At 31.0% G+C, this 128,868-nt stretch overlaps 17 protein-coding genes across 33 annotated transcripts in view; 5 read left to right on the top strand and 12 right to left on the bottom strand.

Annotated features, from left to right (window-relative positions):
- Nucleotides 1–1,966: 1,966 nt before the first annotated feature.
- On the bottom strand, nt 1,967–5,812 carry LOC106779129 (WEB family protein At3g02930, chloroplastic-like). Of its 2 annotated transcripts, none has more exons than XM_014667187.2 (3): nt 5,520–5,812; nt 4,760–4,964; nt 1,967–4,611 (listed from the first exon to the last, which is right to left on the bottom strand). In XM_014667187.2, the coding sequence occupies exons 1-3, from the start codon at nt 5,534–5,536 to the stop codon at nt 2,293–2,295; spliced, it is 2,541 nt and encodes an 846-aa protein (XP_014522673.1). In that variant the 5' UTR covers nt 5,537–5,812; the 3' UTR covers nt 1,967–2,292. The 2 variants fall into 2 exon arrangements, with proteins under 2 accessions (XP_014522673.1, XP_022633062.1); XM_022777341.1 differs by lacking the exon at nt 5,520–5,812 and adding an exon at nt 5,420–5,480.
- A 6,558-nt stretch (nt 5,813–12,370) lies between these two features.
- LOC106779717 lies at nt 12,371–14,914 on the bottom strand. Its single transcript, XM_014667897.2, has 2 exons — nt 14,687–14,914; nt 12,371–12,636 (listed from the first exon to the last, which is right to left on the bottom strand). Exons 1-2 carry the CDS (start codon nt 14,848–14,850, stop codon nt 12,513–12,515), a joined length of 288 nt encoding a protein of 95 aa, XP_014523383.1. The 5' UTR covers nt 14,851–14,914; the 3' UTR covers nt 12,371–12,512.
- A 1,552-nt stretch (nt 14,915–16,466) lies between these two features.
- On the bottom strand, nt 16,467–19,819 carry LOC106778145. The gene is made up of 5 exons (XM_022777334.1): nt 19,405–19,819; nt 19,192–19,242; nt 18,506–18,639; nt 17,300–17,400; nt 16,467–16,876 (listed from the first exon to the last, which is right to left on the bottom strand). The coding sequence occupies exons 1-5, from the start codon at nt 19,723–19,725 to the stop codon at nt 16,707–16,709; spliced, it is 777 nt and encodes a 258-aa protein (XP_022633055.1). The 5' UTR covers nt 19,726–19,819; the 3' UTR covers nt 16,467–16,706.
- A 628-nt stretch (nt 19,820–20,447) lies between these two features.
- On the bottom strand, nt 20,448–25,652 carry LOC106779568. 4 transcript variants are annotated; one of them, XR_002666705.1, is made up of 6 exons: nt 25,039–25,573; nt 24,237–24,454; nt 23,769–23,867; nt 23,302–23,375; nt 22,043–22,333; nt 20,683–20,795 (listed from the first exon to the last, which is right to left on the bottom strand). XR_002666705.1 is itself a non-coding variant. In XM_014667705.2 (6 exons), exons 2-6 carry the CDS (start codon nt 25,325–25,327, stop codon nt 22,108–22,110), a joined length of 906 nt encoding a protein of 301 aa, XP_014523191.1. In that variant the 5' UTR covers nt 25,328–25,448; nt 25,522–25,652; the 3' UTR covers nt 21,994–22,107. The 4 variants fall into 4 exon arrangements, 3 of the variants coding, with proteins under 3 accessions (XP_014523200.1, XP_014523191.1, XP_014523183.1); XM_014667705.2 differs by lacking the exon at nt 20,683–20,795 and having other exon boundaries at nt 21,994–22,333; nt 25,039–25,448; nt 25,522–25,652; XM_014667714.2 differs by lacking the exon at nt 22,043–22,333 and having other exon boundaries at nt 20,448–20,795; nt 25,039–25,577.
- A 1,546-nt stretch (nt 25,653–27,198) lies between these two features.
- On the top strand, nt 27,199–31,426 carry LOC106779387 (uncharacterized sugar kinase slr0537). 2 transcript variants are annotated; one of them, XM_022777324.1, is made up of 6 exons: nt 27,199–27,690; nt 28,168–28,430; nt 29,464–29,581; nt 30,063–30,271; nt 30,762–31,009; nt 31,102–31,426. In XM_022777324.1, exons 1-6 carry the CDS (start codon nt 27,361–27,363, stop codon nt 31,140–31,142), a joined length of 1,209 nt encoding a protein of 402 aa, XP_022633045.1. In that variant the 5' UTR covers nt 27,199–27,360; the 3' UTR covers nt 31,143–31,426. The 2 variants fall into 2 exon arrangements, with proteins under 2 accessions (XP_022633045.1, XP_014522975.1); XM_014667489.2 differs by having other exon boundaries at nt 27,200–27,690; nt 30,762–31,426.
- Nucleotides 31,427–31,695: 269 nt separating this feature from the next.
- Nucleotides 31,696–37,236, bottom strand: LOC106779491 (zinc finger CCCH domain-containing protein 16). Its single transcript, XM_014667607.2, has 10 exons — nt 37,013–37,236; nt 36,418–36,670; nt 36,126–36,211; nt 35,439–35,534; nt 34,741–34,834; nt 34,277–34,494; nt 33,408–33,463; nt 33,139–33,286; nt 32,164–32,236; nt 31,696–31,994 (listed from the first exon to the last, which is right to left on the bottom strand). Exons 1-10 carry the CDS (start codon nt 37,045–37,047, stop codon nt 31,956–31,958), a joined length of 1,098 nt encoding a protein of 365 aa, XP_014523093.1. The 5' UTR covers nt 37,048–37,236; the 3' UTR covers nt 31,696–31,955.
- Nucleotides 37,237–43,971: 6,735 nt separating this feature from the next.
- LOC106779637 lies at nt 43,972–46,169 on the bottom strand. The gene is made up of 4 exons (XM_014667794.2): nt 45,875–46,169; nt 45,507–45,725; nt 44,881–45,096; nt 43,972–44,584 (listed from the first exon to the last, which is right to left on the bottom strand). Exons 1-4 carry the CDS (start codon nt 45,875–45,877, stop codon nt 44,345–44,347), a joined length of 678 nt encoding a protein of 225 aa, XP_014523280.1. The 5' UTR covers nt 45,878–46,169; the 3' UTR covers nt 43,972–44,344.
- Nucleotides 46,170–50,012: 3,843 nt separating this feature from the next.
- LOC106779627 lies at nt 50,013–51,811 on the bottom strand. 2 transcript variants are annotated; one of them, XM_022777313.1, is made up of 7 exons: nt 51,510–51,811; nt 51,289–51,362; nt 51,170–51,213; nt 50,977–51,087; nt 50,804–50,896; nt 50,542–50,654; nt 50,013–50,462 (listed from the first exon to the last, which is right to left on the bottom strand). In XM_022777313.1, exons 1-7 carry the CDS (start codon nt 51,580–51,582, stop codon nt 50,317–50,319), a joined length of 654 nt encoding a protein of 217 aa, XP_022633034.1. In that variant the 5' UTR covers nt 51,583–51,811; the 3' UTR covers nt 50,013–50,316. The 2 variants fall into 2 exon arrangements, with proteins under 2 accessions (XP_022633034.1, XP_014523269.1); XM_014667783.2 differs by having other exon boundaries at nt 51,289–51,403; nt 51,497–51,805.
- Nucleotides 51,812–52,560: 749 nt separating this feature from the next.
- Nucleotides 52,561–56,203, bottom strand: LOC106779585 (prohibitin-1, mitochondrial). Its single transcript, XM_014667727.2, has 6 exons — nt 56,062–56,203; nt 55,576–55,749; nt 54,655–54,771; nt 53,867–54,037; nt 53,467–53,679; nt 52,561–53,061 (listed from the first exon to the last, which is right to left on the bottom strand). Exons 2-6 carry the CDS (start codon nt 55,747–55,749, stop codon nt 52,864–52,866), a joined length of 873 nt encoding a protein of 290 aa, XP_014523213.1. The 5' UTR covers nt 56,062–56,203; the 3' UTR covers nt 52,561–52,863.
- Nucleotides 56,204–58,624: 2,421 nt separating this feature from the next.
- LOC106779659 (putative gamma-glutamylcyclotransferase At3g02910) lies at nt 58,625–59,541 on the top strand. Its single transcript, XM_014667820.2, has one exon. The coding sequence runs from the start codon at nt 58,694–58,696 to the stop codon at nt 59,273–59,275; it is 582 nt and encodes a 193-aa protein (XP_014523306.1). The 5' UTR covers nt 58,625–58,693; the 3' UTR covers nt 59,276–59,541.
- A 2,628-nt stretch (nt 59,542–62,169) lies between these two features.
- Nucleotides 62,170–66,023, bottom strand: LOC106779702 (chaperone protein DnaJ). The gene is made up of 7 exons (XM_014667877.2): nt 65,665–66,023; nt 64,940–65,017; nt 64,745–64,820; nt 63,907–63,980; nt 63,714–63,784; nt 62,566–62,609; nt 62,170–62,470 (listed from the first exon to the last, which is right to left on the bottom strand). Exons 1-6 carry the CDS (start codon nt 65,695–65,697, stop codon nt 62,567–62,569), a joined length of 375 nt encoding a protein of 124 aa, XP_014523363.1. The 5' UTR covers nt 65,698–66,023; the 3' UTR covers nt 62,170–62,470; nt 62,566.
- A 7,354-nt stretch (nt 66,024–73,377) lies between these two features.
- On the top strand, nt 73,378–75,628 carry LOC106779449 (alcohol dehydrogenase-like 1). Its single transcript, XM_014667552.2, has 7 exons — nt 73,378–73,543; nt 73,659–73,801; nt 73,903–73,940; nt 74,047–74,449; nt 74,554–74,790; nt 74,970–75,128; nt 75,245–75,628. The coding sequence occupies exons 1-7, from the start codon at nt 73,510–73,512 to the stop codon at nt 75,359–75,361; spliced, it is 1,131 nt and encodes a 376-aa protein (XP_014523038.1). The 5' UTR covers nt 73,378–73,509; the 3' UTR covers nt 75,362–75,628.
- A 1,740-nt stretch (nt 75,629–77,368) lies between these two features.
- Nucleotides 77,369–86,569, bottom strand: LOC106778980. 7 transcript variants are annotated; one of them, XM_022777284.1, is made up of 13 exons: nt 86,304–86,569; nt 86,101–86,218; nt 85,639–85,704; nt 83,241–84,086; nt 82,882–82,967; nt 82,682–82,776; nt 82,240–82,545; nt 81,559–82,071; nt 80,628–81,315; nt 80,295–80,525; nt 80,058–80,182; nt 79,147–79,517; nt 77,369–78,725 (listed from the first exon to the last, which is right to left on the bottom strand). In XM_022777284.1, the coding sequence occupies exons 3-13, from the start codon at nt 85,639–85,641 to the stop codon at nt 77,724–77,726; spliced, it is 4,266 nt and encodes a 1,421-aa protein (XP_022633005.1). In that variant the 5' UTR covers nt 85,642–85,704; nt 86,101–86,218; nt 86,304–86,569; the 3' UTR covers nt 77,369–77,723. The 7 variants fall into 7 exon arrangements, with proteins under 7 accessions (XP_022633005.1, XP_022633011.1, XP_014522476.1 ...); XM_022777290.1 differs by having other exon boundaries at nt 86,440–86,568; XM_014666990.2 differs by having other exon boundaries at nt 86,101–86,569.
- Nucleotides 86,570–89,809: 3,240 nt separating this feature from the next.
- On the bottom strand, nt 89,810–97,371 carry LOC106779308 (GPCR-type G protein 2). Of its 5 annotated transcripts, none has more exons than XM_014667410.2 (13): nt 96,846–97,371; nt 96,541–96,749; nt 96,040–96,290; nt 95,244–95,322; nt 94,593–94,681; nt 94,064–94,156; nt 93,397–93,423; nt 93,162–93,248; nt 92,345–92,416; nt 91,064–91,194; nt 90,431–90,582; nt 90,264–90,314; nt 89,810–90,160 (listed from the first exon to the last, which is right to left on the bottom strand). In XM_014667410.2, coding segments are annotated over exons 1-12 (1,407 nt in total). In that variant the 5' UTR covers nt 97,061–97,371; the 3' UTR covers nt 89,810–90,160; nt 90,264–90,312. The 5 variants fall into 5 exon arrangements, with proteins under 5 accessions (XP_014522896.1, XP_022633027.1, XP_014522891.1 ...); XM_022777306.1 differs by having other exon boundaries at nt 90,264–90,309; XM_014667405.2 differs by having other exon boundaries at nt 89,810–90,314.
- A 1,899-nt stretch (nt 97,372–99,270) lies between these two features.
- On the bottom strand, nt 99,271–102,618 carry LOC106779557 (growth-regulating factor 1). Its single transcript, XM_014667685.2, has 3 exons — nt 102,228–102,618; nt 101,324–101,684; nt 99,271–99,793 (listed from the first exon to the last, which is right to left on the bottom strand). The coding sequence occupies exons 1-3, from the start codon at nt 102,436–102,438 to the stop codon at nt 99,361–99,363; spliced, it is 1,005 nt and encodes a 334-aa protein (XP_014523171.1). The 5' UTR covers nt 102,439–102,618; the 3' UTR covers nt 99,271–99,360.
- Nucleotides 102,619–110,811: 8,193 nt separating this feature from the next.
- Nucleotides 110,812–118,060, top strand: LOC106779119 (pentatricopeptide repeat-containing protein At1g30610, chloroplastic). The gene is made up of 9 exons (XM_014667178.2): nt 110,812–111,948; nt 113,198–113,389; nt 113,968–114,049; nt 114,127–114,318; nt 114,978–115,091; nt 115,654–115,744; nt 115,824–115,981; nt 116,414–116,845; nt 117,570–118,060. Exons 1-9 carry the CDS (start codon nt 110,948–110,950, stop codon nt 117,984–117,986), a joined length of 2,679 nt encoding a protein of 892 aa, XP_014522664.1. The 5' UTR covers nt 110,812–110,947; the 3' UTR covers nt 117,987–118,060.
- Nucleotides 118,061–120,066: 2,006 nt separating this feature from the next.
- LOC106779154 (origin of replication complex subunit 3) overlaps nt 120,067–128,868 on the top strand; it is a 9,468-nt gene continuing 666 nt past the window's right edge. The window contains exons 1-16 of the mRNA XM_014667215.2: nt 120,067–120,276; nt 121,051–121,266; nt 121,430–121,604; nt 121,693–121,862; nt 121,969–122,099; nt 122,471–122,744; nt 122,873–122,947; nt 123,292–123,359; nt 123,444–123,537; nt 123,786–123,994; nt 124,391–124,460; nt 125,015–125,100; nt 125,874–125,963; nt 126,616–126,691; nt 127,328–127,455; nt 128,108–128,284. Of these exons, the coding sequence (XP_014522701.1) occupies nt 120,202–120,276; nt 121,051–121,266; nt 121,430–121,604; nt 121,693–121,862; nt 121,969–122,099; nt 122,471–122,744; nt 122,873–122,947; nt 123,292–123,359; nt 123,444–123,537; nt 123,786–123,994; nt 124,391–124,460; nt 125,015–125,100; nt 125,874–125,963; nt 126,616–126,691; nt 127,328–127,455; nt 128,108–128,284 (2,114 nt within the window). The 5' untranslated portion in view covers nt 120,067–120,201. The remainder of the gene's footprint in view (nt 120,277–121,050; nt 121,267–121,429; nt 121,605–121,692; nt 121,863–121,968; nt 122,100–122,470; nt 122,745–122,872; nt 122,948–123,291; nt 123,360–123,443; nt 123,538–123,785; nt 123,995–124,390; nt 124,461–125,014; nt 125,101–125,873; nt 125,964–126,615; nt 126,692–127,327; nt 127,456–128,107; nt 128,285–128,868) is intronic.

Here is a 128,868-nt window from a genome sequence, read left to right as displayed (position 1 = left end):
GAGGCATCAACTTTTTCTTAAAGTCTCTTCTATTTGTATGATTATATAATTATCATGTTTTTATAATACTATCAAAGAATTATATACTTTGCACAAAAAAAAAATTAATATTTAAATGTTAAAATAAGCATTTAACATAATTTTGTAAGTCCCTCTCGATTTCATATATTAATATTTAAAATTTTTAGTTCATTGTAATTTTTGCATTGAACTTTACAGTTTCCCATATTTGCAAGAGGCGGAACAGTAAAACAGAAAAAAGAGGAAGACATATGATTCTGCATGAAACTCTTCTATTACTGTATATTCAACTGATACAATAAATAAATAAATATATATATATATATATATATATATATATATATATATATATATAAAAGTAACTATTAACGAATATTTATGAATAAAAAAATCACCATTGAAAGTCGTAGGTTTAAGGAAGAATTTGGTGACTTTGGTAAAGGAAGAGAGGAAGGAGAAGAAAGAGAATTAGTGTACTATAAATATTAAAAGAAAGAAATAGAGAAATTAAAGTTTTCTCGTATAAATTTCTACCACATGGTAAGTGTCATATCACCAAAATTTGAAGAATAAATTAATGATGTTGACTCAACTTGTAATTATGATTAATCAAACCTAACCTTATTAAGTGTCTTATCTAGTTTTTAATAAGTTTTATTAAATTAAGTGTTAGAAAACTTTTAGACTCCAACTGGTGGTCAACTTAATTATATTTAGTAAAAAATTAAACATTTAACCAAAAGCCAATTTTCTATAATTTTTTGTAAATGAATTTTATTAGTGATTTTTTATGCTCTTATGTTGTTTTTCATTGATTAAATATGCTTGAGTTAAAACTAAGATTTTAAAATCCTTTATTTATATCAAAGTAAAACTTTGTTGATTTTATAAATAAAATTTTAAAATTTGACTTTTTTTTTAGTTAAAAGTTTAATCTCTATACTATAAATACTCTAATATGGTATGGATTTTTTTATTCACTTTAATTTTGATTTAAGCAATTATTTTATATGATTTTCATTAAGAATTTGTAAAGGATACTTCAATAAATAAATAGAGTATTTGATTTCGAAACCTTTATTTATTTATTTTTATTTTAACTAGAGAAGTGATATATGTGCATTTAATTGCATTTTCTTATATATTTAAGAAAAAACTTCAGGAACTGAAATGAGCAACTGCAAAGGCAACCACAGCCCACACATTTTAGAGTGGAAACATCTGGATACAAAAATTATTCTATGATATTATTTACAAGAAAAATTATTTCTTTTAACACATCTAAATTTTTTACATTCATTTAATATTATTTTTTTATATTTTTTACCTTTTTAAAAAAAATACAAAAATTTAAATAAAAATAACATAATATACATTAACATTCATTTAATACACCTAACAATAATAAAATAGTCTTAAAAGAACGAATTTTTATAATTTTTCAAAAAAGAAGAAAGTAAAAGATAAAAAAAACAGTATGAATGTTAAAAAATTGGAAAATGATATTTTGACACTAATTTTTTGACACCATATTGACACTGCACACGTGTCAAAATGTGGTTGGACGATTTCAAATTAAAAAAAAAAACTTTGATTTTTCAAATATACCCTTACCTTAACTTTTTTTAATTTGAAATCGTCCAACCACATTTTTACACGTGTGTAATGTCAAAATAATGTCAAAAATTGGTGTCAAAATATCATTTTACTAACAAATTATGTCTATCAAAGTATATTTTTTAAAAAATTTACGTTTTAATAACTATTTTAACTTTGTACTGTGTGTCAAATCAAATAAATGTAAAAATGTATCATGATATCGTTATTCATTCCAGGAGGATAAAATTGTATTGCTAAATTTGGTTACAAGTTTCTGAAGAAGAAAACTAATTACAAGTTGAATGTACGATAAAGAAATGGAAATAACATAAAAAGAAAAACCAAATATCAAACTTTCTGAACTTTGATTTGAATCTGGGATGATGTAAAAATACAATCCAACTTGTCACTCTTCTCTTCAAATCTAGATTAGAGGACAAGGAAGGAATAGAGACTAGAAGTATTGGGTGTTCACGATAACAACAACAGAAATAATATGCATAGCATATAATTTCCAACTATGACAGAGAAACACAATCCAAAAGAAGAAATAGCGAAAAATCCTAAACAATATTACAAGCCTCGTGATCCAATAAAAAATCTATACTGAGAAGCAAAAATCATACAAACATGATCAAACAACTGAATCTCATACCATAGTTGAATACTGTTCTATTTCTGGTTGGCACCACCCTTTTTCTTTAACAGGCTTCCAAACTTTCCAAGTAAAGGCTTTTTCTTCTTCTTTGATTGTTGTTTTAACTGAATTTCCATGTTCTCTGTCAAACCTTCATCAATGTTCTCTGTCACTGTATTTCCATTTATCTTATCAAAACTCTCACCACCTTCTTCTACCCTTGAGTCAACTTCATCTTCAAATGATTCAGGCTCTGCTTCTCTCTCTGGAGAGAACTCCTTTTTCTCTATCTTGCAGCTCTCCCACATTTTAAATTCAACTTCTACTGAATCCTCCTTTTCTTTCCTCTCATCTTCTTCCTTCACTTTTTCACTCTCTACTTCCTCAGGTTTCGGAGATGCAATGTTTTCAGCCTTGTCTATGCTTTCTTCTGGTATGTTTTGTTTGAGTTCCTCCTGATTCTCTGAGAGCTCTACCTTTGAAATGTCATCTCCTACATGTCCATTCTCATCAGAAAATTCAACTACTTTAGGAAGCAAATCATAGTCTTTCTCACTGTCTGTAAGATCCCCGTTTTCCTCAGTGTGGTTTATGGTTGTAGCTTCTTCCAACAACTTAGATAACTCCTCCACCTTCTTCATTGATTCAGATTCCCTCATCCGAAGTTCATCATTTTCTTCAAACATACTCTGCAACTCGTTTTCTTTATCCAATAAATTCTCCTTCAATTTCATGTTCTCAGCTGTTGCTTCCTTAAGAGTTTCCTGCAGTTGAATTGCCTCAGCCTCAACTTCCTTCAGATTTTCCTTCAACTGGGCTTCTTCCTCCCTGTTTATATTAGCTTCTTCCTCGGTTTCTTTAAGCAAATAAAGCAATCTTTTTATTTCTTTTTCCAGAGATACCTTCTCTTCTTCATTTTTCTTTATGCAGCTTACAAGATGATGCTCTCTTTGCTCCCACTCAACCTTGGAGTTCTCAAAGACACTCTTTGAATTTTCAATGCTACATACAAGAACATCGATCTCATGTCGTGCCTCATCTAGCATGGACTCATATTTTTCATTAGTGGCTTTTAATACTAACTTCAAATCTTCAATCTGAGCCTCATAGCTTTCGCGTTCAGCTTGGATGTTTAGTAGATTTTCCTTGGCTTCTCTGGCTTCTGCAGATACTTCATGTAATGCAGAAGCTAAGCTTTCCATTGCCTTTTTGCTCTTTTCTTCTTCATCTCTAGAATTTTCCAACTCACTGATAAGTTTGTTTTTCTCTTCTAATAAGGTCTGCACACTAGAAGCGGCAAGTTTTTCATCGTTCAAAGCTTGAGCTTTCTCTTCCTTAACCTTCTCAATTTCAGATTTCAGAGACTCAACTTCCTTTGACTTCTCAAGACTTTCTTCCTTGGCTGTACGAAGTTGACGTTCTGAATCCTCAACATCAGCTCTGTGTCTCCCAATTGTCATTTCTAATAACCCCACCTTCTCTTTAAGAGTTGTAACTTCAGATTCTGCTTCATGCAACAAATCATTGCTTCCTTCTAGCTGTTTCATTACAGATTCCAAAGACTCTGATGCAGATCTCTCCAGTCTGTTTGCTTCTTCAATTCTCATTTCCAGTTCCTCAACCTTCTTATGCCACTCCTCTAGCAGGCTACGGGAATAAGACTCCGCCATTTTAGAAGCTTCAAGCTCCACATTAAGCTGTTCAATAAAAGCTTCTTTCTCTGACAACTTATCAGCGTAACCCTTTGCTTTTTCAAGTTCTTCATTGAGAGCCTCTATCTCGGTTTTCAGTTTCAATATAACCTGATTTTCTCCAGCCTCCGTTTCCAGTTTTGCATCTAGTAAGGCCTTCAATCGCAACAATTCAGCTGATAAAAACTCTGCTTTCTCTGCCTGAATCTCGGCAATTTTAGTTGCATCATCGGCATGATTCAATGCCTGGTTCTTTGCATCACAAGTCATGGCAAGTTCTTGTTTAACCCGCTGAAGCTCCTGCGTGGTGGAGAGAAGAGCAGCCATGTCCAAAGCATGTTGGCTCCTTACACTTTCAATCTCCTTCTTCCATTCTTCTTCCTTCTTCTTCACAGTTTCAATACCGGCCTGCTCCAATTCCACAGCTCGGAACCTCTCAATCTCAGAATTTTCCTCGGCGCGTTTTTGAGCCACCAATGCTTCCCTGAGTTTGTCATTTGCTTCCTCAGCCACCCTCTGTGCTTCTTTCAACTCATCAATTGCTTTTAGCTTCTCCTTCTCAGCCTGAATGAGCAGCTCCTTTGCTTTCTTTAGGTCTTCTTGAGCAAGATTCAATTGGTTCTGCAACAACTCTGAACCCTTTGCAGCTCTAGGGGGTTGTTTCTAACAAACCAAGAATACAAAGAACAGATCAGAATGCAGATACTCCCAAAAGGAAAGCCATGTATTAACGTCAACCATTTAATAATATAGAAAATTATAACCGGAATCTCAAAGAAAGAGAGGACCATAAGTGCAATCTGTAACTTACATCAGGTGGGGTGGCGGAAGGTCTTGGTGATTTGCGTTCAATCGTTGGCTTTGAATTAACAGATCGCGGAGATCGTTCCACAGAAAGTCGCGAATTTTGCAAGGGGGATTGTGACTCGGATTCTGATTTGGACACTACTTTGCTAGCTTTACTGATTCTAGTAGTTCCCATTGATCCTTTGCTGGGATTTTCAGATAGATTGGGTCTGCAAATTCATAATGAAAACACTAGATCAATAATGGTTTTACTGGAACATACAGTGCAAGATAAAATAAGCAAAATGATGTGGGTGCATCCAATCAGATACATGGATCTAACTATCTGCAACACTATAAACCAACTCTTACGCCAAATTGAGCATCAAGAATCAGTACCAGGCCAAACTCAATGAAAAACAAACAAAAATTAGGGCGAGAACAGAAGATAGAGACACAAACAATGATTTATAATAACCCCGAACCAACTCAATTATACAAAATGAAGCCAAAATAAGCAGCAACTACGAAAAAGAAGTAAAACCCAACTTCGAACTGCAGACACAGAGTTCATAGAGAAACACCGAAATTCCATCAGATGAACGAACACTCGCAAAAATGAAACTTAGACAAGAAAACAATGGAGAAAACCCCATAACTGCAAGTTATAATAACCAGATCAAACCTCATCAAGCAGCCAGCAATAACAATTCCCAAAAAAAAAAAAAACAGCCCTGAAAACCAAAGCCAGATCAAACCTCATCAACCCAGAGAGTTTGACTCACCTAGATTTTGAAGCCATGGTGGCGGAAGTTGTGTGAGTAAGAAGAAAAAGCAAAAAGGCGATGCTTTTGCAGAGTTAAAAATGGTAGAGTTCTGACATTGTACGAAAGAAGAAAAAGAAGAAATAGTATTGGATTTGCTTTGCTTAAGTTGAAGATTTTGAGTTTGTGACGAGAAGATGCAGAGGGAATTTACAGAGCAGAAACCAAATAATTTGAGCTGGTTCTCTTTTTAGTCCAGAGTGTACTCACACACTCTGTTTTCTCTCTCTCTCTCTCTCACATTCATTCATTTATTGTTAACCGTTTTTTCCTCTTTGGTCTCGTCTTTCTGATGTGGGATGCAGTGATCGAAGGTACAAAAGTGACCCTGTTACTGTTACTACTATTACCATTATAGACTCTCTTTATCAGTAACTTTTTCAGAGATAAACCAAACAGAGCAACTCTGCTATACCTTTCTCCATCACTCACTTTTTTTCATTACAATTTTAAAATAATTCCTGAAATTGAATTTTTTTTTCTCAATCAATTAACGAAGATTATTATTTTTTGCACTTAATTTTGAGATTACAGAAAACTATAATTGTAAGAAAAACTTAGTCTGTTGTGATGGCAAACATGACAGACATCATAAGTGTTTTGTTAGCTCTTATGTGGTTTTATTTATGGATCTCCATCAATGATGGAAGAATATTAGCATATTAAATGTGGATTCTATTTTGTTCCACTCAATCAAGGTTTCAAGTTTATCTTACTTAAAAAAAAAAGGTAATAAATTGAATTTCACATTAAAAGGGTAATTTTTCACTATTTAAGAACTTATTTTTCTTCTTTTAAATTTGACTTTTGACCAACATAAATAATGCTTTCTTTTTAATGAACATGTATATAGTATTACATTTTCTCTAGGTTATTACAACTATTTTCTCTATTTTTATTAAATTAAAGATATAATTGAAAAAAAAAATACAGCATAAAAGTAATTTTTTGTTGTCAAAAATCTTATCATTAAAAAGGAACATAATGAGTACTATCTTTTGAATATGATAATATATTGAATGTAGGTATAAGTGATAAATAAGTTAAGAGAAGTAGGTACTTTAAAATAGATAATCATAATAACATCAAATTATAATTTAATAACTGTATTAATAAAAAAAAATCTATTTGAGAATATAATTTGATTATTTTTTAGAAAAATTTCTAACACAACTAATTTTTTTTAAATTCATTTGATATTACTTTTATCTATTTTTTTATTTTCTTTTTTTTTAAATACAAAAGTTTACACTTTTATGATATTTTACTCTTGTATTCTATGTCAAATGAATGTAAAAAATATATCATAGTACCATTAATCTATTTTTTATGTAATTAAAGTTAAAAAATGATTCTTTGACACATTTAAATTTTTTACATTCACTTAACACTATCATTACTTACTTTTTACTCTCTCATTTTTTTAAAAAAATACAAAAATTTATATTTTTATGACTTTTTATCTTTATACTCTTATTTTTTACTCTCTTTTTTTGAAAAAAATACAAAAATTTATATTTTTATAACCTTTTATCCTTGTACTCCGTATCAATGTAAAAGAATATCATAATACATTATTCTAAAAATTAAGTTGGCATGAGATCAACTTTGGTATGGAGGGTAAGAAACTGACTAGCAACCAAGAATCCTTTATCTGTCTATCTTGTGGACGAGGCAAAACTCATTTAAATTTCTAATTTTTAAAATAAAATAAAAAAATTAGGTATAACTTTAAATTGAATCAGTGATGCTAACTTCACTCCACATATTTATATATCCAATTGGTGATTATTTCCTTAGAAATAACTTTTTCCAGTTTGTCGGTGATCATTCCAATAATAAGTTTTTTATATAAAGAAAATTTGATGACGATATTAAATTAAAGGTCATAATTTGAAGTCGCTTTTGTTTTAGTTACTATTTATAAACAACTGTCGATAATGACATTTCAATGTTTTTCATCATTCGCCGCAATGTTCAAGATTAATTATAAATATACATCTTTTTTTAGTATATAAACTCTTCAGAAAAAAAAGAAAGGTAATACTTATTGATAAAAAAATAGGTTAAACGTATTTATTGGTCCTATTTTTATTGGTTTTCTTCAATTAGGTATCTCATCTTTACAAATCATCAATTTGCTCATTGAATTTGAAAATTCAATCAATCAAAAATATTCGGTTAACTTTTTTGAACAGCGTTAAATATGTTCTGTACTGGCAACAGTAACTGTAATGGTGCCACCTGTCTGCACCATTATATTTGTCAAAAACTTTGTTGATATCAAATTTAAAAATTTCTACAACTATATTATAAAACATTAATTTATATAAAGAAAATATTTACAATATATTTTCTTTTTGACAAAGGTGAAATGTAAAATAAAAACATGAATCATATAACCCTTCAAGGAAGAAACATGATTTACTTGAATTGCGTCACAAGTTGTAGTATTTGTGTATAGATTGATGAACAACTCTAAGTTGCTGACAGACATTAAATGATTTATGTCGTGTCACAAAACGCAGAACAAATTAAAGTGTAAAGTTCTTTGCATATATGTATAAGAAAAAAACACAAAGTTTATATATTTTTGTTTGAGTGTTTGACTTTAGACATAAGCATGCATCCCAAAGATTAAGCTCTGGGTCAACTCACAATTTCTATCAACATTCATTTTTTTAAGAAAAATGCAAAAGGCATGCTAATTAGTTGTTGCGATTCATTAGCAAATCTGACAAAATAGCAGCATCACGTTTGGTTGAATATTGTTTACTCAACTTAAACGCTGCTTTTAGGTTTAACCCCATATTCACTCTTAAAGCAATCATCATAACTCATTAACTACATATAGATATTTAAACTTAATCAAATTATTTCAACAGATTTAGCAACATAGAATACATCTTTTTGGTATTTTTTTTATAACATTAATGTTTCGATTCTAAATTTATCGAACGATATTGTTAAGTCTAATGAAAAGTTTAAAAAAGTAGATAAATTTTACTGAACGATATTGTTAGGATTAATCATCATATATATGATATTGTTTATTTTGAAATATGGAATTCTGACACGGTTTTATTAAGTCAAATCTGTCAAAGGACATTTTTTGTATGAAAGATTAAAAAACAGATGAATTTAGTGAAATATATTGTTAAGTCAATCATTAAACACTTAAGATATTATCCGTTTTAAATTTTGAGTTCGATCACAATTTTATCATACTTCTCAAACAGATAAAAGAAGAAATATTTAAATTGTATTTTGATATTGACTTTTAAACTATGTGAAATTATCATATGTAATAGAAACACTTAAAAGAATTATTCATGTTGCCACATATTAAAAATTCAAGAACACAAAAAATTAAAGAAAGAATCTAAATTGGGAATAACTCGTGCAAAGTTGATAACAAAATAAATATTGATATTAGGTTAGTAGTCATTGTTTGTATACCATCCACATGATAAATCACATGACATGTCTCAACCAATAATGTTAATTGCGTTATGCAGTAACTTCTCTCTTCTAACTAGTTGTTCACCCATCATACAAACCATAAAAGCAACTCATTATTATTTAAACATATTATAATGAAAATTACAACAACCTATATTTGGCAGTCTAGTTAGACATCATTAACACTGAAAAGGTTATGGTTGTGCATGTGATAATCTTACTATAAGTAGAAATTTTTTTCTGATAAGAATCATACGGATCAGATGAACAGTAATTTTTAACTGAATCACATGGCTATTTTTTCATATTTTACTCTGATTAATGTGAGAAACATAGGGAGTTTCAGACAACTGGCATGCACATGGGAAGATGTATGAAATTGAAAATGGAAAAAAAGTGATGGAATTTTGTAATTGGGGAAAAAATTATTTTCATATAATTTTTTTTATTTTTTTCTTAAAAGACATAAAATTTTATTTTTTAATAATATTTTATCTTTATACTGTGTGAGTGTAAAAATGTATTATTTATACGATGTTAAACAATAACATAAAAAAAGCGTGTAACATCATCAGTCTGAGGTGGAGAGCATGTTGTATGAGTAATATTGTTTGTTTGGTTTGTCTCTAAGAAATCCTTAAATTTCAATGAAATAATGAAACAAAGAATAGTCAATATTGTATTTTTTTGGTAGCATCTCTAAGAACTCTCATTTTCAGTTTAATTAAATAGAGCATGCCAACGCTACTCATTACAAACAAACACGTTAGTTGGTTGTTTTGCTGCAACTGCAGTTGCTTTCATTAATAATCTCCCCAAACATTTTTGTCACATGTTAAAGGAAAAACTTCTTCTAACAACATTTTTTTTAACAACTTTTTAACAACGCATATGTAGTAGCTTGTGATTGGTCTATTTTAAATATTTTTTTAAACATAAATTCAAATAAACCAATAAAATTATGACACGTGTCCCGTTATAAAAAAAGTTGTCAAAAAATGTTGTCAAAATATCATTGTCCCATGCTAAATGTCAGACCACTTCCTCTTTTATTCTTCTTGCTTTCATCAAATTTCACTTAGGTGGTTGTCAAAATTCCTGCATTTGAATAGTAGCTGGGGAGCTCAAATTATTGTTTCTTTATTCTGTCTTCAATTTCGAGTATGTAAACTGAAATTCCTTAAAGTATATTCTCAATTTTCCAGGCATAATTTAAGGAATTGGTTATGCATAGTAATAAAAAGTGAAACATGATCCAAAATAGATTAAGATTAGTTTCGTTTGAATGTCATGAATTTAATCTTTCAAAAAACAATTAATAAATTGATTGAATATATTAATAGTCTTCAAGGCTTTGTTCACTTGAGTGGATTTAAGAGAGGGTAATTGAGTGGATTTAAGAAGATTTGAAGATAATTTTTTTTTTGTTTATTTGAGTGAATTTGGAAGTAAATAACAGTGAATTTGGAAGTAAAATTTGTAAGAATCAGTATAAAATTTAATTTATGTGACAGATTAAAAAAATTTACTTCCAAATCTACTCTCGATTACTTCCAAATTCACTCAAATAAACAACAAAAATAAATTATTTTCAACAAATCCACTCAATTACTCTTTCTTAAATCTACTCAAGTGAACAAGACCTAAATATAAAAATATAATTTATTTATGTTTTAAATTTTGATATATTTTTATCTCAGACTTTTAAATAAATAAATATATATTTTTTTAACTCAACTACATTCATTTTTTTTAGGTTTAAACCTTTTTTTGGTTCTTAGGTTAAGTTTTGATGTTCAGTTTAGTCCTCGCTTTTAAAAATGTTAACCTTTAGTCCCTATGATATGAAAAATGTATCAAATAAGTCCTATTCGTTAACAAATCACAAGTTTTTCATTAAGTGATTTGTTGTTCATAACACCTTCCGGTCACAAATCACAAAATATTGGATACCTAGGTATGAAAACTTGTGATTTATTGTTTATTAAGTGTTGTCATGAAGACTGATTTGATACATTTTTCATATTATAGGGACTAAAGGTTGACATTTTTAAAAATGGAGACTAAACTGAACATTACAACTTAGGGACAAAAAAAGGTTTAAACTTTTTTTTATTATAAACTGATATTATACACAAACACATTATGGTACTATATTATGCAATAATTTTTCCCACTTTAGCGGTTACACCTACAGAAGTACTCGATGAAGAAAACAAAAAAGTCTTCATGCTAAAAGTAGAATGCTACTTTGTGACAGTGGTTTTGAGTGCACTTAAAGTAACGTACTTTTCTTTGAAATAAATTCTGAATTATCACAGACATTCAAAAATACCTAAACTGATATATATTCATTTGATTTTATATAAATTTGCAGGATTGTATTTAATTAAATGTTGAAAAAAAATAATTTTGTTCATTTTTATATTTATTAATTTCTTGCTGGTTGGATTAATTTAATCACTCAAGTATATATTATCTTGCAGTAATATCTCGAATAAAAAAACCAATATATTAACAAAATGACTTAGATGTAGATCTCTATTAAAATCAATTTTAGACAACTTCAAAATAAAGACAGTAAATAGTTCCCTGCATTATTGACTCATGGAGTTTTCTGCTATTGTTGACCATTATGAACATAGTTCCATGGATTTTAGTACTTTTATTTCGGCAGCATCAATATTGGTAATATATTAAATAAACTAAAAGAAGCAGAACACCTAACCGTGTAGATGGGCTCCTATAGGTACAAGTCCTTGAAATTAAAAGGAGGGCAGCCTCAATAGCATCTGACTGTAAGATAAATGGTGGGTGGAAACTAAATGGTAGATGGCATCAAGAGAGAGAAAAATATATAGATATAATAGATTATACAAATCATATCATGTTATAATAAGACAGGAATAGAGACAAAAGAGATTATAAAATCTAATATAAATTACAATGATACTTCCCTAAGGCTTTCTCAGATTGCACATAACCCTCGTTGTGTTTAATATTTTTCAAACAATCAATGGTTAGTATCTGTGTGTGTGTATATATATATATATATATATATATATATATATATATATATAGAGAGAGAGAGAGAGAGAGAGAGAGAGAGAGAAAGTCAATGTAATACTAAAACAAGTAAGGAGTTTCCTGTAGGTCCCTGAATATCAAACGAGATAAAGAAAAAGATAAGAGGCAAATGTAATTTATACAGAAAATTGTAGACTACCATAAAAAAATTAATTTGTATGGTCCCAATTAGCCCATGAAAGGAGGCCACTAGCTATGGTCAAAAGTAATTTGAAAATCATTACAAGGAATGAATGAAGCAATTATGCAGATGAAAAATTAGAAATGAAGAAAAGATTATCATCAAATTCAGTTTGTTTCATAAAAAAAAGTACAGATGAAGAATCTGGAAACTTACAATGGTAAAAAAGAGACAAGGATGATAGTAGATTGTCCAATACTAACTAATAAGAGTGAGAAATTACATCAGTCTTCGTCATAAGAGACATGAAAGCTGGTTGTGCAACCAGAAGCTTCAGGATCTTCAGCCCCACAACAGTCATAGAACTTTGCAGCATAAGGTGGATCATCCGGGCCCAATTCATAGTACCTTCATAATTAACAAAAAAATAAATTACAGAATGTGGGAATGGATTGATAATTGAAGTTGAAAAGATATAAATTTCCAGGTCACCAGCCTGGCATTCACATTCACCTGATAAGGTGAAGCCAAGTCTAAGATCTGGTCAACTTAAAACTTCATTCCTAAAATAACAGGTAGCAGGCTGTCTATCTCATTGCCTTTGAAAAAAAACAAAAATCACATTGATAAATATCCATGATCCTTCCCACTTGGAAAAACATTGTTTGACACTATTTGATGAAAGGGTAAAATAGTAATAAAAATAAATAATTTTTTGCATTTGTAAAGAAAAAGAGAAAGTGAAAAGCAATAAAGGGTAGCGTGATAAAAACTTTTGGATGTCAAAATACCATTTATGTTACCTTCGTGTAACTTACAAGTAAGCATCTTCAATTTTAGTTGTCCAAGTACAACATTGGCATGTTATGCTTTGCTTTAATTAAGATTTTTTGCTGCAAGACTTAGAATCTTTTATTCCTCTTACCACTATCCTGATTTAAGTACTCACGTAAGAATATGATGAATACAACGAACGAGTAACAAAACTCCGGACTTTGAAACAGAGAAATTACAGGCATTTACAAAACTTCATTGTGTTGTGTGTTTTGCAAATTACCATAAAAAGTTGTACTGTGAATAGGATGTCTGACATGTGAATCCCCTGTGCCTAGTAGAAATTTGAGGTTATAAAGTGGGAAATTTGTGGAGATTACCAGATTTTGACCACTAAAAGCCCGTCGAACTCCAATAACAAACAGGATCCGAGAATTCGTTACACAATGGCTACATTCTAAGACAAATTATCCCTTTTGTCAGAAAACTTGTCAAGAGTTTTGGTTAGTGAATATACCAATCTGACAGTCTTAAAAACAATCAAGAAAAGGAAGATATATCAGAAACTTTCTCAATGTTGGAAGGTTTCAGTCAAACTCGGTATTGACTGCTGTAAATTGTAATAAAAGAAAGGAAAGTAGTGAAATAAACATACTTAGTTTCAGCTAAATGAAATGTTAAAGCCTTTGCATGCAAAGTGATGCTTTAGAGGTTTATTATGAATCATGTTCACAGACCAAACCTTTTACCCCGAAGTCCTTAACAGTTTCATGGCTTTGATTAAAACTTTTTTGTTATCTTTATCTACATCTGGCCATAAGGCTACTGGCAGAAACAAAGAGGTTCTTTCTAACCAAAATAAATGTAACATATTCCATTCTTCGTAAAATTATATGGTCTTAAAAAACCAGGCCACGACCCTTTTAGAAAATATACCTTTTATGTAAATCGTCATCTGCAACCACAATAAAACCCAGAAACTTCCATTACATTGTTTTTCTTAAACTGTGTCTTATAACCACTACATTGCTCAGAGTTTTTCTTCTAAAAACATTACGAAAGTTGTGAGTGCTGCATGACTAGCTTATCAATCCTATTTGATAAACAAGTTTATCTTTTTTTCTCCTCTAACAGTATTTTATGTCAAAAATGAGTGAAGTGACCCCCAATCAAGAGGTAAGTAGGCAAACTTGGTAGGGGCTTGAGGGATCATTGCAATGTCCAGAAGGAAGGATTGACACAGATGATATTAGAGTATACATGTTGATACCTGGATTGATGAATTTTCAATATAATTTTTTCTCAAATACAACAAAATGAACAAACTTAGGTATCATATTAAGCCTTGTTCTCAGATTATTGGTATTGAAAAAAATTGGTAGTAAAGAAAAATGCTGGGCAGTGCTACGATGAAGTCACAAGCTTCTGCAAGAACACAAAGTCGCTCTAAATGCAAAATGGCAAGCCATTTATACATGACAAATAAGAAATCCATGAAAAAAGGTGACAAAACATGACATGAATCAAAATCCTAAAACACTGATACAAGAACACGATGGTCATAACATAACGCGAATTAACCATTTTTTTCAGAAGAGGGAAAAAAAAAAGGGAATTTAATAGGATTGTAAATAAAAATTGGAGCTTCAAAAAAGGGAGTTTAAATTGGCAGATAAAAGAATACCTCTTCTGATCGTCGTGACGGCGACAAACGAAGAAAGAAGTGTGGAAACGGCAAGAGGATGAACTGTTGGAATTTGGGTCATAGCTCTGTTTACACCTTTTACAAACCTTTGAATTTGAAAAGATCAATTCTTTCTGTTTCTTCTTCTCTTTCTCCTTCTCCATCTTCTTCCTCACAACCTTAACAATAACCCAACATTCAAAAGGAATATGAAGAGTTTTATTCCCTTCTACAATTTATAAATATTTTCTTTTTAAGAAGAAACAAATATATAAAAGTTTGGTGAAGAAATAAAAATTTTCATCTCCATAGAGGAGATTTTTTTTTTTATGATAATTTATTTAGAGTTAGATTAAATTGTAATTTTTCATTTCATAATTTTTTTTGTCTGCCATCATAATCTTCGTATTACCCAAGATTCACGCTTCAGACTTCAATTTTATATATTTATTTCTTTATTCCCAACCTGTTTATCTAGAAATAATTTAATTGATTAAATGTAAAAAAAAAAAATGCTTATGAATGATTAAATAAAAATTGAGAAATTCGCAAACTCTGAATAGTCTTTAGTAATAAAATATTTTCACATTTTTTTAAGTGCCAATATAGGTAATATAAAGTTACAATAGTTATCTTTTTTATAGGGTCTATTTGAATTTACGATTCAACACTCAAACTAATTTTCAATTTTTATTACATAATATATTTTATATTTTAAAATGATTATATTAAATAATATGAATAAAAAGTGTTGGAAGTCTCGACTAGAGATAAGACTATTTAAGTATATATGAGTGGGTGCAAACCTCATTTTACAAGTCCGTTTTGTGAAATTGAGTTAAACTTAAAATCAACTTCAAAAAAAAAACAGAGACATTTTTTTAACTTATATTTGAGTACGAGACAGGGGGAGTAATATTACAGTATGGAAAAAAAAATCAACTATAGAAAAATTGAAAAAATGTGACAAAATTTAGTGTCATTTTTTTTCCATAAATTAAAAAAAAAACGTGACAACTTGTTTTAGAATTAAGTTAGTAATCAATTTTATATTTGAAACAGTAGCTTAACCTTTTATACAAGTTTATTCATTATTCATTTGACATAAAATGTTGTTATTGTATCCCTTTTGAAAAAGCCCTAACAAGTAAATTTGACAGGTTTGCTTTTGTTCCCATTAATTTTTTATATTTTATTATTGGTCCTCGATGACATTTGTTTCATTTTCGTCCTCCATAAATTTTTATATTTGCTTTGGTCTATGTTCTTGATAAATTTTGTTTTGGACTGACTATGTTATTTATATTTTCATTTTCGTTCCTTTAGGATTTGCATCTCTCCCGTATCTCTAAATTTTTCTATCTAACGTAGAATTCAAGTAAAATTAACATTTGTTAATTCTCAAAGCTTTGTTTAAAGGATAAAAAATTAGTTAATAATGTAAATAATGTTGTTTTCCTTCCCTTAGAATTTGGATAATTTCCTTGAGAGTGAAGAAGCCCTAAAAGGATAAATAATCACATGATAAAATCTACACTAGTCAATCCTCTTCTCGGTTTTACCATGAAATACTTGAAAAAAATAAATAGACAACTCATACCTTGAAATATATGAATAATCTACGACTAAAACATAAATAAAAGCTCGACCGAAAACAATGTAATTACTTAGATACCCATGTTCTTTAAATTTACCAAGAGACTAAACATAATATCAGATGCTGCAAAAGAAAAAAATAAAATTGGCGACTCTATACTACAAGATCATTTTCAACGCAAAATTGGTCCACAGCAAGACAATTTGTATGGCATGGCGTTTGTAAATGCCAACTGAGTGCAATTACAAGTGCAAGTTTATGTAGTAATACTAGTATTAGTAAGCAGAGTTCAACAAGGACGTGCGTAAATATCACGACAGAAGATGTCAATTGTTCAAATAGTTCTCAGGTTGAATTTACAGTATCCTCCTCCTACACTATATTCACACAGTAGAAACATTTCAGTTGAACTAACCAGATTTCTCAGTCGTAAGCTCTGTCATCATCATATTCTGTTGTGCCTTGCCTTCCTGAAATGATATTGAACAAGCTCTTTGTGGCTCGGCCAACAGCTCTAGTAGTCTTTTTAGCAGCTCCAGCAACAGCAGGTTGCAAAGAAATTATGGGCAAACTCGCCCTCTCTTGGATCATGGCTGTATTGAACCGAACTATAATCAGACTAACAAAGAAGAAAGACAAGATTGCACTGATATCACCCCATGTATTAGTATCCTCATTCAACAAGTGCTCCAATTGCTTGCTCGAAAGAATATTGACTACTTAATTCAATGCTTTAAGCTGTTAAATGGAATCTAAACTCCTAGTGTGGAAAAAGATTGATGATTGATTTGTGTGTGGGAGTGTATAATTCAATGGCTAACACCTGAGTCTCTTACAGAAATCCTCTGAAAAATGAAACACAACGTTTCAATCCACAATAGGAGTTAGAAAAATTCAAGTGTGCTTGCCTAGCCCTATTACTTTTTTCTCTGATACCCCTATTGTATAGTTAAGATTAAGTGGGGAAAATGCAAAAGTAAAAATCAAAGAAATCCCGGCAAACACGGTATACATACACTCGGTTTGTTGTCGTGCCATTGAACTAAATTGTCGGAGTTTAGCTTCTGCTGCTTGCACAACTTGAGCTGACGCGTTGACTCCATCTGCTACTTCCTGGCTGATTGCCAAAAAACATATGATTAGATCAAGATGTCATGTTTAAATACTGACTTTGAAAACCAATTCCTCATAAGAGGAACACTACCATTTCTTACAGTCTTTTAAACATTCTTTTATTATTAGGTGAATTTTTTGTGGGTCGTACTTATTTGGGGTGGACGTTCTCACAAATTGAACCCAATAATAGTGCGTGAAATTCCTTTCATGATAAAAGGGCGTTTACTTTTTATCATTACCAGTTGCCAAATGTTCAAAATTCATTTACTTTCCTGAAAAAATTTAGAGTTGTATTGATCATATCGAACAATGTAAGCCAGCATTTTTCACTTGCATACTTAACAAAATATTGGGTGAATGACCAACCACATCTTCCAATATGGAACTGAAGGATTCAGAAGGATCTCTCCCATGCCAGCTATAAAAATTACAAGTCTTGCATGAAGCAATCAGAATGAGAAGGAAAAAGTTTTCCGTTTGGATCCCATTGCCAATTTAAGTTCATAATATCCAGCCAGGTATTGTTGTTTCAAAGCAACAACGCGTGAAACAATCTTATAAAATTGTTCAATCACTGGCATGGAAACCTCTTGATCCACACTTCATTACAGTTTACAAGTCTTTCAAGTAGAAATGCGAACTGCTTAAGGTGAACAGATTGTCACAGCAAACAACATTGCAATCTTAACTCTTAAGAACGAGTTTACAACAGCCAGTAACTCAAACAAAGTAGAAAACTAGAAAAAGAAAAAAAAAAAAACACTTTTAATGAATATACGTCACTTCCGCATCTGCCTGAATGGTACTGTAATAAAGGATTGAGCACAGGTATAAGGATACACTAGGACTGCAGCACAAAAAGTAGCACAAAACAAAACTACTATCTGTGTGTTTGAGTTGCCATTTCACAGGCACTAAATGTTCATTCACGCTTTCCGATGCACATAATTGTGAAGCTACAACATTGATTATGTTCAACTGAATTTTATCCCAACACACCCGATGTACATTTAATAATCAAAAAGACAACCAACCATTTAGAAAAAAAAAAATATATGGAAAGAAATACAGGAACAATGGAGTCAAAGCAAAGTAAACATTGTTACCTTAGATCACTTAGTTCTAGAGTTAGATCACTTATTTCCATCCCAGAAAGCCTAATAGCAGTCATGGTACTAGGGAGCTCCTCACGAGCTGTATCAGCCAGCTTTGAAAGGGATATTGCAGCATTTCTTATCGCCTAAGGAAGAGTACAAAAATGGTATATGAGTAGTTTGAGACTGTTTATGTTTAACAATTATCCAAATACGAATATTTAGTGGGTAACATATGATATGTCTAGGAAATAAAAAATAGAGTAAGAAAAACAAAACAACACGATGGAAATTCAATGTTACATAGAGAAGTGGTCTAGGCATAGCCAATAAGGCAATTTAAGTTCCTATTAATGAAACAAAAGTTGAAGATCTTCCACCAGAGAATACAAATAAACAACCAAAGATTAATTTGCATTAGCACTCATCAATAGAGACATAAGTCACGTAAAAAGGGTATCTAAACAAAACTATCTAAAATCCAAAGCTCCCCCTAAAGAAAAATAAATAAAAATCCTTTGTTTGAACAGTTGAGTCCAACTAGAATTCTTTCAATTTTGAAGTATAAACAGTGAAATCTAAACCTATCAATTTATTATAGGGAACCAAAAGGAAGCAAATGCAACCATCCAGGCAGAATAACAAAAGTTTATACATAGTGCACTTACAAATATAAGCAACTGTGATAGACAACTTACAAATAGGGCGGGAACGGCAGCAAAAACAAGGCTAGCGAATGCCACTGAGGTCTGCAGAAACGATAGTCAAAACATCTTCAGACAGAGAGCAACAAATTTAATTCAAATCGAGTTGATGAAACACTCAACACAGGTTACGGTATTAATTAATTCATGAGAATATTGAGAGCGAGAACAACCTAAAAAACGTAGCCGAAAAAAAAAGGATCATACCGTAGAAGCGATGAATGCGAGGAGAAAGAAGGCTTGGTCAGAAGAAGTGAGTTTGGGTAAAGGCGAAAGAAACGAAGGGGTTTGAGGAGTTGTTACTTCGGTGTGGAAGGTTTGGTCGTTGAGAAGGGGTTGTTGAGATGGGTTGGATCCACTGTGTGACGGTGCAGAGGAGCAACGTGTGACAACCATGGAAGAAAAATTGGAGTTGGAAGAGACGAAATGAAGAGAATGGAAATGGGGTTGTCTGAAAGTTTTGGAAGAGTGTCGGAAGAGAGGGAGCAATGGAGAAGAAGCATGCGAGCTTGCAAGAAGAGAATTCATGGCTATCAATTTGGGGCAAGGAAATGTGTCTGTGTTGTTACACTATTCACACAACAACAACGGGAATCACTAGTTTAATCTTCTTTTTAAGGTATAACCATTCATTAAGTTGTTAACCGTACACTTAGGAATCTATATTAAAATATATATTATTTACTAGTATTTGTACCTAATTGTGGTATTATTTTTTATTTATATTTAATGTTTAGTAATAAAAGTAAATTTTTTATAGAGTTGATTAGTTTTATATGTTATGTTTTAAACTAGAATAATAATAATAATAATTAAAGTAATAAATAATAATAAATTATAAAAGTATTGTGTATATGTTAATTTAAATTATTATTAAATTTTTTTATGATGATTAGATATAATATAATATGTTAAAGTTTAAAATAGATTAAATAAATAAATAAATTTGTGTAAAAAGAGTGATCATATATTATCTATAATAAATAATTAAACTTTTATTTCTAATAAATTATTTAATTTTTTTAAAATCAATTTTATAGTAGAAAATAAAATATAAAACAATGTATAAAAATTAATGTAATAATTGATTATTTTAAATATTTTATCTGAATTTTGTAAATGAAAATCAATTGAAAATACTAAATTTATAAAATACTTAAAACTTAATTAAGTCAATAGCATAATTCGTACCCTTTCTTCCTTCATGAGATTAATTGCTGTATAAGAAAATCATAAAACTTACAAAAAAGAACCACAATGTACAAATAATTATTATTGCAATACAAAAATAATGAGAATATACATAATAAACTTGGAAACAAAAAGGAGAAAATTCCCAATTCCCTAAAATTGAAGGTGTTATCCTTAACATTCAGTCCAAGTCTAATGATTCAAGGACCCTGCGAGCCTGGTTCTGGAGGAATGTTAGTCTCTCCTCAGGTCCTAGTGTTGGGTCAAACTGACTGGCTGCCCATATCAACGAGGCTGTTTTCTCACCCAGAAGACGCCTTGTATCTTCATGTATACTTGCCAAAGGAGCCGAATCTCTACCATTCACATGTCCAGTGAGTAGCAGCAAAAACTCTCCACATTTTAACCTAAGATAAAAAATCTCCATTATTTTAATTGAGTTACCTCTTGCTTAGAGCCACCACATCACAAACTTCAAACATGATTAAAAACCAAACAACTTTTCATCGCTTTCCACGGAAAAGTATGGCACAACAAGCTTAGATACTTCAAGGTTTACAAATTTACAGTGCATTCTAACTTACAGAAACTCCTTTGGATAAACTAAGCAGTCAAAAGAGAAGAAAAATACTTCTAATGTGCCGTGGGGTAACATATTTGCATGGCATTCTTGATTTCTTGTTTCCTTCCATATGTTTAATACTCAGGAGATGCCTGCACTTGGACTTGAGATCCTTCAAGAGTTTTCATCAGTAAATGTGTTTCCCAATTTCTTATTGGCAAACCTTATACTTGAGTTTCAATTGTTTAGAAATGTTAAGGATGTTTTACTTGTACAGGGATATCCTTAACAGGATATACTATAGTGCTGGTTACTTGTGAGAAGGCCCCACAAAACCCTTTCCACAAAATATCTTTGTGCCATAAATGCTCTGTAAGTAATAGTCACCTCTTCCTCCTTATGAGATTGGCAGATTTTAGTGACATGCTCTTGTGCAGTTTTCCGAACACTCAATTTGTCTGCCTGATTTACAGGTATATACTTTGCTAACTAAGTCTGATATTGTGGAAGTTAGATTGATAATTCTGATCAAGGGTTGTGGCATTTCCAGTGTTAAGGACAGGAATTTTACTTACAAGTTTCTCCCTTCTTCTCTTCTACGCCACAGGCTTGCTTTCTAACTGTCGAACTGCTCTACTCCAACAAATTCTGACATGTGATGGCCACTCAAAATATTCTTTACATTTAAGAAATAAAATAAGATAAATGTTATATGATCGAAGCTCACTAAATTAGAAATTTCGATGCTCTATTCTGATACCATAGAACAAACTCTACCAAATAGCTTGAAGAATAAGAAAGTAAAGCAACACAATTTTACAGGACTAACAAGCACGGCCTATAGAATACAGCAATAAACCGAACAAGACTGGAGTAAAGAAGTACCTGAGATTTTCATCCACTTGAAAATCATGTATAAATTTTGTTCGGAAATAATAATAAGATATTAATAATTTAGCTTAATTCCCACCCTTTTTTTCCTTCATTGGTTAGTTGCTGTAGAAGAAAATCATAAAACTTAAAGGTATATCAAAAGCTTAACCACATTGTAAAAACAATTACCATTGCAATAAAAAAGGAGAATATACATACAAAACTTGGAAACAACAAGGAGCACATTCTCATTTGCCTAAAATCGTAGGTGTTATCCTTAACATTCAGTACAAGTCTAACGATTCAAGGACCCTTCGAGCCTGGATCTGGAGGGCTGTTAGTCTCTGCTCTGGATCCAGTGTTGAGCCAAACTGACTGGCTGCCCATATCAAGGAGGCTGATTTCTCCCCCAGAAGACGCCTTGTATCTTCATGTATAGTTGCCAAAGGAGGCGAATCTCTTCCATTCACATGTCCAATGAGAAGCAGCAAAAACTCTCCACATTTTAACCTAAGATACAAGATCTCCTTCATTATTTTAATTATTTTATTTGAGTTACCTCGAGCTTGCGAGCCACCACATGACAAACAAAATACTGAAACATGAAAAAAACCAAACAACTTTTCATCCCTTTCCTTGGTAAAAGTATGGCCCAACAGGCTAAAATACTTCAAGGTTTACAAATCTACAGTGCATTCTAATTTACAGAAATTCCTTCATAAAAACTAAGCAGTCAGAAGAGAAGAAAAAGACTTCTGATGTACTGCGAGTAACATATTTGCATGGCATTCTTCATTTTTGTTTCCTTCCATATATTTAATACTCCAGAGATGCCTGCACTTGGACTTTAGATACTTCAGGAGTTTTCATATAAATGTGTTTCCCAATTTCTTATTGGCGACCTTTCTTCCTAAATTTCAGTTGTTTTGAAATGTTTAGGATGTCTTATTTCGACAGGGTTATACTTAATAAGATATGCAATAGTTCTCTGTAAACAGTCACCTCTTCCTCCTAGTGAGATAGTTTAGGAGTTTCGAGTAACATGCCTGAGCTGTTTTTCAAATACTCAATTGGTATACTTTCTAACTAAGTCTGATATTTTGGAAGTTCGATGGATAGTTAATCCCTTTTGATCAAGGTTTGTGCCATTTCCATGGTGTTAAAGACAGAAATTTTACTTAGAAGTTTCTCCCTTCATCTGTTCTATGCCACAGGCTTGCGTTCTAACTGCCTTACTGCTCTACTCCATCAAATTTGGACATGTCATGTCTACTCAGAATATATTATTTGCATTTACCAAATGAAATAAGATATATGTTATATGATCGAAGGTCACTAAATTACAAATGTGGATGCCTTGTTCTGATAGCATGTATCAAATCTCTACCTAATAGCTTGAAGAAATGAGGACTAACTAACAAGCATGGCCTATCAAACAACACAGCACTAAAATGAACAAGACTATGAAGAAGCAGTACCTGAGATTTTCATCCACTTGTTTGTCTCTTAGAAGGTCAGCAACTTCCATAATACCATTACATTTCTCGAAATCCTGATAAGTAATTATCAAGAGAAATATATTAAAAAAAAACGAATAACAAAAGAAACATTCTTTAGCAGAAAACTCTGCTAAACATCCAGTGGAACATCAATCAGTAAATCCTATCAGCCAAGCGAAGACTCTCAGATATCAAAAGCTTTTAAAAATTGGAAAAGAATGGAAGAGAAAACGATGGCATAAATTCCTGAAGCACAACTCTTTTCCCTCTTTATTGGCAATGACAGCTGATAAATTATTTTGCAACTTTTCCTCACGTAAAAACAAATACTGTTGAAGCAACAACTCAGTTCTTAAAAAATTGAAGACAAAATAAACAAGATTTTAATTCTCAAATTATAGAAAAGTGATACATATTTGTAACTGCTGTGAAGAGTGTCAGGCTACCATTTGATTGGATGATGAATCCACCATCAACGAGATTAAAGCATCTAAGCAGGCACCTTGCTCCAATACTCCACGAGTGGATAATATATTCATTAAAACCTACAAAAGTACAGAAATTTTTAAATATATAACTCAGTATCTAAATGTTCATATCCTTTTTAAGATTGGAGGCCTCGGTGGGAGAGAGAAGGATTGTCTTGTGCACGTGTGCTATTCATGAATCGCACTTTGTTTGCGTACAATTGCAGTGCCATGCTTAAATCAAAGGAAAAGGATAAAAACTTCATTTTGCATTTGGATTTCATTCGAGAAAAGGTTTTTATTTGACATTCCATTCTTTTTAATATATTAGAGAACTGAAAATACTGAAGTAAAAGTCCATAAAACTTGTATGGAAAAGTCACTTGTCACAATATCCATAGCCACAGAAATGGAAAACATGAAAATTTCTAAAGCAATGAAAGTGACCTGAATGGCATTGTTTTGATGGGCAAGTATTGTACTCTCTGGATGAAGCAAACAACACCCTTCCAAGACTCTAAGAGCAAGCGCAACTTCAGCATCAGTAGATGGACTCGTCACCTTCATTGGTTCCACACCAAATATATGGCTCAAGTCACCTACCTTACTCTCATTGTAATCATCCCCACTCTCTTTGAGCGAGTGCTGAAACAAAACCGGAACCACTGCAAACCCAACCACATGTTATTGAACAAACACGTATTGATAAGATTATCATCATCACCATCATTATTATTATCATCATCATCATTATTATTATTATTACTATTAATATTACTACTACGTAAACGATTAAGATTTTCAACCTAAAGTTTAGTTAAAATTGCTGGTTATATCAGACAAGATATTTTTGTGTCATAAACTACCATTTAGTAACCAAAATCTAGGTAATATCTGTTTGATACTGATTTGGGTTGAGTCGGGAATCAGTTACATGAAGAGTTATATTCTAGATCATGGAATTACTTTTCACACATCTTGCACAGGAGGGTTGATTAGATTACTGTTATAGGCGATCCAGATTTTCAGTCTAAACTTCTTAAGCTGAAATTATTGAACATATAGGAGAAGATATTTTTGTATCATTAACTACCTTCCAGGAGCCAAAATCTAGATAAAATGTATCTGATACTGATTTGTCTGTTAGTATATAAACACTAGTACATAAACTAATACATGGATCAAAGACAGTTTGCTTTCATATTTTATTGCATATTTAAAAAATAATGTTTAACTGAATAAAACAGACCTTGGAGTTGGGGAACGCATTGGGTTTGATTAAAGAGGTCAATTGTTGATTCAGCCTCCGCAACGGAACGGAGGAACTTGAGAATGGAACGGAGAGCTCGAACACGGAGAAAGGAGAATTCAGCACGTGCATCTCTGAGCCCCGTTCTGAGGGCGAGAGTGACTTCTCTATACACTCTCTGCTGCTGCAGCGACTTTCCGACTTCGCTCACAACACCGTCATCCTCTATCGTTGCACTTCCGTCCCCTTTCTCTGTTGTTTCACTCCACAACGGCTTCTTCAGGTACATCTCCGTTTTGCTTCGCTCAGACAAGACGAATTTCTCAATATCGATATTAATTCATACTCGCCTTTCAACAACGGAGCCAGTAATCCAGTGGATCATATTAAAACCTCGTCGTTTCAGATCCCTGCGATCAGAATCAAATTCCGAGTTAGGGTTCGTGATGAGAGGTCAAAACGAATTGGGAACTGTTTGCTCACTCTATTTTCGTTTCCAGCAGTCATTTTTCGCCCCTTTGTTCAAATATTTTGAAGAGTAAATTTGTATAACAGAAACTTTTAATTTTCATTAAGTAGCAATTTATATTTAAACTCGCCAAGTTTATTTTATTTTATATTATGGATAGCAAACTTGTAAAATTAAAGAAGTTTAAAATTATAATTAAAGAAATAAATATAGGATGACAAAGCAGAGTTTAACCCGATTAGGTGTTGAATGGGTTTAAAATGTCAGTTCGTCTCGGGTTTTTCTAACGGGTTTGTGGGACTGCTTGTTTGGTCCGTCTCACTCTGTCATCTCTAAATATTAAATAAATAAAGTAATTATTTCATACTATTATTATTGTGATTTTTATGGTTTACTTGGAAATTTAATTATTATGTTAAAGTATTTAATTTAATTAAAAGTATTTGTTTTTGACACAGTTAAATTTATATTTTTGTAGAAAAAAAAAATAATGTCCTCTTTAAGTATATGTTTCTAATAGTGGGTTTGAGAGACTTGATGGATGAATTTAGTAAAATTGTTTTTTTTTTAAGGAATGGAATAGTTAATATAAAGAAATTTGAAAGTAAGTTTTGTGAAAAAAATTTGTAAATGATTTGATAAATGTGATGGATAAAAAAATTTTAATAAATTAAATGGTTAAATTATAATTTTACAATCATGACTAAAATTACATAAAATAAAATATAACTGTTACTATTATAAATTATTGTTAGGGTTAAATATATTTTTATTTTAAAATTTTTATGAAAATTGAAATTAGTTTATATTGAAAATTTTGATTCAAATTTTTTTGTCAATTTTAAAATCATGTATATTTAATCTTTTTAATCAAATGTTAATAAGTTTATTTAATGCTTTTAACCACATGATAATATTTAATGTGTTTATATTGTTTGATATATTTTTTTTAATATTAATTAAAAATTACTTTAAAAATTAAAAAAGAAAATAATTCAAATTTTTATTTATCATTAATAGTATTAACATAATTGATATTATTATTATTATTATTATTATTAATGTTGTTGTTATTATTATTATTATTTATTTTATTATTAATTATTCACAAAGTTATAAGCACAAATATAAAAGTATGATAACTTTCTTTCCATCATAATATCTTCATTTATGAGAAGACAAAAGTTTTAATGTCTCTCACATATCTATTATCATACTAAATTAGTTTAAATTTGTTGAAACAATCATCTACATAGTTCTTTCTCCTTTCTTCACAAACAATACATCTATTTGAACAAACACAACATAAAATCAATACTATTTGAAAATGCCAAATGTAAAAATTTAATCAAAATCTATATCATATGTTAACTTAAAACTCTTAAAACTCTAATGATCTTGACGTATAAAATATCTAAATTTTGACAAAAATCCAAATTTTTAGTATATCACATCTTTAATTTAACAAAAAATCACATTAAATTCTTTACAAAAATAAAATTCAATTAATTTTTTAAATAAAATAAAACAAAATTAAATAACTAATTAATTCATTATATATCATTAGTTAAGTCTTTATATTTGGAAAAAAATAGAGAGATGTTATGTGGGACCTGGAGATTCTAGAATCTGTAGGAAGTTACGAAGTTGAGGACGGTTCGGTAATTTGAGTTCTCCACTTCCTCTCTTTCTTCCTTCTTTTGGTTTGGTTAGTTTCTTCTCCTTATCTTTGTGTCGTGTCTCTCTTCCTTAACATTACCACCACATCCAAACCTTGGTTCCTTTGTGTTTGTGTCTCTCTCTTCCTCTCTTCAGAGATTAGACACAGAACAAAGTAACCAAAATCATTTTCCATGTCTCTCTCTTTGCTTCCTGTCTACTCTTCACCTCATCTCTCCTCCTCTCTTTTCTTTCCTACACCACACCTTTCTCTCCTTTGTCTCCCAAAATTCTCAAATGCCCCAACTCCCCAATTTATTCTATGCTGCCGAAGGAACGCTTCATTTTCCGCCCGATGTGGGCCTGGAGTCCCCGATGGTGCTCAATATGACAGTGGTGTTGAAGAAGACGAGCGACCCATGAAGGCTAGCTGCGATGACGAAGAAGAAGAAGAAGGCCAAGAGACTCTTAGCTCCTTAGTTTTGCCCGAAAGATGGGATGTCTTGGGTCTCGGTCAAGCCATGGTGATTCCCTTTTCTTTCCTGCTCCATTTATTCATCACAATTGCTGTTAAACTCGCACGAATTTGCACACCCTGTATATATAATGTTCTTGTATTTAAGAATTGTTTCGTGTATGCTCTGGGTTTTTTGTTCCCTTGTCAGAAATGGTTCAAACTGCTAGCATTTTAGAATTACATTTAGATGCTAATCCTTTGTGTTTTCAGTATGTTGAGGAGTCAGAATTGGGGTTTTAAGATATAATATGCGTAATCATTATTAGTGTTAGTGTTACAAGTCATCTTAATAATCAATGTTTGTATTAAAGTCATTACCAAGTCAAACTTCAATTCTGATTAAAAAATAACAGCAAAAGAACGTACAAAGTTTTAGTTTTGCTCATATGGTTTATACTTTCATCGTCTTGCTGCTATGGACACTTCTCTTTCCTTTTTCTCCGAGAGAACAACTATGAAGGCGTTTTGTTGGAAATTCTTGTAGGTGGACTTCTCTGGCATGGTCGATGATAATTTTCTGAAGAATTTGGGGTTGGAGAAGGGAACACGGAAAGTGGTAAATCATGAGGAAAGAGGTAGAGTTTTACAGGCTATGGATGGGTGTAGCTATAAAGCTGCGGCAGGTGGATCTCTCTCTAATACCTTAGTTGCCCTTGCAAGGCTTGGAAGTCGCTCCCTCAAAGTTCCTGCTGTAAGTGTGGCAATGACCGGTAGTGTAGGGAGTGATCTGTTGGGGGGTTTCTACAGGTTTGTCTTTATTACTTTCACTGTTTTAACATACTTTCACTCCATTTCTGGATAGTGCATTTTGCCTTATCGTCAGTGTAGTTAGGAGCGTGCAAAAGCACCATTGTTGTTGTGTGGAGTGGCCCCTTGCTGTTGTGCAGCATTTCACTATTGTGTCCATCATGGCCATTTGTGTCCCGAAAAAGGGTGAACTGCAGTGTAATAGTGCCACACCTGTGTCTGAGTTCCTCTATCTCTATCCTTTCAATGTGGCTGCATTTCTTCTCCTTCCTATCTGTGAATCTGTGACGCCCTCTGGCCCCCATCCCTGTGCTGTTTCCAGACAGTCTCTGTGACCTTCCTTATCACTGCCAACCTCCCACACCTCCATCTGTGATCTGTGCCATGTGTGAAGCTTCTGTTTCATTTGCTAAGTGCAGCATTTGGCTAGCTGCCGAAGGGAGTTTGGGTTTCAGAGGAATTGGGACGTGTGTATGTGTTTTTATTTTTATGTTCTGGGCATATAATAGAACTAACACTAATAATAGTAATAAGAATCTCACAATAGTGGTCATATCATAATGGTAGTAATTGAACCATACACTATCCTATGTAGTAGTTTTGGAGTCAGGTGCTCTCAATCACGATTCAGGATTGGTAACTATGTTTTTGTTCTTCCTCAAGTCAGAGGTGTTCCTTTCGCTGGATTTTGGTATCTGAATATGCATCCATATTTTGTACTTTCTAAGGATAGCCCACAAGTAGATCACAATGATAGCTTAAAAGATAATACCGGGGAAGAGGCATTGTATATGGAATCAACCATGAAAAAATTTATATTTTTTATCCCTGTATATTAAATATTCTATTACTGTGAAGTATTCATTTTTCATCCAAAACTTGCAGTGTAGTTGCACACATAACACCATTTTACTGTGTACGCATTTCCACACATAATTTTGTTATTTAATGATTCCACCAGTTTTTGTTTTGGCAAGTGAGATTTGATGAAGTTATTTGTATTGTTTGTTTATATTTTCTTTTAATTCTACAGGGAAAAATTGCGCCGAGCAAATGTGCAATTTCTTTCCGAGCCTATCAAGGATGGGACTACTGGAACAGTTATAGTTCTCACAACTCCAGATGCCCAGCGAACAATGCTTGCATATCAGGTTCAGTATGCTACAAAATGGATACTAAGATAGACACATCTGCCGCGTCCTTCTTGCAATTTGAGGATTCTATAGCAAGATGTTTATAAGTAAATATATCAATAGCAATTTATACAGTGTTTATTATGCACCCCTCCCCCACTTCTAACTAATGCACATTTAAATTTATAATTGACTATTTGCATCAGGCAATTACATGAGTTGCTCAAAAGTTTATTTGAGTTCTATTGTGAAGTTCAATTCTATAATTTGTATTAATTGCATATATTGAAGAAATATGTAAGTTTATCAACTAATACGCAATGAGCATGCACAGTATTTATGATATATATTATTGTCTATTCTTCAAGTAATACTTCCTTGCTTATTATAAAAAGCACAGTGGTTATTCTTTTACCTTTATTGTCCAAATTTAATCTCTGTATTATTTGCTACTGCAAATGGTGAAGTTGCTAAAAATATTTTGGTATTCTGTTGTCAGGGCACATCTTCAACTGTTAACTATGATGCATCCTTGGCTAGTGCAGTTTCCAAGACCAACATACTTATTGTTGAAGGGTATTTATTTGAACTTCCTGATACTATTAAAACAATAACTAAAGCATGTGAAAATGCTCGGAGGAATGGTGCCTTGGTTGCAATAACAGCTTCAGATGTTTCCTGCATTGAGAGACACTTTGATGATTTTTGGTAAGACCATCACTTAATCTTTATATAATACTTTATATCATGTAATTTCCGTACCATTAATCCTGGCTTCAATAACAATTTTATTAACCTAAAGCATAACTTTGTGCAACAAGGTAGATATGATTAATTTGTTTTTATTGTAAATTCCATGTGCTTGTTCTGTTTTCAGTTAATTACGCTGTGAACAAATCTAAATTATCTCCCAACTCATCTAATTTTGTAATTTGTCTTAAGCTTGTGAAATATAGGAATTACTAAAGCAATCTAGCAAACTCTGAGAGTGATGTGAGGCAATACTTCTGAATATGTGTGTGGTAATTGCTAACCAAGGGGAATCGAATTCAATTACGCAGATTGCATCATCAAACCTGTAGGAGCCACTTAAATTCAATTAACCAAAAGTGAAATTGGTTCATAATATGATATTTGTTGCAGGTGTTAGATCACACGTTGTATGCTTTTATAACTGGTGTATTTTTCCATTCATCAGGGAAATTATTGGGAACAGTGTTGATTTAGTCTTTGCAAATGGTGATGAGGCCAGAGCTCTTTGTAACTTTGAAGCAAAGGAAAGTGCTGCTTCAGCTGCAAGGTATCTGAGCCACTTTGTTCCTCTGGTATCCGTTACAGATGGTCCTAGAGGCTCTTACATAGGTGTAAAAGGAGAAGCCGTATATATCCCTCCTTCTCCATGTGTTCCAGTGGATACTTGTGGTGCTGGTGATGCATATGCATCTGGTATTCTATATGGTCTTTTAAGAGGCATATCAGATTTGAGAGGTATAGGCACATTAGCAGCTAATGTTGCTTCTACTGTTGTTGGACAACAGGGAACACGCCTGAGAATTTCAGATGCAGTCAAATTGGCTGAATCTTTCGAATTTCAACTCGATTCCTCTTCGGTTGGCACTGATCATATTTCCAGCGTCTAATCAAAGTTGGCACTATGAAATTTAATTATAATTTTTTTTTCACGAATTTATTGTATTCCTTTGATCAGTATGTTTCAAAAGAATAGCCCTGTAAATACTCAATTGTAAAAAGATTAGCTCTGTTAGCAATTTAGTTACTCGGGTCCTTCTTCCAGTCTTCATCGTTATCAAGTATCAAGGTACATAGATATGTTATATCACCATCGTCATAATTATTTTTGTCTGTTACATCCATAATTTATCACCGTGATTATTGAGAGTGACATTGAATTTGGTAGATGTATGCGTTATCTAAAGTTGGTTACGAAAGGTGTTGTTCTTATTTAATGATCAATTTTCCGCAGATAGAGAAGACAGATTTTTGGTTACATTTTTGTCCATCATTAATGTTTTACCGTCAGTGGTGATTTTTACGAGACAAAACGTTTGTTTCTTGATTTTATGATTGCAATAAATTGTAATTAATCATGTGTTAGCTTGAGACTCCTGCGCTGTAAAAGAAAAACATCTGGCTTGTTTTTTCATTTGAAAAAGGCGTAATTACTGCCAGAAAAAAAAAAGTATTGCGTAGTAGGTTTCTTACATACATAATGGCATACTCAGGCATTAAAAGAGTGGAATCCGATCAAATGAATACCAAATATTGACCTAAAATATGCTATTGATCTTTTTAGTTCAACCACGAAACCAAAATCTTGCTGAGTGGTAATGCAGTATTGGTTCCTTTGTTTCAGATGCCATTTTACTAATGTCTACCGTACGAATGAATCAGGAGGAGCTTCTTCTGGAATCTGCCAAACAGACACAATGCAAAAACAAAATGAAAAAGAACAAATGTTAGCACATCAAGCACTTATCAATCTAACTGTTCAAAGGAGGATTTTGTCCTGCTTATAGAAATGGAGACAAAATGTCTTGGAGACAAGTTTTTTCCGTTAGAGTAAAGCAGAAGACTATTACCTCTCCTAGATTCCATTTCTCTTTTAACCAAATACTGACATCTCCTGTCACGTTTTCCGGTTGTAACTTATTTCTGCAAGAATAAAGAACGGCCATAAAAATTCAATCAGAAGTCTTTGTAATTTGCATTCGAAGAAAAAATTCTTCAATTCCTATACAGACACAACCAATGCATGAATAAAGGTGAAGTTTCCGAGAAGACTCATACTAGTATAAATTGGAGCATTGTTTCATAAAAATAAAGGAAGATCCAACCGCTACAAGCACTTATACTGGCATTACAACCTTTCTAATCTACAAACTCTTACATATGGCTTAACAAAATATATTTGATCATTGGGTTATGCGGTGAGCTTTATCAAAATTATAACAATTACAATAGATGCAACTTGGTCTGTTTTAAGAAAAAATAGAATAGTTGTAGTGAGCTCCTGAGGAAATTGAGGGTGCTTGGTACGTTCATCATTTCTTACCTTTTTTGTTTCTTAGTCCTTTGCTGAACCCAAAAGCTCAGAGACTTTTTATCCATCTCTTCATAAAAATAGTTATAAAAGTACGAGGTATATTGCCAAATGAAATATTGAATAGTTTTACTTAAATCACAAAGTTTATCATAATCATTTCAAAATTAAAAATTAGAAAGCATTATGGGAGTCTTGTCACAAAAAATTACTGCTGCTACTTTATTAAATCAAACGGAATAATAATCCAATATGGATAAAATTGAAATTTTCAAGCTCAATTGTTTTAAAAACTGAAAATGCATAACTAAGCTGAAAAGTTTTCAATGAAAACAATAATCATTGACTCGCCAGATTATAATCAATCTGTGTCATTTATTAATTCCACATGCTCTAAAACAATGTACCCTGAAATATGGTAAAACAGTTTAACTATTTTTCAATGAATGAGATCATCAAGTGATTAAATTGTGGCAACTGCTTTTCAGGACTTTTTGATGTGCTATGAACTTACGACAACAGGACATCTGATGTTGTTTGAAAACCGGAGTTATTGAATGTGGCTGGTGTTTGCTGAGTTGAACCCGGAAATATTGTCAAATCCACTGGTGTAGAATGGGGGTTGCTTTGAACACCGAAGGAGCCACTGCTGTTTAGGTTTCCTGTATTGAATGCCAAAGAGTTCCCCAGTATTTATTATAGCACTGATAGTCAGACATATATGAGCAAGAAAAACAAAAGACATATATAGTCATAACACTAAAAAATACACCAACCATATACCTCCAATTCCAAAGAAACTAGGCTGTGCCAGAGTGTTTGTTGGTGGTGTAGATGGCCTAACAATAGTTCCAAACAGATTAGACCAAAAGCAAGAAAAAAAATTATTAGCTGAGTATGACAAGGAAAGTACAAGATGAAGAATAATCAATGCATGGGAAGCAATGATTGCAGGCCTGCATCTTATCCATTCTATACCAACCACATCTCATACCAAATTCCACAAGTAATACCAATGTAACCACATAACTTGAGATTAAAACTGATAAAATATATTCTTGAGGGCTCAAAGGACCCTTCTCATGTTCTACTATTTATATTGATAAAGAGTTGATACAATAGAGAGATGGAAGGTCAAGGAACTGTCCTAGACTGCTAGGTACAATAATTAGAGATAATCCAACATACTATTCCCTATTTTAGTCCTTCTAACTACACTAACATAAGTAGACCTAGTAATTATTCTAACAGCCACTATTGAAAAGTTTACAGAAACCAAATTTTCACGACCTAGGTCATTCTAGTGCCCTTAAAAACTGATATCCAACTAGCCTGAAACAGCATCTACAAAAACTGTAACGTTATACGACAATAATAAAAGCTCTTGTGCATTTCTCCATTCTCTTGGCAATTACAACACAATCCTAAACAAGAATACACAGTGGACTGGAGTTCTAGAAGAAAGGGTGTTAGTAGAGGTCTAATGCAAATTAGACAAACTATCAAGGCTCACCAATACCTTATACGGTACAAACCACACTCCAGTGGAGCTCATTCAACTCTCAAGTAGTTTATTGTGGATTTTCTCTTGTTGTTTTCCAACACCAAGCAACCAAAAATGAGGAAAATATTTTCTAGCCAGTAACTCTTACCTTCCAAAACCCATGTTCATTGAAGTACCCAGTTGGCTAAAGCTTGAGACTGACAAAGGACCATTACTTTGAGATGTTCCTGACGGATTTGTATTGGCTCCCATGGATTGGGGTCTTTGACCGTCAAGAGAAGAATTTATTGGTTTTTGGTAAGGTTCAGAAAGTAGTTTCTCAAACTCAAGCATCTTGGATTTCAGTATACTTCTCTCTTTCTCAATCTGCAATGTCATATTTTCAGGTTAGACACAGAATACATTTGAGCACAACTGTAACCTTGTAATTATAAATGTCAACACAAAAGACACAGTAAAAGACGCTCTTCTTTAATACAAATTGTCAAAGTGAAATGTCATTAAAGAAAACTAAAGCAGTTACAACTAGATACAGAATAGGGTATCTTCCAAAAATGTGCAGGGGAGAGGAGAGAGAAAGGGGCTAAAGGCATGTTACGTCAGATTTCTTACTATTGATTGCAAGCTCATCCCACGCTTAGCATCCTCATAAGCTGATGCCCGCAATTCTTCAAAGCTAATATCACCAACAATGTCACAAGGAGCACTGCAGCAAAGGAGATCAAAATCTATACTTAGTTTTCTTATTAGAGCACTGGTTAGGAGTCTTTAAAGCAATTTCTCTTTCAAGAGTGACAAGTACACCAGGATCTCTTTTTCCAGTATTATCGTTTTAACTGCAAATTTCTTGAGGAAATGTTTTCAGGTTTATCTACCAGGTGTAATCCAGGTGGACGCTGGCCTAACTCATTAGTAACTAAAGAAGATTCAACTGCAGTTTACGGAAAATTAAATAATAAGTGAACTCATGCATGTGAACCTTCCATATGAAACCCAATCATCTGAAGCTCTTTAATGCATAAGGAAAACGTTCCTGTTAAGATCTTGCTAATCATATGGACAGTAGCTTTGAAAAGAATGTTTTTAAAGATAGGATGAGGAAGCGTTTAATGATTACTGGTTAATTTATCAGTGTTGCATTGGATGAATTGAAAAAATAGTCAACAATCAACGTAGCTCAGTTACACGGGTTTCAAGGAAAATGGAATTTTTTGTCTGCATTGGGAGATGGAGTTGTACATGATTAAAAAATATATTTACAGTAAAAAGTTCGATTAATGTTTTCAAACCATCATGTATGAGAATTATACCCTTTGCAATGACTGTAGCATGTAAGTATCCAAATTGGTTTCTCTTTCTCGAAATCTTCTGCAATCTGGCGCTTGCAGTTCTCAGGATCTGTGCATCTTTTTATTACATCAACCAAGTAAAGTATATCAATAATATTATGCAAAATACAATAGATAAATAAGGCACGAGGAAAAAATACAATAGAGACCCTCTTTTATAGAAAAAGATTAACTAGATAGCAAGAAAAGTACTAAAGATGATCAGGTATTCTCCAAAAGAAATCACATAACCCAACAAAAGCAATAAAATGGTACTCAATTTTCCTTTGCTTGTTTGTTTATAACAAACGGCAAATTCTTTAAAGATAAACATGCAGAGGATTGTAAACTTTGGCCAAAAAGAAAATGCAATAGCGCCTAGGCAACAAAAATTTTGCATCCTCAAAATTGATCAAAAACAAAGCCCTCCAGTGATCCAATAAAAAATTAGAGTTTGTTTGGTACTTTAAAGCACCATTAGTCAGTGTTTATGCATTTTGTAGACATTTATTTAGACCTCTTCTTTTTATGTTTCTCATTCTGAAGTACAAGGGCGCATGTCCAACAGGTGGCAGTCATGCACATCCTTGTCCCTTGTGTTGAGTTGATACAACATCAAGAAAAATATCCATGATTCATGAGACAGAGAGTGGGTTGATAAATACTCACTTATGATCTACTGGTTGGGGATTGTTGTCAGATTTCCCACCATTCTGGGGTTTGGACGACTGTCGATTCCATTTGTTTTCAAAAGGCTGCTTCAGACGTAAATGATCAATACTAAAAGCAAACATCAGATTATTTTACTAAAAGTGAAGATGAAGCAGACATTGCATCGAGAGCCCTCAAAAATAGTCCACAAATATCAAAAAGCTTCAATGTCGTAGTAATTTATTATAATGCCTAACAATATAAAAATAAACATTTTCATCATGTATAAACACAGGAAAAGAATGAGAACCTTGTATTGGTTCGGTTTATACTCAGAACGAGGCCCCCCATTTAACTGGGAACTGTTCTGCGTGCCAAAACCAAAAGGATTAGACTTCTGTTGTTGTTGTGACCCAAAGCCAGAGCCAGAACCAGACCCAAATCCAAAGGGATTTGTACTTTTCTGTTGGTGAGAACCGTTTTGTCCTCCAAACCCTTGAACGTTAGGTTTTCTCTGTTGGTTGTTGACATGTAAATATCTGCACCTTTCTCCATATTGGCAGCTGAAACATGAACTATGGCAACTTAAAACTCATTCTCAAAACTTCTGATGACGCAAACGGACGAATAAATTCAACATTAATAATCTAAAAGCATATCTGATCACATAGATTACTACTGTGATACAACACGTAAATGCTCAGATTTACACAGTTATATACTACCAGTAGCTGAAAATCCAAAGTCCAATCACGCCCCCGCAAGATATGCACACAAACATTGAAAAATGAAAAGAAATAATTGCGCATGGTAATTACACAGAAACAACATCACAACAGTATCTTAATGAATCATCGAAAATTGAAAGTGCAAGTAAATCAATGAAGAAGATGAAGAACAATAACCTGCCTCGCTGGAAGTTTCGACAAATATCTCTCATCGTTTTAGAGCTATGACACTGTCAAATGTTAACAATTCCAAACAAAACAAACCCTTTCTTCGACTTTGCTAAAATCAATTGCTCATGGAAATTCAATTTCTCATTCACTTCTCTTTCCACTCTATGGTTGAAACTTGCAAAAACAAATAACAGATGAAAATCACAAGTTTTCCTCGTTCAAAAATCGGTTTTTTCGACTAAAAACCCTGCATTTTGGACCTAAAAGCTGAAGTTTTGGGCCTTCGTATTGACTTTGGGACAGATATTTCTTTTTGCACATCCATAATCTCAGTATGCACCCCCATAAATTTTTTTCTTTTCAATACGTGTAATCTGATAGTGTATTCCAAAATATACAACCAGCATAGATTTTTATTTATTCCAGACAGTATATTTCAGAATAAAAAAATGCAAATTACACTATCTTAAAATTATACAATTCAGAATACAAAAATTATATTTTAGATTTATATTTCAAAATAAAAAAAATTATATTTTGAATTATACATTCTAAAATATAAAATAAAAAATACATTTCAAAATGTAATTCTGAAATATAAAATTTATATGCTAAATTACATAATTCGAAATATAATAATTTATTACTCTTTTCGTTTTTAAAACAATTTCAATACGTAATAAAATGAAATTAAAAGTATAATAAAAAAAATACAATTTTAAAACATTGAATATAAAATAACAATTTTTCCTTAAGAAACGTTAATGTATAAAACAGAGAACTGTTAATTTCACGAGTATCACATTTTTAAATTAATCCTATCATTGTTGATGTTTTCAACTAAGTTAGGCACAATTAGGGTTTTGATTTATCAAGAAGCAAAATTATTGATGAGAAAACAAAGGAATGTGAAATAATTGGAGGCACGTTGTAGAAATTAATTAATATCACATTTTTAGTTGGGTGTTAAAGGGAGATAACATGTCTCACCACTTCTAATAAGTTAAAAATTTTGTAATTAGAATTAATCTATTACAAGTTAATGTGGATTAGTCAATTGGTTTACTTCCTAATGTTTTATTTTTGTAACTTAATTATATATTTATTGTAATACGGTGAAAATAAATTATTTATTTTTTTATAATAATAAATCAAAATGTTCATTTAATTATTCAAGAACCAAAGTGATAATAATTGAAAATTAAAATATTAACATATATAATTTGATAAATAAATAAATTAAACGTGTAAATTATTAAAATGTTTTTTAACATTATTGTATTTAAAAATATTAATTTTTGAATTTATATAATTAGTAGTTAATTATTATAATAAAAAACTTTAAAAAATGGTAAAAAAAAGTTAATAAAATATTGCTGTTGATGGAAAATATTTGCATTCATATATATATATTATAAATTGTATTTTCAAAATATATAAAATTTAAAGCATGAGACTATAATTAATAGAGATTTTGATAGAAACTTAAGAGACATTAAAATCCATTAAAATAAACTATAATTTAAAAAAAGAAATAAAATTTCAAATTTAATTCAACTTTGTCAAATCAACTTATAAAATGATATTTACATTGACTGTTATATTTATCATTGTTATTATTTATAATAATGTAAAATTTATAATAGATGTAAAACTTGTAAAATTGAATTAAACTTATAATTCACTTTTTAATCCTAAATATATTATTCATTATTTGAATCCTTCTATCGTCTAAATTGAATAATAAGAATACAAGAATAAATAATATTTATTTTTTTTTAATTTAACATAACAACAGTGTTAACTGTTATTTTAAATTATTAAAATATTCATAATTTATTAGATGAATAAACAAATTTATGTTAATTTTCTTCCAATATAGTTTAACAACTTATTTATGATACATGCATTTTATATTTTTATTTTTTATAAGCATTTGACATTCATTCAATAGCATTTTACGTTTATGGAATTATAATTTTTTTTTTATACTTAACATTGAAAAAGAAAAACGTATCTTATTACATTGAATATTTAATAATATTATATTTTACTGATAATTTTTTATTGTGTGTAAACAAATATTGAATTAATGTTTGTAATTATAAAGAAATTGTAAATCTATACCAATTTTGACGGGATTAAAAATAAAACAAGAGGTTCATATCCATGTGAAAAGTAAATGAAGTTTTACTTTGAAATAAGGATAGATACTCAAACCCACATCTATTCTATGTTGTTCTCCATTATCATATATCCCTCTCATTCTTTAAAGTGATAAGATAAATATGTAAAATATATTACATCAACTATAATAAAAAAATAATTTCAACAATAAGCTTTTCACCTAAGGATGATAAAAAAATCTGCGGGTATGGATATCTGCGGGTAAAACCTGCGACGAGTAGTTACAACTTGTGGATATTTACTACCCGTGATACCCGCTTCTAAATGGGTTGGGTACGGGCAGTATACTATCCGACTCGCGAGTACCCGCTACCCGCAAAAAATAAATAAAAAAATTAATTTATATATATTTTTAATTAAATTTAATTAAAAATAAAATAAAATTATATTTTATTAGATTAAAATTAATTAAAATTAAATTTTAATTTATAATTAATTTAATTTATACTATATATATATATATATATATATTTTGTAATTTTATTTAAATTTTATTTTAAAAAATATAATTTTTTTTTTTTTGCGGATATCCGCAGATACTGGGGATACCCACGAATTTTTAAAATACCGCGTATATTTTCTAAGCGGGTAACGAGTCGGATGGCGGATACGTTTTTATCTGACGGGTCGGGTTGTGGATAGACACTATCCATGCCCGACCCAACCCGTTGTCATCCCTATTTTCACCATTAATATTTTCTTATGCAGAAAGAGTGGAAATTGAATAAAGTTGTTTAATGGTTTAAGATAATGTTCTTATCTAATTCGGCATTACTGTTTGATTGCATATAAAGGTAGATGTGCTGTATTTCTTGGTGTAGATGGATTACATCATCATCATCAAAAGGACTTCCTTTCAAATGCTTCAACAAATTTATTAATTTTATTGTGTTTACTTTTTGGTTTTTGAAGTCAAGTATCAAACCAATGTAAGGCCAAACAAATTCAGCACCTCTTTGCTAAAATAATTATAAACTCAACTCATTTCTTTCTATCTTATTATTGGTAGTAAATTGTCAAAAAAGAAGGTAGTGACCTATCGATCATGTGTCAAGATAGATAGTAATTATCATAATATTCATAACTTTCGCACCATTTTTACTTTCATAGTTTCATTTTCTTTTTAATTAATACTGTGAAAATGGGTTGGAGTTTTGTAAGTTAATATGATTTATTATTGGTTCAGGTTGGATTGGGTTAAAAAAAATTAAAATTTTGATATGGGTCAATTTTGAGTCAAGTTCACTGAGAATCCAATTCATCTGAATTGAGTTTGTGGTGATTTTATTTTTTGTGCTTATTTTTTATTATATTTAGAATTTAAGACGATTTTGGATTGTGTTATATTTTTTATTTATTTTGAATTGTTTTTGGAATTCAACATTATTTTGGAATGAAATTCATTTAAATTTGAATTAGAAAAAAAATTGATATTTTTTTGGTATTGAAAAAAACATTTATCTTTGAACGAACTAGTAAGTCAACCGGTTTAACTCACCAATGAGTCGAGTTTGAATTTTTTTAATTCACGGATAAATAAATCGGATTAAATTAACTTACTAAGTGAACAACTAAATCATGTTAGACTACCATTAACCAATTATCAAGTATTTATTTATTTATAATTTGTAATAATCATAATTGAATTTTCTAATAAACAAAGTTTTCGAATTCAACTAGAAACATTATTAATACATTTAATATCGAGGATTGTAATATATTTTTGCACAAAAATCTTCAATGTTATTTTTAAAAAGATGAATAGAAGAACCATTTCACCGACCAATACATAGGATTCAATGTCCACCAATCTTCAATTGAACCAAAAGGAAGCAAAGTTATTTGCTTTTAATGAATTAATCATATTTAATTATAACATTTTTTTCTATCTTTGATTTATAAACAAATTAGTTTAAAATTAACTAACATGTAATACCTGATTATATTTTATTTCTAATATTTTCTCAAATTAGATAATAAATATATGTGTGGATATAAACATTATAAAAAAGTTAATTGTGCAAGATTATATCAAATTTAAAAATCACCAATAACCATAATATCTAATTGTATTTTTTTTTAATATTCCCTCGAGTTAAAAAATATATGTTCATGATTTTCAACTTGTTGATAAGATTATTTAAATCAGTAGATATACAATCCTTTAATAATATTATTACATACAAACTCAAAAACAATAAAGAAATAAAATAATTGATTATATATTATATATTATATATGATTATATTTTATATTTCATCCCAATAATCTTCATCATTTTCAATTTTATCTTACCATATTCCATTCAAACACAGTTTTTTCATCGTTTAGGTATTACTCATACTATTCTCTTTACAATAACTTATATTTGATAATAGTTATGAATTGGAAAAATATTTAAAAAAATTAAATATTCTCACCATCAATATTTCAAATATGAGACGTATATTCACAACAATTCATACGCGATAAATGATTACAAATGATTAATCTTATGAATTGGTTGGTAAAAAAAAAGTCAACTATTTCAATAATTCCACGCATTTACCCATAAACAACGTAATTTAATTTTTTCACGCATATTCTTTTAAGTAAATCTAATGTGACATAACACAAGGTAAGAACAAATTTTAGGAAATTAAACTTCAATATCATTAAACTATTAATCTTCAATTTCTACCTAATATTTAGAAATGATATTTAAATGTGATTTTCAACACACTAATACCAAGTTAGATACATATAAAGCTAAGTTATTGCAATAATGTATGTTCTTTTTTTGTTTTCTGTTTTTACTAAATCCAGTACAAAGGTTTAAAATAGTTAAATTCAAGAAATTTAATATTTAAATAATACTTTTTGGAAAAGAAATATAATATAAATAAGAATTTAAAGAATATTTAAAGAATATATTTTTTAAAATTATTTAATGAACTAAAGACATATTCCAGTTAAAGCTCATTTAAGACATATGATTTTAGTAATTTAATTTGGTGGATATATTCTCTTTCATTTAAAGGTATCATAGGCAAAACCTTTTAAATATACATTTTACCTTTTTAAATTCAATCTCACTTTAGAAAAAATCTTTTGATTTTTCTTCAGTGGTGAATCGTAAAAGTTGTAATATTCTCCACGTGTCGCTTTATGAACCAATGGATGTATATCGAAGCAGTTGATATACGGGCATCTGCTATTTTGATAAGAGAATATCTCAAAGTAGTGAATCCATCTAGAAGAAATATATATATAAAAAACCTATGCTCGTTTCTTAAAATGGAAATTTTAACTTTTTTAAATTTTATTTAAATTTATTAGTAATTAAAGTAAATAACTTTTTTTATTAATTGTCACATGTATTTATTAAAATAAAGGTTAACTATGTAATTAACATTGAAAATATTATTAAAAATTCTAAATTTACAGTGTAAAAACAGGAAGTTAACACATATATAATTATTAAAGACTAAACATATATTTATCTCTTAACACAGTTGAGATATAATTAATGTAATTCAAGTTTTTATAATAAAATTATAATTCTTTTATTGTATTAAAAAGAAACTGTGTCAAATATATTTCTAACACACATAAATTTTTTTACACTTATTTGTTATTATTATTTCTTATTTTTTATGATATTTTTTTAAAACATGCAAAAATTTATTTTCTTATGATGTTTTATTTTTATATTATGTGTTGAATTAATATAAAAATGTGTTACCTTATCGAAAACAAAAGAATTCAAAGAAATAAAGAACTATGTTACAAGTTGTGTACTTACTTTTTTTGAAAAATGATTTTTTTACACATAATTTTTTTATATTTATTTAATATTATCCTTTTTTAATAATAAAAATATAAAAATTTATTTTTATAACCAGTTTACCTTTTTACTCTCTCTCAAAATAATTTTGAAACATATCTTCTTATTTGAAAAATGATATTTGACCATCAATTTTTGATATTATTTTGACATTACACACATATCAAAATGTGATTAGACGATTTCAAATTAAAAAAAACTGAAACACGGACATATTTAGAAGAAAAAAATCAAATTTTTTTTAATTTAAAATCATCCAATCACATTTTGACATATGAGCAGTATCAAAATGATATTAAAAATTTGGGATTAAAATATCATTTTCCTTCTTATTTTTACATGTTCAGAGTAACTCTGTTAAAGAATTTAATCTTGAAAATTTTCATTGGTTTTATCAAACTGGGACAGGGAGAACAGCAAACCTAACAGAAACATTTACTGTGACAACATTTGGTGTGAGATTGAGCATTTAAGTACAGAAAAAGACAACACATGCAGCTGATTCTGAGTTTCTTTTTTCTCTGACAGTAAAATATGCTATGTGTATTTTTAGCATCTTAAACAGAAAGTGACATACACAAAATCTGATAATTAAGAACGTGGTACTGTAGTACTAATGCTAGATTCACACATATTACATTCATTTGGTAATACGTTTTAAAAGGAAAATAGTCATAAAAAAATAAACTTTGATATTTATTATTACTGGAAAGAATGAGAAGCCGTGAAGCAAAACAACAAAACAGTAATACATATGGTGTGTTTGTTTGTTGTTGCTATACAGTTCAGCTGCATAGTGTTTTCAGAAGAAGCCAAGCTCCAAAAGCATACTAAAAGAGAAGCAAAAAGCAATTAAGTTAAGCACTTTAAAGTTTGAGCTGCCAAACAAGACACATACTTTCAACTTTGAGAGGACAAGGACATGGCCATGTACCAAACCAAGAGAATATAATTAATAGCCATGATCAGTTCATAATATTTTTTTATTGTCTAATTTGATGCTATACAATTCCTTTCTACAAGCCACTATGTACATTTAGCATCACATACCAGTACCCAAATGCCATTCTTACACAAACATAAAGTACCCCCCACTCTATGTTATATTATTACTTGCTTTTTGACACAACTTTTTCTTCCTATTGTTTTTGTCCTATACAACAAGATAGAGCAGTAGTTTCCAACACCGGCCTCAGTGACAGGGCACAGGTATTGCAACTACGTAAGATAATGTGCATATTTTTGAGATGGTGCCAACTAAGGAAGTGGTAACAACTGCTGTATCTTTTTGGTATAAATATTGATTGGTGAGTGACACAAAACCACTATACAACGTTGTATTCTATAATGAGCCCTCCACCCATTGGAGCTCTATGTGGAATTCCTTTCCTTCTCTTTGCAGTTCTGTAATTAGCCACTGTTGGTGGTGGTGTTGAAGGTGTAAAGCTATGGATTTTGCTTCTGGCATTTACATTGCTTATGCCGTTCACTGATTCTTCACCATCAGACCCTTCTGTCTCACCTAACATTTTCTTCTTCCGGAACTTTTTGGAGGTTCCAACAATCTGAGAACAAAATTTATTAGTCTAAGACATCATTCATTCATTCATTCATTCATATCCAGCTGTTCTCATCACCATTCTTCTTACTTTTTCAAAGCAAGCATAAAAAGTACAACCATAATGTTACATACTTTATACAGCAAAAAAGAAGGAGGTAGTTACAATTACAAAGGTTGTACTACTTTACACATAACATATCTCAAAAAGTTTTGAAATCAATTCATCATACTTCATAACAACTACTGCAATTCAAGATTCCATTTTAATAGATGAAAATTTGGGTTTATGCATATGTATACCTTACAACCAAGAGAGCAGAAGCTGAAGGAATCAAGAAGGCTGCGGTCACAGACTTGGCAGGTGTTTGTGACCCCTTTTCCAGGCCTTGGTTGGGGCCTTTCATTCAAGAACACAATCTTGGCACTGTTAATAATGTAAGTTTGGACGCCTGTTATGTCCAGAAATTTCTGTATCTCAGACACCCTTATCACATCATGGTATGAAGATCTCCTTATCTTTGGACATTAATCAAATTTAAAAGAAAATAAGAAAGAATCTTCATCAGATGGTGAAAGAAAATACCGAAATTCATAAAAGAAATACAATCATCTACCTAAACAGAATCAATGGACCATATAATCGAGTGATAGAAATTCTTCAAAATGGCGATTTAATGACTAGGGAAGTTTGCAAATTCAGCATTAAATGGCACGTGTAACCCATAAAACCAATACAAGAGGCATAAGTTTTACGGAGCGATCAAAAGGGATTGGATTCAAATCCCAAAAATGTAGGAACAAAGAAACTGCAAAATCAGATTAAACACACCCGAATCCTTGAATTTCGACCATAAACCCCAACATAATTTGATCAAATTGAGCCACGAAACCCCATAACACAAATTCTTTTCAGCTGAACACGGTACCTGGATTGTTCTGTGTTCTTTGTGGGAAGCAAGACATGCAGAACAAAGGGCTCCATTCACACAGTCCAAGCAATACATATTGCATTCATTCTTGTGGGAATCTGCGTGGACTTTGCATTGAACAAAAAAACTGGTCTTGAGAAGTGGCCGCAGCCAGGAAGGCCACACGTTTTCTTCCTCCTTTCCCCCCAGAACACCATGCTCTTCATTGAAACCTCTCTGATCCCACACCCCAGAAGCAAAAACACAAGCAAAATTGTAAATTGATAGATAATTGAAGAAAAAAACATGAAAAAATTAAAAAAGATGATAAAGGGGTGGTTGAATGTTTGATATTTTTGCATTGATTGAATGATATGAGTACTAACCATATATAATTGTTGTGGATGTTCGTTTGGGCTATGATAGCATCGGAAGAAAGTGATGATATAGAGATGAAAAGAAGAAGAGAAAAAGAGAAGTTTTAGGAAGTAGTAGAGTTGAGAGAGAGAGAAAGAGAAAGAGAAAGAGAAGGAAAAAGGTTGAAAGAAGGAAGTGGGGGCATAGTTTTGTAGTGGCGGGTGATGGAGGCTAAAGCTATGCAAGTGCCAAGTGCTTATTATCTTTCTTTTCTTCTTCTCCTTCTTCAAACTCCGAACCTCTCTCCGAACCCAAACCTACCAGGCTGCGTCTTCTTCAAGGAACTTACCCAGTCTCATGTGGTCACCTCACCTTCCGTTTTATTCGTTAATTTATTATTCCTAATTTTTTGTGATCAAATTATTTTCCTATTTACTCATATTTTTAACTAAATAATACAATATATATATAAAAAAGGATTTGCTTATCATGCTCGTACAGATTAAATATACAATCTTTTTATTTTTTTTAAGCTTTTATTATTAAGCAATCTAAATTTATGTTTATTTGTGTTATATGTCTGTATTATAATCAAATTTCGATAATTTGATACGTTAATTTTTATTATAATTATATCTTATAACAAAATTTTGATAGCTTAATAAGTTAATTGTTATATATCATTCTGATTCTATAATATGATTTTGATCCTATAATATGATATTTTCCATTTTATAATCATTCTTTCTTTCTTTATTTTAAAAAATTATACCTATCTTATTGACTTATAATCTTTTTAAGTGGATATTTCCTAAAAAAATCCTTTGAAATAAAAAAAAAATCAAACTGCACTTAAATTTTACTATCTAATTTAAATAAAAACATCTAAAAAAATAAGATAACTCTTTTCAAATGAAAAAAATAATCAAATTAAAGTTAGAATCTTACCATCTAATCTAAACAAGAACGTATTATAATATTCTTATTATATAGATAATTATTCTTTCAATACTCAGATATGCTTATTAAAATGGTTAAAAAGTACATACTATACAATGAATAATCTTTTAAGTGTGATATTCATCATTACAGAAATTATTTATTGAAATGAAAATCATTATCAAATATTATATATATATATATATATATATATATATATATATATATATATATATTTAATTTGGATTGAATTGGCGAATCAGTTTAATTTTTAATAGAGTTATTTTATGAAAAATAGTGTATATAAATTTATAAATGCAATTATTGTATATAAAAAGAAAATATATGGGTTCTCCTCCAAGTTGGTGTGATTTGATAACATCATTTTATGATTTTTAAGTGTTGTATTCTGTGTAGGAATGTCATGCTTGATTGGTACTGAAGTTTTTGTAATTCAATGATGATCTATTTTTAATTTACTGTCACTATCTTTCAACCATATCTTATCACAATTTCATTTAATTGATTCCGTGATCATAACGTGTTCTATACAATGAATATTTCTGTTTTAATTTTGGACCTCCAAAAACTTTTTTTTCCCTTTTTTAATATATTATGATTACAATACAGTGACATAACTTAAATTTTTTTTTATTTAAATGAAAAATCGTCTTAATGTATGGAGGAATTTAAGTTTTAACTTTGTTAAATAATTTGAATACATTTTCTTTTCATTTTTCGAGTAATTATCTATTAAATTGTTTTCACGTTTTTATACTTTTTTTCAATATCTTACATTTTTATTTATTCAATTATAGTTTGTACAGTACAGGATTATTAATTATCTTTTCAGAGTGTAGTAACCTAATTGTGAGAAAGATTTACCAAAAAAAAAAACCTTAATTATTCACTTAAACGGGGAACGTGTTATTTTCATCATCTTTATAAATAAAATTAGTTAATAATTACTATATCTAGATTTGAATCATTAAACAAATATAAGGTGTCAGAAAATACATTATTTAATATAATATCTTGTAATGTTGACTTTCAACTATCTTGTAATATCTCTGTTTACTATAAATGATCGTCTTCTTAGAATTTTGTCCTCTCTAAATTTTTAAATCTTTTTTTCTCCTTTACTGGAAAATTATAAATATTAAATCAATTATATATTGTAAAAAATGTAATAAAGCAAGTTTTCATTCTTGTTATATATAAGTTTTTTTAATCTTTTTAATCTTTGTTTTTGTGAAATAGATAATTTAAAGTTATAATGATATGTTTTTGCTCTTGAATTAAATTTTCTAAAAGTTTACTAGAGTTACCTATTTCGAAAAATTATTTGAAAACAAAGAATGTTAACAAAAGAAAAATTATCGTAATTAATTAATAAATAAGTTTTGAGGAAGAATTTTGTTTATTTGGGAAAAGTTGATATTCTTCTTTATATAAATAATAACAGGGTAATGTAAGACATCGTATGAACTAAAAATATCTGAAATCTTACTTTATCCATCTCTTGTTATCATTAAATTTATTTGCAATAACTTTTGGATATATTAAATAGTCTGTATTTAAGGCTTTTATTTATCAACATATATAAATAAATAAATAAATAAAATATACATAGAGATTTTTTTCCATCAAAATTCATAAAGCCCAGACATATTTCACACATTAAGATTTAAGCCACACATATCAAAGAAGATGAGTGTGTTGTCCCTTTCTTTCACATTCTCAAAGCAGTTATTAAACTCATCTCATTTATAGTATGAGTAAAAACCAACGACCAACCTTCCCTTGTTTTATTCTTTTTTTATTACCTTTTTATTTATTTTTTAAATAACAGTACATAAAACATATTTTAAATAGAATGATATATAAAAAGAGTGTTAACAAGTTAAAAGTAAATTATTAAAAGCTAAATTATATAGTATTATCACAATGATGGAAGCTTTCCGCACAAAATAATTCAACTTAAGAAACAACTTATGTTTAGATTATTCTGTAATAAATTTCCATTCAAGTTATTACGTAGAAAAAACGAGGCTAGATTAAAATTATAATTTAAATTACTTTGATTGTAAACCTATGTATAAGGGAAACCTCTGTTAGACATGATAACGTGATTAAGGAATATAAACAAACACATACAAGACATATATAAAAAACATTTTATTATTTATTTTGTTGAAATAGATGAGTCATCTTACATCCATGTGTTACAAACTCATTCTCCCATGTGCCTACCCAAAACAATTTTCCTAACTTAATCAACCAACGTCATGACCAGGTGCAAATTCGTTAAATATTTATATAGTTCGATACCAGTTTCTCACTAGTGTCTAATAATAGCTCCCACCCTTTAAAATATGTATATATATTTGTGCCATAATGGACAAACAACATGGGGAATATGAAAACATTGGTTGTTTGGAGAAAGACAGAATAAAAGATTTAGATAAGATTGATGGTTTGTCTTTAGAATGCAATGTTGCATTGTTTCATGGTCGTACAAGAAGAAAGTTCCATTTTCTTTTGCTCGCATTGATTTGGAAGACAAAGACAGTGTTAAAGATGTATTTTTGGTGGAAGATATCAAGAGTTTGAGATGTGATTTCATTTGATACAATATATATAATCATATTTCATTTCCCTCTTGTTATTTCAAAAGCATGATTCTGATAAAAAAAAGGAATTTAACAGCAGTCTGACAAAGAAGTTATACTGGCTATGTGTCTATACATTCAACTCAAATTTCAATTTGAATCGAATTCGTTCTTCCAACAAATCATTCAAGGTTAGTTCATCTTCCACTTTCAATCATTTTATTTTGTATTTTTTTTTTTAAATTTTAAAACTATTTTCTCTATGAATACGGGTTGCATTTATCACATTCGGTATTAAATTTCTTTATTATTTATTTTTTTAATGTATATAGTTTAAAACTACCAGGATTGGAATCATTGTGTTTGTTTGTTTTTTTCACTACAGATTTATTATTTATTTTGTTTACAGTTGCTTGCTGATACTTGATCCACACTATATAGCTATAGGATTCTGTGCTAGCTGCCATTGATTCTTTGTTCTTGGGAAGAGGCCTATATGAAGCCTAAACCAGGGAGTTTGTTTTGCACGTTAACATGTTTAAAAAAATTGTATGCTTTTCTCCAACATGTCAGTCAATATAATTTGAAAAAAAAAAAGAAATTAATGATGCCCATATACAAAAAACATAGCATTGAATAAAAGTAAATTAAAGCAAAAGAAAACTGACGCATAATCCTTTGATACAAATCTCGACAACTATCATAGTTTATAACCATCAAATACAAGCACCACACCAATACTATACCATTTTTGGTCTACGTAGGCCTCGTAGGTTTGTTATCTTATATTCTGATTTTAAATCCTGATTTTTAGGCCTCATAGGTTTGTTATATTATATTATGATTGTTAAATGTTCCAAGAGAATATACGACATGGTTACATGTATCAATGGGTTCCAAGTGGGGGGAAGGTAACTTATCTATTGTACTTCATCTTCAACAATTCCTTCAAAAACCAGATATTGAAGAGCTATGGAGTACTTTGCAGCTTTGATCACAGCTGTGTTATGCTCAGTTGGTGAATGACTCTTATCTTTCAGAATAAATGATCCAGATACATCCCCTTCTGCAATACAGTGACAAGAAAAAACCATGAATTGATTAATCGTTTTAGGAGATCTGGTACGAGAGGCAGCTAGGCTAACCTTGGATAGTAAAAGTGGTTTGTATCCATTTCTTATAGATGAAGTGAAACCTTGGAGAGTCTCTCTGGTGAGTATGAGTATCCGACAAGAGAACCTTGCAAGACCCCTTTTGACTGCCACACAATTTAGAAATAGACCCTATTCATTATCACGATCATATTGTGTGATGTGCAAGTTAAACAATCTGATACTGTGTTGAGTTTAGTTGATTTGCCTGTAGTAATATTCATTCAAACTGTCAACAACAGCAATGGACACTTACTTTGCAAAAGTAATTGCATTGTGGCATAAGGCTAGAGTTTTGACCATGGCCATGTCTCGTCCGCGGGGATTACAATATCGTTGTTGGCAGATCCTTTTAAGATGGAACGGAAACCAAATCAAAAGAAGGCATTCAAAGGGTAAGCTGTAGAAAGCAGAAATAGGGAAAATTACTTGTCGTCAAAGAAATCGCCAAAATCATCGATAAGAACTGCTGCAGGCAATTTATCATACAGGTGGAAGGCAGCAAAGTACTTCCTGATGTCTTCATCATCATTCACGTACCTCGAACAAACAGTAAACAAATTGAGCATAAGATGATGATCATGATCATGATCATGATGAAATAACAGAAATGAGATGATACTTCATCTGTATACGGTGGAAGACATGAGAAGATGGATCAATTCCCTGAAATTCAGAAAACAGCGAGTTAGCAAAAACGAAAAGGGAAAAAAAAAAGAAAAAAACAGAGAGATTGGTGACCTGCGAAAGAAAAGGGGGTTTGGAATCCAATCTTTGGCGGTTGGAAATGAAGATGACGTTGTGGGAGTGAAGTGCTACATTGAATGCAAATTGAAAAAGCAGAGAAGTTTTCCCACTGAACATTGATTCATTCATTCGTTCATTGGTAAAAATATAAACAAGAAATTATAGATGGAAAATGAAGAAAGAGTGAGAGGAAAATACGAACGAAGAAGGAGGACCAGAAAGAAGGAGCAGATTCGAAGGGTTTTGAGAAGGTTGAGGAAAATGGCTGCTACAGAAGAACATCTCCATCAACCCTTCACCACCTTCACAGATTTTCTACTTTCAATTTCAGAGGAAGCTATTCCGATTACACGACAACCTCAAACTTGTATTTCTTACTTCCTTTGGAGAGAAGTAAGAAATGTCTGAGATAATATTTTGTTGATGATCTTTAAGTTAATAATTAAAAGCAATTTAATTGTTTATCTCAAAGACTACAAACATAAAGCATTACAAATTCTGAGAAGATCTAATTAGAACAGTTAATTAAAGAAATTAGGGACTAAATTTGGATAATAGATTTAGTTTAGAAGACCGAAATTATAATTTACTGAAAATGTAATTGAGTGAAATGTATTTTAAATTACTCAATTTATTTGCTGCATATATTTTTAGTTTAAAATAATCTGTCGAGTATTAAAGGATTTATATTGAAATTCATTCTTTTCAAATACTATTTTCCTTAGTCTTGAATAAATTTTGAAATATTAATGACAAATTTCATTTATTGCTTTTAAATCATAGCAATATCGGGTTAAGAGATGTTAACTAACGATTCTTTATGACACTACTTTTCCTATAAAATTCATATAGTATCTATTATAGGTGATTATTGTTTTCAAACTAGAAATAAAATTATAGATATTATCGTTCGAGTACACATTTTAAGATAACATTAAAGTATCATTAACTAATTCACTCACAAATATATGACAGATTACATAACATAATCATTGTCTGGTCATTATGTAATTAAGCATTCGATATACTTTACACTCCATACTCATTAAAAAAGGCAGAAACCCTTTAAAAGTTATAACATTCTGAAACTTGAAGTTCGACACTCGAACTATATTCGTTTCCTTGGACTGTTTTGGTTTCTTCGCAACATTCGTCTCACAGCAACCGCATAAGTTGCCTTTTTACCAAAACTTAAAATCATTTTATTTCAAGAGGGAGCACCATAATTACAGCAAGTATGCAATTTATGGCGGTAGGGTCAAGAAATCAAGTCAACAGTGGCTCATAATAACTGACTCACTGAGCCACAGCAAAATCAATATCAAATCCGTGACACCGATAAAGATAGACTATTCAATATCAGAACCACTGAAAACGGTTAAAACCTGATTGAACCTCTCCTTTATCTCGCTTGCTCCATTTAATGATTATGACCATCCAGTTTGTCAACATTTTTGTTTATGACACAATCTCATATTTGAACAGTTGATAACACGAAAATGCAGGTGAAAATGAATATGGGTACAAGGAAAAAGAAGTTAAAGTAATGAAGTGAATTCAGCCTGGCAACTATCTCTTCTTCCCACTGGCCTCCAAATTGAACTCCTGGAGATTGAGTAAGAGATCATCTGAATTCAAGAAAACCTTGTTGGCAGAATTTGAAATCGTTTGAGCAATTTCCCTTGCAGCTTCAATTTTCCTTAAGGTTATAAATGCAGGATTGTTGGCTATAGCTTGACCAATCAACTGGGCACTCTTGGCTTCACCCTGTTTGTCAAAAAGAAGGGAACTTTATACACAAACAATAGAGTTGTAAACGCAGCTGTCTATATTCATTTGTAGAGAAAAGCTGTACGGCATCATATTAAAAGGAATTACTTGTAAGAGGGAGGTTTAATGTCCTTCATGCATGACCAGTTTCAACAGATAGGGCAATTGAAGATAATTTTATAAAGAACAGGACACTGGGGGAACGGGATGGTAGAAGGGAGTAGAAAACAAATTATTAATATTCCTTGGTGTCGAAGTTCACAACTAGATACAAGTACCCCTCACAATATCAATCTTCCTTTTAATTCGTATGGTTTGGTCCAAATTCAGAAACGATAAAAATATAGAAGCCACTCGTAGGAATATTAAAAATCGAATCAAATGTAGACAACTCATTTTTACCTGAGCTCTAATAACAGCACTTCTTTTGTCTTGTTCAGCTTTTTCAACAACAAATTTAGCTCTCTCAGCTTCTTGAGCAGCAACCTGCTTGGCTTCAATGGCAGCTGTAAATTCCTTCCCAAATGACAAACTTGTGATTGACACATCATCCAAAGCAATGTTAAAATGGGAGGCCCTCTCAGTCAATATCCTCCTTATTTCTCGACTGACGGTCTGTAAAACAGTATGTTCTAGAAACAATCAGTCCCACCTATAAGGTTATAATTTGGTTTTCATACTTATTCCAAAAGGTGAATTTACCAGATTCCTAAGAATACAATACAAACTACAACTGAGAAGAACAGAGCACGCATTCAATTAGTTGTAAACAAGATACGAGAGAAACTATGAACATATTTACCTCTCTCTGAGTAATGAGCTGACTGGCATTGTACTGTGCAACTACAGCTTTGAGAGTTTCATGTATAATAGAAGGCAACACCCTTTCATTATAATTCTCACCCAGGGTTCGATAAATTGTCGGCAATTGGTCTGGAACAGGGCGTGTTAGGACTCTAAGTCCAATTTTCACCTACGACAAACAAGATCCACAATAAATGGTAGTATAAAGTGCTACGAAGTACGCCATGACCAAAAATACAAGGAGATAGAAGAAGAGTTATTTGTGCATATGCCCTTAGAGCAAGCATGGACTATACATTTACATGACCCTTCTCAATCAGTGACAACTCTTCTATCATAAATTAGAATATCATGGTCATATAGTGTAATAGTTCAAATATAATGGAACTGAGCAATGTACAAAGCATGCAAGGAGGAAGTGGGTTAATTGTACGAAAAACCTGAGTCAAGTGTTTCAAATATGAATTAAGAAAATGAGGAAACGGTAAGGTATCTGATAGCAACATAAACTCTTAATGCCAACACTCAACAACTCAATGACGGAGGAATGATTTTCATATAAGTAGACCATAGCACTATGTTTACTGTAAATAAGCACCAACACGAGCTGCAATGTGAGGGAAGATCATCCAACCTCAGCAAAAAAAAAGTATGCTGCTATAAAAAAGTGAATAGAAAAAGGATAATGAAAAATCTATTTGACTCCTTGCAGCCACAAATTCAAGCACACTGAAATGTCATATCTCCAAGAATAAGAAAAGAAACAGGACACACAAAAAGATTTACCATTTGAAGATCACGGCTCCCTGAAGTACTCTCTACTAAATGAGGTCGTGCACGAACGTCATAGATCACAGGCCTCTCAAACCAAGGAATCATAACATGTGTCCCTTCAGGATAGACCTGCATTCAAGAGGCATACTATATTCATATGTTAATCGCAATAATATTCCTATTCGATATAGGTCTACTTGTGTGTTTGGGAAGTGATTATTTTAGGATAACATCAGGTTTAAAATCTTTCCAACAAAGACAGAGATTAAAGGACTATTTCTTCAAAATGAGATTATAATAAACACACACTGAGTGTTTATCAGTCTAAATATAAAATTCTCAAAAGTACAAAGTTATAGACACTGTATGTTCTTGACAGTAAGATTATTAGTCAACCATAAGCCTGAAACCCTTCATACACNANAAGTGTTACANGATGACAAGAAAACCCAAATACAAGAATNTCGTAAAATCACAGGTTTTCAACAAAAGTTTATGACTTACTTTGGAGAAGCATTATCTTATCTTGTTTGCAAAAGATAAAAAGTCTTCATAAAAGAAGGTCAACTTAAATCTAGGAAAACTTAAGCCTGAGAACCAACTTAGCAAAATACTTACATCCATGAACAAAAACCCTAATAGAATCTTAATATAAATGTTTAGGGAGATCAATCTTGGGTAATACATTTTCTTTGAATTCAAACGACCCTGGAGGTGGAGGCCATTACTAAAGCCAAAGAAAGACAAGAAAGGGCTTCTAAGTTCATTTCCAAATTTGACAGTTGACACCATATCTGAACTTTGGAGCAAAAGACTTTCACTAGAGTACAGACATCAACTAAAGATGATGCAAAAAGCATACAAAGTTACAACTAGTTGCATTACAAAAACCCATTCATTAAAAAGCCATGCACAAAGCAATTATGCAGTAACCTGATCTTTGACACCAAGTATGCGATTGAACACAATGGCTCGATGACCTCCCTCAACATTGTACAAACTGTTTGCAGCCCCATACACAGCAATCCCACCGATGATGCTAGCTTTCAGCAAAGCAGCGATTCCGCCACCAGGAACCTTAGGGACATTCACGTTTTTGAAATTCATCTGTCATCCATTTACACAGCTCCGTTAAGCATCAAAGAGTTTACTAAGTAATGCGGATTTAGCCAGCACGAAGAAATTACACAACAATAAGATAGCCATAGAATCAAGGAAGCTAAAAAAGCTAAAATTGATAAATACCAAACAGTTATTAGGTGAGGAAAACTAGTATGAATCTGTGACCCAAACATTGCAAAAAATTACTTGCAAAACCCTAAACTAGTTGCAGATAGCAATGAACATAAAAACGTTGAATTACAGAGAAAACAGAAAGACCGTGGAGATTGATGAAAGAGTAAGATGCGTGTTGCGAACCTTGCGGACAATGGCAGGCCTTAGAAGATTCTTTCAGCTGAGTGGCGAGTTATTGAACTAACTCGTTGTAGGGTTTTAGGACATACAAGAGAAGAAGACCAATATTTAGTATCCGTGTCTGTAGGTACGGTTTCATTTTTTGCGGGTCGGGTACCCAAATTTGTACCTTTTTGACTAATTTTTTCAAGGTTTTTCAATCAACCAAATTAACAGTATTTAAAAAAGATGTGTTTTTTTTCAAAAAAAATAATGTTTAATTTAATTTTATTAAAATGATAATATACTAAATAATATAATGCTAATGCTATTATTTGGTGGAATTAAAATTGCTTGATATATTTAGCTTTAAAGGCTATGTTAAAATAAAAGTATCTATCTTATTTTATCATACGTCCAGTGTGAGGAAGAGATGTTCATTTCACATCAGTTCATTATTTTTCAAATACTGGTTTTTTTAATGTAACATTTTAGTTCGTTGATTTATAAAAAAAAAATAGATGTGTTTACTCCTATTTTTTTCTTTAAAATATAAGATGTAATAAACCATGTAAGTAAATGAAAAGAGACAAAAAAAAAATAATAATAATAATAATAATAATATTATAGATGATATGAGGGAGATTGCTAGATCGGTCTATGGATTCAAGTATATCCAATGGATTGTTATGGGCTCGGACAATTATGATTTTGGGCTGGAAAACTAAAATTTGGGTCCAAACTTTATTTTCCTTTTTTTTTCTTTTTCCATCACTTGATGGACCCACTCCGTTGGGTTAGTGGTGGATTTTTAATTTCAGCACCCCCACAATTTTTTCCTGCACTACCAAAATTTTCAAAAATAACATATATTCTTCATAAAGTTTTCGAATTATATATTCTTCATAAAACATGTTATTTATCTTATAAATTTAATTTCATCTCCTTTCACTAAAAAAAAAGATAGAATTCCTTCATGACTTTATTATTTCATTTCATCCGAAACAAAAGTAATATCCGAAATTTGATAATAAAAACTACTTGTGTCCATCGACGAAGATACTTATAATCTGTTTTATAACTTAAATACATAAAATATTTATTGAAACTAAATAGCAAGTAAAAGACAACACCAAAACTGAAACTAATAATAAAAAATTATAAAAAGATGTTGAAAAAACATCCTAGGGAAGAGTGCAGTTTGGAAGATATGGCACATGTGCAAAAGTACAGGTACGGATGGTTCCACAATGAGTCACACGTGTACGGCTGATGTGTTATTGGGTAGTCCTCTTTTGTTTTAACCATACTTTTATGTTCTTATGTTTTGGACTTTTGTGTACGGTTAGTGTACCAAAAGCAAAAGCAAATAACAAAAAAATACAAAAGAAAATTTGACACGAATACCTTTTCCAGCTTCAAAAGTGCTTTCCAAAAGCGCTTTTATCGATTCTTGAAAAGAAAAAACGATTCTAATCATGTGATTCCTTCTAGTTGGTTCATGCATCTCACCGGTTCAGTTGGATTACTGCAATCATAGAGCTTAATACTCGTTAATTAATACTCATCCTTCCAAACAAAACCTATTTCTCAAAACGAAATTCAAAAAACCAATTTACTTATCCAAATAAACCTGTTTTGACAAAAGTGTCTGAATAGGGCGAACCCAATTCCAACTCTTGGTTTTTCTTTTTAAATAATTTTAAAAAAGTATCTATATAAAATGAATAATATATTTGTAATGAATTAGTTTTAAAAAAAATAATAATATGTAATATAATAAATGAAAAGTTAGTAATATTTTATTAGTAAATTAGTATTTTGAAATTTAATAGATGTTCCTTTATTTCGTTTAAATCGAGTAATATCAGTTATTTATTTATAGGAATAAGAAATATTAATTCTCACTGAAAACTGAAATATCAGAGAGATTAATTTAATGAATTGTAGATTCCTGTTGTTTTGTTAAATATTAAAAGCTTATAAATTTATACTTTGTTTTAGATATAGTATTATAATTATACATTTTAAATTCATTTTGTGTGCTTTTAATTATTATAAAACGTATCAACCCCGAGTCTGCTAAACTTTGGTTAGATTAAATTATTTTATTTTGACATTAAATGACAGAACAGTTTCAAAGAATGATTAAAAAATATGTACTTTATTAGGTTCTAATATTAAGTACTATTTTTAAAACTCTGTATTTTTTATTAAACAAGATACTATAATTAAACGCATGTGAGAGCACATTTAATTGGAGATACCTACAGACATTAATGATTGGTTTATTTTAAATATTTTTTTAAATAAATTTAAGTGAGTAAATAAAATAATAACACGTGACTTATTTTTAAAAAATTTTATCATGATCGTATTTAAATGTTGATGATTTTTTTTTCACTTTCCATGATATCAAAGCCGAATAACCATTTATTTAAGCATCAAGAATTTTTTTTAATCTTAATTAAGTGCTAATAAGTTTGGCTTAATTGATTTTTATGAAATTTAAAGGCACAAAAAAATTAAGGAAAAAGGAATATTAAAAAAGAAAAAAAAAATGGGACTATAAAAAAGGGAAGTTGTGAATCTTTCATGCTTACCATTCAATCTTCTGTTCCTCTTCCGGGCTCAATCAAATTCATATCCTGAAAATATGGTGGCCGAAAGAGAAAGAGAGGTTAACGGTAACGGCGACGGAGAGAGAACGTTAATATTCACCTACGGAACCCTCAAGAGAGGATTCTCCAATCACCCGCTTCTTCAAGATCTCATCCGCGCCGGCGACGCTTCCTTCGTCGGAACCTATCGCACCGCCGGAAAATACCCTCTTGTATGCGGGCCATACCGGGTCCCTTTCCTCCTCAACATTCCCGGGTCGGGTTGTTGGGTCCACGGGGAGCTCTACTCTGTCTCCACGCGCGGCCTCGTTCGGATGGACGAACTGGAGGGGACATCACGCGCCCACTACGAGCGTCTCCCAATAAAGGTGGTTCCGGCGGGGGAGGGCGAGGAGGAGGAGGGGAAGGAGGCGGAGGGGGAGACGGTGGTGGGGGTAACATGCGCGGAGGCGTATTATGCACACAGGAATTACGCGATGGAGATGTGGAAGAAGAACGGGAAGCGAGGGCTGAGATGTTATTCGCAGAAAGAGACGATTGGTTATGTGAAACGCAAGGATCGGCCTCAAAATTTGACCTTTCTCGATCATATTCGATTTTTCCTTGCCTCAAATTAGAACAAGTTTAATTCTATTCTCTCTCTCCCACCCACACACACTGAAAGTAATAATTAGGAAGGGTTTTTTCACCTTGTGTTGTTATTATGTACCTTCTGGTTGATTAGGTTAGTCTTTTGCATGATTAGATCATGTTCTGTGTATCAATGCAATTCTCTCTATTCATCAGTGGTGGGACTACTGCTACTACTGCTATCACATGTTATGTTATGTTAAGTTTTTGCAATTTGAAAAGAGGAAAACAAATTGAATGCTTGTTTTCTTGCCCTTTCTTCTTGTGTTTATTTTATGACAATGGAATTTGTGCTTAGACTATGATGAGTCGATGATGATTACTACGATCTCTCTGTCGTGAATAGTGAAACAATCCATGCTGGCCACTGCTATTACTCAATATAACAGTTGAAAGTTCTGAGAAAAAAAGAGGGAATTTACATGGCTGAAATTTTGTGTTTATTGTTGAGTTCTTAGTTATGTCAATTCAATTCAGTTCCTATGCTGCAAGCTTTCTAAAATGGAGTAATTTTAACTCCTAAGATGTTGATCTTAAGAAATTAACCAGAAGATTTAAGACTTCTGATTCCATGTTCTAATTGCTAAAGGTTATCTAGAGATAATTAACAGCATGGAATTATGCAGAGGAAGATAAACCAGTTTTCTTAAAATGTACTAATTAAAAGCAAATATTGTGTGATTTCAACACCCTTATTATGTTAGTTGATTCCTTTTTATATGGAATTTTTCAGTATGTTGGAATCTTTTGTCAACCTTTTACCTTTAGTATGAGGTATTTTTCTGATAAACTGGCTGATTTGTTTTGAAAGAAGTGGTGTATGGTGTGTGACCTTTGATTAAATTATAGTACCTTGCAGAAGCAGTTTCTCAGAAAATTGTTTTATATTGCAAGAAATGAACATGGTAACGTCTACGCACGTGGTTGGACCTCGAGCCTAGCACTTCCTTCGAATTTGTCTCTGATAAGATCATGAACATATCGCATCGAACACTGCACAGTGCCGACAGAAGAAGGATATAATGCAGAGAGGTCTTTAACTGATAAAGTAATATAAGTAAGACTTAATAATTATTTTTTTACATATTTGCTGATATTTGCATGTGCTTTTTATAATTATTTTTTCTCTTTGGTTCTTGATAAAGAAAATAAAAACTTATTTTTATTTTAGTCCTACCATTTACTGATATCAAGTGATTAAATATCAGTTTGGTAAAGTGACGTGTATTCATTTTCCCTGGTTTGGTGTCCTTAATAATTTTTTTTTATTCTAAAACTTTTATTTTTTAATTAATTCATTTATTGACAGATTTTATGCTATTGTTAAAAATCATATACCTATTGATCTTCAAACTTATTGAGTTTTACAGTCATTGAGAAAAACTAAAAAAGTAAAATAAAAGTGGAAATCTTAACTAAGCAGAAAATATATTGCTTGGGTCATTTATAAAAAAATTGTTTTTTTTTTAAATTCTATTTTCATTTATTGACACATTTTACGGTCATGCCAATAACTCAGTAGAATTGGTATGTATGTTTTTTAAATGATCTGTTTGAAAAAAAAAATGTTTAATTAATGTAATGTAAACAATGTCATTTAAAGTTTGTATTCCTTCTTTCTTTCGGTATTTCTTATTTTAAATCATAAGCTCAACGGGAAAAAATTATATATTTGTCTATATTCATATTCTTTAAGTTTCACTGTTGATTAAAAAAACTTAAAGAAATATGAAATGAAAATCTTAACTAAAAAGAAAATATATTGTTTCTATTATAATGATCACTTAGTGAACAACTCACTTCTCAAAGAAAACAAATAAATACCAAAACAAACAAAAACTTTATAGATAACTATAAAGAATTTCTTTTATTGAGGACAAAAAATTAATTAAAAAGTCATTGAGAACTAAATGAAAAAAAATACACGTTAGTGCTATTGAAGTATTGACATCCGAAAAATGGAATATCTATTACCAAAGTAAAAAAAAAAATTAAAAAAAAATTAAAAAAAAAATTAGCAAAATAAGGGAGAAAACACTAGTAAAAACGTACAGAAATTCATAAATTTGAGAGATGAAAATGTTATTTAAGTTTATAAATAAGTGAGTTAGTGAATCTCCTAATCCTGATACTTTAATTTTCTTAAATTGTTTATTCGTAAGCATAAATATATATATATATATATATATATATATATATATATATATATATATATATATATATATATATATATATATATATATATATATATTAATTCGATATCATTGATTTCAACGGAATCTTAACAATGGAGTCTTGACAATGTAATCAATAGCTAAAGCGATCCCACTATTTATTGTTTTTTAAAAGCGGTCTCAAATAATTGAGCATGACAACAGCAAGCCACAATTATTGAACAATACTTCAAGATTGAATACCAACCTTTTCGACCAAAACTAAAACTAACAATCATCGATGTTTTTTTCCCTTACGAACAGAATGAATTTAACTTGTAAAACATTATATATTTATTCCACAACCCTACTTCAAACAAAATCTAACACGATAAAGGTTACAGATTCCTACGCAGCATTTTTTCAATTGTGTTGTAGTTGGTGAGGACAACATATTGATAAATATAATGGTCCCCAACAAACCAAAGACAAGAACAATAGGCATCAACTCCAATCAGAAACTTATTTTAATTTGAAGGGTTACATTTTCAAGGTTGAGCGTCGTTTTCTTTCATATATGAATATTTGGAGGTCGCTTTTGTTTACTAGTATTACACACCATAAAAAAAAAAAAACATTCAACCATTTAAGATCCTTATTTTAGTGATCTTTTATTCATATGGGCATGCACTCTTTCAGAATTCTAACCCTGACTAATACCAAGTCCATTTACAGAGTTAATTGATTTAATATGAAGATTAAAAAAACAGCATGTTGCACACTAGTCAACAAATCAAGAGGCATGAAATAAAACTAGTACACTGACGTAAAGGTTCGTCATGACAGCTCATTCTAAACGTCCTCTTGAAGTAGCTTAATATTACAGTGTTTATGATTCAAGAAGAGTTGCATTGACAGTTATGGAGGTTTCAAATCTCGGTGAAACCGAGTGGAGTGGAAATTAAGATCATGGTTACGCTTTAATATCCTTATTCGTAACTCCGCTGGATGAAATTTAGATTTTGATGCCTGTTAGATATGTTCATCTATTAACTTCTAGAGACATGTGTAGCTGAAGTGATAAAATAAAGGGAAATTAAATAAATTGCAACAGAAGGACAAACCTTATTTATCAAGGGATTCAAAATTTTCAATCAATTGTGGTGACCTGCATTATAGCACAAAAGTTAAGTTTAGGTTAGGTAGAAATAGACTTGAATAGAATAAGCAAATAAACCCGACATCAGATACAGTACAGTACACGTTCATTTACAAATTTTTATTATATGTGTTCGCTTGGGGACCTCGATAGAAAATGAAGGACCAAAATTAGGCTTTTCGAGGATGTGAACAGCCCATGCAAAAAAAAAAAGTCATTTTAACGTATTGAAGTTTTGAAGGCTTATTTATTAATAAATCATGAATAAGGGATTTTGTGCTGGTACGTGAGGTAATATAGAAAAACCTGAAGATTGGGTTTCAAAGTGTTTTGACCCAAGACATAGTGGTATGACAGAATGCAACAGAAGAAGGCTAATGTCTCCTGAATTATCCAAAAGCTGTTCCCCGTTGAATTAAATACTTCTAACCTCGTTAAAACTACATCAAGTTTATGCTGACATAAAATTGCAGACATTGAATAGAAATAACAAATATCCACAAATTGGGCAGCAGGAAATTCTGAGCTTACAGCGAATAAGCTCCCCAAATGTCAATTCTAACACTAAATTCCCCTTTGAATTGAATTTGCACAGCTTGTAAGAAAAAATTTAAAATAAGAAATTAGTACGACATTATCGAGATTTAAACAACTGAATGTTCAAGGTAGTGCGTGACTGAACTGGATCACTAGGTCGTAACCTAAAGCTGAAGCATCTAAAATTATCACACTCCTTAGTACAATTTATTACATCCTGTGTCAGATTTTAGTTAACTGTGTTAGATCACTTGAATAGCATTACACAGTTCCACATAAACGGCTAAAACCTTTATTTATTTTTTACAAGACCGTGTTGACTCTATAGCCTCTGGTGAATGTTGGGCTTAAGTGAAAATAAAGTTCAAGTGGTTGCGGGGAAAGAACCAATTATACAGTTCTCTACAATAAGGCAAATTTCCACTAGAAACAGATTTTAGTTCAATTCTTTTTTAAGTTCCTCGTGACAACAGGCCATGTTATGTTTACACTGGACGTTATAGCTGGTGAATCCAACCATCCTACAATTGAACCACGGAGAACACAGACACAGGGAATAAAAAAAAGTAACATTACCATCTGTCTGTTTGATTGATACCAAGTCCATTGCAAGTAAGAATCATGCCTTTAAATCTGGCAAGATATTCCTGTGCAGCAACAAAGAGAATGGCGACAAAAGGTGAGTACAAGAGTCATCGTTCAAGATGATATATCACAAACAAGTGTAAGTAAATGACTACTGACATTAGATGATAGTTACGTTGCATACCTGTAAACTATATTTTTCAATTTCGCATATCCCCGTTAAATCATAATCAAGACGCTTGGCAGGATCACTTAATACTGTTATATAAAAAAGAAAGACAATGGTCAACAAGAAAATCATGATTATCATGTCGCAACTGCTAGCTGTTTTCTACACCATAACCATATGCAGGAGAGACAAACCTCTAGGTCAAACTTTGTGGCACTAAGTAAAATAATCCACACAGAGTACCACTAACAGACCTATTCATTAAGTTTAATGCAATTTCCATTACAGAAACAGTTGAGTTTGCTAGTAATGCTAAAGTAGCCAAGTTGAAAATCCTGTAAATTCCAGCATTCATCTAAATACATTTTGCCGAATAAATTCAAGTAGTTGATTGTTGATTTACACTATATCATATGTATAAAATAGTATTCTCATTTATCATATGTTAATGGTAAACAGATGGGAAGTGTATATAACATATAATATAACTTGGGTTTCCTTCAATTATGTTTTGGGTTTGAATGTTGTCATCAACATGTTCATGAATATGCGATTTCCTTCCTTCTTCTCAACATTTCAATCACCAAAAAGAGTAAATTAAGTTCCCAAGCCTACAAGGTTATGTTGGCATCAGATACAAGCTTGACAACAAGGTGAAAGTTCATGTCCAAACTAATGAAGGACCACAATCCTTTTAACCATTTGTATATTGTGATTCTCTTGAAGATAAAAAAATAACTGTTCCAACTTTGGGATATGTAATAATAAGGGTGGTCGTGGAAGACAGGAAATTAAATCTTGTTAAATGATGTGCTTAGTGTTTACAAGAAAAAACTAAATGTATATCTTTTACCATTGTAAGCTTCATTTATCTCTTGAAATTTTGTAGTAACAGCACTGTCACCTCCGTGCTTGTCAGGATGCCATTTCTGTCAAATGTATTGAATCATGTGTACATAGTAAGCAAACTTGACAAAAGAATTTTCAGTTTGAAAATTTTAGGAGATAGAATTGTGGGAGCTACTATAAAAAAAGATAGGTTACCAACCAAGGCGAGTCTTCGATAATTTAATTTGATATTTTCATCAGTTGCATCATAATCAACCTCCAGCAATTTGTAATAATCCTAAATGATGAACACATAAAATTAAAAACATTTCCAGCTCATCAACTAACATTTTTGCTACACTCAGTGATGATGGCATTGCCAAAGTAAGATAGTTTCAAGCACCGACAGGAGAGTGACGGAGTTTTTAAGTTTCAAGAAAGCAGAGAAAATTATATCAGCTCTGAGATAGTGTTGCATAGTGTGAGAGACATATTTCGTAAAATGCTCCAAAGCAGTACCAACTAACAGATACACCTACTTCCACTGCACTTTCCCAGATCAATTTCACCCACAACTTCAATATGCCCGAAGCTTAACTATTAACTAAAATAGTAATCAAACACATACACTACTCAATTCAGAAATTTTATTCAATATTTTCCTTCCTCTCAACTCCAAACTACATTCTACTCGGACATATGACATTCCTCTTACCCAGTCTCAAAAGGGTTCCACCGCCATCAAATTGAAAACAATGTAGGAAAGGGGCGAGGAAAAAATAAAAAGAAAACACATATAAACTCAAATAAGAGTGTCGATTTTCAAATTAAAAGAATTCAGCAAAAAATTTGGGTCCAAAATTAACTTTAGTCTCGAATATTTTCAAGGAATGAAATAGCGCAATAACATGAACGGAAAGCTGAAAATTGGAGATTACATAATACCTTAGGAGGGTTTGTGTCGTCAGCAGCAGCCATGTGCTACGGAAACGTGGTCGACATGTGCACCTTCTCTTACATAATTCATCGGAATCCAACACAAACCTCGGAGACCATAACCAGACCAGCACCACAATGGTTCAACCAACCACAGATACGCTTGATGATGAAGAAAAGTAATTAGTCGCCGATTGAAAGGAGTGCGATAAAACAAAGTCAGAATTGGGAATTTGTGTGGTGAAAGAGAAAACAAGAGGACATTCCTATGCCACAATTGGGAATTTAGGATCGCAATTAGGTTTTTCTTTTTGTCCCTTTTCTGTTTTTTGTTTTTGGGTATGGCGCTTTCTACCGTTATGTTACGCGGTTGTTCATCGTGGTAAAAATCGTGGAGGGAACGAATCTTATTATTCTTTAGAAGATAATAATGGATTTAAATTGTTTGCTTTTTAAATACTTCATTTCACAGAATCGGTTTAAATTTATTAAATTTTAATTTTTTTAAATATTTCAATTATTATTAGATAAAAAAGTTAATATTAATTAGTATTTAATAACTCCAAAGTGATGGGTGAAGTTACGACGCTGGGGATAATATATTTTTTTCTATCAACATCCTTATAAGAATTTAATTTACGCTTGCAAAATTTTTGTATATATAATTATTTTTATTAATATTGGTTCCACTTCATTTTTTTATGTTGTCGGTAAATGGTCATATATTAAAAACTTTTCAATTTCTTAAGTATTAAAAGTCTTCATTTATCATATTCGATATTTTGTTAACTACTTAATATCCTTTTTATTCAAATTAATTTAATTTTTTTCAATTTTAAAAGTATATTTCATATAAAGATAAAAAGATGTTTAATTATTATTTAAATTTAAAAATTAAAATTGTAATATTATAAATATCATGATATACTTGTGTAGTCACAACTTCGAGATATTGATTTCTAACCAATCAATTTTGTAAAGAAAGTATAAATTATTGTAAAATAATAAGTTAACTTGTATATTTTCTTCTCTTTTCCTTGTTTCCTTAATGTATGCAACGTGGTATGTATAGTTTGAGTCTTATATTAGGTCATATTTTGATTATTGGTTCTAACTACATACCCTGATCATGATTTCATTATTTGTATATGTAATAAAGTTCCTTGAGATGGAAAAACGGTTTGGGTTCTTTCTGTAGTTGTTTAAGCTTCTAACAAGTATGGAAAGCTAAATATTTTATTTCTAAAGTTTCAATAGTTTGATAAGCTTGGGTGGTATGTTAAAATTGTATGAATTCATTATTGGCTCTTGTTTGAATTCTATGATAATGTTTTGTGTGACAAGTTGAAATTGGTGATTGGTATGGTGAATCTACGAATGTTTGATTTCTGTTTTAATTAGTCACTTTTGCTGAACTTTGGTTTGATAGGTTAAAGTAGCGATTATATAATATATATATATATATATATATATATATATATATATATATATATATATATATATTATGTGAAATATGTGGTTTGTGTCTTTAGGAAGTTGGTTTGATATGATAAAATGAATTTTTTTATCAATTAAGCATTTTTGTATTCAATTTGAGTTATAAACATGTTTTTAAAATATATCTTTTTGTGCCAAGAAAACGCAAATCAAGAAACAGAAATGCTCACTTAGAACTCGTTAGGATAAACTTTAATCATGACTATGATATCATATTAGAAAAATAGTTTTTAAGCCTAACTCAATCCTATAAAATTGGTTTGTAAGGTGAGGTTTGCACCTCACTTATATATATATATATATTATAATTTGGCCTTATCTCTAGTCGATGTGGGACTTCCAACACTATCTTCTAGTATAGCTAAGTGGTTTTGCGTGGTGTTGAGCGCTACCAAACCCTGAGAGTCATTGTGCTCCAAGATACTGAATATTTGGGCGTTGAACGCTACAAAATTTGTGAACTTTTTGACTTTTAGGTGTTGAACAGTGGTTTAGAACACTGAGCGCACTTCTCTATATAGGTCTGGATCTTATTTTTTTTCAGTATTTTCTCTGTGTTCTAACAATATTATGATTGTTTTCTCTAATCTTTTATTCACGTTTGTTTAAAATAATGTTATATAGAATTTCATTCTTATTTTATATTGGAGATTTTGGTTGGGTTTAATGAATGATACTTGTAAATATGATATAAATGATATGTGATGAATTTGTAAATGTAAACTGTATATAGTAATATAAGAAGTTTAAATAAAAATTCTTTAAAAGGATTACGAACAGTATATGCATTAATATAACATAAGATTCTATATTGGGAATTATTCCAACATAAGATTCTATATTAGGAATTATTCCGACATTTTTAATAACTTTTATATAGAAAGAAAATTATATACGGAAGAATAACAAGAATATTTTTTATTTTAATCTTTATTTTTTAATAACCTTAAAGTTTAAATTAGAACTTTCTTTATGATGCAGTATAAACTTTAATATTGATAAAAAGATAGACAACAAATCAATTATTTTGAAAGTAAAAAATAATCGGTGTGAAAGTTACTGTAATTTAATTTTCAATTTTACCTATATATCTATCTGAGAAAACAGTTATTATCAACTTCACTTTAAAAGAAACAATAGTTATTATCAACGAATAAATCAAATTTCAGAACCAATGGCGTTTTTATTAAAGTTAAAACCATAAACATGTAATAAATGTCAAACAAGAGAGAGTATGTAAGATAAGAGTATATGAATGTGAGAGGAAAATATAAAAATAATTTATATAGACACATTTTTAAATGAAATATAGTGTTGAGTAATAAAACTACCCAAATAAATTCATTATATTTTTTTAAGAAACTACCCAACATATTTTAAGAGTATTATATTCTTTTGAATATTTTTCAAAGAAGATTTGCAAATATATATATATATATATATATATATATATATTCATATAAATATAGGTATTTTTTTATAATTATTATAACTATAAAAGGGACATTACACTAGCAACTCTCCCATCTGGCCTCTAATTCCTTTAATAGATATAATTACCATATTGTTTGTTTTCAATGTTTCAGAGGTCAGAAACCCATTTCTTGATGCTTATTTTCGGCTTTAAATAATTTGAAAAAAATAAAAGCATTAGTAATTTAATTAACTAAACGTGTTCATTATACTCAACTTTATAAAATTCATAATTGAATTTGAAAATATTCAATCAATTTTTACGATGAATGCCAGATTAGTGGAATTAAATAATAAACAAAATTAATCAATTAACTCAAATAATTGATTATTCCCTTTTGGTGACAAAAAAAACTTTAGTTAACATACCACAGTTAAACAATTAGCAATTAATTGTAATTAATCGAGATGAATAGGTACCAGTTAAGTTTAATCTGTAAAAGAAAAAATGGATTAAATTTGGTTTTAGTCCCTTTTTCAAACTATGGTACAATTTAGTCCTTCAACTTTAAAAAACTCTGGTTTTAATCTTTTTTACCAAATTTTTTTAACTTTATTTACGGTTTTAAACGCGTTTCTCAGTTAACATTGAAGCAAAAATGTGTCAAACAGTGTAAACGATACAAATGTTATAATGAAACGTGTTTGAAACACCAAATAAAGTTAAAAAAATTTGGTAAAAAAGACTAAAACTAGAGTTTTATAAAGTTAAAGGACTAAATTGTACCATATTTTTGAAAGAGGGACTAAAACTAAAATTGTCTCAAAGTATAGGGATTAAAAACATATTTAACCCAAGAAAAAATCATAATTGTAATTAAAATATTGGATATATTTAATTTGGATAAAATAAATAAATAAACACGTAACTATACTTTACTAATTAACTACTTCATTAGTTTTTTATTGTTTTTAAAAATAATATTAACTAACACAAACAAAAAATCATACATGTAATTAAACATTTAATTGCGATTAGTTGAATTTAATATTAAAATAAACAAAAATTAATGATAATGTCTAGTTTCAGTTAAGGGTTCTTGTTGGGTGTATCAAAACAAAACAAACTGAATTTTCTTATAACTTTAAAGAATTAATATTCCCAAGGCTTTTATTAAAATAATGTTTTTCTTTTTTATTAAATATCCTTATATTGAGAATTAGAATGGTTGTCAAATTTAGGATATGATAATAAAAATACTCAGTTAATAGTACTATAATAATCATTGTAAAAGTATTATAATAGATTCAACTTTTTGGAAGAAAAAAATAATAATAAAATCAGTAGTAGAATTTTAAAAAATATTTTCCAGTATTAAAATAGACGTATAAAAAAATTTGGGACGTAAAATACATCAAATATAATAAAATTAAGGATGTCCACTTGAAGCTTTTGTAACCTAGATTTTCAATTCAATTTAGTAAATTCCTAATATTTTAATAATATAAAAAATAATATTGAAAATAATTAATAGTAAACATACACCAATACTAAATAAGAAGTTCTTAATGCAAAATAACGTCTTCAAATAATTTGAGTCTAATAAAATATGTTTAATGTGGGTAAAAACTTCGTAAAAATTACTTTCGATTTTAGATTCTTAATCAGATATAATATTTTTTTAAGATTTGTTTATACAGATTAGCACAGAAATCTGTGGACCAATCCGACTAAACTAATAAAGTTAGTCAATAATTGTTAGGCGAAACAGATAAAAAGCTAATGATGAAAAGTACTAAGCCCATTTACGTTTTTAATTAGGGAGTTTGACAATTTACGTGAGTGGATAAACCTTTATTTGCGAGATACAAAGTCATTCTTATTAGGTCAAATCATTTTTTTTATATAGTTTTCAAATCTCAAACACATGTTAAAATTATTTCTTTCTTCGTATTCGTTATTTTTAAAAATATGACAATATTAGCATATGTAATAAATCTAATTTACCCATTATAATAATACAAACTTGTATTATTATTGATCTAATTAGGACTCAGTTGATAATAATTTTGTTCAAATTTATCATAATCATTGTTTCAAGTACGAGATCAAATAACTCTTAACGTCTGTACAATTTCTTTAGCAAAGTCGTTCGGTGCATGTCTCACGCTTTCGTCTTCATTCCATAATCCGGAAGTATCTGTCAAATGTTATTCGATCAGTGAACTATCTGTACAATAGTCTAGAACAATGACAATAAATATGTAATAAATGTCAATCACCTACCTTCTACTTTTGACCTATCATTATAATTTTCATCATAAGTCTGAGATTAGCGAAATCTTGATCACGAACCAATCTCAGTCCAATATCTCTAATTACCACTTACCCCATTTTTTGCAGAAAAACCTGATTATTAACTTAGACCGGACGTTCGGCTCTTAGCCGTCCGATCTAAGTTTAGGATTTCTGCCACACTTAATGAGATTGTTTGCGTTATGCTCTCCAAAGTTGTCCAATTAGTTTAGTTACGAAATGATTATATAACCGTTCGGACCATATGGTATAATCATCCACAATATTAACTCCAATTTAGTTCAATAGCTTAATCACTCGATTTTTTTAGAATTATAAAACGAAAGAACTAATTCTTAATCTGATGGGACGATCATATTATACACATAATAAAATTAAAATTGGAGAACATATTTATTTTATGTAAAACTCTTTCTCATATTTTTTAAGTATAATTTCTGAACTAATCAGTTTGGTTATTTGATTTGATAAAATAAATATATTTTCGGTGCAATTATTGTTGTTCGTTGAAACCCACATTATTTGTCCATTAATAAATGAACGTTAATTTCTTGCTTTGTATAGACAGCGAGGGCTGAAAGACTAAAACCTACTTTGCCATTCTGTCTTTCTAGATAAGGCAGTGGGTGGTGGAACGTGTAGTGCTTGGGCTTATTCGTCATATATAATAAGAATGTATTATTTATTAGATATATTTAATTATATATATATATATATATATATATATATATATATATATGGTTTACTAATTTATATAAGATTTTTTTATTGGTACATTTTTAACAAAAATGTTTTAAGGTTAAAAGAAATTTATATTTAAAAAAATTAATTTAAATCTAAAATATTTTAATAATTTTAAAATTTCATTTTAAATAAAAAATAAAAAACAATTATTTATCACGTATATTTATTACTTTTTATTTTATTTTTTATTTTAAAAAATAACTACTTATTAAAAAATATATAATACTAATGATAAATAACTATTTTTTAATTTTTAATTTTAAATTAAATTTTAAAATTATTAAAATATCTTGGATTTAAAATTTATCTTTTTAATAGAGATTTATCTTACACTTTCGCTTTATCTTACACTTTATTTTTCTATCAGAACTATCATTTTCAAATTAAATTATTACATATCACCTAAGTCAAATGTTTACACTCTCCATAAGCCATTTTAAATCAATCTTTTTCTTCTTCTCACTATTCATTTTTTTTTTTCATTTTAGCATAAAAGATCACTAGTTATTGATGATCACGTGAATCAAATACACACAATTCCCATAGATCATCAAATTTTCTTCATATATCACCTTAATTAAATTAATAACAAATTTTCATAAATGTTAATGCTCAGTCTTTCTCAATTTTATATATTTATCAAAGAGGAAAAAATGATGAATTTTTCCTATCATATTTAATAGTTTTACATTATTATATAAGAGTTGAAATTTAAGATAATTTAAATATTTCTTTTTATCTTTTGAAACATATTTTTAAAACAAAATTTTATTTTTTAAAACTAACCGTATCTTGTATCTAGTATATACAGTGATTGATGTTCAAAATATTATCTAACAAAAATTTTAATAATGAATGATATTCCTAATTATATATTTATCCGTGAATAAAAAAAAAGAGAGTGTAAAAAGTAGTATATTACGTTATACTAATGTAATATAACTCACGAAATTATAATAATACAAGTAAATCTGTAAAATAATAATTTAAATTTAACTAAATAATAATTTATAGTAATAATTTCTCTTATTATATCAATCAGATCGGATATAGACTTTGATATAAACTTTATCCTCCTCATTCTTTAATTTCCATTCTCATTTCTTTTTTTCCCACAACTTCAAATCACACAGTAAATGGTAAGAAACAAAGCAGGAGATGGATTTTGTTATTTCACCAAACAATTACTTTTCCTGAACAGAAAGCAGACAAGTTACTGTTGAGTTGGTTAAAATACAGACAAAACCTATTGGATAAAATAAAAGATATATGGTTAAGTTTATATATATATATATATATATATATATATATATATATATATATATATATATATATATATATATATATATATATATATATATATATATATANTATATATATATATATATATATATATATATATATATATATATATATATATATATATATATATATATATATATATATATATATATATATATAAGATATATCATTTGATAAAAAATAAATGGTATTATGATATTATTTTATATTTATTTGATATAAAATAATCATAAAAGTGTAAAGTTTTATATTTAAAAAAATAGTAAAATATAAAAAATGATAATATTATACGAATATAAAAAAAATTAAATATATAAAAAATCATTTTTTATCGATAAAAAATCTTTTGAAGTGATAAAAAATAAATTTATTATTAATTCAAAGTACACAACATCTTATCCGAAAATCTATGTTGAATCTCACTTCAGAGTTTTGTTTTTTTTTTTGTCTTTTTTTCATGTAAGTCTCTTGGCAGCTAACTTTTGTTCTTTTGTTAGAAAGAAGAGGGCACTGCAGCACCTTCATAAGAACTTAGAACAACATTTGTTTGATTTAGTTAAGAAACTGTGTTCTAATCTACAATGTCAAGAACCTCGCAGGTTGTAACATGCAAAGGTATCATCTTTCAACCCTGTTTACCACTTCCATCTTTCTTGTAACCTTGCTAATTATCTGGCTTATGCATGCATAAATTTTCTGAGTGTGTTAAAATTTTGTTTTGACATTGTAGCTGCAATATGCTGGGGGTTAGGGCAACCTGTTACAGTGGAAGAGATACAAGTTGACCCACCAAAAGCAACTGAAGTTCGAGTTAAGATGATTCGTTCCAGTTTATGCCACACAGACATAACAAGCATTCAAGGATTCCCACATGTCAGAGTCTCTTCAATCCTATGTTTGAGTTTGAGTTTGTTTTTTACAAAACATCATAGTTTTTTTTCTTCATCCTTTTTCCACTGCCTAATTGATTGCAGATGAAATTTCCTCGAGCACTTGGGCACGAAGGAGTTGGGTAAGCTCTACATTTTTCTTTGGCATGTTATGTTCATGTTAACAATTTCATGTTCATTTTTCTTTGGCCGTATCTTCTGTCGATTACATGTTTGTTTTAATTTCAGTGTGGTGGAGAGCGTTGGTGACCAAGTGACAACCCTTAAAGAGGGCGATGTGGTGATCCCGACATACATAGGCGAGTGTGAAACATGTGAGAATTGTGTCTCCGGACAAACCAATCTATGTCTGACACACCCTGTGAGTTTAACTGGTTTACTACCAGATGACACTTCAAGGATGTCCGTTAGAGGACAGAGGCTATACCATGTTCTAAGTTGTGCTACATGGTCAGAATACATGGTTAGTGATGTCAATTACGTTCTCAAAGTCGATCCAACCATCGATCCATCCCATGCCAGTTTCATCTCATGCGGGTTTTCAACTGGATTTGGAGCTGCTTGGAAAGAAGCCAAGGTTGAAAGTGGGTCCAGTGTAGCTGTTTTGGGTCTTGGAGCTGTTGGATTAGGGGTATAAAAATCTGCATCAAAGTTGTTGGATTTTTTATACTTATTTTTATCTGTTTGAGTTTGAAGCTTGAATTGTGATTAAGTGAAACTGACATCGTGTTGTAGGCTATAAGCGGAGCCAAATTTATGGGAGCAGCTAAGATAATTGGAATTGACAAAAACGAGAAGAAGAGGGAAAAAGGAGAGGCTTTTGGAATGACCCACTTCATAAATCCTACTGATTCTGCTAAATCTGTTTCAGATTTGGTTAAGGAAGCAACTGGTGGAATGGGTGTGGATTATTCCCTTGAGTGCACCGGAATTCCTCCTTTGCTTACTGAATCATTGGAAGCCACAAAAGTGGTTAGTTTCACCTCATCTACCTGTTTGGCTACTGTTCTTTCATCTAAAATCTCTTCATAATTGTGATCTTGGAAAAAGAACGATGTTAAGAACTTTTTTTAATAATTTTTTGTACATGTACTCTTGTTATATTCCCTTCAGTGATTTTGTGTTAAAAGCTATTTCTTCCGTACATGCAGGGAACAGGTAAAACAATGGTGGTTGGAATACCAGCAGAACCTACTGTTCCTTTGGGTATAATAACCATTCTTTTGGGCAGAACTTTGAAAGGTTCAGTTTTGGGGGGCTTAAAAGTTAGATCTGATCTGTCCATAATTGCTGACAAATGCCAGAAAAAGGTAACCCTCTGGCATTAACATTTAATTAACTGAACTATATTGATTTTCTAAATCATTTCTTGCATATGTTTTATGAGAAAAATCAATTATGTAGTCATAAATTTGGTAATTTACAGGAATTCCCTCTTGAAGAACTATTCAGCCATGAGGTCTCATTGGAAGATATTAAGGAAGCATTCGAGATAGTGAAGAAGCCCAATTGTCTGAAAATTGTCATCAAGATGTCACATTGATGACAGAATAAGAGACAAAGGCTTCAACAGAGTGCAGCAGAGATTCACATGTAACTCTGACATTTCTATCCGAGGATACTACTATTAACACGTGATTCAGAAATATCTCTGCAACAAATAAAAAATAGTGGTGTAGAGCACCACTCTTTTAAAAACATTTTACGGGTCTATTTTATATATTGTTCAATATTTATTTTATTTTTATTCAATGTAAAATATAAACTCACATTTACATTTTCAACCAGATAGAATTTGAGAATTTGAGAATTTGATTCAAGTATTTGAGAATTAAAAATGTAAAAAGAATTTGAGAATTTGATTTCTATTTGCATTTTATTAAATCGGATTTTTTGTTAACAGGAAACAATAAAAAATTCGAATTGAAATTGGTGTTCTTTTTAATTTTCCTTTAAAGTTGAGACTGATTTTGAAAGCAAACTTTTACAAGCAGTATAAATTTGTCAAATTGTTCTTACAGGATATAAAAAAAAAAATAGGCACAGGTGTCAACAGTTATTTACAGTGTTAATAAATCACACATTTATCACGTAATTATAGATAAAAGAAATTAATTGTGCATTAATTTTTTTAGAGCAACAGCCAAAGCACAAAATAAAACTTCTTTTAAAGTAGAAAGGAAAATAATGTTCTTGAGAGTACATTTTCTTTTTGTACAAACAAACCAACTTAAAAAACTTATCCTAAAGAATTAACCATAAAGGAGAAGATTTATGTACTGTTAGAAAAATGGAAAGAACAACAAAATCAAGTTTTTTTTTTTTTTTTTTCTTTCCTGAAATTTATTCCATTTCTTTTGGAGTGAACTTTTGTAATTTTATTTTGCAAAAAGATTAATTTTTGAAGACGGAATAAAAAATGAACCAGTTGTAAATAATGTAAAAAGAATCTGATTTTATTTTTAATATTTTTAGAAAACTATGGCAAAAAAAAAGTATAAGATAGAAAAAGAGTTGAAAGGAGAAATATCTTCTTTAACTTCGATTTCTTCTCTCATTCAAAAGTTTGATTTTCTAACATATAATGATACACACTATTTTTTTACTTTTTCTAGTAAGAATTAAATATTTAAATTCATTCAAACACCATATTTAACCAAGTCACTGTTTATAATAATTCTAGTAGAAATGTTTTATATAAAAATGTAATTATATGTCATGCTCAATAGTAAAATATCCTGCATTAGAGCATATTAATTTGACGTTGCTTGTGATAACTTGGTTATCATATATTAATTACTTAACCGACTAGCAAAATCATTTTTTGATAGATAAGAAAGAAATAGAAGGAGAAAAGTGAAGAATGAGAAAAGAAAAGAAAAAGTAAAAATAAAATTTATTTAATTCAAGATAAACATTTTTTTTCAATATTATTTAATTTAAAAATATACATAGCTACATCAACTTATGTTTTTCATACGCTCCAGAATTATTTAATTCTAGCATTAAAAAAAAATGACGCCCAGTCTTCTAAAAGTGTATATAATCCTCTTATTAAATTATGATACTAATTTGTATCATTGTATGGCTGTTTTCTAATAGAATGAAAGTGAAAGATCAATAGAATCATTATATATGAAGATTCGTACTTACACGTTTTACACATTATACCTAATGTTTCGCATCATACCTAATGTTTTGGTTATGGAATTCGAAATTACAAATTTATTGTATTATATGTCTTAATGTCTAAATTTTTGTCTTTTTCAACTATATTAAATATAATCACTTACCTATATTTATAATTTTTAAAATAAACTTTAGATTAATAACGTGCCTATTTACACTCCAATTATTACTAATCATATTTTATTCTAATTAATATTAGTTATAATTTGGTGAAAGTTGGGCCTTTCCACAAATCATAACCCATTTTTCATATAAATCTGACCGTACGGTCATATAATATAATAAAGTTCGCTTAAATTTTGAGATAAAATATAGAGTTTGGCATTAGAAATGTTCATATGAAAAGGGAAAAGAGTGATGCTGAAGCCAGGAACAAAGGAAACCATGTCATAAAAATAGTCATCCGCAAGTTCCTAGTAACATTTCTGAAATTATATCGGCTGAAATTCTCTCTATATACAAACACAAACAGCCGTAACTATGCGTTCTGAAACCAAAAAGAAAGTACAGAAGCAAGTATTTAACAAAGGGGAGAAAAGAAAAGAAAACTTATTTTAGCCGCCGGGTACATGAACAGGTGAACGTCTCTTCTCTGTATAAGGGATTCACTGGACTATTACATACATGATGATAGGCTATATGGCTGCTTTATCAAAGGCATCTGGAACAAGAACAAGAAATGTACATGGTTAGAAATAGCAACGCAGCATGTTTATTTATTTGTCCGTGAATCTACCAAAAAGAAGAAACGGTGATTTAGCATCGGGCAAAGGCTCATCTCGTGCAACTGGTTTGATGTGTTCTTTGCTTGATGATGGAAAGGATAGTGACAAGGAAAGAGATGCAGCAACGTTGTCATCATCTCGCTCGATATCTGCAGTCTTTTCTGGGTTGATTTTCTTGTCAGCTGCACCAACAAAGAAAGGCATCATACCCTTGTGTGACGGTTTCGTTTCACCTCCCAAAGCAAGCTCCAAATTTGGAATCCCAACTTCAAATTGTTCCACGTACTCACGAGGCCCATTCAGTGACTCTCTGTTCACCACCATCCCCAAGTTAAGTTTATTACGAGTATCCACAGGAAAAAAGGTTCTTTCCATCGTTCCTAGGTCCTCGTGGATGATTTTCTCATCGCAAGCTTCTTTGCCCCCTGAAGAACAGGAACCAAGATTGTTCACAAGTGATGGGAAACTACCACTAAAAGAGACCCTGGCTCCAGCAGAATCGTTACATCCAAAAGCTCCACCCAAACTTGTTTGCAGCTTCTTGATACTTTCTCTGTCTTCAAATTTGCCATTTACCTCATTCAAAGGCCGTTTCCGACAACTACCTGTAGAAGCCTCCACAACTGTATCTGAAAGATCAATATTCTTAATTTTTTTATCAGTAGGTACCTGAAAGTTGGCCCCTTCCAAATCCAGCTCTCCCTGAAACGTTGCCTCCTCATTAATATTTAGATCATTCTCCAACTGCTTCCTTTTAGGCCTTTGCTGATTCTCATCATATTTTGTTCTCTCTAAAATTTTATCCTTAATGATATTACTTGCAGTATCTATTTGGCAAACGACAGAAGGAATCTCCGAAGACAAAGAGGTCTCTTGCTTACCAGAAATATCAGGATTAGTTTTTGTTTCCACAATCCTTCTACTTACACCAATTCCCATTGCTTCGGGAGGTTTAGACTGTATGTACCGTCTATGATCTGGTGCACTATCTCCCTGCAAATACCAAGAATATCATTAAAAAACGAGCTGACTAGTAGCAGGACTTACGTTTTTCATAAAACATTTCTAACTTCCTTCTTTCCTCCTAAGAAGTGGTTAGCATCACCTCTCATAGCAGCATTTTCTTCTTTTACTTACTATAGCTATTTTTAATCTCCCCTTGTATATCATAATTGAATGATTGGTAAGTGTATATAATTAACAACTTGCGTTCTTAGCTTTCTTGTAGAACCATCAAAAGCAATTATCAAAAACTAATCAGTACATAGTCTATAAATCAGAAAAACAAAAATAGCATTTCCAACTTACAATTACTACATATCAAGATCAGATCACAATTTAAGAGGATTTATGTCAAATAGCAAACAGAAACTCATGAATCTATCAAACAAGATATATAAGGATAAAAAATTACCAGGGACGAACCAGAGGAATTCATTTCTTGAAACAATTGGGTACCGGTGATCTGAATCCCTGATGTAGATTTGGTGTTGACTCTAGAATCTTGTCTCTCTAACTTTACTTGCAATTCCAAATGTGTCTGGCCAAACACAGTTCCCTTACTATCAAAATTCCTACATGGCTTATTGTGACCTTGACCAATGGACTCTTCATCTATGCGTTTTGGTGAACACCAAGTTTCAGACAAAGTCATGATGAGAGATGGAAAATCCTTCTCATTTGGCATCACATTCAAACTGGGAATACATGCACTTTTTGTGGAATCTGAATGATTGATCCTCCTCCCTCTAAATATACCCCATAGAAAAAATAACATATTCCAACCTGCAGAGACAGACAGTTTAAACAGTTGATATTTCTTATTGAAAAACCTTGTTGCATAGATCATCATTTATATTTTCAGCCAAGTAAACTGCCAAACAACCCATACTGAGCACAACCCGGTGATGATCCGAAGGAGGGAGAAGATTCACAGGCCGAAGCACAACACTATCAACAAACTAATGCCAACTTGAGCAACAAATCATTGTTTCTGACAACAAAATTCAGTATAAAGAACTTCTCACGTTTATTTCATTCAGATGAGTTGGTTTTAGAATTCCAACACAGAGAATTCTGATTCAAAATGAATGGATGTCACACACACACACTCACAAAAAAAAAAAAAAAAAACTCTTTCGTAAGATACAATTCCCATTGTCTTTGTAAAAGACATTGTGAAGTTGCACATGAAATAAATTTTACAGAACTTGATAGTTAACGCCACAAGCATAAACTTCAACCCAACACCAAAGCCATACACATAATTCACTAAGTTGCCATGATCTAAGGAATTGTTGGCAAGAGTACAGAATAATATCTTACGTTGTGAATCTTCCGGAAGCTGATTGGATGCAAATATGAGAAGTTCAACACCATCAAACGTCCCCCTAAGTGCCAAATCATTTCTAACCATGTGATCCAATAGACCCTTGTAGTGTCTCTCGTAACTGTAATAGAAAATTATTAGAAATAGTAAACAATTTACAAGATAGGAAACAAAGAATTTTATTTTCATTTCAATGCCTACTGTCAACAGACAAGTGATATTCATATTCTCGCCTTTCAATGTCTTTGGCAAAGAAGTAAAGAGCAATATTATCTTCTTTAGCACCACTTTGATGAAATTGTGAAGGCCATATGCTCAATCGAGAAACTTCATTTAGGGAAACTTCAGGTAAAAAATTCTTTACTGTCTCGATAACTTTGGGAGAAGCACATGCGGATAAATGTGCCTGAATTCCAGCATACAAGTCTGCAGGCTTTCCATTTCTATGCACTTCAAAGACACCCCTGCATGAACAATAAAACTCATAAAACACATTTGATCGCAAAAGAGTAAACAAAGCAATCCAGAACAGAAGACAAACTAGCTCATCACAAGATGTTACATACTGCCAGATGTACTCATATTCGGGAATCACTGACATCTTCGAAAGAACACTTGAAATCGCCATGCCATTATTGGACAAGTCTCTCACTACAGGCTTTCCAGAAGTGAGAGCAGCAAAATCTGACTTTCTCAGCTGAGAGCAAGGATCAGTTTGGCAAAATTTAAGTTGCTTCGGATCATTAGCAGATGGATATTTAGAGGTTTCAAACAAAGGACTCTCAAGAATTTCCTGCTTCACATTGGTTTCTTCAGAAGATATATTATTCTTCATTGTGTTGGAAACCAACACTTGGATTTGAGAATTGACTTCAGGTTTGAAACCGGTGCTTGATGTAGGAAACTCGTTAGTTTCATCAGGACCTTCTTTCTTCTTGTGTATTTCAGGCCTTCTACGCAAAGCTGCCTGGATTGCAGCTTTCAATCTATTTCCCTTATGCATATCCTTTTTTGAACTACTTGTAATGACTGATGCTTCATGACCAAATTCCTGCTTACCACTACTCGAGCAACATTCTGTAGCATGGCCAAAATCTTTACATTTACGACAGAATGAACTCTTTGAAGCATTAGTAACACCTGACCTCACATGATCATTAGAACTATCTTTGGTTCTGTCAACCTGATTAACAGTCTCCTGTGGTCGAGGCATCCTATCCTGTTGAGTTTCATCAACACTGGTTGATGTTCTATCTGCAAAATCCAAACAATAACTAAATAAGAAACCATCATTGATAGTCCACCTAGTTCCAAGAACAAAAATCCATCACAGGATGCTCCTACTAAAATTAAAATAAGAGAAAATTTAAAGAAACTGGTGTTACTACATAGAAAACTGAAATTTGAGAAACAGCTAAATGAACTATATAAAAGAAGGTTGAAAAATTACAATAATATACTGAAATAAAATGTCTCCACTCGATATCACACTCACACCTGAACTAACTTGGGGTTCTGGGCTTCTACTGCCTGTATTATTCATAGACTTCGATAATGAATGTACTTTTCCATCTTGGTTGACCTTAAACTCTCGATTGTTGTTAACTGTATGAGGTTTAGCAGTTTCACCATGAGGAGCAAGCATATGATCACCTTTTGATGTGGAAACAACAGAACTAACCGTAGTTGAACAAATGACAGGTCGATCAATCTTAGGTTGAAATTTCTTGTCAAGTGAACCCGATTCTTTTGTATGTCTCAATGGTTTCAAATCCTGAACAATTCCAGGTTTAGAAAAACTTGATTTAACTTTTGAATCATTAGTATTTGACTGCCCCAAGTGTGACGATTTGAATGACACTGATTTGCTCATCATCCCCGCAGGTGTTGCAATATTCTTAGAAATATGTTCGACACCCCCTTTCTGCTTTTGGGGAACAACTTCATTGACAAGTTTGATTCTAGGCTTGGAATTGAAGTTGTTGAATGAATTGGACTTCAAAAACGTACCTATTCATAGAAACAAAAAATTATACTATAAAAAAATGAAAAGGTGAAACTCAAGGAAATTGGAGACATTGATATGTTTGTCATGGAATTCAAGGCCGCTTATAAGGAATGAAAAATGAAAAGTAGAATACAGTAATGAAGTTCAGTAGATGTCAAATATAACCATACTTCTTGGGTTTTGACTTCGAGAGCCAGTCGAAAGAGATCGTGCAAGGTCTACATTATCGCCACCAAGGTGGTTACGCTTGGGGATCTGTTGCCCAGACTTCATCTTTCCTTTATCCATGCTCTTGAGAGAAGATTCTCGTGTGAGTGAGACTATTCTCTTTGGACTTGATGCCTTCGGTGATCCTGTGCTCGATTCAAGAGCTTGCCTTTTAGCTGCTGTAGCTATTTCCATGCTTTGAGAAGGTCTTTTGCCAGAAATTTGTGAAGCTGAAATAACTTTATGAAGCTTTTTTTTTCCTTCAACAACTAAACCACAAAGTTAAATTTCACAAATCTGTTAGCACATAGAAAAAGTGATACAGAGGGAATGAAAATCCTTTTAAATACCATGCACAACTTTTTTCAAATAAAAAATGTTGTATATAAAGAACTTCAAGATTACCGAGCCTTCGATTTGTTGTATCCTCTGCACACTTGCATTCTTCACACAACCAATCACCTTCCGGGAGCTTGACAAGCATTTCCCTCATGCAGTAGCTGATTCAATGATACCATAATGTTAAGTTTCCATTCAGTGAAAAGGACTACGCAACAATATTATAGAAGCTAAGAAGAGGTAATATAGAAGGATCTTGTGCATACGTGTGCTCTGCACCATCACTACACCTACAACATATGGCAAGTAGATCTTCACGACCAGCATCTCCACAGATGTCACATACTTTTACCTATTTCCAAGACAAATACAAGGGGATAAACAAAGTGAGTAACACCAAATAAGTGTGCAACAAAAAAAAAATGAACAGGAAAATGAGGAATATTTATAAACTGAGTTGATTGTTTGGCATTACCCCAAGCCTAAAACATAATTAATATTATGCACACGCATATCTATCTTAATTCAAGTTCAAGCCATTACATTCTACTTATCCCATTTACATCTCCATTGAATTTACTTTTTGATGGAAAGAAACTAAAATAATGAAAGAAAATGCACTCACATCATGCTCAACAACATCTGATTCATCACCCTCATCTTCTGATTGAGGTTCAGACCTGCCAGATGATTTAATCAGCTCATCTACCTTCTCATGCAGTCCATCATGGGCTGAATATTTACGATCTTCGTCTTTAGCAACATCAACATTATTTCCCATATGTGCTTCTGACTTCGGACATATTTCCACTGATACTTTGGCTGTAATATTATTTAGGTTTTCCTTATCTGCCACAGGTTTTGCATCAGCAGCAATAATAGGTACTCCCCCTTTGGTAAATGACGAATCTACATTTTCCATACAGCATTCTGACAAACCAGACATGTCAACAGATGGCCCGTGTCCAAATCCTTTTGCCTCTAAGTGACTGACTAAAGTTGAACTACTAGATACATTTACTCTGTCTGTATTTATTTGTTGCCTATCACTCGCTAAATTAGCATTACTGGTCCTACTAATACTAGAAGTGATATCATCAAGACTTTCAAAACACTTAGAATCCTGATGGTTCTCAGATAAGGCTTGTCCATTCTCAGCATTTTCAGACCGAGAATCACGAGTTGAAGAAATACTAGGCTTGTGATTGGTGTCATCGCCAGCATGCTTCAATCTTTCGCAAGCTCTGCTACCAGGAGAAGACCCATCATCCTCACAATACTGATTACCCTCCCCTAAGCGAGAGTTTTCATCAGAGAATTCTTTGGCCTTTGACCCCATTAGAGCTCGGTTAAGATGCATGCAAGATGAACAAGGAGCTGAGCAAACATTACAAGTCCCTGATTCGAGTTTCATATCAGCTTTCTGAATCATAGAATATTTGTCCAATTTGTTTCCAGATTTGAGGGATACCTAAAATAAACAACGCATGATTTAAAAAATATCCTTCAATTCAGTTTCCGCTAATTACAATTAGCCCTCGGTAGTTTCTAATTCTTTTTAGAGTAAGGCTACTACAGTTCAATGTCAAAGTTCTACACTTTGACTGAAACATTGAAAGACAAATGCAATTGTTTATTTTAAGCACAAGAGCCACACTACATGTTATCCAAACTAATTATCTATCTAAAATATTATTAAAATTCAGCAACTGATTTTTATTTTTTTTCTAAGTTGGGTGGATATTTGGCCAGGAATAATTTGCCTAAACAAAAACGCACGAAAATAATTTCGAGTGATACCTAAAATAGAAAGGGCACAATTTTAAAAATATAACCTTCAATTCAGATTCCCACAACTTACAATTTAGCTATTGCTAGTTTCTAATAACTTTTTACTAAGGCTACAACAGTCCAATGTGAGTTTTACTCTTTAACTGTGACATTGACAACAATTAACACAAATGCAATGGTTTATCACAGGCACAAAAGTTACACTACACATTATCCAACATATTATCGATCTAATACTCATGAAGTACTTTTTCTATCTTGGGTCCATATTTGACCAGCAATGATTTGCCCAGACAAAACACATTGGAATCATGTTCAATTAGGACACCGTAAAAAAATGTATTTGATTGGCCTGTGAGGTAATAATTATATCAATGAATTCTTACCCTTACCACTCTTAAGAAATTGGGTAACTATTAACGTTTGTGTATGTCACCTAGAGCAGTATTAATCAGGTTTCTTTCTCATACATGCTGAGATTAGAGCAGCATCTGAGGTAATGCCTCAGTCTTGTTCGGTTTTACTTGAACTTCTTAAATTAAGTTATACATATTTCTTAGTGGTTACTACACGTAATCTTCTAGTACTACACTCTTTAAACAGAAGTGTTACAAAAATGATGCTGTTATCTTGTTCAGCTTTTATAATTATGTTTTTTAGGTGTCTAGAAGAGTCATAAGCTTTACCCTACTTCCTTCTTTTCCTTCACTTGTAGGCTTCTCCTTTTTATACAATATATACATCAGTAAGCAGGGTAAGACTCACTAAATTCTCTAAAGTCTCACGTGGAAGGAAGAATGAGGCCTGTGAAGTAAGTCCTTCATCTTTATTTTACATCAACTACAAATTAAAAGAAATAACAACCATCACAAAAATAGTAGAAACGGAAGAAGATTGCTGGTTGGTTTCAATGTTTATATTGCATCAGTATTTATGAGAGGAAAACATGATGAAAAGGGTAAGATATAGAGAATACTAATAGAAGATCATTGCGAAAGCAACAACTTTTCAAGACTTCACCAAGATGAGAGCATATAAAGTATACTCATATAGCTACTTGAATAATCAAGAAAGTTCAATTGTCCCATCAAACAAGAAGAAGAGGAAAATCATGAGAAGAAATCTGGCTTATCAGATAATTGGATCCAAATGAGGTTGCTCTTTAGACTATGTGTATGAATAACTAATTGTAATAAGAGAACAAAAGTTATCAATTACCCTGTGTATCTCACCATAATCTCTTGAACATCATGATTACTCAATACTGCAGTTCTTCCATGCGAAAACTCCTCTCCGTACTGATGTCATACAGAAAGTAAATTCAAACCACATTAACAACTCTCACTTACAAACAGAAAAATAACATGAATATAAATCATAAAAGAAGTAAACCAGTGACTGCCAATTTGTCACCAGCTAAAAATGCTGTAAGTCTAGTCAGTCAACCAATGACCAAGAAAAGCAAAATCTGCTCCAAATCCCAAAATCCATTCAACTGACAAATAAAAACCCTAAACCAGATATACACTGAATTAACAGGCGAAAAGGAATCCAACTTGTCCAATGTTCTAGGATCAATACAACCGAAAAGAAAAGAAAATTCTGACAGAAGTACAACAAAAGAAATCCATGCAAAAAAATAAAATAAAATCTAAATAACAACCAAAAACCCTAACAATAAATGAATTACATGCCTTTATATTCCAAGCCACTTTGGTCGCATTGTACAGGCTTCCCTAAGGTTCAGCCATGGCATATTGCAATCAAGCGCAAAGTGCCTTATGCGACGTCGTTTCCAGTCGCTAAAATTCTCTGTTCAAATTAACAGAAAAATCAGAGTATCCTCAAGGACCACTGACTCAATGCGAATTCAAAACTACACGCAAAATGAAATTACAGAGGATTTGACGCAATCCACTCGCATTTATGAATAATAATAAATTAGCACATCATCAACACGTAATTTCTCTAGGTCTATGATCTGAAGCCGCTAAAAAATAAATCTCTCAAAAAAGATTTTTCTCAAAAATTACATTTAACAAAACTCTCTCTCTCAGTTTCTTCCCTTTAATTTTGTGCGGACTTAGATAGGTTTTCTCTTCTTCCCAGAAATTTTGCTTTCACTCTGAAATTTTTTACAAAAGTAAATGCAAAAAACCCACATTTTATTTTATTTTCCACTTTTTATTTTATTTCCTGGGGTCTTTCCACATAAGATTCTTCTTAATTTTTTATTTATTCTGAGTTATTGATTGTTTTAAAATTTAAAGAAAAAAAAATTGAAAGGTACAACACGCACGTGTGAGGGATTTGAGAAGCGTGTCACATGTAACGCGTTGCGTGTGAAATAACCGGGAACACGTGGGAAAGGTGCGCTTGAGGTGGGCGCATTGTGACAACTCTCTCAACCTCACATTTTTGCGTATAATTTTCAGTCACATTTTCTTGCCATAAAAGTAACAACAAGAAGTGAGTTTCTTGAGGCCAACATGTGCAAAAGGTGGAAGAGATGATAGAGAAAAAGTTGATAATTCTATGGAATAATTGTCTATTTAAAATATTAATTAAAAGTCTGATGAATTTTTTTATATATAATGTGATTTATGACTATCAAAATATTATAAAGAAATATATAAATAAATAATTAGTTTTCATTGATTGTTTTCAGAACTTATGTGAAAAAGAAACACAGTTAATAAATTGTCATTTATTATTTGTATTGATGATGTGGCCTTTCTTGTAGGGCGAAAAATATTAAATGGTTTTAATTAAGGAGGGTAGAGTTAATAATAAAAGCATGGTTGCTTTAATAAAATATGGTGTCATAAAAAAATGCTAGTTTAAATAATATTATAGTATTTGTCTTTAAAATTATTTATATTTATTATACTATTTATTTTTCAATTATTTTTTATACAAATAATTTCATAGTTTAACAATTATTATAATAATAAATTAAGAATGAAGTACGCATGTGTGCTTAATGTATATGTTCCCATCCCATCAATCTAAATAACCAGTATTAATTATTTTATATTTTTAATACTTTGTTTTTAAGTTTATATTTTATAAAGTTGATTATAATTATTTGTTTTTTTATGTGTGGTTTACCTTTATTTTTAATGCTTTCTATAATGATATATTATTTTTCTTACAATTATAAGTAAAAACTATCTCATTACAAATTATATTCATTTAAGTTTAAATCATTTATTCACTTTTGTCTATAATAACCTAGATAATAATATATTTTATTCCAATTTAGTATATTTTTGCATAATAATAGAAATCAACTTTTATCAAAAGAAGTTCTAAAGAATATTATAAATATACAAGTGAATATTAAAAAGTACTTGTATTAAAAATAATTACAACATAAAGAAATTGTATATATAAATAATTTTTATTATAAATAGTTATTCAAATTTAAAAAAGTAGTTATTAAAAAATAATTTTTTCATTATGAATATTCTTTGAATTTAAAAAGGTGACTATCAAAGGATAAATTAAAAAAAATGTGGACATGCATATCTTTATATATAAAGTATAGATGAAATTCCCTGAGACATAAAATTTATAGTTTTCACTATAATATAGAGTCCTTAAAAATATATTTAACTTGTCTTTTATGTAAATATGTTTTTTATTATATATTCTTCAATGGTTTAGGTTTAGAAAATGAAATTATGAATTTTAATATTTATATAATTATTAAATAAACTTTAAATTTTTAGAGTATTGCTCTTCAACTTTTAACTCATTGTGTATCAACTAACAAGCAAAACAATTTAAGTTATAAATCAGAATCTTATTGAATTTATTATCTTCAAATAAAGACTTGTGCTTAAATGTTATAAATCAAGATCTTATTGAAATAAAAAAAAATAGATAATAATACTTAGACAATATTTTTTTTATAATATTTAAATATCGCTTAGGTGTTATTTTGTTATTGGTCCATGAATCAATAATAATAGTCATAAATACTACTATGAACCAATCACAAAATAACAAGTTGATGATATTCAAATGTTGTCAAAAAAATATTGTGTAATTATCCTTATTCATAATAATTATATTCTTCAATAATAAGAATGAATAAATACTTTCTATCCATATATAGAAAACTTGTGAAACCTGACTTCATCATAAATGAGAAAGAGAGGTTCCAAAAGTTGGTGAGACTCACATGAAATGAAAAAGTTTCTTCTCACATTTATGTTGAATTTTGATTGTTGTGTTGCTAAGTATTCTCATCTCCATGTTACAGTTTTATCCTCTGTACTTTGACATTTCAATTTAATTAATCTATGTACGGTGCTTTCAAATATTCATATCTTTTTATTTATTATTTTCTTATGTTAACAATTATCCAAATACTTATAAATTGACAAATATTCATATATCTCTTTGCTGAAATTGAGTGTGTATTTATTTAATAGTATTACGGAGATAAAATTGGATGTGTATATATTCAATAATATGTAGGACACTATATTGTTATTATTTATATTTATCTATGAAATCTTAACAAAAGTAATTATTACATTAAATGACAAAAATGATTTTATTTTATTTTATTAGATGATCAGTTAAAATGAAAAAATAATTAATGTTACATACAAATAGTATAGTGAGAAATTCATCTCATTATTAATACATTAATTGAACAAAACTTACTTTGTTAAATATTTTAGATAAAAATTGTCTTTTTGTTATGACATAATAATATGGAAGATTATGACTTTATTGAATTCTATCTACATAAACAGATTTTCAGAAATTATGACTTTTCTTTAATTATTATTGTTTTCTTGCTATCAACAATAAGGCAGTTTTTAATGATCTTCTTGTCTTATTGTCACAGGTTAACAATTACTGTTAAATGATATGATATCTCTTTGAATATCAACAACTATATCACAATTTAGTTTAATATCATTTGAATGCCTGTTTGGTCGTAGTACTTATATTTTTCTAATATAAAAGTAGTTTTGAAAGAGATGAATTGAAATAAGTAAGTATGCCATAGTTGAATAACTTTATGAATTTCACTTTTTTTTTTACTAGGCAGAGATATTCGTGCAATGCAGAATAAAATCACATTCATTTAGTAAAATAACGAACACTGCAGAATAAAATCAGATTCTTTTAAGTAAAATTGCACGCAATGATTATAACATAAAATTGTTTGATTCCTTTTCTTGCCATACACACTATCCCAACTTATCAATCATATTCGAGCAAAAAAATTCTAGATCATGCTACATTATATCCAATCATTCTTTTGTACAGTGTCTTTTATTGCATATAGTACATAAACATTATTCATTATATTATAACCTCATGATTATACCATAAACATATTAAAATGTTACAGAAGAAATTTACAGACAACAGATAAAAACAATACTCAAAAAATGAGAGCATTTGAGTGGGAATTTCAACCACTGCTAATCCAAAATTACTAATTATCAATAAAATTATGGAACTGTTCTTTAGATCCATGGTACCAAAATCCCAAGGACAAAAACTATTCACATCCAATTCATTCTATACTTACCAAATCCTACGCAAATCTACATTGAACATGCCCAACAATGTTCAGAAATGTTCACTTTCCATAGAAAATCATCCAAAAAATGGGTATTCTAAAAGATTTGGTGGCATGCATATATGTAGATATAAGTAATACAATATCAATCTTCTCAATGGTGATTTGCTCCAGCATCAGATCTTCTGATAAGCTATTCACTGGCAAATAAAAATATTGAATGACCTCTGTCAGCTATCAAATAAATTCAAATGCATCCATCTGGAAGATTTAAACTCCTTGGCATGACATCAAACATCAAACCTTCCGTGGTATTAGAAACTATACATGCATCTAGGGAGTGAGTTTCCTGCTCTACATTGAAATGAACAGAGAACATGGTAAGCAATTCAAGTATCAAGTTGGTAGAACTTTTATCATAATGCCTGAAAGAAGATTAATTCAGATTTAAGCGGCAGAATTGAACTCACAATCAATTGGATGTTTGTCAATTTGGCGAGATGTATAATGTGCAGAAAGTAAAAGCAGTGAAAGGAATGCACTTGCCACAAAAATTGCATCAAACCATCGGTGATAAAAGTCAAACTGGATATCACCACCCAATACCTCTGTTATAATAATCCTGCCAAAAGATTTGGATTAGACATCGTTAAGATAAATGCTTGATCATTCATTGAAGTTTGATGTAACAATGACTATGTTCAAGCATGCCAAATTTGCATCAATCAAGACTAACAAAGGCCCATATTATGCCAACATGGACTATCAATGTCATTCATTTCTTTCATTTTCATTTCTCTTGTCTATTCCTTGCATTATTATGAGGATGCCAGGAATCCTCGGGAAGATTTTGATACTAGAAAAAGGTCATACCAAAATTGTCATCATACTCTCACTTTTTATTTTTCTGACAAATTTTCTACTTTATAAAAGAAAACTATTTATTACTCACCAAACTCCTTGTTTCATTGTCCCTTTCTTCTCCTAATGATGTGTTGTTATCTCCATCCACAGGTAAATAATATTTAAAATCCATAATTCTTATTAAACTGGACAGGTTTCTACAATTTAAAAGTAATCAATGCACTAATTACAACTTGTACCTGTATTCGGTTGCTAAGCTTTTTCTGATTAAAAGAATAGAAGATACAAAATACATTCCCATGATCTCAGACAAAAACAGAACTACATTGCTTGAAGATCCACTTCCAACTCTTGAAACAGCAAAAAAGAACTGCATGGAACCCCAAAAATGAAAGTTAGGCTACACCATATATCTCAAAATATATTTAGTGAAGCCAAACCGTACCTACACCATATAGAACTAGATGAAATCCTAGCAAAACTCTCAAATACACAAGATAAATCTCAAATAAACCACAAAATAATAAACTTATTTGCAGTTATACTCAAATGGTTTACACCAAATAATAAAGCTTCTCCAAATACAAATCCTTCAAAACTAACTATAACCCATATGACGTAAAGTAACTTGCTATATAACTCTAGTGGTGTAGTTCTACCATAATCATTACTAATGAACATAATAAAAAAATAGATTTCCTAAAATAAATTCCTGTAATAATTATTTATCCACACCCTATACACAAAGATATAATTTTACGATAAAGTACTCAAAGTTCTCTTTCATAGTGAATTCTCATCATGAGTGACCATTGCTTCTTGAAACTTCTCTTCTGTTTAATGTTAGAATAAAAAGTGGATGTTGGAGATTCAGTAAAAAGAACTTTCATGTTGGATGACCATCATTTCAGTGTGAAGAAGGCATCTCATATTAGAGATTCAATTGATGTAGACATTTTGACATTATAGATATCGGATGCTTATTTCTGTTGGTTCAAATTTCTAATGGAGATTGCCAATCAGCATGTTTTCTTCCTTTTTGCACCCTTATGTAGTAAAGATCTTTATAATTTAAAAAAATGATATGCATTGCAAAAGAATATAAAATTGATTTAGACATTGGGCATGTTTCCTGTTGCCCCTAGTGAGGTAGGTAGATTATACATTTACTAATTTACTTCCATGACAGGAAGTTACATTGCTAATTCTTCTATGGCATATTGATTCTTAAATAGACCATCCTAGATTGTAAGCAAATACCAGCCTTCCAAATTTCCATTTGTGTTTGAGCTGCAAAGCCACATTGCTACCATACAAAAGATTAGCTTAGGTTCCTTTTAATGAAATTGTTAATTCTTTTTCCACGATGGCTCAACTGACCCAACAAAAGAGGGTGAAAGCAGAATGCGATTTTATCAACAACACTCTGCAATAGACTGTTTAACAGTCAAACATACTAAAATAACTAACCCAAGCAACATCAAATGGAAATAATTTGCAATTGAAAGTAGCAGGAATACCTTCATCAGATTTGTTAAGAATCCACGGACTGATATCACAACCAACATTCCAATGAATAACAAGGAGATGTACTGCACAAAAAATATGCAGAAAATGTGAAAAAAATATACATCAAACCATTAAGTACCAGCTAAGTACTTCGTAATTTTTATTACAATTAGCAAAAAACTTACCAACAATTGAACTTTTATTGGAAAATCCAGATAAAGAAACAGAAAATAAATAAAATATGATCTGATCGGAATGCATTCAATACAACTAACCCAATTAAGGAATTAGTGAATGACAAAACAAATTACGAACATGAATTATGAGGTACTTGCATACACAGAGGCTTATAAGTCAAAGCATATTTGACTGATGAATATACTATTTCTCAACAAGTCCATACTTTATTTCTGCTTCATCATCTAAAGTGTCAGTGGTGATCTCAATATGATTACTGATAAGTGGGAGGATCAAACAAATGTGGACAGAGAAAGTTACCAGACTCAAAAATAGCAATAATAAACAAGTCTAAACTCCCAAGGTAACTCTTGAAGCTTATAACAAAATAGGAATTTAATAAGTAGCTTTTCCTAGAAACTTTAAGCTATTTTATTGTTAAGATTTAAGAGATGCCAAGCCAGAGTAAATGGGGTGAACTTAGCTGAAATCAGACTCTCAATATTATGTGTATCGTAATGATTGTAGGACAAATGCATGTAGTACAACTAGAACAAGCCCGTCTCAATGACCTCGGAACAAATAACATTTACAAAATAAGAAAGGCATCATTGAATTCTGGAAAGCAATGGCAAACAACTGGACTCTAACCTGTGATAACATGGCTGCATTTATTCCTATATCAAAGAACTGGAGGAATATACTTATTATCCTTGTCACGGGATCAACTGAACCATCCTGTCATAGAAACATATTATCACAAAAGAAGCACATTAACAATACCAGAGTCTCCCAAAAGCTAGGAAGAGATAAAATTTTATATCATGAAATCTTTAATAGCGAAAGATATGATCAAATTGAAGAGTTGCTAAGAAATACAATTTACCTGTTTGAAAACAACACTTTGCAACGACTGTCAAAAGAAAATTACCAAGTTAGCCATATTAAGAGATGAGAAAATATTATTACTGATATTACAATCACACAGGTACAACTACAAAAAAGTATCATATATTATTACGTCAGTCTCATTTGTACTTTCCAAAACGGGAATATACCATCATAGAGAGAAGCAATACAAGTTGTATTAAGTCTCACTCCACATTTAACAGTTTCACGCGCACTAAAATTGAGAGGTTGAGGAAACAAAATAAGAGGACCAAGTGTAAAATATGGGCCAAACTTCTGCTGTGCAATTTGTGTTTTATCCTAATTTTAGTAATGGGACTGAACTAAGATGGTATTCTATTTTCAGTCATTGGAATATTTTGGCAATTTTAGCAGTCGCACTTCATGAGCTTTATTTGGCCTAAGATTTAATGAGTCGTCATCCTAATATAATTAGCAATTTACTTGGAGAATGTTGTTATCAAATAAATGATCGATTAGTTTAAGTAGCACGTTCAATAAATAGATTTGATTCTCAGATCAATTATGAAATTCTTGCAAACAATCTTATACCTTAAGACAGCTCTAAATCACAGGTTACAACATTTGCTTTACTAAGAAAGATTAATTGTAGCTATAAATAATGATTTCTGATATCATAATACCTTGATCATTTTATACACACAATATGCAGAACAAGCATAGCCAAGTAGATTCTGCATGTGCCCTCTCCAAGTTCGAGAATAAGCAGCAGCTTCCTGAAAGATACCAGTTTTCCCCAATAATCAGATTCAAGGAGAAAATATAAGAATCCCATATAGTTCAATCACACTGTATTTTGATAGATAAAGAGGTCAGTCATTCTTTTACAATTCACACATATAATTTTATCATTCGCTACAACATACATATTTTAAAGACAAGCTGGTCATACTGCTTTTCAGTTTTTCCTAAAGGACAATGCTACACTCTTGAAAAAGGAGACATGATGACTTCGTTTATATCTCTAACCAGCTCTCACACAAACTTGGGTTTTGACACATAATAACGTGAGGATTGATACTAGAGAGCTATGAAATTTACTCTAATGCCACCTGGTTTTATAATGTGAGAATTGATATAATGAATGCAAGAAATTAAATATGACTACATAAACAATTCTAAAATGTAAGGGTAATCCCACAAATGATAAACCTTTGCTTGTCGAAGCTCATAGATCTCCAAGAACAATTGCTTTGAAAGCTCTTCTAAGGCCAGAACTTCTGCCTCCAAGCCTTTAATATCTACAAATTTGACAAGAATAGTTTAAAATGTGTAATTAAATATCTCTAGCATAATTACAGAAAAATAAGATAGTCGATTGGAAATACCACTATCAAGGAAATCACTTCAAAATAAGTATTCCAATAAAATAAGAATTTATTAGAAAAGCAAATTTTGCTTCCGAATTCTTCTGAGATTTTACCACCCTATACAGATGTAAAGAAAAGAGCATGCCATTTCTATACATATCCAATGTGGATATCCCTATAAAATGGCCACTGGCAAAGAACTACCAAGAAACTATAAAATCTTTCCTCAAAAAAGTTGCAATGGTTGGTAAGAGATTATCCTCAAAATCTCAATGTTTCATTTCCAACTATGAACACAAAAAAACTGCAAGTTCAACCTCATTGTGTAATTTTAAAAATCACAGATCTTTTCAGCCTCTCTACCTTATTTCGGTAAACAGCTTTAACTTGCTTTATTGATCATATAATTCTTAACACTTTGGTCCCCCAGAATTTATACTTCAAACGTGGAAGCTTCAAAAAATGGCCTTTTTAAGAGTAAAAGAAAACTGACCTTGCTCCTTCTGATCTTCTTGGACACTTCGAACAACCGTACCAACAATTCGTTTAATTAAAGATCTAGCATTTAACTTCTGCACCAAACAAGTTGAGATGAAGCAATTATAGGGTATGAAAGAAAATGACAAATTACAAATGATAACAACATTATGCCTCAACAAACTAACCTTTATATGCAATTCATTTCGAAATAAACAAACAACTTTACCCTCTAAGGAAAATACACCTTATCTAGTTCAAATTAAATGAATTTTACAAAATCATATTCTCTTAATTTATAAATATATAAATTGAGACCCATAGCCTAGGGCGAGACTATGCTAGAAAGTTGCCTAAATTATGGTCACCCAGCCTTAATTGTAGCCTAATAAAGTTTGTTGCCAACGTCTTGAAAAGAACAAAGTAGTGTTTTTATTGCTCAGCTATCAGGACATCGAGTCTAGAGGTATAAGATCATATATTGACTAAAGTATAAAGAATGCATTATGGAAATGGAAAAAAATATATATATTTTTCAGGGTGCCACATTACCCTAATACTAATTACAGTATACAGTCATGTTCATGGCATCCATTTGGTGCTTTACTTATTGAAGCCACTTGGGCTTACTGAACTCTTTTTTCTTCCTCTAGGGTTTCATAACTGCCCCATATGCAGTTTCTCTCCTTTGCTTCCATTAACATTAAACATCATTTCATCAAATAAAAAAAAGGTGCAGCAAAACGGAAAAATTAAAGGAACCCATCCAAAATCAAGAACACGCTGAAAAGAAAAAAGGATAAAAATGTAACCTCGTCAGATCCTTGCTTCTGCTCCATCTCCATCTGGCAAAGAATAATTTTCTTTTTCTTTAAAACACAAGTCTCGATTGATTGCATCAGCTGTCTTTCCAAGGCCTTGATTTCCGTCTCCTCGATCTCTCTGATGAAAAGTGACAAATAGCTGTATGGAAGGTTTACAGCACCAAAACCAGATAGAACAGCCATGACAGTAACTCCGATGACCCCAATTCTACTCACCAGTTGAGGCATCGTAAAGAAACCTGAAACACGAGGAGCGAACAAACTAGAACCCTTAAAAAATAAACAAACACGAGGATCATCCATATTCTGTAACCGCAGTATCAATTATAGCAATCAATCAGCCGAGAGGTAATTGTACTTTACTAACAAAATAAACCACTAGCAGTGCTTCCTTCCTAGTTCACCTTTATCAGGGGATTATACTTTACTAGCCAAATACATCACTATCATATGGTACAAAAATTGAAAGGAGGTTTGCGGTAACAGTACCTTTATCAGGAGATGGCATGGGAAAGTGAATGCCCATGCGCCAAAAGACATAAAGAAAAGCGAACAAGAATAGAATTGCAACAAGAGAAGCCCTCTCGGTGCTGACGCCATTGTTTTTTAGCATCAAGTAACAGTGGTAATACGGGAGAAGGAAGACCAGCAAAAGGATCAAACAGAACAAATCGATCTTCCAGTTCACCACTCTTGCCCTGCAAATCCACAGCGCAAGAAAACCTAAATCGATGAGATTGGCATTGAATTGATATCAGAAAGATTTAACTTAACGCTAGGGTTAGGTTAGTCACTCTTTGGAGAGAACGGGAATGATTTCGAAGATGACGAGCTGAAGAAGATTGCAGGAGAAGGCAAAGACCACGCTGAAGATGATTTGAACAAGAACGCGTTTCTCTTCGTACTCTTTGTAGAGGCGACGATTCAAGAACCACAAACCCGCCCAACCCAGTGAACACAGACTCCCCACCACCGTGACTCCTTCCAAAATTCCCCTTCCCCAACCCATCTTCTTCCCTGTAATCAAACTCAACCAAATTCTGAACAATCACTCCCTCTTCTCAATCGATTCAACAACCATCACTCCCTCAGATCAGATCCACCAATCCAACAAGAACAACAACAATAACAGTACCAAGCTTTGCTTGCAATTCATCAACAGCAATCCTTTTAAGCAAGTTCAGTGTAATCACCTTCTACTTTTCCAGATTAACGCTAAGCTCAACTGCGTTTTCATCTCCATACATTTCCACTCCTTGTTAATTTCTATTTTCATTGTTTTCTTATTTTACTGATTACACGAATTCATTTCTTGATCAATGTATGATTTGATTACTACATTACCGAATAAAATAACACTACGTTTTAATTTTCAAAAATTATTAATTTAAATTTGAGTTTTACATATGGTTACGTGACGAAATAAATACATTTTTTTTTCATAATTTAATGACACATAGTTTTACATCATTTAAAAATACAAATGTGATTTAAATATTTTTTTCTCTTTCATCCTCCCAAACATCCTTAAAAAAATTAATTTTGAAATGGCTATATTATATATATAATAATTAATCTTAATAATATCATACCAAAAACGTGATGTTTAAAGCATTCAGAGTGTCTTTTTGCATTGATGTATCTGGTCATGTTAAAACAAGTTTATATTTTTTTTATTTTTTCTAGACTATGATAGAAATTTACTTTATTATCACATTGTTTAATGAATAAAATTATGTAAATTTATTAAAGATTTAGGCAAAAACATTTGACGCAGGTAAGATAATAATGTCTTTTTCGATCTTAAGGCTATAAATAGTTAAATATTTGTAATTTATGCATTATATTCTAATAAAAAAAGATGTGAGAAGGCTGTTCTAATTTAATAATCAACAAAATTATAAAAACCGATAGAATAATTAATAAATACGAAAATTTTCAGTACTAAAATATTTCTATGTTGAATCTCGCATTTTAAAATATTATCTAAACTCGAGCGTTTTTTTGTTTTCAATTTTTCGATGGGATTGTTTTTGCTCATTGGGCTTCTGTTTATAAATTCAAGGGATCCAAAATGAGGATATTACTTCCGCAACCCTCAATTACTAATTAAACCCTACAATAAGATGAAAAGACTCATATATTCTTGATTATTACAAGCGGCTGCAGAGGAAGAAAAAGAAAAAGAAAATAAATATATAAAAAAAACTTATTCCGATATTTTTTAAAATTTATTTCGTGTTCTAAAATTTATTTTCAGAATACATTTCACGTAAAAATAAATATCTTGGAAAACTTATTTTATAAAGCATAAAACGTTGTATACATTCGGAAAAATTTATTCTAAATATCTTATTTCAGAATACTTGTTCCAAAGTAAATTTTATGTATTTTGAAAATATTATTCTAAAATTTTCGAAAAGCTTATTTTCAGAGTTTTCAGAATATATAATCCAAATCACTTTTACAGAAAATAAAATGGTCATTTTAAAAATTTGAGGGTTACGTGAAGATATCGTAGGGTGTAGGAAAAAAAACTCAACTTCTGGATTTTTTAAAGTGGTCATTTTAAAAAGCTTCATGTTTTTTTCTTTTCAATTCTTAAAGGGTTATGTATTTTGGAAATTTTGTCCCAAAATCTCGTTTATTCTATAAATCTTATTCTAAAAATTTCCAGAAAGCTTAATTTGAAGAGCGAGTTCAGAATATATAACCCGAAAAATCGCTTTTACAGAAGGCAAAATGATCATTTAAAATATTTGAGGGAGTACGTAAAGAAATAGTAGGGGTGTAGGAAGAAAAAACCTCTGTTTTTTTACTGAGTATTCGGACGTATTATTGTTGACACTTGTTTGTTTTTTTTTTCCTAAGTTGTTGTTTTCTGATAACACTATTGAAACTCGGTTACATTTCACAGCTTGAACGATTTTCTTTCTTGCTTACATTGTTTTGTTGGAATGACATCATTGAAGTTTGGTTGCAATGCTGCATATTGGATTTTGTTATCGTATAAATGTTGACATTGGTGATGAAATCGAAGAACAAGTGCCAAAAACAAAATGAAAAACACACAAAAAAAACACATTTCAAACCAAGAACTTTATTCAGCATAAAACATTCAGTACGAGGTATTCAAGGTAGTTCATTCATGAGATACAAAGCCAATAACATTCCAAGGTTCAACAAGTATCCACCAATCAAATAAGACAGACTTATTAGATCCTTTCATTAACATTTCAAAGACTGCTTTTAATTATCTGCAACAGTATAATTACAAGAACAGCTAATCCATGTTTAGAAGCTAAATTTTTACCGAAATTGAATCTCATTCTCACCATGTGGGGACTGAGAGCTCGTTGCAGAGATATCAGAAGACATGGGAATGGATATTGAAAGTTGAGTTGTGGAGAAAGCTGCTTGGTTAGATCTCTCATCTTCCAGACAAGACCATGAATCCCTGCCTTTTGGCCATTCATTGAAAAAGGGTCGAAGAGACTGACCCTCCTCCTTCAGGTTCTCTTCTGATGCATATTCACCAGATAAAAACGAGTTTTGAGGGTAATCACTATGCAACAGGGAATCGTTGCTTGATTTTGACGTAGAAAAAGAGGCAACATTGTTAGACATCAAAGACCATGTGTCTTCCAGCTGTTGTGACTCCATTTGGAGAACTTTGCTGCTTCCCGAAGCTTCAGAAAAGAAGATATGTTCACCACCCTCAGATTTAAGTCCTTGAAGATACCTGTTTGGTTCAAGAAAAATTGCACAGAGTTCAAGAGATAAGCAATTATATTATTGACACTGCTAAAACGTTTAATAGTCATGTTAAATTATGCAGAAACTTGTCATCACTGTAGAACAAGGTGCCTTATTGCAAGCTGGTGATTACTAACAAATAATCACGATGGTGATTACATGACATTAGAAACATGGACAAATTGAAGAATGATGCAAAGAGTCGTATCCTGGAATCGATGAAATTAAAGCTTTGACGACTCACTGGTTTGAATGAACTGACATTGCAACATTCAAATAATACGGTGGAAGGAACAATGAATTAAAGAAAAACAAGACCATTAGATGATGAAAGTACTAAATTAAAATCCTAATTAAGCTGGATTAGTTGAAACATAAGAAGAAAACAAAGGTGTTGAAAAAATACCAGTAGTTAAAACTTCACAGGGTACAATAAAATCTTTGAATTCATTGAGTGAGTGACTGCAGTCTCCTTTCTTACCAGATTTGGCTAAACTGCTAAAGTTAAAGCTTAGAACAAATTCCCAGGTTGCCACAATCAGTAAATTTTTATCAATTTGATATTTAATTGTAATCTCACATAAATATTAAGACGAACTGTAATACTTTTGTCTTATAATCTGTAATTTACAATTTAAGAAAGAACAAAGCAATATAGCTACGAGGGACAGAACAAAATACACGGATATATTCAATACGGCATGAAGAGAAAGGGTGATACACTCGTGTTGTTCAGCATTGAAAAATATGTATCCTTTCTACCCAAACAAAATTTTATTTAAAATTTTATTTTAGCATGAAGAGACATGCTAAAATGTTTCTCAAGATTTTATTTAAAAACAGTTTCACTCTGCACTTTGCATTTCAGAAATAAATCAGTGCAAGAAAATGAAAAACTAGAAAAAAGAGACAACTAAATGACCATTTTTTTGTCAAAGTTCCCAACAAGACGCAGTTTGAAGACAATTTTGATTCATGAAGATCTCCAAAATCTAGTACCTATTCCACGTGTCTGAGCATCATCCAACACTAGAAAAGGTAACATAAAACAACAATTTTAAAATAAACAAAGTACGAGTTCAGATTAATGAAAACTACAATTCCCCTCATCAACATTTGAAAAAAAGTACAGAAGCTGAAGCAAAGCAGGGTAGCCAACAGCTCTGGACTTTATAACAGAAGACAGAAACAAGTAGACACTTCTGAAGTATAACATTCTAACAACTAGTCATAATGCCTACAGATCTCTGTGACAATGTTAGAAATCCACCATATAAATAAGTCACCACCAATATACAGAATTATATCCTCAAATTAGTTAAAGAAAACTGCCACAAATTCAGACTAAAACATTTAAATTCAAGAAAGTGAAGAAGTGAAGGCAGTTCCATAAATATACCAAGCAATACAATACAACCTTAATTAAAGATATATTTGATATAGTATTCTTTGTAGCATATATAATTTCAAACTCCATGCAAACAACAGATGCAAAATATGATAAGGATTTCTATACCTGTATTCTTTACTTGGGATGGCATAAGGAATGGAATCTAGATGATAACTGGTATGGTCAGTTACAGAATCAGTACTCTGGAGATTACCAACAGCATTTGCAGGAAGGTTTTGGAAGTTTACAGTTCTACTGCTTCCACTGCCACCAGTGACATCAAGTGTTGTGACAGTTGAAGAGGATTGAGTCATAGTTTGTGATTCCACAGGCTTTCTTGAACGGTTGCGGCCACGGTGCATATGGCGCTCACAGTACTTGGAGTCTGGGTATGCTTCCTTGGAGCACCTCCATTTTTTTCCATCAGTCCTCCTACATCTCCCTGGCTCTGGGTCCACCTTCTTCCCATAGAAGGAACAGTAACTCACTGTAATGTTTGTCATGCACAGCTTTTCATTACCAACATTCCAAACACACCCCTGACTCAAGGGACATTCATTTGGCAACAAAAAAGACAAAAATGGAAGTTTTTGCACACATTTTACATAGCTAATAGGTTCAAAATCTCCAGAACTGAATACCCAATATCATAGTATAACATAAGCAATCACAAATCTATCTCAAGAATTTCATCCATATAGTTAAAAAATCCCTAAATTGACCATTAATTCACTAGTTAGTGAGTTTAATTGCAAAAACAAAATAAAACCCTCCAAAAGTGTAAATAAGCTCACCAAGCCATTCCGGAACAAAGGGTAAATATAGCAATGTGAAGCCTTTAGGGTTGAAAGAAAGACATTGATGTTGTTTTGACATAAATGACACCACCATTTATGATAATAAAACTTAGAAAAACTCAAAAACAAAAACACCCTAATCTTAAAATTTGAGTTGTTTAAAACAGAGAAAATGGTAACCATTGTTGAAACAAGCTCATCATACAGAAAAGAAACAGGATTGGAAAACTGACATGTGGGATGATGAAAGAAGGCATGTGGTATAGAATTGAAGCTCTTCTGAATGGGGAGCACCAGATTCTGAGGCACAGGAAGACCCGCAAGCATGTACTTGAAGATCAAAGCTTGGTGTTCCAGTTCCTCCCACTGAGACACTGTGAATGGCGATCTCCCATAGTAACCATTGCTCAAACCCATCATAGTCCCTCCACCACTGTTGTTCATGTTTTCTGTTACTTCCACTCCTCACACTCTTATCAATAACACCACACTCTCTCCTCAGACACCTAAATCAAACATAGTCAGAATCGAAACATGAGATCAGATCGAGCTTTGTCTCAACCATTTGTGTTTTGCTCTGTCTCAAGCTCCAAGTTATAAAGGAAACTCCATTCAAGTAACTCATCCATAACATTCATTGATTTCAATCAATTTCTTTTTTCTTCTCAAATTTTACATTATACCCAGTAATAAAATAGTTAATTTTTATAACTATTATAACTTCTTAACCATATAAAAATATTGAAAAACTTAATAAAATGCTAATAAATCCGATTCTTTTGAAAGTAGAGATGTTTTAGTGTATATGAGAAGTTTCAAAATAATATATCATTATTAAAATTTTCAATAAATGTATGTTTATATTTTTATCACATCAAACAAGTAAAATCTTTTATTTTCCAATAATTAATTAAAAATATAAAAGTATATTCTGTAACTATCAATAAAAATAATTGTTCAAAATTATTTTTTATGTTAATTTTATCCTTAATAATATAGATTATTTTATTAATTGTTTTACTTTTTAGATGTTGATTTTTTTTCGCAATTACCTTTTAATAATAATTAAAAAATTAATTTTTCTTTTCTTATATGTATAAAGACATAGACATAGTATGTTTTCATTAGTATATTTAAAATATGGTTTAAACTCTTTTTTGTCCTTAAGTTAAGTATTGATGTTCAGTTTAGTTGCCGCTTTCAAAAATGTCAACCTTTTTTTATGATATGAAAAATGTATCAAAATTAGTCTTCATGATAACACTTAATGAATAACAAATCACATGACTTGTGATTTGTTAACGAATATGACTGATTTGATATATTTTTCATATCATAGGAACTAAAGGTTGACATTTTTAAAAGCAGAACTAAACTGAACATCAAAACTTAACTTAGGAACCAAAAAGAGTTTAAACCTTAAAATAACATATAGATATAATCTTATGAAATTAATGTTAAAGTAATTATCTAACCATTATTCAAACATTTATTTAATTATCTTAAAAAAATAAAAGAAATGATTTGATTATTTATTTTAATTAATAATTAAATAAATATTTTTATTTAACGAAGAACAAAAGTATTCTATTAAAGGATATCATATGCTTGAAAAACACTGAAAGAAAATTTTATTTTTGAGATTTGGTATCATTTATTGAGATTGCTGGAAAAGAGGATGATGTAGTTTTATTATGCTACCCTTGAACGGACAGCAACAACGCGTGATGGGCTGGAGAAAGGGTGGACCCCGGGCCCAGTGGCCCAGTGGCCCATAGCACCGATTGACAGATACTACACCGCTAGAGAAAAAGGAAAGCATTCAGTAGTTGGCGGAATGCGGGTGACATTCGATGTGGGGCTCAATCTCTCTCCCACGTTTTGCCAAAATTAAAAACAAATTAGTAAATGTGTCCAAACAGTGTAAATGTGTGCAATTCCAGTTTAGTGTTTCTTTGTTTGTATCATTGCCTATGTACTCTGTACCTTTGTGGATTATTGAAGATGAGTGAATGAATGAGCACAAGAACTTGCCAACTTCTCTTACACATCATGCCCAAGGGTTTAATTATTCACTGTTTGGTAACCCATGCTTCATCATTCATGGACCACACCCTTAGCCATGTTTTCTTTCTGTATCTGTATTTTGCCTTCAATTCTTTAAGGTAGATATATATACCATGTTTTTCTTTTAGATTAAATTGTTTTTAAATTGTTTTTAAAAAATTGTTTTTTTCATTAAAATAAATTAAGGTAGTTATGAAAATTACATATAAAACATTTTTCTTAAGAAAAATATATATATATGTTTAATTGTTTCTTTTGTCTCCAGTTTGGTTGAAGTGTGTCAAATTCGTCCTTTTTTTTAGAAAAATGTCAATTTCGTCCTCATATAGAAAAAATTTGTATCAATAAGTCATATCCGTTAAAAATAAACTAATGATGTTAAAAACTTAAAGTGAGTTTTGAATAATAACCACTTCATGAGTCCGATGCCTGATTTTGCAGTGGATAAAGTGAGTTTTGAAAGCAATGATTTTTAACAAAGATGACTTGATTGACACAAATTTTTTCTATATGAGGACGAAATTGACATTTTTCTAAAAGGGGACGAATTTGACACACTTCAACCAAACTGGGGATAAAAGAAGCAATTAAACCTATATATATATATATATATATATATATATATATATATATATATATATATATATATATATATATATTTCATGGGTATGAGTGGATATTTGATGGAGTTGAGAAAGGTTTTCATCCTTTCATATTATATCATTTCAATTAAATATAGTTTTAGTTTTCAACGTTGAATATAAAATTGAAACTTATTGTTATTTTAAATAGTGATTAAAACTTTATGAATGCATAGATTTTTAGTCTAATAACATTAATTATTTGGATTGTCAATTATTTGTTAAACTCGTATTGAAATAGAAATATGTGAAATTAAAATAAACTATTCATGTGTCAACTTAAAACTTATTTAACACATAAAAAATTTAAAAAAATTAATATAATTGAATAAAAAACATAACACTTTCAAATAGTGCCAAGAGTAATTTAATTGAAAGAGTCACATTAATTTTTCTTTTACAAAATTAATGACTCGATTAATAAAAACAAATATAAAAAGACTAAAGATAATCAAATGTTCAAATATAATAATCAAATTACTAATTAAGTTTTAAAATTATTAATGTAAAATATGTTAATGGTAGGAGGATTGTTTGAAATTTGATTTCATATTAATATTTTTTTTTCATTTAAAATTTTGAAATTATTTTACGAAAAAATAGTTTGAAACTTGTGTCTACAAGCAAACTCGTATAATATGTATTACTATACATGTATAATATTTTTTACTATTATAATATGAATAATTTTGTGTAATGTTTATTGTAATATTCATCTAATTGGTTAACGAATAAACATGTGCAGTGCGTATTAATAAACTTATCTAATTTATGTATGGAAAGACTTATTTAATGTATATTGTTAGAGTCGTCTACTCATTATATGAATGACCTGTCTAATGTCTATTTATATAGTTGCTTAATCAATACGTCAATAAATTGATTTAATATTTTTTATCTTGCTCATCTAAACAATGTATCATGAGACTTGTCTAATAATTTTTGTTATATTTACCTAATTGACGTATGAAATGACTTGTTTGATACTTTTTTATATTCATTTAACTATTTTATGGACACTTTCGTGTGATTTTTGTTGTTATATTTTCTAATTAATGCATGAAAATACTCGTCTGATGTGTATTGCTAATCTTGTCTAATTAATACACCAGCATACTTTATAATATGAATTGTTAGATTTGTTTAACCAATATACATACATATTCATATAACATATATTATCATATTTGTCTAATCAATGTATATTCGTATTCGTATAATATTTATTGTAAGACTCGTCTAATTAGTGTAGACAAACTCGTCCAATATGTATTAATAAAATCGCCTAATTTGCACATAGACAAATTTGTCCAGTGTATACCACTAAACTTATTTAATCAACATATAAACATATATGTCTAGTGTTTCTTGCTATAGTCGTTTAATATATTATTTTCTTATATTATAGTGATTTTTTTTTAATTCGTGCAACTCATTTAATTTTCTTTCAGAAAAATCACTTTATTTTCATTCATATTTCATTTTAAATAATTTGATTTAAATTTTATTTGTGAGTGATTTTTAAATTATTTTATTTAAAATTATAAAAAAAAGTAATATCCACATATATTGAAAGGAAACTCGTTTTTTTCATTTTACAAATACCCAACAAATGATAAAACTAATAATAAAACATTTTCTTTCCAAACAAGATAAATACATAGAAGACACCTTTACCCTCTTCTCTTACAAGAGTGCTTAAAATTACAAATATCAGAGTCCAAAAGTCAAAGGCACTATGCAGTTATTGAAACTGTTGACAAATCTCCATAACATTTTAGTGTTGGTTGTTGCATATTAACCTTTGTTGTACTTACACTCACTCTCCTATCAAATGAAATCCTTACTTTTTGTCGGTGATTTCTTCTCCATCACTCATTTCCTATGTTATCAACTTAGATAGTATGTTATAATTAGAGGTCTTTCTTTCTCTAGCTAAAGCTGCAAATAATTAAATATCTATCATTATGTTTCAATTATTTAAGAAATTATTTTAATTTTACTATAGGGTTTAACGTTTATATAACTTTTTAAGGGAATGGTGACATTTTAAAAAAAAAGTCAATTGTTTCTTTTATATATTTAAAAAATAATAATTAAAGTTAGCATTCAACACAGCAAAATTAATTAAAGATACCACAAAAAATAGCTGAAACTGTTACTTTTTAATTATCATTTTCATCGATTTGTTAGATTTAAATTTTCTTCTCTTTAATAGGCCATATGCAGAACATGTAAATTTAACACCCAACCTAAATTTTTGCTGCTTAAAAAAATAGATTATGATAACAACTTTTATACAATGATGATTTCCAATGACAAAATGATGATTTATGAAGATATACAACACATAGTATGGAGATGTACGTGATAACTGTTATTTTAATCATGTTTTCATCAAATAAAACCAGAGGTGTCTTGTAATTTATACAACATAATAGGTCGTATTTGTGGTTACAACAACCGTTACTTATTGTCGGATACATAGATAAATTCATATTTTAATGCAATTATAATACATGATATGTATATTTATTTATTGTTTATTTAATTATTATCATTGTTGTTATTGAAAAAGCTATTATCTATTACTTGACTAATTCTTATTTTATTTATTGTATTTAATATTTTGGTTAGTATTTTTTCAGATAGATTTTTTAATTATGCTGTTTTATCAATTGTAAAAAAAGTAAAGGAAGATAGATCACTTTAAAATAGTATCGAGGAGTTATAACTTTGATTAAGGAGACTCCACGTGCCTTTTATAGTGTTCAATCTGTAAGTGTTAATATAAACTAAAATATTTTCAGGTAACAATTCTAATAAGATCATTGGTATGTGTTCAAACGAAAAGTTCTATCAAAATTATGTGCTATATTTGTTTTTCAATTCGGTCTCAATTCGATATGAATGAGTAAAATAACATGTTCGCATTTTTCATTTTATGACCCTTTTTCTCGTGTCATTTTGCAGAATCTGGTTATGCAAACAATTGGCATGATTGAGAAGATTGATGGGTTGCACAAGCTTTGCTACAAGCAATATTGATCACAAAGAGCTCTCACGTGTTAGTTTATTGTTCATTCTGATAACGTTATACTTGTAATGGAAGTGTTTCCAACACCTCAGCGAATAATGATTGTGTCGTGTTGTCTCGGTGATAGTTGTTTGAAGGTAATAAGGTATGGAGTTGATTCAATTCATTACACTAAAATTCAACCTTTAGGTATATATTTAGACTACATTATTTTGACAACATTTGAACAGTGTTCAAATTTTGTTAAAAAAATGTTGTCTAAATATCTTTATCCATTTCATCTTGACAAAGAAAAAAAAACATCATTTGTCTTTTAAGACTACAACATTTTGATGTTACATCCATTTAAGATTTTAAACATTTGTCTTTGCATGTTGTGTAAGTGTAACAAAGGTGAAGCAGGACAAAAGTTACAAATTTTGTTTTTTCATAGAAAATCATCTTGAGTCAAGACTGAAAATTATTAGAAGTGAGTCGTGAATTTCCTATGGAAGACTTTATGAATCTAGGTACCTTACATCTTATTTATGCTCAAATACTCCGACAAAATGGTTTAATCGAAAGCATACATCAAACATACGTTGAATGTTACAAAAAAACTTTATCTATTCAAGCAAATCTTCCCGAGAAATTTTGGATTTTTTATACAACGCATGCTACATTCTTCATCACTAATACTATATTAAGTCAAAAATCACTACATAAGTGTTTTCGTGAAATTTGCCTAATCTTTATAATTTTAAAAATTTTGGGTGCTTAACCAATGTTAATACTCTTAAAAGATGTCTAGGATTGTAAAGTGCATTTAGGTTGTACCAATGCTAAAATTTAGTTTTTCATTGAACTTCCATTTAACAATAAACTAATTGGGTGTCTAGGTTAAACTCGAGACCTTTTGTTCTAAAGAAAATATGAAACCACAAGTTACACCTGCTTACTTTGAAATTGAGTCTTGAACTTCTGGATTATTATGCTATTTCAGTAATCGTTACCAACAAAATCACAATTATCTCCCTATTCAGTGAACGTCCTATGATTAAAAAGTAAAAATTGAAAAGAAAGACTTTGTAAGCTAGATAGCCCAAACATTTAACATACATCTTACGACCGAATGGAAACTCAGAAATAAAATGGTTAAAAACATCTGAAAAAAGTGTATGAACATCCAAATGCATGAGCCTACAGAGACCCAAGCCAATTTCTCAGCTCAAAGTTCTTATCGGCAACGTACAGCGCTGATATCGCCATGGAATAAGCAACTCAGAGACTCTAATTTATTGCCTTTTCATTCACATAAGTTATTCATAAACAAATAAAAACAATGCAAGAGAAAAAGGAGAAAACAGAACAATTTAAGAGTGCATCGATAATTTGATGCTCTAAAATTACCAATCGCTATTCGAAAAACTAACACGAAAACGATTATAATTCAGAAACGTCGAAAGAACAAAGGCCTCAGATTTAAGGATTTGAGCATTCGTCAGAGACAGAGTCTCAGATGGTACGGACAAATTGATCATGCATCACCGGCCAAATGCAGAAGCAGAAACGCAAAAAAATAAAGAAAATAAAATTCAAAAACAAAATCAAATTCGCCGAAATTATGCAAGCACTCACGGAATTGAAGAACACAGAAAGTAGCGAGCGAGGCTGTGAATGGGTGGGTTGCAAATTAAATAGGCGAAAATGAAATGAAACCCTAAGTGAAACTACCGTTGTATACCCATCTTTTGCTCCGGCCCAAATCTTTCAAGAGCTTGTTACTGGGCTTAACGTAAAAACTCAAAGTTGGTGGCCCAATTAAAGTTAGACGTGCGACACTTTTTCTTGTCTTCTTTTGTTTTTCAAATTTTACTTTCTCAATTGTAATTTTTAAATTTAAATAATTATTCATAATAAAAACTTATTTTTTATTTTTATCATTTTAGGAACTATTTTTTTAATTCAAATAATTACTCACTATACAAAAATTATTTACTCTTTTATCATTTTAATAACTACTTTTTTAAAATTAAATAATTACTCATAATAACAAAATTATTTACACAATATTACTTATAATATTTTTTATTTCAATAACTATTTTTTTATAGTTATAATCTATAATGTTATACACCTTTTGTTTTTTTCAATTTAATCATTTTAATTACTATTTTTAAAATTTAAATAATTTATAAATATTTAAAAAATCATACACATATGCCATAACGTGTTTATCCTAATATTTATAAAGTTGAATTGTTGCAATAAATTTACTAAAGTTTGAATTTAGGAACGATTGAATATTAAGATAGAATTTGTTAAACACATTTCCATGGAATATGCAATGATGTTAATAGGAAGCATTAACAGAAGATATATTTTATTCCAAAAGAGAGGAATATTTAAATTTAAAATTAATGTAAAAAATTTAAATTTTAATAACTACCAAGTAAAATAGTTTTTAAATATAAAAATTTCCCAATTTTTTTATTTTATTTTTGCCTTAATTAAACTTTTCCTGACACTGATTTAATATGATTTAACATAATTTTCTTTAAATAATTCTTACCGGAAAACTATTTTCAATTTAACCCCTACTTTCGGTGTATAACAGATTTAATCTCTGTAATGATAAAAGAAAAAATATATTCAATATACTTTTGCATTCATTTAATATATATTTTTTTAATTTCTGTAATAAAAATAACATTAAATGAATATAAATTTGTAAATCTATCATTACTTAGAATAAAGTGATACGTATTACATTTATTTAACATATATTAAAAAGTAAAATAATAGTAAAAAGATAATTTTTTATAGTTTAAAAAGATTGAAAAAGTAAAATAAAAAAGAATAATACTGAATAAATACAAAAATATGTGTGTCAAATTATTAAACCCGTATTTTATACTTTTCTATTGTTCATTTAAACCAATTTTAAATCACAATATTTTTAGTAGAGTTTTCAAAACAATTATTCACAAATTAACGAAAATTTGTGGGTTTCTTTCTCGAGCATTTTTACCCGTGAGCGATTATTTTTCCCTTATGGGTTTCAATAACATTATTAGAAAAACAAATATGTCCTTAGTTAACATCGCGATAATTTGAGAGGTAGAACATACTGGTTTTTCAGTGAGTAAGTGTGTTCCTCCAAGGAAGCAGCTACACATGACTCGGTCGTTCGCAAGTCCTTAACGTTGTACTGTTCATTTTGTTTGAGATGGGAGTTGCTGGATTTGAAATTAGTGGGAATTCTGCTTCTGCTTCTGTTTTGCATTTTGGTGCCAATTCGTTATCTTCCTATAAGGTTCCTATTTCTTTGAGACCCTTTTTTGGGAATGCTCTGAACGCGAGGTTTACGGGGAAAATTCGGGTTTCTCAGACTCAGAAGCCGAATTTCGGTGCAGTTTCTGCTTCACTGAATGATGGCACTAATGTTGGGTTGATTAGTGATGCGATTCTGCCGAAGGACTCAGAATTTAAGCCTTCCTTTGACGAATATTTGAAGGCTATGGAATCTGCCAGAACTGAGAGGGGCAAGAAGCGTGCTGCCACTGCTAGAAAACAAAAGACGGCGGAAAAGGGTGACAATAGCACCGTAAAAGTTAGCAGTGCGAGAGTGAAAATTGAGAGAAAAGATGGGCATGAAGGTGCTGAAGAAGGTTCCTCCAGAAGTAGTGGCAAGGTCAGAAGATCAGCTACTAAAGGATTTAGAAGTGAACACGAAGGGAAAGAAAATGGCTTTGATGTAAAGGGAAAGCAGAAAAATGGGTCGTTGAAGCGCCAGAGTCATAGTTTAGAATCAAAGTCTAAGAGTATAGTTAGGTCTAGTTTGAATGGTAGCCGTGGGAATGTCATGAAGAGGGAAGTTATTCATGATTTATATTCTTCAAAGATTGTGGGAGAGAAGGTTGTTGGTAGCAGACAAAGGGATTATAACACACAGGGTAAAATCCCTGATAGAGGTCTAGCACAAAATGCTCAAGACAAAGGGATTGTAAGAAGACACACCGAGAATGGAAGTTTTATGAATAGAAATGGTCTGTCTAATGTGAAAATGAATGGAGGCCGCAAGCGTTTCATTGACAGGGGTTATGATTCTGATATTTCGGAGGTAGAACGAGCAGCATTTGAGAATCTGGAAGACCCGAACCAGGTTATCAGAAAGTCACAATTTTCACACAAGGAAATGGAGGAGAAAATCCAAAAGCTAGCCAATTCGTATGTAGTTTATTCTTTCTTTCTTGCTTTTGGGATACCTAAAATACATAAAGTACTATGCTCAGGATTTAAGTATATACCTAAACTTTTGTGATGATTTTTCACTTTTCTTTTACGAATAAATTTTAGTAAATTGGTGCCTCAGGGAACAATTGAAGCTATCTACAAAGAAGGCTCGGTGCCTAAACTTGCGTATGATATTTAGCCAGGTCAATGATTGTTTGGCTTCACATCATAGATGTAAAATTTTCTGTCTGAGATTTTTCTCACATCAAACATTTTGCACTTTGGTGGCTTTCCGTTGATCTGAGTTAAATCAGTGTGCCACAAGTGTAGAAATAGTAGAATTAAGGGTTTAGTCATTAAAGGAACACTTTCCTCAGCTGCGTGCTTAACATCAAATTACTTTTGCTTTTACTTCCTTTCAAAGTGGGTCATCTGTGGATTTGTAATCCTTGGTTGTGATTTGGAGTTGCATCATGCATAATTTGCCACTGTGCACTGCATTCTGAATTAGATTTTGGTTATTACACAGATTTTTTTTTTTCTTTTTATCTATGCCTTATGTCAGTCAGCAATTCACGAGCCGGGGAAATTACACTTAACGCCCATAAAAGCTCTAAATGACAGCCCCTGTCTGAAATGGCCGTGTTTTTGGTCAAGTGCATTTCCTTATGCTATATATATTTTTTTTTATGGGAGATTTGTGTAAGTTGTGAACCTTTCATTTTCTCCTACTGTTTGGAATCCTGAGAGTCTGGTCTATTTTTGCATTAAAGCAATGTTTGTCTCTTCATTTGGGAGTGTAAATTACTGTTGGCCCCATATAAACAGGGGAACAAAAAGTACATAAAAGGCATTGTATATTTCAAGCAGAAAAAAACACCATACTCAGCATCTTGACTGGCTCCTAAAATTAATGTTGCTCCTAGTGAAGCAAATAAAGATCTCAATTGTCATGGACTCGTGGGAATGTTTAAAGTTTTTAAATATTAAAGTAGTTACAAATATGAGATCCTGGAGTTTTTTTTTTCTAGTGTCTATACATTGCTTCCGTTTTTAATTTCTTCACTTAATGGTGGTGTGATTGAAAGGACATTGCAGATATCTTGCTGATAAATGTTGCATCCCTTGGGAAAGCATTTACTTTCTTTTCTTCCATAAATTGATTATGAAATAACTATTCTCAACATGTAAGTTTTTAATGTTTTTATTATTGTAATCATGTCTTTACCATTTTCTCAAACAGGTTAAATGGTGCAGACATCAATTTACCTGAATGGATATTTTCTAAGATGATCAGAAGTGCAAGGCTTAAATTTTCTGACTATTCCATATCAAGGATTATCACAATCTTGGGAAAACTAGGAAACTGGCAGCGAGTGATACAGGTGATTGAATGGCTTCAAAAGCGTGAACGTTTCAAGTCCAGTAAGCTAAGGTACTTCAGTGGCCTGTGGTACTTTGTATGACTGATACTTGAACTAATATTGATTAGTCACCTGTGTAGATATCTTAGAAAATGGTTTTGAAGTAATCAATCATTGAAAAAATTAATAGTTATCATGTTTATCTTTCATGCCAAAATGCCTAGTTATAAAATCTTTAAAGAAACTAGATGCGTGATCGCATGGTGTGTATATTTGTTTATTTGGAAAGGACTGATTTTGTAAGCTCACGTTTTTTTTTATTGGCAAATGTTAGCTGTTAGTTTTGTTAGTGGGAGAGTTGAATCCACAACTTCTCTCACTCTCCCTTTCAAACCCTTCAAACAAACATTATATCTTTCAAATGTTAATGGGGATAGTTGAACCCACGACTTCTCCCACCCTCTCTTTCAACTTTTACCACTAGGCCAACCTTATATCTCCTTTGTAAGCCCACGTGTTTTCAATTTAGTAGCAAATCCCAAAATATTTATCCTTTAAATGTTATTCATTGGTGTACGATTGATTTTCAAACACACACAGAGAGGAACCTTTTGACATGTAAATTTATGTTCTATCTCTTTGACATTAGGAATATATATACTGCTGCTCTATTTGCACTTGGAAAGTCCAGGAGACCTGTTGAGGCACTAAATATATTTCATGCAATGCAGGTAATCCATGCAAAATCCTTGTTTTTAAAATGTGGAAATATGGTCAACTTCCTTAACTCTCTTTCCTTTCCTTCCAGCAACAAATGTCCTCATATCCTGATTTAGTAGCTTATCGGAGCATTGCTGTGACTCTTGGACAAGCAGGGCATATGAAGGAGCTCTTTGATGTGATTGATATTATGCGATCACCACCAAAGAAAAAGTTTAAAACAGGGGTATTTAAGAGCTGGGACCCAAGGCTGGAACCAGATACTGTAGTCTATCATGCAGTAAGTTGTTTAAAGAGGAAAGTAGTTTTAAGATGTCTGGTTGTTCTGCCTTGTATATCTCAAAACCACCTCTAAATTGTTCTACCTTGTCTAGTTTTGGGACTGGACACATCATTTTGAATGCACAAGTTAAATTCGACAATATCCTTATGGTTAAATTTATTTGTTGTGAGGTGATGTGATAGTTTCTATAGTTAAAAATAGAATATATATTTTAACACTTTAAAAACCAATTTTTGTGTAGCTAATTCTTTTTTGGTCTTGAAAAAATAGTTTGTATTTTGACCAAATAAAATAGCATTTATTGCTGTATTTTTACAAAATTGTTTTCTTTTTCTCCATTTTGGTTGTGATAAGAAGGTTGTCATCTTCCTATGAATGTTTTCCCTGATGATTTTTTTTTTATCTAAAGTTGCATCGCAGTTCAATTACTTTCTTGAATGGGTGACTATGATAAAAGGTCACATACTTGCAGTTTTTCTACATGTAAAGCTTAGTTGTTTTGTAGAGCATTTTTATGTCTTTACTGCACTGTTGTAGCCGGGTTTCTTACAGTCCATATTCTTTGCTTTAATGTTGTATTTAAAAATAGCATTTTTTTAGTAACTTTCGTAGTTGTCCAAATTAATTTAGCATTTATATATTAATTTGGCTTGCAGGTGCTTAACGCTTGTGTTAAGCAGAAACAATGGGAAGGAGCCTTTTGGGTTCTGCAGCAGTTAAAGAAGCAAGGACAACAACCTTCTGCCACAACTTACGGCCTAGTCATGGAGGTAGTACTTGCCTCTAGTTTTTTGATGATTATAAAACATTTGAATATTTTACACGCATCTTGGTAAATAACAGATCTTTTTAATCAAGCTGGGAAATTTTCTTTTATTTCTCTTTTTGTTTTAATTTAAGAATATTGAGATTCCATTAGAAGCAAAATACATTATATTAGTGATGTAAGATATATCTCCTAGAGCAAAGCAGTTCATACAGAGTACAGAAGAGAAAATAATAAGCGGCTAAAATAGTACATCCACTCAGAATAGTAGTAGTTCACTTGTTCTTCTCCACATGGAATTGGAGGAAGTATTTAATATACTAAGTGCTGTGTGGCTAGCTGGAAAGCAACGTGTTAATTCAAATTTTACTCAAATAAACACAACGCCATAATCCATTAAATTTGGGAACTTCAAGATTTAGGACAAGTTTCTGCTCCTAGTTGAGTTCAATTATACTGCGAGTGGAAACTTTGTTACCATGGACAAATACAACTATGGAAACAATTTTGTATACATGAATGCTAGCTTGCACATAGTTCATGAAATTTGTGTAATGCTTGCACAGGTGATGCTTTCATGTGGCAAGTACAACTTGGTTCATGAATTTTTCAGAAAACTTCAGAAGTCTTCCGTTCCTAATTCATTGACGTATAGAGGTATTCTCATTTATTTCATATCTATGGTAAATTGCCATTCGCTTAACTTTTATAATCTTGACCTTCCTGTTATGTGAAGTTCTTGTAAATACACTGTGGAAAGAGGGAAAAAGCGATGAGGCTATATTGGCTGTCCAAGAAATGGAAAATCGTGGAATTGTAGGCTCGGCTTCCCTTTATTATGATCTGGCTCGATGCCTCTGTGCAGCTGGAAGAAGTCACGAGGCACTAAAGCAGGTGCTTTTTGTTATTCCTATTCTCTCACTGTTGTCTTTTGAATAGGATAGTCTTGGCGATCTTATTTCGTTTTATATGAAAAGTTCAAATACATGTGTTAAAATGAATTTTAAGTCTAACTCAATCCTATAAAACCTGTTTGTAAAATAAGATTTATATCTACTTATGTAATTCAAATTGATCTTATCTTTAGTCAATGATGTTTTGTCAATCTGTGTCATATTCATAATATTTGCACCTCAATGAAGTCTGAACTGGATTGTCATCACTGCAATTGACGTAAATTGGTTGGATCAATGTTGTTTTACTTTCAATTCTGTATTGAACAAATTCTCTTGGCTCAAAATGTCCTGTCTATTACGAAAAATAAGTTATAATATTTATACACTTTTAAAAGGCTCAATTACCAAGGAATCATTCATCTTTTGACAGATAGACAAGATATGCAAGGTTGCAAATAAACCACTGGTAGTGACCTACACTGGTTTGATGCAAGCAAGTCTAGACTCTGGAAATATTCAAGATGGGGCTTATATTTTTGAGAAAATGAAGGAAGTTTGTGCTCCAAACCTGGTTACATATAACATATTGCTGAAAGCTTACTTGGAACATGGCATGTTTCAAGAAGCTAAAGCGTTGTTTGAGCAGATGTCAGAAAATGCAAATTGTCTGAGGGGAAATACTGATTACAAGATGCTGGTGGTACCAGATACATACACATTCAACACCATGTTAGATGCATGTGTTTCAGAGCAGAGATGGGATTATTTTGATCATGTCTATCAAAAGATGTTGTACCATGGTTATCACTTCAATCCAAAACGTCATCTTCAAATGATATTGGATGCTTCAAGAGCGGGAAAGGTAACCTTGCATTCCTTTTGTACATATTAATGTGTTTATGAATGATCCTTTTCGTGATCATGCGAATAGCATTTTTCTTTTGAGCATGCAACGATTTAGGATATATGCATAGTAAGTTGGGAGTAAATTGGAAAAACATGCTTGGTTGCCAATGAAGATGAAGAAGATAAAACAGACTTTACATTTTCTTGCTTTCCTCTTCAAAATTTGCCAGTGTTATTTTGAATGAGGTAACTAAACTAGTCTAATAAGCAAAGGAGCTGTTTAATTTAAAGATGTACTGATAAACCTTGATGTTTTTGAAATTTCCTTATTTCTCGTACATGTTTGAGTTTATGCCCTTGTAATTAGTATCGACATGTCATGTTTTGAGTTTATGTCCTGCAGTCTTTAAAATACACTGATAGGTACTGATTTTGATGTTTTAAAATATATTAAAAATCATTTTAATATATCAAAAACAGTATATTTTAAAGGCACAACGGAGGACATCACAAAAAGAACTTAGCCGAGAAACTAGACTCATGCCAAAACATATATTGTCACAATAGCTTGCTGGTGAATGTACGTTTGTTTTAATGTTGTCCTGGTGAATAGCTTGCTGCTATATTATAGTTCTAAGTCTAGCTTTATCCTTATAGATACAAACTATATTGTGAGAAATGTTAAATTTATGAGAGAATCTAGATGATGTTGTTGTTAACCTATGGAACTTGGGTTCTAGGAACGGCCGTTGGAGATAACATGGAAACACTTAACCGACATGGATCGAAATATTCCAACTTCTCTGATCAAGGAGAGGTTTTGTTCTAAGCTTGAGAGAGAAGACTATGTTGCTGCTCTCACATGTATGACCAACAATCTCCCAAAAGACTCGCAGCCATTTTCCAAATCGTCTTGGTTGAAACTATTAAAGAATAATTCTCACCGGTTTCAGAAGGATACTATTGTTAGAGTAATGAACGAGGCCAGCAAAATGGTTTCCAATGGAAGTTTACCAAATCCAACACTTGAGTATTTGATACAATCATGTAAAAAAATTCTTTTTGCCACTGAAATCAGTGAAGTTGACATGGATTCAATGAAAAATGTAGTTGAAGTTGAAGTAGAGAATAAGCTGGTCATGGCCAACTTTAGATGAAGGTTTCTATCAAAATTTTGTAATATGTTCTCTGTCAAAATGCAATGAAAGCCTTCTGTTGAATGAAATCCGTACAAGACGCTCCCTGAAATCTCTACCAGGCTTTTATGAATGGATGCCAATGTTTTAACTACTCTTTTTAACAACTTTTTGACAACACTACATGTGTCACCATTTTATTAATTGGTTCGAATTTATCTTAAAGAGAATATTTGAAACAAATCAATTACAGACCACAAATGCGTTGTCAAAATTTGTTAAAAAAAAGTTGTTAAAATAACTTTTTCTTTTATGAATTATGTTTTTGTAAAAAATATAAAAATTTCCATGATTTTTTTTTTTTCATTTTTACGCAATGTCTTCTCTATGGATTTTTCATTAATTTTTTTACATACCAAAATAACAGTAAAATAGATTTGTTAAATGTAAAACAACATTTCGAGAAAATGAATTTGAAGTCGGCTTACAAATATAAACGATGAGATCAGGTGAAGTTTGGGTTACAGATATTTTTAACCTCTGTCAATAACTTTTTCTGTAAAAACTTAATAGCAAATAGAGGTTTTTATGAATTAAAATTAATTTATTTCCACGTTAAAAATAATAATTCAGAGAAACTTTGTGGAGGAAAACATATACAAATTAACTTATTTATAATTAATTTTAATATAAAGAAATTTATTTTACTTTACAAGTGCTAGTGAATAAGTTTGTATAGACATGGTTGTGATATGACATAGGTTTAATTAAGTTTAAACTCTTTCACAAATTTGAATATTTTAAATTTTTATTATGTTTTATTTTTTTAAATATTAAAAAAATTATATTTTTTAACTGAATTTTTATTATTTATTTGTGTTGTTAATTAAACTGACATGTTTATTGCATTTACGCGTCTTCACTGTATAATGGTTATGTTTTCACTTGTACACAAATAAATTAATTAAGCTCTAAGTTTTTCATAAATTTTGATGTTTTTAATTAAACTTCTATTAAAAAATTCAATTAAGTATTTTAAAATGTTTAATATTTTTTTTTTCAAAACTTGTAGTATCATATATTGCAAAACCAAACAATTATCTTAGTTAATAAGAGGAATTCAATTGAAAAATATAGGCATAATAAAACAAAATATTTTAACACAAACTGAATTAAAATATCATCTTTTATGGGAGACTTAGAAATTTAGTTATATCATGTTTTATTCCTTATGTAGAAACACGTAAAAATTCATGTTAGTCTAATTGACAACACAATGAAATTAAATAGTGTAGACTCAATTAAAATATATAAAAATCTTAAACACACAGTATAACAAATTATTTTAATAAAAATTTTAATTAAAACTATTTAAATTTACGAAGGATTTAAAAATTGATTAAACCTAAAAAATATTAATATTACATCCATACAATTGTCACAAAAAAAAAAAACAGATAAGTGAATTTTAACAAAAAAAAATGAGTGTAAGGAGTTAAAAAAAGTAGAAAAAGATAAAGAAAGAAAGAAAAAATTAAAAGAAGTAAAAGGAAGTTATAAATACAATATATAATGTGAACAAAAAATGACATAAAAAGAGTGATTGTAAAACATAATTAATCTATGAATTTCTTATTTTGGAAAAAAACTAAAATGTGTAACTTTTTTGTGTAAAAAAATGTTAATTTTTATTTAAAAACTTATTTATTTTTTTAAACGCGTTAAAGATATATTTGATCATGCGTGAACATAAAGCATCAAAGGAAGAATGAGAACAAAATAAGAAAAAACATAATAAATTTTATCTTATAAATAACATAACTTATTAAATAGAATATTATTATTTTTTTAATTGTTAAATGGTCTTAAGTATTATTTTTATCATGAATTTATTTACATTTTAATTTTTGTGTTTAATATTAAAAATATATAAAAACCCAAACGATATTTTTTTGTAATTATAAAATGTCTTGAAAGAATTTAGTTATAATATTTTGAATAGAAAACTTTATAATGAATAGAGGCATAGGTGAAACAATGAAATTAGAGCAAAAAAACGCTCTCAACAAGGTTATGTCTTTCCATAACTACCCTTGTGATTTTCCCGCCATAACAGAGACTCATTTTATTCACACAGTTCCCTCTCTCTCTCATTCTCCCTCCCTCTCTCTCTCTCTCATTCTCCCTCCTTCTCTCTCTGCGCGCGTGTCGATAGTATATTTCAAATCTCTATTCGATGGCTCCTTCTGGCTGTGTTACTGATTCAATTCCTCCGTCAACAACGCTAGAAGTTGAAGAGAAGGATCTTCGGGTTCTTTCTCTTTTCCCTTTGCAGTTTCCATAACTCTCTGATTATTATGAACATGTCTCACCGATTTGCCTGTATCCTACTTAACACTGTTTTATTTTACCTATGATTTCGAATGTCGATTCACTGTAAATGACCAGTGAAAACTGATTGTTCTGCGTGACAAGTTTATTTTGGATTAGGTGTGTGTATCTCATTGATGAGTGGCGTGATCGGTTTTGTCTTATTGATTTTGGTTGTAACTGCTCAAGTTGATTATATTTGCTTCTGATTTTATATCTCGCGAGAATGACAACGTGGCTGTGTGTCTTTTGTTTTCGCACTTTTAATTCTTGACTAGGTTTTACTTTAGTATTTGGAAATGAATCTGTTGTTTTAGTTGGAAATATGTATCAGTAATTTGATTAATTTCAAATGCATGATGAATATTTGTGAATGCAGTTATAGTCCTTGTTTAGTAGTAATTAATTTTGCGTGTCATAACAAGTGAAAATGAGAGTTAGGCACAAGTGAAAATGAGAGTTAGGCCTCTAAAAATGTTGCCGTCATGAATCGGTGTCTTCAATCCATTGTTGCAGTGTTAGTTACTGGGTTTCGTTTTTTTTCTAATCTAAGTCATGTGATGTATATCGGTTAATATTCATTATAACATGGGGGAAAGCCAGAAAATAAGGAAGCGTAATTTGTAGAAGTCAGTTTTAGTCTTAGTTTGATTTTACATTCGATCTAATACGGGCAGAGTGCTGATTTAGTCTTCTTTTGGGTTCCTTCCAATAGCCATTCTTTGTTCTTCATAAAGCTTCATCCCGGAAAAAAGATAGAACACCAACTGCACAGGCAAAGTTGTGCATGACGAATGAATTATCTTCATCACCAGAGAGTGTAAAAAAGTTGGGAGGAAGTATGACGGAGGGATGTGATCTCCATTTGTTTCAGCAACTACAAATTGAAGCTTTTGACATTGTTTGGGAAAAGATTGAATCTACCATTAAGGTCCTTTGTTTCTTCTACCAGATCTTGCACCTTACTGCTATTAGTTTCTTCTACCATTATTAGTTTTGGTGTATATTGTGGTGTGCGCACTAAATCTATTTTCATTCTTTACCTTTGAGTGATACAGCAAGAAAATTAATGAAGAGTCTTGTATCTACTGCAGGGTGTTTTAAGAGATCTCAATGCCAATGTATTTAATAATATACAACAATGGGTTCTGGAGTGCTTCAACACTACTAAGTTGCTTGGACAACATACCATTGCTGAAGCAACTCGGTCTTTTCCTGTTCTAAATAATACCACTCCTGGGCAGCTGTTCACTGCTTTTATTGTCACCAGTAAGTATGCTCACGTAATGTTCTGAGAGGCGAGAGCAATGTTTGTATTTCCAAAAAGTCTTGATATTGAATGATGTATGATTGGCAGGAAACATAGAGTTCGTTGATGATATGTTGACATTTGAAGAGCTTGGCCATTTCTTGAAATCCCATGGATGCCATGTGGCTAAGCTTTCATCCCTAGAGTTTTCATTGAAAAATGGGATTGCTGGTTGCTTGAAAGCTCTGTTGCGAGAGTTTGTTGGATGTGTTATTGATGTGGGTGCTTCTGTCAGTTCTGTACTCGTTTATTTATAATTAGATTGACAGATTCCATTTGTACTATCTCCTTTACCTTTTCTTTTTCTTAATTCTGTGTGTGCAGTCAGCTGATATATCAATCTTAGCATCATGGTATAGAGAACATGTAAACTACAATAAACCACTGGTGCTGATCATTAATGATTTGGGGAGATGTTCTGGATCAGTCTTAACTGATTTTATCTTGATGCTGAGGTATGTTTAGGCATCTTTTTGCTAGTATGTTTATATGTATATCTGTAATGTGGTTTGATATGTGCATTTTAAATATTTTATTGGGTTATTCTATTGCTTAGGTCAAATTTGACGGGGCCTTACCATCTATACACGACAAAAAAATAAATAAAAATTAAAGCCTGTTCCCATTAAGCGGGGTTGGCTACGTGAACTAGATTATGTTATTGCGTTTTGTCTCCGAAACTGTTGAGGCCTCCCTGCTTATATGTTCCTTGTATATTTTTGACATTTAGAGATTGTAATTTCTGTTTTATATATTTTAATGCATAATAGGGAGTTTTGCTTAGATGATATAAAACAGCTTTCGTTTTCTTCATCTTTTTCTTCAGTGAATGGATTGTCAAGGTGCCAATTATCTTCATATTTGGAGTTGCAACGACAGTGGATACCCCGAGAAACATTCTGCCATCACATGCTCTTGAGCGTTTGTGTCCCTCTAGTTTTATGCTTGGAACACCTGCCGAGAGAATGGATGCAATTGTTGAGGCTGTTCTTGTGAAACATTGTACCATGTTCAGTATTGGTCATAAAGTGGCCGTCTTCCTAAGGAACTACTTCATCAACCAGGATGGGACAATAACATCCTTTATTAGAGCTTTGAAGGTTAATAATGAAGTTTAGCTTACCGAGTGTCTTAGTGTTATTTGTATCTTCATTGTATGACATTTACACAGTAAACGGGTATCTGACCTGTATTTTTGCATGTTATGTTTTGGGACTATATATTTCAGGTAGCTTGCCTATTGCATTTCTCAATGGAACCTCTAAGTCTCATACATGGGCGAGCACTGGCTGAAGATCAGAAGGTTTGTTTTGAACTTTTCTAATTTTCAAATTATCTTTCTTTGTACGAAGTGTGTGATCCATATTAACATCACTATCTCCTTAACTACTCAACTGATTAATTGTACCGAGCCATGGTAAGTGACTTAATTGCACGGTCAAAATATGCAATTTCCTCACAACACTATTTTAACACTATTGATAGGAGGGTTCACTTCCTTTGGCTCCAATCATTTTTCAATGAACACATTAAATGATGTATATATATATATTACAAACTTGACTAAAATTTTTCTTGTCAGTCTTTTTAAATAATTTGTATCATCTTATTCCTTTTTGTTTATTATTTTAATGGTTGGATTGACAGGAGGGTAAATCTGCAGTATCACCTGAGACACTGCTGAAATACATAGATCAACTTCCATTGTATGCAAGGTACTACAGTTTGCAATTTTTTTTTTTTTATCGAATTAATATTTGCTAGACAATGAGTTCAACTCTTGGTTAACGTTAATCTAGGAGTCAAATCGCTGATCATCACACTAAAAAGAGCACGGCTGAGGGTTTGTCAGAATTGGTGACAATGCAGAAACTATGGAGTACTGCAGTTCTGGTAATATTTAGCAATTTCTTTTTTACCCTGCTCACTCATCCGTCCACCCTAATTGGTCGAATTCCATTGCTTTTAAAACTCTGAATTGTAATTGATAAATTGATGAAATAAGTAATTTTTACATTATACTGTTGTTGAATATCTTTTATTCATCGTGATGTACCTAAATCTTTTCCAATGATTTTTTTCAGTAATTAGTTGTTGTCAAGGCTAAGTTGGAGTTCATCCTGATTTTTCTTTTTTTTCAGTGCCTATATGAAGCTGGAAAATATAGCAGAGTGCGACTATTGGATTTGTTTTGTGAAGCTCTAAGTCAAGATTTGTACCTGTCACGGGGTCCTGATTGTCATGTGGGAAATGAAAGATATTGTGGTTTGTCTTCCACAAATGATTCCAGTCAACAATATTCCATCATGCAAAGCGGTGGTTATATTGGCCAGATAGTACGAAATGTGAGGTAACGAGGATATGATCCATGTCTTCGTTTAGAGAAGCTCGTTGATGTAGATTAATATTTTCTCCTGAGCGCATTCTTAAGCAGTATATGAGAAACGATATGTATGGAAGCAATAAAATCTATTTGCTATGTGAAAGATGACATCTAAAGCATACATCTACACCCTTATATTGGCAACACCAATGAAGTATTCTGTTTCTTGAATCTAATAGGGCAGAAATACTAAACTATTAAGTTCAAAGAAGAAGAGAAGCAGGATGCAAAATATCGTAACCACAAATTATCAGAAAAGTCATGTTGATAAACATTGGGATTAAATTGAAATATTCCTTCCTTCTTTATTTGTCTATTCAGTCAAATACATTCAATTTTAGATTGGAAAATGGAATTATGCAGGGATCTCCCCGCAGGGATGCTATATCAGTTAATTGAGAATTGGGAAAAACTTACTGCAGATATTTCAGAGGTATGCTTAAACTTGAATATATACATATGTATGCTTGCCGGGAATTTTAATTTTTCTGAGTTTTCTTTCTTTCTTGTTGAGTCCATGTTTTGGAGTAATTGGATTGGATCCCATTATTGAATGTTGACATATTAGGTGATGGAATTGCTTTTGCTCAAGGTCAGCAAGCGAATTGCATTTATTGACCTTAGCCAGCTGCAATTGAATATATTTCTGAATTGCACTTATTGATCTTAGTCTACTGCAATTGAATATAAGGTATTTTTGTTGATAATTTTTCTTCCTTAATGAGATAAATTAGTTAGCTGGTTGGTTTATTTGTTGGATATATTTATAGCATTAGCAAGTTAGTTTAGAGGAATCTTAAGTGACATACTCTTGTGATTTAGAGACTATTGATTTTACTGCATTTTGTTTGAAAAGGCAACTCTATCAATCTGCAACCTGTAACAGTTTACCAGTTCGTTATTGCATTTATCGAGATAGATGATGCTCAAATCTTCTATAACTTAGTTCCTGGTCAAAGCAAATAATTACCAAATAATTTCTTGCAGATTCACGAGAAACTGAAAGTGTTGCAATCTTCATTAAGATGTGAAGATGGAAAGAGTCCACGCAAGAGTTCCAAGGACAATCCCAAGTAACATTCTAATTCTTGTTTGTTATTTCTTTATGGATCATAATTTGAATGTAGCTATCATTTACTGGACATGAACGACAGGGACTTTGTGCTTTGCCAACGGTGAAAATAAATCAGGCTAGAGGACCGAGTCCATGACCTGGGAGATGGATACTTTATTAATGATGTTTGGGTGCCTTTACCTGACTATCCATTTTTTCCGAAAGAAAATGACCAAAGTTTAAGTTAATCTTTATGCCCTTTTTGAAGGGTAAAATCCATAGATTGTTAAAAAGTGGAAGTCACACGATTTAAACTGTGAACAAAATCTACTTGAAGTCTTCTAGGTGCTTTTACTAGTTTTGTTCCACATTCACAATTGAAATCTCACCTTCGTAACTTGACCTTTAATATAATTCTTTATTATGTAATATAGACTACTTAGTGAAACTGTAATTCTTATTAGAGAAAGAACTAAAAGCACACAAGTCCTTGCATTAAGCTTTTTTTCCCTACTCAATCTATTTACAAATTAGAGTAAACATGAAGCCACCACTCATATTTGACAGTTCGTAATCAAGTATCCACTAGTCTTTCAATTACTTTATTGGGCGCTCTTTAGGTCTGGGGGGTTTTGTCTCTGATTGAGATACCATCCCGTGTTCCTAAATTACTATTTTGTAAAAAAAAAAAAAAGAAAAACCATCATTCATATTTTATGGAAAGTGTACAGATTGATATTGAGGTAAAGCTTTTTTCTATTGGATAACTAATGCATTATTTTATATTTCCAGGAGATATACGTCCAAGATTTCAGTAAACACTGATAAGGATGCAAGAATGCTAAATTCACAAGCTATTGCATTTTTAAACTGTCTAGTTGGGTAAGGTTTTTTTTTTTTTTTTTTTAAATATCGTTAACTGTGTTTTGTTTTCTGTTTATGCCGGGATGGTAGAAGCAGCGTTTTATATTAAATCTAGTTATTGTCAAACACCAGGCTTGCCTCAACGATGCAAGAGATATGAAATGGAAGGAATAGGTCGTTTTTGCAAGGTGTCTGAGTTTTAACCTTGAATAACTGGAAAAGAAAAACAGTTCGCTCAATTTGTTGGTTCGACAACACTACTGCATTTTCCCGCATCCCCTTTCGTTTTAACTTACCAAATTTAATTAAAGCATGACAATAGTTTGATCAATGTCTTAGGTTAGAAAACAGTTGATTTATGCTCGGCTTTCCCTTCAATCATGCAATATTCTATCATCCTTAATATTTATATTTCGAAGTTGATATCTCTAAATCATATTTATAATCACCAAGCCTCTAGGAATATTATAAATGTTTTCGAGTATTAAACAGTCAGATAACTTGTATTTTTTGTTTTACATCGACTTGTTGACACAATCTATAGTAAAATATGAAAAGCTTATTGCTTTTGCTGCATTGAAATAAAACAGAAAAAAAGTTAAGCACTTCACCTGTCATTTCGTAATTGCTGGTGTAAGTAAAGTTATTGGTTATTCTTTTCTTGGAACAGGAATTTTTTGAAGCCCATTGAAGGCATGCCTTTCCACGAAATTTTATGTTTCAAGAATGTTGAGAAGCTTCAATTGGTAAGACATCCAAGGATTATCTTTTCCATTGGATGGATCATTACTTTACTCAGAGACGTATCGTTGGGATTTAATTTGCAGCCTCGTATTACCTATAGGCACTGCCAGCTCATGCACACCTTTGTCTAACTGAGGAAATGACATTAATTTGTATCAGGACTTCTAATTCATTAGATCCTATTTATGCTTACAAGTTAAAACTAAGACTAGGAAGGGCATTAATTTTTTTGTTCATAAATGCAGCTAAATTTTGTTGTTAACCTGGATGAAATGAACTCATGTGAGGGTAACCCATTTGGTCCAGGTTATATTGCCTTCCCTATTTCCATTCCCACGAGTTACCATTTGTTGAGATTCCTTAGCTTAAGTTAAACGCTGACACATTTTTCTTTGGCATGGTTAATGCATCACGAATAAAATGAAATTGCAGCATGTCTTGTATCGCATTTTGAAAATGAGCATGTTGGGTACGGATGTTTATTTGTATGAACTTTAATTAACAAGACACCATTCCTGTATACATTCTGAGATTTCTATAATGCGTCTTGGTTGCATAAAGTTTAAGGCACTAGACTGAAATTTCTTTACAATTTTCTTAAATCTTCTGCAGTTTTAGTTAACTCTTGCTCTTTATAGGTTTTAATTGGAGATCCAAGAAGAAGAATTCAGGTTGATCTGTTGGAGTTCCATAAGATTTTAAGGTGTAGCTGCTGTAGCAAGAATGGCAATGCTCTATTGCCATCCAGGCATGATTCCTCAATTATGTGAGTATCGAATAGAATGCTTTTATACAGGATCCCAGTTCTTGCAACTTCTCGATGTGTTCCTTGCCAGATGCTATATCCATCTTTTGAATAGGTTATCTCTTTAATGTGTTGTTTCTCTTTAACCAGATTTCACGTGTTCAAATCTTCGAAACATTTGCAGCCTTAAAGTTGCATACATCTATCCTCTCCAAAACCCCACTCACTGAGAGCCTGTCGAACTTTTTTCTATACCCAAAATGGAAGTATTTCTTCATCTTAAATGCCAAAAGATTGTTACTTTCCTTTCTTGGGAGGGTGGGAGTACAAAGATTCCCTTGGTCAATCAGTGATATTCCTTCTTAGTTCTTACTCAAACTTTTGCTTAGAACTTCGTGGCTGACATTTAATTTAAATGTCCCTCCTTATATGTATACTTAAATCTTGAATATAAATAGTAAGCTTCTACCCAATTTAGGCTTTTTGGTATAACTAAGAATTTTGAAAATCTTAAATATCAAAGTACACCGATTTTGATATTTTAAAATATATTAAAAACATTTTTAATTTATCAAAATCAATATATTTTGAAGGTACTCGAGCTACAGCACCACAGACACAAGTTTCTACTTGTCGGTTTGATTTGATATTAATATTCTATAGTATTTTACAGGTATTCTCTGGCTCAAGAGCATGGAGATCTTATCAATCTCCATGACTGGTTTCAGTCTTTTAGATCAATTGTTCTTCAAAATAAAAATAAACGGAAGCAAAATACAAAGCAATCCCCACAACCAAAGAAGAGAAAAGCTATAAATGGATCTGCAGACCAAAACGAAGCGTCAATTCAGTATCCTTTTATTTTTTGCATTTAACATAGTATCTTTGATAGCAGGAACTGTATTGCTTCAATTGCATTGCTAGATGTCCCAGATTAGTTAGCAGTTCTAAAGTTATTATGTCACCTGCATCATTTTTTATTTGCATAGCATTTTAACATTAGAATAGATAATGCCAGCATTTTCAAAACTATATGACATGGGGTCATTTGAAACAGAAAACAAGCTAACACGTTCAAAGTAAAATTACAGTCATCTAGTCACAACCTACTACATACAATATACAGTATAGCTATTAAACTTTTTTAATTGATTAAACATTTTAACTTAGGGTATTGTGTATTTTGATCCTTAAAATTTTTAATTGTCCAGTGTAATATAATTTCTAAGTAGTACGATTAAGCATTTTCATGTCATTTTCCATCATACCTTTTTGAAAATTCTGATTTTCATGTTAATTTACATAACGTTTGATGAAAAATTAGACTCTAACGGACTAAAGTGGGCACTTCAAAGTTAAGGAATCATATCCTGTTTTGAGGGTACGACCCAGATTGAGGGTAAAATTGGACTTTTAACTTTCATTTATGGTATT

This window comes from Vigna radiata, chromosome 2 (assembly GCF_000741045.1).
Source record: "Vigna radiata var. radiata cultivar VC1973A chromosome 2, Vradiata_ver6, whole genome shotgun sequence".
Lineage (NCBI taxonomy): Eukaryota > Viridiplantae > Streptophyta > Magnoliopsida > Fabales > Fabaceae > Vigna > Vigna radiata.
Note: the sequence above shows the minus strand (reverse complement) of the source record. Positions and strands in the feature narration are given on the sequence as shown.

Excerpts from the sequence above, each read along its gene's own strand:
- LOC106779129 (XM_014667187.2), bottom strand. Across the intron at positions 4,612-4,759 it reads CTTCCGCCACCCCACCTGAT|AAACAACCCCCTAGAGCTGC; the intron begins GTAAGTTACAGA and ends TTGGTTTGTTAG.
- LOC106779717 (XM_014667897.2), bottom strand. The coding sequence starts at position 14,850 with ATGGAGAAGGAGAAAGAGAAGAAGAAACAGAAAGAATTGATCTTTTCA. Across the intron at positions 12,637-14,686 it reads CGTCACGACGATCAGAAGAG|GTACTATGAATTGGGCCCGG; the intron begins GTATTCTTTTAT and ends TTAATTATGAAG.
- LOC106778145 (XM_022777334.1), bottom strand. The coding sequence starts at position 19,725 with ATGAATTCTCTTCTTGCAAGCTCGCATGCTTCTTCTCCATTGCTCCCT. Across the intron at positions 18,640-19,191 it reads CTGCCGTTCCCGCCCTATTT|GCGATAAGAAATGCTGCAAT; the intron begins GTAAGTTGTCTA and ends ACTCTTCCTTAG. Across the intron at positions 16,877-17,299 it reads GGCACGACAACAAACCGAGT|CCATGATCCAAGAGAGGGCG; the intron begins GTATGTATACCG and ends GGTTCAATACAG.
- LOC106779568 (XM_014667705.2), bottom strand. The coding sequence starts at position 25,327 with ATGTACCTGAAGAAGCCGTTGTGGAGTGAAACAACAGAGAAAGGGGAC. Across the intron at positions 23,868-24,236 it reads ATCAAAACAATGCCATTCAG|GTTTTAATGAATATATTATC; the intron begins GTCACTTTCATT and ends GTACTTTTGTAG. Across the intron at positions 23,376-23,768 it reads ATTCATCATCCAATCAAATG|GATTTCGAGAAATGTAATGG; the intron begins GTAGCCTGACAC and ends ATTACTTATCAG.
- LOC106779387 (XM_014667489.2), top strand. The coding sequence starts at position 27,361 with ATGTCTCTCTCTTTGCTTCCTGTCTACTCTTCACCTCATCTCTCCTCC. Across the intron at positions 27,691-28,167 it reads TGGGTCTCGGTCAAGCCATG|GTGGACTTCTCTGGCATGGT; the intron begins GTGATTCCCTTT and ends AAATTCTTGTAG. Across the intron at positions 29,582-30,062 it reads GAACAATGCTTGCATATCAG|GGCACATCTTCAACTGTTAA; the intron begins GTTCAGTATGCT and ends TTCTGTTGTCAG.
- LOC106779491 (XM_014667607.2), bottom strand. The coding sequence starts at position 37,047 with ATGAGAGATATTTGTCGAAACTTCCAGCGAGGCAG. Across the intron at positions 36,671-37,012 it reads CGAAACTTCCAGCGAGGCAG|CTGCCAATATGGAGAAAGGT; the intron begins GTTATTGTTCTT and ends TTCATGTTTCAG. Across the intron at positions 34,835-35,438 it reads TGCTACAGTCATTGCAAAGG|TGCTCCTTGTGACATTGTTG; the intron begins GTATAATTCTCA and ends CCTTTGCTGCAG.
- LOC106779637 (XM_014667794.2), bottom strand. Across the intron at positions 45,097-45,506 it reads AAGAACACAGAACAATCCAG|ATAAGGAGATCTTCATACCA; the intron begins GTACCGTGTTCA and ends TAATGTCCAAAG. Across the intron at positions 44,585-44,880 it reads TCTGCTCTCTTGGTTGTAAG|ATTGTTGGAACCTCCAAAAA; the intron begins GTATACATATGC and ends TTTTGTTCTCAG.
- LOC106779627 (XM_014667783.2), bottom strand. The coding sequence starts at position 51,582 with ATGGAGATGTTCTTCTGTAGCAGCCATTTTCCTCAACCTTCTCAAAAC. Across the intron at positions 51,404-51,496 it reads CTTTCTGGTCCTCCTTCTTC|TGGGAAAACTTCTCTGCTTT; the intron begins GTTCGTATTTTC and ends ATCAATGTTCAG. Across the intron at positions 50,463-50,541 it reads AACCACTTTTACTATCCAAG|AAGGGGATGTATCTGGATCA; the intron begins GTTAGCCTAGCT and ends ACTGTATTGCAG.
- LOC106779585 (XM_014667727.2), bottom strand. The coding sequence starts at position 55,749 with ATGAATTTCAAAAACGTGAATGTCCCTAAGGTTCCTGGTGGCGGAATC. Across the intron at positions 54,038-54,654 it reads GGAGCCGTGATCTTCAAATG|GTGAAAATTGGACTTAGAGT; the intron begins GTAAATCTTTTT and ends TGTTTGTCGTAG. Across the intron at positions 53,680-53,866 it reads AGCTCATTACTCAGAGAGAG|ACCGTCAGTCGAGAAATAAG; the intron begins GTAAATATGTTC and ends ACTGTTTTACAG.
- LOC106779659 (XM_014667820.2), top strand. The coding sequence starts at position 58,694 with ATGGTGGCCGAAAGAGAAAGAGAGGTTAACGGTAACGGCGACGGAGAG.
- LOC106779702 (XM_014667877.2), bottom strand. The coding sequence starts at position 65,697 with ATGGCTGCTGCTGACGACACAAACCCTCCTAAG. Across the intron at positions 65,018-65,664 it reads ACGACACAAACCCTCCTAAG|GATTATTACAAATTGCTGGA; the intron begins GTATTATGTAAT and ends TTCATCATTTAG. Across the intron at positions 62,610-63,713 it reads ATCAATCAAACAGACAGATG|GTCACCACAATTGATTGAAA; the intron begins GTAATGTTACTT and ends GCTATAATGCAG.
- LOC106779449 (XM_014667552.2), top strand. The coding sequence starts at position 73,510 with ATGTCAAGAACCTCGCAGGTTGTAACATGCAAAG. Across the intron at positions 73,802-73,902 it reads GCATTCAAGGATTCCCACAT|ATGAAATTTCCTCGAGCACT; the intron begins GTCAGAGTCTCT and ends AATTGATTGCAG. Across the intron at positions 73,941-74,046 it reads CTTGGGCACGAAGGAGTTGG|TGTGGTGGAGAGCGTTGGTG; the intron begins GTAAGCTCTACA and ends TTTTAATTTCAG.
- LOC106778980 (XM_022777279.1), bottom strand. The coding sequence starts at position 85,230 with ATGAAGGACTTACTTCACAGGCCTCATTCTTCCTTCCAC. Across the intron at positions 80,526-80,627 it reads GAATATGAGTACATCTGGCA|GGGTGTCTTTGAAGTGCATA; the intron begins GTATGTAACATC and ends TTGTTCATGCAG. Across the intron at positions 78,726-79,146 it reads ATTCCTCTGGTTCGTCCCTG|GGAGATAGTGCACCAGATCA; the intron begins GTAATTTTTTAT and ends TGGTATTTGCAG.
- LOC106779308 (XM_014667405.2), bottom strand. The coding sequence starts at position 97,060 with ATGGGTTGGGGAAGGGGAATTTTGGAAGGAGTCACGGTGGTGGGGAGT. Across the intron at positions 94,682-95,243 it reads AGAAGATCAGAAGGAGCAAG|ATATTAAAGGCTTGGAGGCA; the intron begins GTCAGTTTTCTT and ends TCAAATTTGTAG. Across the intron at positions 90,583-91,063 it reads AGCTTAGCAACCGAATACAG|GATTATTATAACAGAGGTAT; the intron begins GTACAAGTTGTA and ends ATCTTTTGGCAG.
- LOC106779557 (XM_014667685.2), bottom strand. The coding sequence starts at position 102,438 with ATGAACAACAGTGGTGGAGGGACTATGATGGGTTTGAGCAATGGTTAC. Across the intron at positions 101,685-102,227 it reads CTTCTTTCATCATCCCACAT|TGAGTTACTGTTCCTTCTAT; the intron begins GTCAGTTTTCCA and ends CAAACATTACAG. Across the intron at positions 99,794-101,323 it reads ATCCCAAGTAAAGAATACAG|GTATCTTCAAGGACTTAAAT; the intron begins GTATAGAAATCC and ends TGAACCAAACAG.
- LOC106779119 (XM_014667178.2), top strand. The coding sequence starts at position 110,948 with ATGGGAGTTGCTGGATTTGAAATTAGTGGGAATTCTGCTTCTGCTTCT. Across the intron at positions 114,050-114,126 it reads ATATATTTCATGCAATGCAG|CAACAAATGTCCTCATATCC; the intron begins GTAATCCATGCA and ends CTTTCCTTCCAG. Across the intron at positions 115,745-115,823 it reads TAATTCATTGACGTATAGAG|TTCTTGTAAATACACTGTGG; the intron begins GTATTCTCATTT and ends TGTTATGTGAAG.